We start from the raw sequence: 109,567 nt of genomic DNA on the forward strand, positions 1-109,567 counted from the left end.
AGGCTGAGGACAAAAGTCGGTATGATTTAGAGATGATGGAAAGAAAAAAAAAAGCGGCTTCTGGGGAGAATATGGGGGCCAGATATTGATAGATTTATGATTCAATTTTGTGGGATATTTGATCCTCCAAAAATGAAAGCATGACATCAATTATTTAAATAAATTAAATATTTCATTTTATAAATTGTATATTTAATTTTTAAATAAAATTACTTATTGTGGCTACATTTTACTAACAAAACACTCTTTAAAATAACATGTTTTTATAATATAATAAACAGATTCAACAGGTTTTGGGGGCAAATTTGACAATTGATTAAAAAACTACAAAATTGTTTTTTTCATGATTTACTTTAATATTATAGATTTATTTTACAAATATTACAATAAAAACGCCTGATTTACCAGGTTTGTGAGATTTTTTGACAAATTATTAAAGCACTCAATTTATTAAATGTACTGAAAATTAATTTTGATAAATATTATATATTTTAAAATATTTTAAATTAAAATGGCGGGTTAATACATTTTAAACCAAAATTAATATTTGAAAAATGAAAATATAAAAAATATATACTTTAAAATATATTTACTTAACCCTGAAAGTTAGGCCGTGCAGCATTTGGTGTTAAATATAAAAACAATAAAACTATAAACATTTGTGAAGTCTCGCTTTATCAATTTCTTTAATGCGTTAAATGTTAAATTTGATAAATTCTTTTATATTTTAATTTCTTATGTACTGTATAACTTCATTTTAGTAAATATTTTACAAATAAAAACATAAAAAATTTAATAAAACAATGTAACTGTTTTGTCTTTTAATGTAATTTAAGTTTAGTTAATGCATTAAATGGATTAAATATGACATTTCATAAAGATTATATATAAAAATATTGACTTATTGCTGCATTTAGTGAAAATTTTGCATTGGAATATTTTATAAAACATCAAAATATACAATAAAATGCATAACATTACATATTTAAAAATATTTTAGATTTAAATGACTGACTTTTATTATATATCTTACATAAATAGGCTTGATTAATGGGAATTTTTGTGCCAACTTTCAATAAAATTCCAATAAATAAATCAATGTTTGGATGTCTCCGCTGGTCTTAGTCTCAAACTCCAATTATAGCATCGTGGCAAGAAATGAAAGACTTTATTTCAGAATTTGCGTGGAGTAGAATACACCAAGAGTTGCTGCAGGGAATCAGAGATAAATAAGTGATGCAAATGACTGAAGAGACATGAATAAAAAAAGGCGAAATGGAAGAAGAAAAGGAAGTCTTTCTCTACAAAGACCTGACATGTAGAAACGCTTTTGCTGCTAACCGTCTTTTATCTGCAGAGGTAAATAAATAGTTGAAAGAAGGTGTTTGTGACGTGTCTTTGGTAGGAAGAAAAGGCACCTTAGAGAAATGCAAAGAGAATATTTACACGCGATCAACTGGTGTCATTAGCGAGGCCCTTGGCGTCTCCCAGGATAAAGCACGTCTCTTCTCGATGGAAGCACCAAATAGGAAGGAAACAAACGATAAAAGACACACGTTCCTGTTTTCTGTGACAAGATCAGCCCACAGAGGCCAAAAAGCACCTGAAGAAGAGCAAAGGCTTCTTATCTGTGAGGAGCTCAGTTTGTCTTCCAAAGGAATTTTGGAGTCTTGCATCCTCAACAGCGTAAAAGGAGTCCAGTGGCGGCGGTTTAGACGTGTCCGGCGTGTGCCGGGTGCTCGTCGTCTTTGCAGACGCACGCGCACTCCTCGTGGTGCTCCAAGGCCACGTCCGTCATGGACTTCTGCAGGCCTCGGCCTCCGCTTCGGTGCTTCAGCAGCAGAACCTGGAAAAGAAGAAACAAGATCTTCATGTTCATATTTATTTGGACAAATTCTCATTTAAAAGCATAAATAGGCGTCTCAAAATTTATGACAGTCTCATAAACCACTAGAGGATGCCGGGTGGGGTACATTGTGGGCGTCCATTATACACGTTTTGTCTTACTTGAGACAAATTTTGACATTGGAAGAGTTATAGAAATCTGCTTTACAACCTCCATGAGTAAAACTCCCCAAGATGCCCACTGAGATACATTGTTGTCCTCTCCATTATGGTCTTTTATAACCACCATAGACATTTGCTGATGCGGTCCTGTTTGTTTTTGTTGTTCTGTTATTGTCATTGCAATTGTTGTTACTGTTGTTCGTGTCTCCACCCCCCCCCCCTGACCCAACCCCCCCCCCCGACCCAACCCCCCCACCGGGGGTGACACCTGTCATCTAAAGCAGAATAAACAAACGCTTCTCAAAGTAGATTTTTCTTCAAAATAGCAGCCATGCCAACATGTCGTGTTGCTGCTGGATGTTCATAGCACCCAAGTGTGATTCTGTAGGTTTCTTTTTTTTTCCAAAAGAGGAACGTTTAGAACAACAAAGGACAAAGCAAGTGCAGAGAACGAGAGACAGATGGAAGCCCACCTGGAGTTCTGTTCTTTGCGGTGATCATTTCAATGATGACTTCTTCGAAGGAATACCTTTATAAGAAGCAGTTGGCTTGAAAGTATATTATAAATCTATCGGATGCTACATAATATCTTATAAACGCTATACTATGCTAGTGTTATATAACATTATATATTCATTCATTCATTTTCTACCACTTATCCTCACAAGGGTCGCAGTGGGTGCTGGAGCCTATCCCAGCTGTCTTCGGGCGACCAACAATTCACACTCACATTCATATCTATGGACAATTTGGAGTTGCTAATTAACCTAGCATGTTTTTGGAATGTGGGAGGAAACCGGAGTACCCGGAGAAAACCCACGCATGCACGGGGAGAACATGCAAACTCCACACAGAGATGGCAGAGGGTGGAATTGAACTCGGGTCTCCTAGCTGTGCACCACTCGACCGTGGTTTCATAACGACATAGCGGACTTTTATCCACATATACGATCAAACTGGCTATAAACTAAGTCATTGTTGCACATTTACCATTTGAATTCAAAAATTAAACAATCAATCCATCTTCATCCAACATGATCTTTGTCAGCTTAAATGCCTTTTTTGGTCGCGGGTGTGAATTCTTTTTAATAGCATAAGCTGGCAAAGTCATCATCTTACCTCGTGGTATTTCTTGGTGAGCCTGGCGGGCACACACTGGCAGTCGTAGCAGCGATGCGAGCAACAGGCGCAGTTCCCACCGCAGCGCCTCACCAGGAGGCAGCTGGGCCAGAAGATGACATCTGTCCTTCTCAGCTCCTCACGCAAGGACACAGAGAAGTTTCTGGGGGTGCAGCTGTACAGCTGAGCTTCCTCCCGCAGCAGATTGAGGTCGACTCCTCCTTGAAAAGCAGGAAAGAGACATCTGTACTCCTTTGCACGGGGCTTGGACCAGGACCACCAAAACCAGTACCTCTTGCCTTCTTGGTATGGAGGAAGGACTTTCCAAGCACGTGCCATGTGGGCTTGTACAGGTCCTCCATGTCCAGCTGCCAGCGGTCTGGCTCCAGGTACTTCATCACGTCCTCCAACGTCCTCAGACCCGACACGGAGGCAGACAACTCCTGGATGTCCTGCTGGGATGGCGGGAGCACGGCCACGGATTCTGCTTCCGAGGAAACCTGCACTTAGGAATGTTGATTGGTTATGCATATTATAGATGCAAAAAAAAGGCATGCTGGAGCCTATCCCAGCTGTGACTTTATTATAATTGTCAACAAGACATTGACTTCCTGTCTTCTCTTTTTTTCATTTTTATTATTAAAAAATTATTTAAAATTATTTAAAAATGAGGGCTGCACGGCGGTCGAGTGGTTAACGCGCAGATCTCACAACTAGGAGACCCGAGTTCAATTCCACCTTCGGCCATCTCTGTGTGGAGTTTGCATGTTCTCCCCATGCATGCGTGGGTTTTCTCCGGGTATTCCGGTTTCCTCCCACATTCCAAAAACATGCTAGGTTAATTAGCGACTCCAAATTGTCCATAGGTATGAATGTGAGTGTGAATGGTTGTTTGTCTATATGTGCCCTGTGATTGGATGGCCACCAGTCTGGTCAGTTCGAGGTACTGACAAATTGGATTCTAAAGGTAGATTAAATTGATCGTGCAACACAAAGAAGGGACAAAATCCCATCTTCCTCCTATTTTTAAAAATAATAATAACCCCATAAATTTGTCATATTGTAACTCATGGGCTGCACGGCGGACAAGTGGTTAGCACGCAGACCTCACGGCTAGGAGACCAGGGTTCAATTCCACCTTCGGCCATCTCTGTGTGGAGTTTGCATGTTCTCCCCGTGCATGCGTGGGTTTTCTCCGGGTACTCCGGTTTCCTCCCACATTCCAAAAACATGCTAGGTTTTTCGCGACTCCAAATTGTCCATTGGTATGAATGTGAGTGTGAATGGTTGTTTGTCTATATGTGCCCTGTGATTGGCTGGCCACCAGTCCAGGGTGTACCCCGCCTCTTGCCCGAAGACAGCTGGGATAGGCTCCAGCGGATCCAGAGGATAAGCGGTAGAAAATGAATGAATGAATGAATGAATATTTAAAAGTGAAAAAAGGGAAGACAGAGAGTGTTGGTCTTCCTCCGTGGACAGGAAGTGAAGTCTTGTTGCCCGACATGTCGACTGCTCACTAATCTCACGTGAGTGACAGCCAGAAGGCATCATTGCGACAGAACAAAAACACATCTTAGGAAACATGGCAGCTCTTTCAGCCCCGGGGGAGGAAGACAAAAAGAGGGTAAAAATTGTGGTTATAATCTCTACTTTACTACAAAGCTGTGACATTGGAGTGCGGTACTTCCTGTTGGAGCCATAACTCCTAAAAGCAATAAACGGGGTAAAATGAGGACATCATGAGGTCATATATTGATGTTGAAGAATATAAATATCAAACCGCTAATGAATTTGGCTGCCGTCTGGGGCTAACACGGACTTCCTGTCTTATTTTCTTAAGGCTACATTACATACTGTATATACACGGACCTCAAACACAGGGAGGGGCGGCCATCTGCAAACGCTGGTTAGCAGCTTTGCTATGTTTTTGTAATTAAGTCATCGGACCGAAGCTGTAAAAAATATATATATAGCTAATGTAGCTAATACCTAATACAGACTGGTAAATCAACTGTAAAACCTGCATGAAGGAAAGTACTTATTGTGCTGGTTTTTGGTCAACAGTAACGAGGAAATCTGCCTAGCAACACATAACCATGCCAACCAAACATTTCTGTTGATTGAATGTGATGCTACACAGCTTCAAAAATGCTTAAACTGTGAGGTTTTAGCATGAATCAACAGTGTTTTTTCCAGCCCAGGGTGTACCCCAGTCACCTGGGATAGGTTCCAGCATATCATGAAAAAAAGATGGAATGGAGCTTTTTGAAATTGAAAAAACTCCTTAAAAGGGCAAGGAATTTGGTATTTAACTTTAATATGAGTTAAAAAAATAAATTAAATGAATAAATAATGAGATCAAATAATATTTAATATAATGATTTTTAAAAAATAAAATATATATAAATATATATATATATATATATAGTATATATAAATACATATATAAATAAAATAATAATGATTTTTTTATTATTAAAAATACTGTTATATAAATGAAATAATGCTGAAAATTGTATATAAATAATGGTATATCAATAAAATAATAATGAAAAAATGTTATATAAATACTGGTATATAAATAAAATAATAATGAATTTTTTTTTAAGTTGCTTATGTTACAATCTGTACATTTGGAAATTCATACTTTGGTTAAAAATGTTACAAATGTTTTTGTCTTCCAGTGAAATTATTCAAAATTAATAAATAAATATCAATAAAAATACAAAAATGAAGAGTTGCACCCAACAGTATCATATATATATCGATCTGATGCCCTTTTGCACACACTTTATTGCTACTTTTCTCACTGTCCTCAATAAACTGTTAAGGTAACACAAAGAATGTGCACTAATCCTCAATATGTTGGCCACACCTCCATCAACCCCTTCCCCTTAAAAAAAAATCTGATGCACATCTGTGTGCGCGTCCCCCGCTAACAAGAGCCCCTCGTTAAGAAAGCGGGCCCAGATTGCTTTGGGTTGGAGCCTGGCTGAGATAAATGGATGGGAATGTGGAGGATCTTGGCAGCGTGTTTCCAGTAGCAGCAAATTAGCCGAAGCCTTGGCAGAGTCCAAAAGCGCCGACTGGAAGTCATTAACAGTCTATGAATTTTGACGGCGCAATACTCCCCCAATTAGCGGCGCTCTGCACTCGCTTGCCTTCAGAGGGGGAAGCCAAGCACAGCAATCCTTTCGCGGCCAGGGTGAAGATTTAAGGAGAGCAGGAAAGCTCAGCGCTTTTTAAAGAATAAACACACACAAGTGGAGCACCGTGACTTGTAAGTGGAGCCAATTAAGAACAACACATGTGACGTGATGTAGGAACCTACAACAACAACTGATTCAAATTCATCAGCGTGCATGGCGTGCATGTGCTTCGAAAGACCGGTTTTACGTTCCACTTTCTCATGCACTCCACATCATTATTAAAGTTTGCAACTTTATTTTGAATGGTTATCAATCAAAGATAATTAGATAGCCCATTTATAAACACTTAGCACTATTACAGTATATGTTAGCATGTCAACGTTAGCACATTAGCATAGATAGCATGCTAACATTATTATGGCAGCATTTTTAGACATTTTCATATCTAGACACTTATGTAAACACTTACTACTATTATGCTAAGTGTTAACATGCTACGGTCAACATGTAAGGATTGCTAGCATTTTTATCCATTTTCATTGCTAGGCCCATATATAAACACTTAGCACTATTATAGTATGTGTTAGCATGTCAACATTAGCACATTAGCACGTTAACATAGATAGCATGCTAACATTATCATAGCAGCATTTTTAGACATTTTCATATCTGGACACTTATGTAAACACTTACTACTATTATGCTAGGTGTTAACATGCTACGGTCAACATGTAAGGATTGCTAGCATTTTTATCCATTTTCATTGCTAGGCCCATATATAAACACTTAGCACAATTATAGTATGTGTTAGCATGTCAATGTTAGCATGTTAGCACAGATAGCATGCTAACATTATCATGGCAGCATTTTTAGACATTTTCATATCTAGACACTAATGTAAACACTTACTACTATTATGCCAGGTGTTAACATGCTAAGGTCAACATGTAAGGATTGCTAGCATTTTTATCCATTTTCATTGCTAGGCCCATATATAAACACTTAGCACTATTATAGTATGTGTTAGCATGTCAACCTTAGCATGTTAGCATAGATAGCATGCTAACATTATCATGGCAGCATTTTTAGACATATTCATATCTGGACACTTATGTTAACACTTACTACTATTATGCTAAGTGTTAACATGCTACGGTCAACATGTAAGGATTGCTAGCATTTTTATCCATTTTCATTGCTAGGCCCATATGTAAACACTTAGCACAATTATAGTATGTGTTAGCATGTCAATGTTAGCATGTTAGCACAGATAGCATGCTAACATTATCATGGCAGCATTTTTAGACATTTTCATATCTAGACACTTATGTTAACACTTACTACTATTATGCTAGGTGTTAACATGCTACGGTCAACATGTAAGGATTGCTAGCATTTTTATCCATTTTCATTGCTAGGCCCATATGTAAACACTTAGCACTATTATAGTATGTGTTAGCATGTCAACGTTAGCATGTTAGCATAGATAGCATGCTAACATTATCATAGCAGCATTTTTAGACATTTTCATAGCTAGACACTTATGTAAACAATTACCACTATTATGCTCGGGTTTACCATGTTAGCATCGCTAACATGCTAGCATTAGCATAGCAGCATTTTGAGCTGTTTTAATTTCTAACATAAGCACATATGATGCTTGGCAGGGATCTGTTTATTTGTATGTTTATTTAAAAATGTTTGCAACTTTATTTAAAAAATAAATTGTAAAAATATTTACAGCCTTCTGAAAATTGAGCTCAGGTGCATCCTACTTCCACTGATCATCCTAAAAGGCACATACCTGTCAGAATAAAGAATCCTATTGTTTTTTAAACATGATTTACTTCAAATTTGCCTCAGCATCAACCACAACCTTCATCTAAACCTGCAGAAATGACTTTCACAAGTTTAAGGCTTAAAACTGAAAAGACTTTCATCTCATTTTGGTCTTTTTTTCAAAGAATAAAACAGCTGAGTCATCTTTAATTCCCTGTAAGAAGGCACTTTGCATAATGGAAGCAGGTGGAGGATCTGATTGGACTGATCTGGCGCGAGTCAGATGGTCTCCTTACGAGTTACATGAGGTCAAATAAGCACAGTCGCGTGCAACGGCGGCGGCTGTCGGGGCCCCGACAACCATGCACGTTTATTTCTGCTCCCTAAAATGACAGATTCACTGGGAAATTGCCTATTAAGATACATCTGGATAACAATCTTGCCTTTGTCACGCACTCGCAAACCACTTCCCTGCTTCCATTAAGCCGCAAAGTCTATTGTGCGTGAAATAAAGTGCCCCCCCCCCCCTGCATACTGTGCACTATGCAATTGAGGTTGGAGTAAAAACAGACATTTTTTTCCGCCAACTTTCAGCATGGAACTACTGAGATTTCCCAGGATTCCCTGCCGCGCCGTTTTTTTTTTTTTAAACTTCATTGACAATTTACGTGTAAAAACTAGCACAGGAAGTTGTCGAGATGGCGCCTTGACAAGAGACAATGAACTATGTTGTGTTTGCTGACTTCAAGCATCTCTGTGTTTTAACAGCCTGGCTGCCAAAACGTCTTCCTGTCAATTACAGACTGGAGCTTATTTTCTCTCAACCCCTCCTCCTTCTCCTCCTGCTGCATGGAAGCGGTGGGGAGGAATTTTTACTTGTTTAAATATAAACCGGAGCGCTGGCCCCGGCGTGGCCCCGGCTCAGTAGCTGGGAACAGAGTGCTGCTGTTCCTCTGTGGAGCCTTCAAAGACAAACCAGGAGAACAAATACGTAGTGTCAACCTCTCACCCTCAAAGCCAAAGACTCCTATACTTCCACTCCATCCCGCAGATATATGAACAATAATAAAACTGTGCATTTTTTGTGGTTGAAAGTTAGTATTGAACAACTACAGCACTCTTGTCCATTCATAATAAAGCTCATTTTCTATAGCGCCCGTCCTCAAGTCAGGTTGGGGGAGAATAAAAAAAGATAGGAAGTCTTTTTGTCCAAATCCACAGCGCTGCGGACGTTTGGGATTAACTGTAGACGGGCTGCAACACGGCCTGTGAGTCACCTTTATGTCAGGGAAGGCGGAAGATCAGCTTGGAAAGGCGAGGGATGACGTTTGTAGCAAGCAAACATTTGCTTTTGAAGGCCATTAGGTCCTAGTATGAACAATGATGTCATCTTCCTGTCGCAAATGTACTAACTGCCACTATTGTGAGTTCTTTCATGATACCCTGACACTCATTTTAAAATATGTATGTAAGCTGCAAACCTTCATTTTTACAATGATTAGAAATATGCAGTGGTGTGAAAAAGAAAAGTGTTTTACCCCTTCCTGATTTCTTATTTTTTGCAAGTTTGTCTCACTTAAATGTTTGCCTGTCCCAGCTGAGAGGCGGGGTACACCCTGGACTGGTGGCCAGCCAATCACTGTCAATCACAGGGCACATATAGACAAACAACCATTCACACTCACATTCATACCTATGGACAATTTGGAGTTGCTAATTAACCTAGCATGTTTTTGGAATGTGGGAGGAATAACCGGAGTACCCGGGGAGTACACGGGGAGAACATGCAAACTCCACACAGAGATGGCCGACGGTGGGATTGAACCCAGGTCTCCTAGTTGTGAGGTCTGCGCACTAACCACTCGACCGCCGTGCAGCCAAAACTCAACATAAAATGAGAAAAATCCAAACCTACATGGCCCTGTGTGAGAGAGTGATTGCCCTCCTGTTAAAACATAACTTAAAGATAGGTATATTATAAAGCCATTTATAAAGCTTTGGGACTCCAGCAAACCACAGTGAGAGCGTTATCCAAGAAATGCTTAAAACAGGGACAAGTGGTGAACCTTCGCAGGAGTGGCCGGCCAACCAAAATAGCCCCAAGAGCGCAGCCACAACTCATCCAAGAGGTCACAAAAGACCCCACAACAACATCCAAAGAACTGCAGGCCTTGCTTGCCTCAGTTGAGGTCAGTGTTCATGACTCCACCATAAGTAACCTGCATGGAAGAGTTCCAAGACAAAAACCATTAAGACTCATATCAATATTTGCCAGAAAACATCTTGATGATCCCCAAAACCTTCGGGAAAATACTCTGTGGTCTGACGGGACTCCAAGAACTTGTGTCCCATAACATTTGGCATCAAAGTAATTTCAGAAAAAGAACATCATACTAACAGTAAAATATGGCGGTGGTAGTGTGACGGTCTGGTGCTGTTTTGCTGCTTTAGACTACCATAAATTCTGCTGTATACCAAAACATCCTGAAGGAAAATATCCGGTTATTTGTTGGTGACCTCAAACTGATGATCCAAAACACACTAGCACCTCTGCATGGTTGAAGAAAAACAAAATGGAGTGCAGTTGTTCCATGATCTGAAACATTTATAAGTGTCATAAACATGCAAAATAACCAGGAAGTGGTACTTTTTCCACACCACTGTGTCATCTATCTCGCTCCCATAGTGTTATAATTGACAGCTGAGCTACTTTCATGTCCTCCGACAGCTTTATGAGGTGAAGGGGAAGGTCATATGAGTGTCTTTACAGGGGGCGAACCGCTATAAAAGTATAAAAAGACAAGGTATATATTCCATATGAGCTAAATATAGAGCAAAGTGGTCGAGTCAGGGCCACATTAGGAGAGGATATTACTTCCAGGGAAGGATAAAACATGAAAAGAAAACCATGGACAATTTTCCACACACACAAAAAAGCCACTTCTATCTCTTAATTCCCACTTTTATTTCAGGGAATGGAAGCCTTGTGGAGGTCAGGGCCACTGGATGGGACTTTATGCCACTCCGCACAGCTTATATGGAACAATAACACTTTGATTATCTGCAGGCAGAACCAATCAAGTGCAGGCCTCTTACGCCGAGTCAAGCCATTAAAATGTGGACATTGTAAAAAAAAATATATATATATATATATGTATGAAAAATATTTTTTTTTGTATGGGTAATAAAACAAAATAATGAGGAGTTTGATGTAAAAAATAAATGGCAGCCATCTCCTCCAAACATTTTAAACATGAAACAGAGACAATAATTGCCAATTAAGAGACCGTATTGGACTGTTATTGTTGTTTCCCGACTCGGCTCGTTTATGGAGTGGAATTAAATCATAAATCAGATTGGACACACAATTAAAAAAAAAAAAATAGCCTTGAACTGATCCTATAAATACGGCATGAAGGCAGCAATCCTGTAGATTTTAAAGGCTACCTGAGCCATGTTCTCTCCATTCACCCAAAAGCTACACTGAATCTCAGATGGCTATCCTAGCAAAGATGTTTAAGGATTTGATATGGATGTGTTTCTAGTCACCTCTCGACTGGCTCAGATATCCAGCAGAACCTTCAGGGACCATCTTGATCATCTTGACTCAAATGTCAAGATGATTTTTAATCTATCAAATACGTTTGGTAATGGTTTAATTTCATTTGAACATGCATCAGATTACAATTGAATGCATCACATAATCAGTTCATAGTTCCACATGTCCAAAAGGAGTAGGAAGAAGCAAAGCTTATTAAATCCTACCCCTCCATCTGGTACTTTTACAATCAGTAACTGTTACATTTGTTCACTTCCTGCTTTCCATAATACAGTTTAATTTTTTTTTTGAGGGGGGGGGTGTAAAAGCGGTCATAACGTTCAGAATTTAGCTTAGCTTCTTTTTACACTTGTATACTCAACTTTACGGCTCCATCATTCATTTCTAAAATCCAGACTGTTTCATTTTAGTTTTTCTCTCTAATACAAACCAGCGGCTCACTTGTTGTTATGCTTGCTAGTTAGGAGTGACGCAGTTTAAATTCATTCATTTATTTTCTACCGCTTTTCCTCACGAGGGTCGCGAAGGGTGCTGGAGCCTATCCCAGCTGTCTTCGGGTGAGAGGCGGGGTACACCCTGGACTGGTGGCCAGCCAATCACAGGGCACATATAGACAAACAACCATTCACACTCACATTCATACCTATGGACAATTTGGAGTCGCTAATTAACCTAGCATGTTTTTGGAATGTGGGAGGAAACCGGAGTACCCGGAGAAAACCCACGCATGCACAGGGAGAACATGCAAACTCCACACAGAGATGGCCGAGGGTGGAATTGAATCATTGTTCTAGCTGTGAGGTCTGCACGCTAACCACTTGACTGCCGTGCAACTTAGTTTCATACTGTTTTATTTATTTGTTATGTAATATTAACTAATAATAATGTCATATTATTAATCTGTGCGTTCTGAAGAACTAAAACTAAAAAACTAAAGCGATCAATTGATTTAATCAGATTAATCAGTTATTGAAATAATTAATCATGATTAATCCCCATTAGCAACTATGTCTGAAACATGCCTATATATGTATGTATGTCTAACATTAGTCTCTTTACTTTGAATCACAATTAAACCATAAAACCTGAGTTAGTAAAGGTGTTTTAATCATTTGACCTTTTTCTATGAAATCCTACGAAGAAAAGAAAGAATTCCATTTTCAAATTATTCTCACAGTGTCAGCTGGTGTGAAAGGTCAAAGGTAATTCTCACGATTCTTACCGCAGGCTGCAGGGAATATCGGATGAGGAAGCCCGGCTCGGATGGGAAGTATTCATCGGAAACAAAGCGGACGCGGACCTGGTTCCCTTTGGAGAGGTGAGCCACGGGTGGCGCCTGCGAGCCGCACCAGCGGCCCACGAGGGTTTTATCACTCGGATCCTCCAGCTCCACAAAGTCATACCTGGTAGTAAAGAGATGGACAGGTCATCAGAGTACAGTATGATGAGCTGATCTCGATCTATATATCAATCTATGTTAATTACGCATGTCAGCGTTTTTATTGTTATGGTCCCCACTGTGATTGTCTTCCAGATGTCCGTACGTGGAAAGCATCAGGGGAAATAAAAGTCAATTAAAAGAGGAAGGAAACATATCTTCAGCATCACGTCGCCAGATGAGATGATTGCGTTGGTTATTTATTGCCGAAATTAAAATTGTTGCTGCAATGGAGGACAAAAAAAGACAGTGGAGTCATATCATGCCACCATGTTTGTTGTTGCATTAGAATGTAATGCATTTGCCTTGGCTGACGGCGGCCATTTTTTTCAACCAAAAATTTGCTAGAATTTTACTTGTCAGTCTCCATAAGGTGTGCTTTAAATTTGGTGATGGTTATAAATACCCTCCTCATATCAAAAACCATCACGTCCTGGCTAGGGGTCGTAGCTCATAATTCGGAGGTCAGCAATTTGATCCCCGAACTACTCAGAAAACACACTGAAGTGTCCTTGAGCAACGGCAATGAACTCCGACCTCCCCATGTTGTAAAACACTCTTAGACGATGCATCACAGCATATGAAAACACACAATTTATATTTGACATGATACTTCAAAGATAAACAATCCCTAGATTGATGCAGTGATGAAATGTTGCCGTGTGATAACGTCACAGACTCCGCCTACAAAATATGAAACATATGAAGTACATTTGGCCGTGTTCCAACACTTTTTTTTTACAGTTTGACACAAGTGCACCTTCTATTACGTATACTCCATATACCTGTGTGTCTGCATGAATGACTTTTCTATTTGCATTCAGCTTATTGAGCGCAGCCAATGCAGATATTTGGATAACCAAGGTCAGTGTTTCCGTCAGCGCGTCAGATTGTGTTCCAAGGCTGCGTTCAATGCAACGTCATTGTTTGTATGTGCTGCCAAACGAACCGAATGGAAATAAAAGATAACTTTTAACAAGGTTATTGTGTCTCATTTAGTCTTCTATTATGTTGCATAATTGAGTCGCATGTAAACAAAGCGACGTTCAGTGGGAAATAAATACACAGGAACCTCTGCAGGACAAACTACAGAACGATGGCTCACTGCCTATTTGTTCGAAATCCATGCATCCATATTCTATGCCGCTTATCCTCACAAAGGTCGCGGCGGTATGCTGGAGTCTATCCCAGCTGTCTTTGGGTTGGGAACAGCTTAGACAATTTGGAGTCTGCAGTTTTTGGAATGTGGGAGGAAACCCACGCACACACAAGGAGATGACCAAGCAGGGACTCAACCCAGGTCTTCGGTTGGCGGTTGTGTCTTTACAGCAGCACACCCTCACTTTTCTCCCTTATTTTTAAATGTTGACGAGTATGACAAGGCGCAACCTTTGATGCTCACTGAACTGCGACTTTTTTGGGGGTGGGGGGTTGGACACCTTCAAGGGAATTTGACTTTGGTGCTACCACTAGGTTTGCTTTTTGGACCAGCAAATGATGCAAATAAACTAATAATTTGTCAACATTGTAACATTTTACTCTTTCTTTTCAGTTTGCATTATATGCAGGCAAACAAATAACCCAGCATCATGTCAAAAAACATTGCCATGTGGCTGTAGGCAACCTCTGTGTGTAGTTTTTTTTTTTTTCCAAAGCGACGGTAGCCGCAGTTGACCTGCATGCACTTTAAAATGTTGCTACAAATTATAATAACTAGCGCTATTAATTCTGGATAAATACTTACCGTGAGTACAACATTGGTTCTATTCCTTGTGCAATGTACTAGACCAGCAACATTTCACTTTCTCTTGCATTGTCAGTCACATATTACTACATTGTACGCCTACCGGCGGGGCTTGCAGTACTAAGAAGGAGACACAAGACAGATGGTTCATCAATAATGCAGGAGGCTGTGATCACTACACATCACCCTGTGTTGGCAAAACAGCACTTTACTGCTTGAACAAATGCACTGATATAGATACTGTACATGCATACATACAGTACATAGACACATGCATAAATACACACTTATATATATGCTATATACTGTAGTTGCTGCTTCAAATTCATCTTTCTGCAAGGTGGCGCTAGTGATGGCTATGCAATTGTTGGTTGTTTTGCTCCAGCACGCTTTGGCAATGAAGATCTTCAGTGGAGAGCATGTCAGGGAATGTGCAGACCAGAGCACTGTGAGCGGAATGTTAAGTGTGTGTGTGTGTATGTGTTGATGATTGCATGCTGCATTCATCAGACGGCATCTTGGGATCCAATCAAAACCTGTCGAGCCTCAGTCTGACTTGGCTGACCCCCGAAAAACGACGCCGTTATTTGCCCAACACCCCGGAGGATGCTGATTGCTTCAGGCTACGTCCACATTTACATTAAATGTTTTTTTTTTATAATGTTTCAAAAAACCCGACTAGGAAACACATTTCTTTCTCAATTTTAATTGTATTGAAAAAAAAACAGGTGTTGCTATGACCGCAAATAACCTTATAATTATGTCATTCATGATTTCAAACAGTATCCTTTTGAATGTTATGATATACACATATTATTGTAATTATTGGTATTATTAGAAATATTTTATACACTGTATTTTATATACTACAACATAATATTAGTATTTTGTTATTTTTGCTATTAATTTATATGTTTGAGGAATTTTAGAGTGACAAACAAGAATGAAGTCAATATTGTGAATTTTTTTTCATTTTATATGTAACAAAATATTTTTGCCGCCCATCAAAGAAATGATCACAAATGATAATAACATAATATTATTAAATAACAATAACAAAAAATAACATGAAATAATATTTTTTTAAGAAGCATAATTTTATAAATATGTCGTTATCAAAAATGTTTAGTCATTAAATTAATATATGATGTGTCCATATAATTATTTTAAAAATCTGTTAATACACTGAAAAATTAAATTTTAATTTAAATAAATAAACTTTAATTTTTCTTATGTATTTCATTGCTTCATGCATATTTTATTATATTAATTTTATTTATTAATAATATTTGCATTGTATTTTTATGTATATTTATTTACTTACTATTAATTTGATTATTATTTATTTGTCATTATATTTTAATTATTTATTATTAAATAATAATTATTATTATTTATTTATTTCACTTTATTTTCATTATTTTCACTTTATTTCTATTATTATTATTATTCTATGTATTATTTTTTTTTATAAATATTTGTCCATGTATAGTCCATAAGTCCATTTCACGGTGCTGACTCTGAGTCTGTAAAAGATGCAGTACTCATGGCAGTCCATTAGGGGACTCTCCAGGAGTGAGCTGCCGAGCGCGAGCCGCCCCCGTCTTGCTTCCATCCCACCTCTCTCCCACTGATTTGTCTCCTGCATGATCCCCAGTCAGTCATGATGTATTGGCAGCGGGCTGCCAGCATAATGCACACACGGCGCATCGATCTGTGGCGCTCGGCCTCCTTCTTCATGAAATAGCAACAGAGGCAATCGCAGGCAGTAATTGAAAGTGACCTGAGTGATAAAATACATGTAGCGAATATATACTATACATATGTGTGTGTGTGTGTGTGCATCATTGTTAGCCACCGCCGCATATCGACCTCATATGGTCAAATTTGCTGCCGCGCGCCAGGAAGCCGTGACGTGTCGTCGCTAACAAATCACTCTTTTTTCGCTTTTCAATATTCACAAGCGGCCAAAGCAGGAGCGCGAGAAGGCAATTTCACAAATGGCCACACTCGCACTCTAAATCTTTAGCCCTTTTACTCGCATAAAGGCCCAACATGGATCAAGCACGCCAACAGGGGAAGTCGTCATTTGATGAAACACTGTAAAAGGATGAGTCACTCCATCAATTAGGACAGGCGGGATTGGCTTGAAGGAAGGATGGCAGCATCCTTGTTTGCTTGAATCCTCACATGAAATGCAGTGGAACCTCGGAATGCCGCAAACCTCAGTTCAGTTTTTACCTTTTTAACCATTAAGGTAGTCATGGATGGATGCTAAAACAACTAAAATGTAGAATGAAATTTTGAAATATTCTAAAAATGTGCTGAAATCTATTCACCGACTGAGTTTCGAACCAGCAGCCATCAGATCGGGAGATGACCACTCCACTACCTGAGTCATTCCACTGCGCAAAATAGGTGAATCCAATTATGTGCATTAATGAGCTACCTGTTTTTATATCTTTAGAATGCACACAAAAGGGAAAGACATGTTTAAATTCCAAATTCCGATTCCCTTTTCCATCAAGAGCAACATTTGTCTACCTAAATGGTGGATCAGGACAAACATTTCCATTTCCTTACTTGCATAGTCCGTCCTCTGGGTCTTCCAGGCCGAACCTGAGATCGAAGCTGAGCTGAATCCTCATGTTGCTCGCCGCCACCAGCCTCCACACCAACTCGATATTCCTGGGGTACGTGTGTGGGAAGTCCGGGCTGTAGATCGTCCCCCCGTCTTCGGACACGCTTATCACCTTCTCCTGCTGGGACTCCTGCACTCCTAAAAAGAAGGAACACGAGCAATGAAGGGGATGTTTTGGAGGACTGGGGACTTAGTACATCACTGTCGGAACTTTGACTGTGTCCCTTGTGGTTTGGGAGTACCGGATTGGGGGCACGTTGCTTCGTGCCATTCGGTCCTTGTACAACCAGAACAGGAGCCTGGTCCGTATTGCCAACATTAGCCAAAAAGGTTCCAGATGAACGTTGGCCTTCGCCAATGCTGACCTTTATCACTTTTCTGTTCAAAATATTTATGGACAGAATTTCTATGCATAGCCGAGTCCAATTTGGGGTCCTAAGGATTTGGTTGCTATTTGCAGATGATGGGGTCCTGATAGCCTCAACAAGATGTGACCGTCTGTGTTTACCGGGGCTGTACAAAGCCGGAAGTGAAGATTCTGGGAATAGACTCAGCCCTTCAAAATCTGAAGCCATGGTTCTCTTTGGATTGGGAGTGAGATCTTGACCCAGGTGGTACAGTTTAAGTATCTTGGTTCAAGTATATCTTGTTCATAATTGAGGGAAGGCGTGCATAGAGCATCTAGTCCGGATGCCTCCTGGACGCCTCTTTGGATAGGTGTTATGGGCATGCCCAGTTGGGAAGAGGACTCAGGGAAGACCTCGGAAATGCTGGAGAGATTACGGAGACTGGGAAAGTCCGGGCTGAAGTCTGCTGACCCGTGACCCGGATCTGGATAAGTGGAAGAAAATGGATGGACGGATGGATGGTAAGAACTTGAACTATGGCCACATTGTGTTTTCCAGTGCATACCACAAAGCTATTTACTTTGAAGGCACATTTTCTAAAAAAAAATAAAAAATAAGGCAAACCTACAATTAATAGTTTTTTTGGAGAATTCCAATTCCTATTACTCTGTCATTCCCACTTAGATTCTGACTGATGGGGATAAAAGATCAGCTTTCAAAAGAGCCCAAAGCTAACCATTCCTCTTGGATTGGGAGTGAGATCTTGACCCAGGTGGTACACTTCAAGTATCTCGGTTCAAGTATATCTTGTTCACAATTGAGGGAAGGCGTGCATAGAGCATCTAGTCTGGATGTGTCCTGGACGCCTCCTTGGATAGGTGTTATGGGCATGCCCAGTTTGGTAGAAGCCTCGGGGAAGACCTCGGAAATGCTGGAGGGATTACGGAGACTGGGAAAGTCTGGGCTGAAGTCTGCTGACCTGGATCTGGATAAGCGGAAGAAAGTGGATGGATGGACGGATGGTAAGAATTGAACTATGGCCACATTGTGTTTTCCAGCACATACCACCAAGTTATTTACTTTGAAGGCAAAACCTTACAATTAATTGTTTTTTTTAGAGAATTCCAATTCCTATTACTTTGTCATTCCCACTTAGATTCTGACTGATGGGGATAAAAATTCAGCTTTCAAAGGAGCCCAAAGCTAACCATGCCTCTACTCCAAGTGGTTCAATAACAGCTTACATTTTCTTTGACTATTTCAGGCGTTTTTGACCAAAAAAATCCAGGAAAGCAAAGGGGTTAGTTTCGGTTATGCCAACAATCGCTTATGTCGATGTCCAAGTGGTGACAAGATAAGTGGGTTCCACTGCTGAGCTAAGACCTTTGAATCTTTGGCTCATTCAAACCTCACCTCATACTTCAAATAATAATAAAGTAGGTAAACATTAGAGGAAGAAGAAGAGAAAATACTTGCATGTATTGGATTGCATGTGCCACTTTTCATGTGGGTTTGGTAGCAATCCAGGTGGGACACCACTGAAGGATGCTGTGCCCGTTCTCAAGAAAAACAAAAACCCGAGCACGACTTCTCCATGAAAAGGATCTTTCATGACCGCACTTGGCCGGGAGCTCACACTGTCGGTAAATAAGATGCTTTCTGCTAAATGACACCTCTCGCGGAACATGCCGGCATTGAAGTGAGACATAATCCCTCATTTCTTCTGCTAGTCCCTTTCGTCTGGATCCAATTAAAGCACTATCGCGTGCATCGAGCCAACATGCTGGCTCCTCTTGCCTCGCCATATTTTCTTGGAGGAGGTCTTATCTCCGTCCACGGCGGGCGCGTTATGCAAGTAGCGGCGAGGAGTGTTTAATTAACTGTTGCTGGCTCAGGAGGCTACAAGCTGACACTTTGTCTTCCACTACAGCTGCTTGGCCAAGGGAGGCATGTTTTTAATTACGCTACGTTTTCCTCAGCCACGGCTGACGTTATCGCTGAGGGAGAAAATGGGATTCTCCAGATGGACGGTGATGTGGTGAGCGCTGATAGAAAAACTATTAGGAAAACAATGATGGAATGAAATGAATGTAACGCTGACTGAAATATGTTTTAGGACTTCAATTAAGGACAGGGCAATCACCGCATCTTCAACTGCCACGATATCGACACAAGAAACTTATTCATTTTGATTGGCGTTCTACATACAGGTCACCTTCGGGCATTATTTTCACACATCTGATAAACAACCGTCACTTTCCAATGATACTCTAAGAGATGGTCAGCATACAGCTTGCGTCACAGTATATAGTGCTCTCCAAAAGTCAGAAAAATTGCATTTTTCTATGGTGAAGGTTTTGGGATGGTCCCCCGCCCCTCTCAGCCCCCGAAAGAGCAGTTGATGCAAGCTAAGAACACATTTTGGCTAATAGTTACCCCTTTACCACTTTCATTCATTCATTTTCTACCGCTTATCCTAACAAGGGTCGCCCTCACAGGGCACATATAGACAAACAACCATTCATACTCACATTCATACCTATGGACAATTTGGAGTCGCTAATTAACCTAGCATGTTTTTGGAATGTGAGAGGAAACCGGAGTACCCACTCATGCACGGGGAGAACATGCAAACTCCACCTGAGATGGCCGAGGGTGGAATCGCACTCGGGTCTCCTAGCCGTGAGGCCTGCGTGCTAACCACTCGTCCATGCAGCTTAGATGTATCATTCATTTTCATTTATTTTCTATGCCGCTTATCCTCACGAGGGTCGCGGGGGGTGCTGGAGCCTATCCCAGCTGACTTCAGGGGACAGGCGAGGTACACCCTGGACTGGTGGCCAGCCAATCACAGGGCACATATAGACAAACAACCATTCACACTCACATTCATACCTATGGACAATTTGGAGTCGCCAATTAATCTAGCATGTTTTTGGAGTGTTTTGGGAGTACTCGGAAAAAACCCATGCACGAGGAGAACATGCAAACTCCACACAGAGATGGCAGAGGGTGGAATTGAACTCGGGTCTCTTAGCTGTGAGGCTTGCATGCTAACCACTCGTCCACCGTGCAGCCTTCCATTACCACTTTTGGTTGAAAAACAACACAAAAAAGTGCAATTTTTTGGATCCCAATATATTCTACCCAATATAGACACTATTTATTGATTGAATAACCAATGCAACAACACACACCCGGTCACTCACATGCTCAATATTTCTGAGACCATCTTTAAAGTCGTTCATCTGATCCAGATGCAAATACCTGCAAATAAAAGCTAAAATGTTGCTTATTTGTTTATTGTTGTGAAACCCAAATGTTTTCAGTCTATAAAAAAAACAGCAACAATAAAGAAATTGACCTCCTAATAACTTTGGAGGGCACTATGGATTTATTATTCACGGAAAACAAATGAACACAAAGCCATTTTTTAGGTTTGGGGCTGCACGAGTGCTGCCAGAACAGGGGGAGATGCGGTTCATTGATGGAAACAAGACTTCTAACATGTACTCTGCGAAGCTGACACGGGGCCGCATGGTAGTTTTCCGACAACCGCACCTCCAACACATCAGGCTGCATGTTTTGTTACTAAAAGGGTAAGTCCAGTCAATGATGATGTCATTCTTACCCACTTTAGGAGGCACTAAAAAAGCAAGCATTGTCCTTCATGTTTCTATAAACAATGTGTCTTTTCACTGCCCTCCTATCCCGCTAGGCGTGTTACCATGCGACTTGAAAATGACCTCACTTCTGGGGTCAAGCCGCCATGTCATCTAATGATCAGAGCCGTCGTCCCCCTGGAGTGAATTACCTCAAACATGACTTTTCCTTGACCTACTTCCCCCCCCCCGTCCCTCACCACTACTCCCGGTGAGGAAAGCATAGAAGCGGCTATTAAGGGAGGAAGTGAGCATGGATAAATAGGCTGGCTGCCATACAGTGCGGCCATTGTGCTTTGTTCGCACGTTCCATTCATGCTGTTAAACATTAACCTTTCGCTTGCCAAAACAAGAATGGAGCACATATGCAAGTTTGGGGGGGGCTCAGTGGACCCCGACCCAATATAACATTGGCATGAATGAATATGACAGGTAGGTTGCATGATAACTAGGGATGCCCAAGTCCCAAGGCAGCTCCACAGTTACCTTACGTCCCATTATGTATTTACATTTAGACATGAGTAAAATTCTTAAAATGCTAACAGTTAGCATGCTAGCTCTTATCAAGCTAGCCAAAGTACAAAAACTGCCAAGGCGATTCTACAGTGTCCCTGTGTTATTAAATTATGTCATGTAATTATTTACATTGAGACATGTGTAAAATAGCTCTAATGCTAACAGTTAAAATGCTAACATTGGACTAGAACTACAAAGTACAGAATGGGCTTTAGTGTCCCTACATCATGCTATTTATGTTATATACATTTACACAAGAGGAACTTGGGTAGACCGCTAACATGCTAACAGTTAAAATGCTAACCAGATAGCACTAAGTATGGAACGTGTCCAGGTGAGTGTCCCTACATCATGCCATGTATTTACATTTAGACATAAGTAAAATACCTAAAATGGTAACATGCTAACTGTCAGAATGCTAACACCTAACTAGAAAGCACTAAATACAGAACATGTCCAGACGAGTGTCCCTACATCATGCCATGTACGTATGTATTTACATTTAGACATAAGTAAAATACCTAAATTAGTAACATGCTAACTGTCAGAATGCTAACACCTAACTCGATAGCATTAAGTACGCAACATGTCCAGAGTGTCCCTACATGATGGCATGTATGTATATATTTACATTTAGACATAAGTAAAATACCTAAAATGGTAACATGCTAACTGTCAAAATGCTAACACCAAACTAGAAAGCACTAAGTACGGAACGTGTCCAGGCGAGTGTCCCTAAATCATGCCATGTACGTATGTATTTACGTTTAAACATAAGTAAAATACCTAAAATGGTAACATGCTAACTGTCAGAATGCTAACACCTAACTAGAAAGCACTAAGTACGGAACGTGTCCAGGCGAGTGTCCCTACATCATGCCATGTACGTATGTATTTACAATTAGACATAAGTAAAATACCTAAAATGGTAACATGCTAACTGTCAGAATGCTAACACCTAACTAGAAAGCACTAAGTACAGAACGTGTCCAGGCGAGTGTCCCTACATCATGCCATGTACGTATGTATTTACAATTAGACATAAGTAAAATACCTAAAATGGTAACATGCTAACTGTTAGAATGCTAACACCTAACTAGAAAGCATTAAGTACGGAACGTGTTCTGGCGAGTGTCCCTACATCATGCCATGCACGTATGTATTTACAATTAGACATAAGTAAAATACCTAAAATGGTAACATGCTAACTGTCAGAATGCTAACACCTAACTAGAAAGCACTAAGTACAGAACGTGTCCAGGTGAGTGTCCCTGCATCATGCCATGTACGTATGTATTTACATTTAAACATAAGTAAAATACCTAAAATGCTAACATGCTAACTGTCAGAATGCTAACACCTAACTAGAAAGCACTAAGTACGGAATGTGCCAGGATTCATGCCATGAATTTAGATTCAGACATGAATAAAATATCTAGAATGCTAACATGCTAACAGTTAGCATCCTTATTATCGATAATAATTTGAATTACACACCAAAAAAAGAACATGAACCCTTGTGTGAGCAAACAAGAAAGTGTACCCAACAATCTTTTTTTGGCGTTATTTAGAAGTTTTAAGCTCACATCTGTTGCCTGTTAGGACGCAGCAGCGGTACCTGCAGGTGCAGTAAATTCCCAGCCTGCTTAGCCGTAATTTATTGTTTTAAGCTTCATTCCGCTGCCCGTGCACGGCTGAGAAACACGCCACGGGAATCTTTCGTAGCATTAAAAATTAATTTGGCCATCTGCAGTCCAGTTGTGCGGCAAGTTCATCTGTCAGGCACATGGCAGAACGCTGTCGGACTCTCGCCGAGTAGCGTTTTTTTTTTTTTTTTTTTTAATAGTTAGGTAGCATACAAAAGTACAGCTTACATTGTGAGAGTAAAAACATCTGGGATTCATTACATAATTTGACTATAGAATTACAATGGTAGCACAACAGCAAAGTAGAATTGCTTGGATTTTTATTCCCAGTCACATGATACACAAGAAGCCTCTTGTTACCGGGCAGAGTTCATTGGGCGCTATTGTAACAAACCTGTAGGTCAATAAAAATATCCAATTAAAAGCAAACATTTCTAATTATTTTTCTGAAAAATACTATGTAGAAAAATAAATAAACAAAAATATTTTCAATAAAAAAAAATATTAATTTTCTACCGCTTTTCCTTACAAGGGTCGCGGGGGATGCTAGAGCCTATCCCAGCTGTCTTCGGGCGAGAGGCGGGGTACACCCTGGACTGGTGGCCAGCCAATCACAGGGCACATATAGACAAACAACCATTCACACTCACATTCATACCTATGGACAATTTGGAGTCGCCAATTAACCTAGCATGTTTTTGGAATGTGGGAAAACCGGAGTACCCGGAGAAAACCCACGCATGCATGGGGAGAACATGCAAACTCCACACAGAGATGGCCGAGGGTGGAATTGAACCCTGGTCTCCGAGCTGTGAGGTCTGCGCGCTAACCACTCGACCGCCGTGCAGCCAAATATTATACAAATTATTTAAATTAATTTATCTATTTCTGTACCACACACATACATAAGGTGCATGCATTTTATCCAAGCGGAGACTGAGGGCAGCAATAAGAAACTTTGTGTTAATGTTGCTTGTTTTTTGCAGTGTATTCTTAAATGTGTGGTTTTATTGACACATGTAATAAGCAAGTAAGGCAGAACTAATGTCTTTAAGGTGGGGGTGGTCTCTCAACCCCCCCGAAAAAATCAACATACCCAAGTAGCAAAGAGATGCAAACATCTGCACATCATATGGAATGTCTCTATTTGACACTGTATGTTAAATGTATGATCCTTTTCCACCGGGTTTTGGACCGTCCCCGGACTGAAACTCGCTACCACAAGTGCCACCCACCCTTCTTCCTCAGTTCCGTGCCCGCAGTGATTTGTGCAAGCCTCTAATTAGCGGCCACACTTGTTGTGTGGCATCCAGTGTCGCTCTGTGTGTGTGAGAGCCTGAAGATTTTCTATAGAAAAATACTAATGGTATTTTTTTATGGTATTCATTGAATTATAAGTTTATTATTGTATTTACATAGCTTAATGGTGCATGTTTTGTTTATTAATCTTTGTTTTGCCACTTATGTGGGGGGGGGGGGGTTCTTCAGGTACTCCGGTTTCCTCCCACATTCCAAAATACATGCAAGTTAGGTTAATTGGCGACTCCAAATTAAGTTCCACATAATTTAAATAGGTATTCAACTTTAAATTAAAAAAAAATCACACTGTGGGCGGCATGGCGGTCTAGTGGTTAGCGCGCAGACCTCACAGCTAGGAGACCCAGGTTCAATTCCACCCTCGGCCATCTCTGTGTGGAGTTTGCATGTTCTCCCCGTGCATGCGTGGGTTTTCTCCGGGTATTCCGGTTTCCTCCCACATTCCAAAAACACTCCACACTCCAAATTGTCCATAGGTATGAATGTGAGTGTGAATGGTTGTTTGTCTATACGTGCCCTGTGATTGGCTGGCCACCAGTCCAGGGTGTACTCTCGCCCAAAGACAGCTGGGATAGGCTCCAGCACCCCCCGCGACCCTCGTGAGGAAAAAGTGGTAGAAAATGAATGAATGAATGAAAATCACACTGTTTTCATATTCCCCATAGTGAAATAAAATCTTGAAAATCCAACAATAATACTTATTCTATCCTAGTATATTGTGCAGGTGTACCTCGTGAATATTTTCTATTTTATGTGCCAACTTTGGTGCTTCTGGCCCACAACAACATCAGACCAAATAAAATTCGATTTATAGGAGATATTTTCCAAAAAATTGTCAAGTCAAAAATTTCAAAGCTGTCACATGACCAGCTTCTGTGTCGGTCTTTAGAGTCCGTATGAAATGAAATGTAGTCTATTCCACATCAAGTTAAAAGAGGTCCCTATGGAGACAAGGGATGAAATGCATCTCATTCCAATGTCTTTGTCCACAGCTGTGGACGGAGCCGCTGTCTTTGTAGTCACATCTGTGAGCTGGACGGCTTGCGCATGGAGAGAAAATTGCAGTTGGATTTGTGGCTGGGCCGGACTGGGAGCTGCCAGTAGCAGAAGCAGACATTAGAAGACCTTGATCAAAGTTCTGCTGAGGAGACGAGGATGATTGCAGCTCATTTTGCAGAAGAGCTTTTTTTTAAAAAACAAAACAAAACATCCATTCATTGGATGGAGAATCTTAATTATTCATCTTAGCAGGATATTTTGGTCAATTATATGCTTCCAATTTAGGAGAAGGCTATTTTCTGTGGCCAGGGCACAAAGCAAGCGCCATGAAGGGCATGCTTGGTAGAGTTTGGTGTCAACATCAGTCACTTCCTGGAGAATAACTGTGTCCAAATTGTGGCACGGGGGCCATTTTTGGCCAGTAGCATGTTTTTTTTAATTGGCATTCGAAAAAATTAAGCGCATCAAAATCGCATCAAAATCTGCAAAATATGCACAGGAGTATTACATTATACTGTGTAAGCTTATAAGGGGAAAAGTACTATTAGTACTATTAGTACTAAAATATATTAATTCAGTCATTCATTTTCTACCGCTTATCTTCACAAGGGTCACAGGGGTGCTGGAGCCTATACCAGCTGTCTTTGGGTCTGAGGCGGGGTACACCCTGGACTGGTGGCCAGCCAATCACGGGGCACATATAGACAAACAACCATTCACACTCACATTCATACCTATGGACAATTTGGAGTCGCTAATTAACCTGGAATGTGGGAGGAAACCGGAGTACCCGGAAAAAACCCACGCATGCACAGGGAGAACATGCAAACTCCACACAGAGATGGCCGAGGGTGGAATTGAACCCGGGTCTCCTAGCTGTGAGGTCTGCGCGCTAACCACGCGATCACAATTCACAAAATGTTTGTATTTATTTGCAAAAAATCTCTCTTTTGGTAGTGGACTAGTGGAAAAAAAATGCATGCATGTTGAGAAATTTCACAAATCGCTAGCAGAAACTACAAGACAGATAATTATAAGCAGCTGGTGGAAAATCTTCTGAAGTCCTATGTCACTATGCCTGTCCTAAAGGTTGTAAAGTGTCATGGTGGAACACTCTCTGTTTGGATATAATTGATGTCCCACGCATGCACGGGGAGAACATGCAAACTCCACACAGAGATGGCCGAGGGTGGAATTGAACCCTGGTCTCCTAGCTGTGAGGTCTGCGCGCTAACCACTCATCCGCCGTGCAGCTCTGTATAAGCTTATGAGGGGAAAAATGTTAGATTTTTCACATAAAACAAGGCTGAAATTTGAAATATGTCTGCTATTTTAGTACTAAATATATTGTACATACAAAAATAACATTTAAAACAAAATAATAAAACTTTTGTCTTCATCAAGTACAGTGATACCCTGGAATCTAAACACCCTCACTGCCTGGACAATTATTGGAATACGACCAAAATATTGATGCAAAGTATGAATTTAAGCAAAGCATGCAATCTACTCCCATGATTCCATAATTATTCCACTGCCGCGTCATCTTTCCGATTCGTTCTTCCCAGCATGAAGTGCTGCTGAAGAGGAGTAAATGCCAAGCCGTCAGGAGAGAAGGTGTTAAGCCCTCCTCTTCGTCTCCTTCCTCCCCCACTTTCTCCTCACAGCTGCATCTACCTAATGAGGACTCATCCAGGACGGCTGCCAGCTAACGAGACGCGTCTTTCATGCGCGTTCGTGTTTGTCAAAGTCCATCTTTCACTTTCTGCCTCTTGCGGCCAAACTTTAGTGGAGCGCTTTGTCTTCCGAGCACACCTGTTGGCACATTTTTTCAGCTTCTGTTCAAAGCCGGCTCTCTCTCTTTTGATTTTTTTTTTTTAAACAACCTCATCACATTGTGCCGCTGATGGGTTTTATCAAGAGGATGTTTGACGTGTTAGCACTCGTGCTACGTCGCCGCTGCCAACATGTCATCATCATCATCACAGTGTAGAAATGCATTGCTTGTAATGAGTCTTCTACTTGGAAGCAGATTATTTTCTGCAAATATAATATTGTAATTTCTGCATTATAAGGCATAAGACAGGGGTCTCAAACACGCGGCCCACTAGTTTGAGGCCCCCGCCTTGATCTGAAAGTTTAATGTTAGTGCAACCCGCGCAAGTTTGATATGGATGCTGTATGGTATCATGTACCCAGAAAAAATTATTACGTTTGATTAATGTTCATGTTAAAGGTTAAATAACTGTTAATAGTTATCCTCCCTATCCGTGTGGAAGTGGTAAGTTTTTGGCTATTTAAGTTTAAAGGAAATAACTTGAAGGCTACAGTTTAGGTCGCTAGCTCTCTAGTTTGCGAGTTAGCATGTGTCTCAAGACCCTGCAGTTGCGCAATATGTTGTAAATAAAAAGAGTATAAATGTGACTATAGTCGTGTTTTGTCATGTCTACAGGGCTCTAATAATGCTTTGTTCATTTTAATCTGAAAAAAATCATTTGTCTACCCACCAACTATATGTGGTTTCTTAAGTTTTTATTATTTGCCGTTTTATTATTATTATTATATTTATTTATTTATTACTGATTTATTACTGATTTGATTGATTTTCTTTATTCTTGATTTGTTTATTTATTTTTCATCTTATTTTGTGCAGAAAAATAAAAATTAAGATATTTGAGAACAGTGGAATGTTTTATCAGAGCTTTTATTGTAGAAAATCAGAACCAAAGCACTGAAAAAGTTTGTATATTTTTCTGTTTTTAATAAATGCGTTTTTTTTAAGTTTGAGACGCCTGGCATAAGACATACAGTGTGTAGTGTACGCTTAATGTCCGGCACGCCGCCGCCACTGCCAAACAACATTGCGCCCATCTTGCCGCTACTGTGGAAAACCAAGTGAAGCGAATGAATGAGTGTTGCTAACAGCGTGAGATCAATGGACGAGGCGGTGGTCGGCTTAAAACGGCATCAAACATGATGTCTTCTATTGTAGAGTTACATCATCACCTCTTTATAAATACTACGTCTCAAGTAAGTTAAGTTGTATAAACGATTTTTTTCCTCTTCATATTTTGACTTCATTCTTTCAACACTACTGATAATTTTTCGTTTTTTTTATTATTTAAATGATGTTTCAAAAAACCAACCGCCACGGGCTACAAATGGCCTCCGGGCCCAACTTTGAACACCGCTGATTTATGAAGTAAAGCTTAATGAGCTTCACGCTTGTCCTCATCTCCACTCAGGAGCTGACTGATCACGAACCAACGTGTCATCCATCACCGACAACCACTTCCCTCGTATGTATGCTAATTAGCTTAGCTCAGGAACGTGAATGATGAAATTCGGCGAGGAAATATCGAATCTCTATGATATTAATATTTAAAGTGCTGCTGAGTCAGGCTTTGGTTTGGAGAATCAAGCAATGCATTAGTCATTGGGTAATTACATGGCAGCTGCGTGAATATTTACTGTCTGCAAAGATCATAAAAGGTGTTTAATGGCTGCTGGAGGACTTTCACTCTCTTGTTTATATGAGTAAAAAAAAAAGGAATTTTTTTTCAACATTCCCACTGGGAATGTGCTGATCACATCACCAAAAAAAAGTGAATAAATGCTTGTATTCAATCGAGCAAAGTTCCCTTAAGTGGGCTAATGATAGTAACATCAAGGTAAAGCGATAACTCATCACTTTGAGAAGCAATGGAAAGGATTCCAGGATCACATGAGATATCCATCATTGGAATATGACATCGTGTCAGTAATGCAAATTAACCTTAAAAGCAATCATCTCCGCTTGTGATTCAAATGGAAGCGGAGAAGTGGGTCACTGTGGACGTTTAACGAGCGCGGCCCCACCAAACCCACAGAAGCCTTTGGTGCCCGAGTACGGCTAATGAAAGTCTACTGCCTCCAGGCTGGATTTACCCAGGAGGACTTGAGTGCTTAAACACAAGCAGGCCTGCTCCAGTCCTCCGCAAGCCCGGCCCGTCTTCTCACTCATTAGCCCACCGAAATGCAAACGGGATCCGAGCTGACAGCTCTGAGCGCTCGGTTAGCAGGATTCCTCCCTGACAAATTGGCCCCCAGTGCACGACCGCACACTTGCACCGCTTTCCAGCGTGGATGCCAAAAACAACCGCAAAACATGCCAGGCCTCTGCTGCAAACTCTCTGACATCTGGGCACACAAACAGAGACAACAAGTTGGGACCTGGATGAACGTTTTAAAGTCTCAACACAATCCTGCTTGAGCTTGAGGTGGTTCAGATTTCCCAAGTCAAATTCTCCCAGGAGGAAATAATACAGATAGAAATACTCTGCTTACAGGAAAAGTTTTGAGAATGACACATTAACGCGTTCAATCCCGGCCATTTTTCAAAAGACAACCCCATCGCTACCGGCCATTGTGTCCAGAGTTTGTCCACAAAAGAAAAGGTGAGCACTACCATCAGTCCTGGGTCATGCCAACAGTAACAAAGTAACATTCCTAACTGTCCAAAAGTGTAAAAAGAAGTTAACCCTGGTAAACCACATGTCGGCAATGTTTTAGGTAACATTTTTAACTGTCGTACAAGTGTAAAAAGAAGTTAATCACAGTAAAATATATATAGTCATTGTTTCCATGTAACAAAGTAACATTCCTAACTGTCTAAAAGTATAAAAAGAAGTTAACCCTGGTAAACTGCATGTTGGCAATGTTTTAGGTAACATTTTTAACTGTCGTACAAGTGTAAAAAGAAGTTAATCACAGTAAAATATATATAGTCATTGTTTCCATGTAACAAAGTAACATTCCTAACTGTCTAAAAGTATAAAAAGAAGTTAACCCTGGTAAACTGCATGTTGGCAATGTTTTAGGTAACATTTTTAACTGTCGTACAAGTGTAAAAAGAAGTTAATCACAGTAAAATATATATAGTCATTGTTTCCATGTAACAAAGTAACATTCCTAACTGTCTAAAAGTATAAAAAGAAGTTAACCCTGGTAAACCGCATGTCGGCAATGTTTTAGGTAACATTTTTAACTGTCGTACAAGTGTAAAAAGAAGTTAATCACAGTAAAATATATATAGTCATTGTTTCCATGTAACAAAGTAACATTCCTAACTGTCTAAAAGTATAAAAAGAAGTTAACCCTGGTAAACCGCATGTCGGCAATGTTTTAGGTAACATTTTTAACTGTCGTACAAGTGTAAAAAGAAGTTAATCACAGTAAAATATATATAGTCATTGTTTCCATGTAACAAAGTAACATTCCTAACTGTCTAAAAGTATAAAAAGAAGTTAACCCTGGTAAACTGCATGTTGGCAATGTTTTAGGTAACATTTTTAACTGTCGTACAAGTGTAAAAAGAAGTTAATCACAGTAAAATATATATAGTCATTGTTTCCATGTAACAAAGTAACATTCCTAACTGTCCAAAAGTATAAAAAGAAGTTAACCCTGGTAAACCGCATGTCGGCAATGTTTTAGGTAACATTTTTAACTGTCGTACAAGTGTAAAAAGAAGTTAATCACAGTAAAATATATATAGTCATTGTTTCCATGTAACAAAGTAACATTCCTAACTGTCTAAAAGTATAAAAAGAAGTTAACCCTGGTAAACTGCATGTTGGCAATATTTTAGGTAACATTTTTAACTGTCGTACAAGTGTAAAAAGAAGTTAATCACAGTAAAATATATATATATATAGTAATTGTTTCCAAGTAACAAAGTAACATTCCTAACTGTCCAAAAGTGTAAAAAGAAGTTAACCCTGGTAAACCGCATGTCCACAATGTTTTCGGTAACATTTGTAACTGTTGTACATGTGTGAAAATAAGTTAATCACAGTAAAATATATATAGTCATTGTTTCTAAGTAACAAAGTAGCATTCCCAACTGTCTAAAAGTATAAAAAGGAGTTAATTCTGGTAACCGTATGTGGGCAATGTTTTAGGTAACATTTTTAACTGTCATACAAGTGTAAAAAGAAGTTAATCACAGTAAAATACGTATATATAGTCATTGTTTCTAAGTAATAAAGTAACATTCCTAACTGTCGAAAAGTGTAAAAAGGAGTTAATTCTGGGAAAGCACGTGTCGGCAATGTCTTTGGTTACATTTTTAACTGTTGTACAAGAGTAAAAGTGTAAAAAGAAGTTAATCACAGTAAAGTGTGTATAGGCATTGTTTCTAAGTAACAAAGTAACATTCCTAAAAGTGTAAAAAGAAGTAAACCCTGGTAAACCGTATGAGGGCAATGTTTTAGGTAACAATTTTAACTGTTGTACAAGTGTAAAGAGAAGTTAATCACAGTAAAATGCACATATGTACTGTTTCTGAATAACAAAGTAACATTCCTAACTGTCTAAAAGTGTAAAAAGAAGTAAACCCCAGTAAACTGTATGTGGGCAATGTTTTAGGACACATTTTTAACTGTCGTAAGTGTAAAGAGAAATTAACCCTGGTCGAATATATAACGGGAATGTCTGAAGTAACAACGTAACATTCTTAATTGTGATACAGGTGTAAAAATAAGTTAACCACAGTTAAATGTAAACTAACTTTGCTAACTGGTGATGGTGCTAATCCACTGACTTATGATGGTGTTTTTGGGGAGGTGGGAGACGCAAGTAGTGCTAACAAGCAAGTAGTGCCAACTATATTATTTTACATTATTTTAGTTTAGTCATATAATATACACACAAAAGCTTCTAGCATCCAGCAGTACCAGCTGGTATTGGGTTTGACATCCACATCCTGTCATTACTTCCACGTTAAAGCGTGTCTGATATCTCCCAATGAAACATGTTTGCGTTGTGAGATCATTTTGGAACTTGCCTGCGTCTTTGCCGCTCGACTGCCTTTAACGAATGTGCTACGCCTCAGCCGCTAAAAGAGCCACTCGGCTTTTGCACACCTCAGTAATAAAAGCGACCCAACCCGAAAGAAACCGCAACCGGAATCCAATTTAATACGAGTCGTCGAGTGTGATGCGTTTGCTGGCATTTGATTGATTTGACTGACACCTGTTAGCAAAACATTACAAATAATAGCATATAGGACAAGAATTGAGACCAACATAAACATTATTAAAAAGAAGAACAATGTGTATATTTTTTTAAATAAGCCCCCAAAACAATAAATAGTAATAAAAATCCAGCACGAGTCATGTTTTTTCAAAAATACATTAATTAATAAATCCTGTTGTTTGAATACAGCTTATTGTTTTCATTTTTAAGCATTGGCCAAATGAAGTAAAATATATACTATATATAAGGCTGATTGTTAACACTGATTGTGTGAGTCTATATTATGTCGTATATGTCTTATTTTCTCTTATTATGTCTACTAAATAGGGCAATACGAGTGTCAAGGTGACTATAGGGGTGTTACTTCATGTCTGGAGAGCTCTATAATGTGAATACATGTGTTGAGAAGGTTGTAAACAGATTATTTTTTGGCTTTGATTTATAAATAAAGAATCAAAACTCGTCTGCACGGCGGACGAGTGGTTAGCACGCAGACCTCACAGCTTGGAGACCAGGGTTCAATTCCACCCTCGGCATGTTCTCCCCGTGCATGCGTGGGTTTTCTCCGGGTACTCCGGTTTCCTCCCACATTCCAAAAACATGCTAGGTTAATTAACGACTCCAAATTGTCCATAGGTATGAATGTGAGTGTGAATGGTTGTTTGTCTATATGTGCCCTGTGATTGGCTGGCGACCAGTCCAGGGTGTACCCCGCCTCTCGCCCGAAGACAACTGGGGTAGGCTCCAGCGACCCTCGTGAAGAAAAGCGGTAGAAAATGAATGAATTAATCAAAACTATAAAATTGTTATCAAAGATCCATGGTAGTTTAACCAGCAATTATGATTGGTATCTAATCAATAGAACCCACTTAACCTTCATCCAATCATTGTGGCCTTTTTCCAAACACTTTCCAAGAAGGTCTTCTTCATCTGGTTCATAGTTCACAGTTCATAGCAGGAAACCAAGTTGTCCATTAAGTTGTATTTTATTAAAACCAGACTACTGCACTTCGCTAATACTGCCTTTTCCGTCTATTCTGTCATAGACATCGATACTCTCCCACGGGGAGGTAGAGGAGTGGGGTGTTCCCAGTCTAACGTGGAGCATATCCATCCCGCGGTGAAAACCTCTTTGGGATAGCCGTAATACTTTAAATAGTGTGTAGGATTGGGTGACTGTCGTGTGTATCAAGTCTCGCCATGTGTTAGGTGACATAATTCCTTGATTACCCGGACAGGTGCATTTTTTTTATATATATCGTTATATAAAAAAGCTGAACATATTGGTAGTCGTGAAGAAAAGTAGATATGATAGACAAGAAGGAGCTTGTCCAAGTTAAAAGGATGATGAGTGATTAAATAAACACTCCACAGATGTGGTTATGAATCATAATAAAAATGTCTCTATGGTTTATCTCATTGGTTTACCTTTGTGCTGCCATGCATGTCTTTACAAGCCCTTCTACCATCATAATTTTTTTTTAGTGGCACACTTGAGTGGGATATCCAGCTATTAAACTAATAAGCATCAGCAACCATTTGTAGTGATTCTGCATGTATGAAACCATTAGATCCAAGAGGAGACTATGGGCACAGAGCAAATCTGTTTAGCATGTAAGGGCATTTAGATCAACAATACTATCTGCCCCAATGGCTGGACGGGACACAAAAAATAAAAATAAAAATAAAAATAAAAATAAAAATAAAAATAAAAATAAAAATAAAAATAAAAATAAAAATAAAAATAAAAATAAAAATAAAAATAAAAATAAAAATAAAAATAAAAATAAAAATAAAAATAAAAATAAAAATAAAAATAAAAATAAAAATAAAAATAAAAATAAAAATAAAAATAATGCATGGCTAACCAAATGATTAGAAATGGTACCTGGTAGCACCTGCTGTTCACAATTTGATCATAAGTAGAGCCTCATATATGTCACATTTACTGATATATTATTATAATTATATATATTAATAATTATAATATAATATACAAACAATTATAATATTATTATTCATTCATTTTCTACCGCTTTTTCCTCACAAGGGTCACGGGGGGTGCTGGAACCTATCCCAGCTGTCTTCGGGCGAGAGGCGGGGTACACCCTGGACTGGTCGCCAGCCAATCACAGGGCACATATAGACAAACAACCATTCACACTCACATTCATACCTATGGACAATTTGGACTCACCAATTAACCTAGCATGTTTTTGGAATGCACGGGGAGAACATGCAATCTCCACACAGAGATGGCCGAGGGTGGGAATTGAACCCTGGTCTCCTAGCTGTGAGGTCTGCACGCTAACCACTAGACCGCCGTGCCGCTAATATTATCATTATTACTCTATATTATATTATTGAGCTATCATTGGTGTAAGCGAACAACATTAAATTCACAAGAGAAAAAGACAAAGCCAACGGGAGGCGGCAACTAAAGATGTGTAGTGAAGCCTGCTTTTTTTTTTTTTTACACATATTCGTCTCATGTTTGCTGCACATAAATGGTCTCTGAGGACACGTATTCCAGATCGACCATCATTAATAAGTCACTTACTGTATGCATAATAGATGAGCTTTAAACAGTCGGCATTGATTCACACATGACAGTGTTTTAAGTGAGTCCATGACATGTCTTGGTTGTGTCCTAATTCCCACCGCGGAAGCTCTGGGTTCGTATCACATCTGCCCTGAGGTGTCAAATGTATGCAGCTGTTCACGCATGGCCTACTCTCTTTCTCTCTCTCACTCACTCGCCATGCCGCCACCGCTGTCTAAAATTAGCCTAGGCAATGATGGCGCTCCGAAAGCATGAAATGTGCTGCACTGCTTTATGGCGGTCAAGCACATTAAGGAGCATTTATAGGACAAAGCCAAAGAAGGAGTCCAAACTCAGTGGAGATATTTTAATACAATCACCCCAATATAAAACATTTCAAGTGTCGGTGGATTTACTTGCAGTACATCACACAACCACAGGAGGGAGAGTGTGAAAACCACAGAGTGTCCTGCAGCCAGCAAGAAGAAGAAGAATTCATTCATTCATTGTCTACCGCTTATCCTCACGAGGGTGCTGGAGCCTATCCCAGCTGTCTTCGGGCAAGAGGCGGGGTACACCCTGGACTGGTGGCCAGCCAATCACAGGGCACATATAGACAAACAACCATTCACACTCACATTCATACCTATGGACAATTTGGAGTCGCCAATTAACCTAGCATGTTTTTGGAATGTGGGAGGAAACCGGAGTACCCGGAGAACATGCAAACTCCACACAGAAGATGGCAGAGGGTAGAATCCCTGATAACCCTGATAAACCGCATGTTGGCAATGTTTTAGGTAACATTTTTAAACTGTCGTACAAGTATAAAAAGAAGTTAATCACAGTAAAATGTATATATATATGCAGTGTTTCTCAATAACAAAGTAACATTCCTAACTGTCTAAAAGTGTAAAAAGAAGTTAACCCTACTAAACCACATGTCGGGAATGTTTTATGTGACATTTTTAACTGTTGTACAAGCGTAAAAGTGTAAAAAGAAGTTAATCATAGTAAAGTGTATATAGGCATTGTTTCTAAGTAACAAAGTAACATTCCTAAAAGTGTAAAAAGAAGTAAACCCAGGTAAACCGTATGCGGGCAATGTTTTAGGTAACATTTTTAACTGTTGTACGAGTGCAAAGAGAAGTTAATTACAGTAAAATGTACATATGCACTGTTTCTGAATAACAAAGTAACATTCCTAACTGTCTAAAAGTGTAAAAAGAAGTAAACCCCAGTAAACCGTATGTGGTCAATGTTTTAGGTCACATTTTAACTGTTGTAAGTGTAAAAGAAATTAACCATGCTCAAATGTATAACGAGAATGTCTGAGGTAACAACGTAACATTCTTAACTGTGATACAGGTGTAAAAATAAGTTAACCAGAGTTAAATGTAAAATAGCTTTGCTAATCGGTGATGGTGCTAATCCACTGACTTATGATGGTGTTTTTGGGGAGGTGGGAGACGCAAGCGAAACCGGAGTACCCGGAGAACATAAACTCCACACAGAGATGGCAGAAGGTGGAATCGAACTCGGGTCTCCTAGCTGTGTGGCCTGTGTACAAACCACTAAACCACCGTGCAGCCAGAAGAAGCATTGACATGTAATATTTACGATAGTCTAATCCTTCTTTTTGTAGGTTCCATGTTTATACAGTATAGCCATAGAACCCAATAATCTGTGTGCCTTGAAAGATCAGTCAAATGGACTAAAATGGATTGAATGAGTTAATAATGGGTAGTAATTAATTAGAGTGCATATTCATGAAAATATTTTGGTATAATTGCTATAATTTTCATCTGTTGTCTTATCTCAGGGACGTTCCCTTTACATTTTGTTGATGTCCAAGGAACTATTCCAATCTTTCAGCGTTCCGGCAGCAGCTCAGCTATCTATTTAGTCTATAGCCAACGCCTCCAGGCAGAAGGGGACACAGCTGCAGGATTCCTAAGAGCGGCGCTCAGGGTCAAGCGGCCCGTCAGCAAAGGTGCAAGGTGATTCCCACCGAGAGACAGAGTCGTTACGAGACGCTCTGAAACCCCTCTCTGATAGGAGGCGATGACATCTGCCAAGCAGCGCAGAAATGCCCTCCGGAGTCGCCGGCCAAGGTCAACTCCCGGACGGGAAGCGGAGCGCGGATTCCAGTTAGCAACCACACGAGCTGCGCTCCTCCTCGGGACAAGTGAACTCCTCATGAAAGCGATGCTTTGCTGGCGACCCGTCAAAATCCGACAAAGCTCCCTTTGTTAGATCTTTCACAAGATGATTTTGGAGAAAGGAAGATCAATAAAAACATGACTTGACATGCAGGCATGTTCTTAAATGATAAATGACTGCGGCACACCTTACATACTAAGACACACTAGATTATGCAATTTGCTCTCTCATTAGTGACTTTGCTGTATGGACTTAGGACTCCGAGCAGGTCAGAACGACGACAAAGAAGAAGAAGAAGTGATGGAGCCGCCATGTGACTGACAGCGACGGCAAGGAGAGGCAGGCTCATGTTTGGACTGCACCGGGACGACTGCCCTTCGCAACCTATTACCACCTTGACTGTGGTGGTTTGTTTTAAGTCTCCTGGTGTCACAGGTTGAGCACCCCACATACCATGCATTCATGCAGCCTGATGCCATTATTTTTTTTTACCCCCCCTTGCACACTAAAAATTGTGTGCAACTTCTGTTTGGGCCACTCGTTGCCTTGACAACAGCTAAACTGTATAAAAATGGTGGTCTATAAGAAAAGTGGGCGACCAGGAGTGCATACAACATTCATTCATTAATTTTCTACACCCTGGACTGGTGGCCAGCCAATCACAGGGCACATATAGACAAACAACCATTCACACTCACATTCATACCTATGGACAATTTGGAGTCGCTAATTAACCTAGCATGTTTTTGGAATGTGGGAGGAAACCGGAGTACCCGGAGAAAACCCACACATGCACGGGGAGAACATGCAAACTCCACACAGAGATGGCCGAGGGTGGAATCGAACTTGAGTCTCCTAGCTTTGAGGCCTGCACACTAACCACTCGACCTCTGTGCAACCCTTTTTCGACCATTCATTCATTTTCTACCGCTTTTCCTCATGGGGGTCGCGGGGGTGATGGGAGACTGGTGGCCAGCCAATCACAGGGCACATATAGACAAACAACCATTCACACTCACATTCATACCTATGGACAATTTGGAGTCGCTAATTAACCTAGCATGTTTTTGGAATGTGGGAGGAAACCGGAGTCCAGAGAACGCACACATGCCCGGGGAGAACATGCAAACTCCACACAGACATGGCCGAGGGTGGAATTGAACTCGAGTCTCCTAGCTGTGAGGCCTGCACACTAACCACTCGACCTCCGTGCAACCCTTTTTCGACCATTCATTCATTTTCTACCGCTTTTCCTCATGGGGGTCGCGGGGGTGCTGGGAGACTGGTGGCCAGCCAATCACAGGGCACATATAGACAAACAACCATTCACACTCACATTCATACCTATGGACAATTTGGAGTCGGCAATTAACCTAGCATGTTTTTGGAATGTGGGAGGAAACCGGAGTCCAGAGAACGCACACATGCACGGGGAGAACATGCAAACTCCACACAGACATGGCTGAGGGTGGAATTGAACTCGAGTCTCCTAGCTGTGAGGCCTGCACACTAACCACTCTCCACCGTGCAACCCATTTTTCAATCATTCAGTGTATCAAATGAAACAGCAAATCAAACAGTGGCAGGGCAAGTCTCTTGTTAAAAGAACTGCATTGATGGATTACTGTAAATGGAAGAAATCGAGTATTATATTAAAAATATTATGATACAACAAGTACATACTCTTCCCAGTACAAGGAGAACATTGTTGGGGTCATGTCTTATTTCCTTCACGGGTCGCTGTGTTCTGATTAAACGCGTCCTCAGCTCAATCAGGAAAATAATATCCTAAAAATCTCCGGTTATGTTATGTTTTTCCTCCTCTTGACAACATCAACACACTGAAGACAGGTAGGTCTATGTGCTCCACTCTATGGGCTCTATGAACGCTGGAGTGCTTTATTTGGCAAGGACTTGGCCGGCCTGCTATTTGTCTTTTTGGCACCAAAGCTCCCGCCCTCTACGGCAGTTTCCTAGGCAACAGGTACCTGGACAGGAAGACAGCTAGACAAAGTCGAGGAAAAACGGTGTACTGTAAATCCTCAGTTGTGATGCTGGGATAGGCTCCAGCTCACCTGCAACCGCAGTGAGGAACAGAAAACATATGCATGGATTTTATGCATGGACACCAACATTCCTGCATTGAGGACGTTGCGTACTCGTACTGTCATTGGGCAGCTTTGGATCTGAAGTGTGACAGTCGGCGTTCCTTTCATAGCGCTGACTGCGCTGACTCAGCATGACTGAACTTTTATAAATAGCCAGCAGGCAGTGTGCCGATGAGGAATCACAAACATACATTGTGTCGTTGTACACATAATACAATATGTTGCACTGCGCCTTTTGGTGGATTATTGCTTGAGCGTGGGCAGTTATTGTTGCCATCACGCCTCATTTCCGCTGACCTTGACTGTAAAAACAAACGGCACTAGCGGAAATATTCACCCTGCAGCCACAAGGGTTGGTCCATATGCTGGAAATAACACTTAGAAATGTTTTTCTTCATACATACAAAGACAAGAGCAATCAGACAGTGAAGCCATCACGGGAATGGCTAGCTTTCAGCATACCAGTTTATGGTGTACCCCGCCTCTCACCCGAACACAGCTGGGATAGGCTCCAGCACACCCTCATGAGGATAAACAAACTGAATGTTGGATTGCCTTGGACAATTTGGAGTCGCTAATTAACCTAGCATGTTTTTGGAATGTGGGAGGAAACCGGAGTACCCGGAGAAAACCCACGGGGAGAACATGCAAACTCCACACAGAGATGGCCGAGGGTGGGATTGAACTCGAGTCTCCTAGCTGTGAGGTCTGCGCGCTAACCACTCGCCCACCATGCAGCCAAATATTATACAAATTATTTAAATTAATTTATCATACCATAAGGTGCACCAAATTGTAAGTCGCAGACTCAATTACGGGTCCATTTCCGTACTACGCACATACATAAGGTGCATGCATTTTATCCAAGCGGAGACTGAGGGCAACAAGAAGAAACTTTGTGTTAATGTTGCTTGTTTTTTGCTGTGTATTCTTACACAGTAATAATAGCAAGCGAGGCAAAACTAATGTCTTTAAAGTAGCTTTCAGCATGCCAGTTTAGGGTGTACCCCGCCTCTCGCCCAAAGACAGCTCCAGCACCCCCCTCATGAGGATTGCCTTTAACAATTTGGAGTTGCTAATTAACCTAGCATGTTTTTGGAATGTGGGAGGAAACCGGAGTACCCAGAGAAAACCCACGCATGCACAGGGAGAACACGCAAACTCCACACAGAGATGGCCGAGGGTGGGATTGAACTCGGGTCTCCTAGCTGTGAGGCCTGTGTGCTAACCACTTGAACACCGTGCAGCCCAGAATACATGTACAGTATATGGCTAAATCTGTGTGAGTGAAAGTCTGTACATCTATAAAATCGGTCCAAATCATCAAAAATGGCCACTCCCAAGAGGGACGGTTTTTGCAAAATGGCTGGGATTGATTGAGAATTTTGTGTCAAATGTCTTTCTAAGATGAAGAATTAAGACTTAAGGTCAGTGGAGGGATCTACTGCAACTTTCACTTGATGAACCAGTCCATTAAGAGGTCTGCTACCCAAACTGGGAGCCACACAGTTAGCACAAATGCTACCAGACGTGGTCCTTCTCTACTACATGTCCTCCTCTGATGTTTCAATCCCAGTTCCTTGGCCACCCAAGACTTGGACACGCTCCAACTTCCAATCACTGCAAAGAAACAAATTTACATCTGGAACCCCCTCCGCATGTTCCCCCCACCGCCCCCGTCATTTCTCCAAGATGTCACCGGTTCCTACGTCTCAAACTGTGCTCCCAGTCACGTATGAATGAATGGCTGATGTTCTCATAACATAAAGCGATGCCGAGCGGGGGCCACCCACTCTTTCCTGTTTTTAAATCCCCCCCCCCCCCGCCATAAGCACGTGTTTGTCTGCATCGTAATCTAATGAATGCACAATATGCCTCTTTATCTTGAACCCTGCCCTCTCTATGCTTGGACCCCGTAGGGCCCGTGACCCCGCTCACCCCTGGCGCTCGGCCTAATCTCGTAATCTTTAGCGGAACAGCAGCCTCTGTGATCATTGGCCGGTCTGCAACGGCGCATACCTACTCGATGGAAGGGGAATATCTGGAAGGGAATCCGTATCTGCAGTCGGTTTTTGGTACTAATAAGATCTGGGGTCGGCGCTTTAGGGTGAGCTATAGGTAGCAGGGGAACATGGCCTTCTACGGGAACATGAAACCAGCCCACTTGACTCTAAAGACAACACTAATCTGAGATTAATCTCCAGATAGAACAAGTATTTGGCTTTATTTATGTGTAAGCCACTTTTACAGGGTTTCCCAAGCATGAAGGAGAACTTCTATAAATGGAAAAGACTAATTATGAAAGAGATTAATAGCATTGGACCCATTGTCCACTATTGATTGTTGAGTTAAATTAACAATGAATTAATCTACATGACTTAACCAGACAAGGAAAAACATCAACACAACCTCAGCCTTGAATGGGTGAATATCCATCTCTGAATGCTTTAGAATTAGAATTTGGATTTTAGAAAGGAAACTGCGCTGCTCCTGTTTGTGCAGATGCTGTAGGTGTGATTCCCAGGTCTAAGCACTTTTTTCCAGTATAAAAATGGCTAAATTAACTGGTAAAAGGCATTCAGATGATGCATTCAAAGACTTGTGATTTGTAATAATATTTGGTATTCTATATTGGAGACAAAGAACCAATGCTAACTGGGCCCATTTTATGTCTTGTTTTGTCCTATTATGTCTACGATATTGGATTATACAATTGTAAAGATGATTATAGAAGTGTTATTTTATGTATAGAGGGCTCCAATAATGAAAATTAAAAATAATAATTTTTACCAATAAATAATAAATAATAAATAATAAATAATAAATAATAAATAATAAATAATAAATAATAAATAATAAATAATAAATAATAAATAATAAATAATAAATAATAAATAATAAATAATAAATAATAAATAATAAATAATAAATAATAAATAATAAATAATAAATAATAATTGTTAACAATAAATGGTAAATAATAAATAATAAATAGTAAATAATAAACAATAAACAATAAACAATAAACAATAAACAATAAACAATAAACAATAAACAATAAACAATAAACAATAAACAATAAATAATAAATTATACATTATAAATTATACATTATACATTATACATTATAAATTAAATTATTATATAATTAAAAAAACATATTTACAAAGTTGTAAACAGGGTTTCTATGCTCTAAATGCAAAAAATATTCCATTCATAACTAAGGAATCCTACTCGGCAGGAATTGATTTATAACGGTCGGGTCTAGAACCAGTTATCCGTGATAAAAAATGAATTCTGAAATATGTTTTATGTGGATGCCGAGTGAGTCAGAGACAAGCTATACTCAGCTATAAACGGATCATGATGCCGTCAGAATGGTCGCCATGGTGACATTTCAGCCTTAAGCCAATTGACTCACTTATCAGTTAACTGCACCTTATCAGTTAACTGCTATTAATCGACTAAATGTATTATTTTATTTGTTTTACATTGACATCATGAGTCGGGTTTACGGTCTATAATCTCTCGTACGGTAAGCCATCTTTTAAAATCACTTTTATGTGTCAGATGCAAGGCCATCATTTAAACAAGCGAGTCAGCAAAATTGGCAACAATCTTGCTAAGCTTCAAATCTAATTGAAACAGGAAGTTGGAACCATGATGTCTTACATCAGGCTGCTGTTACTCCGTAAGAGGACGCCTCCATGAGGACCGGGGTTACAAGTGCATGTTGGGTTTTTATTTTTGGTTTATTAGACTCACGACTCACCAAAGGAGCTGTTTATAAACATTAAATGTAGAAACGAGCCACTCGTGCAAAACGGCGTGCACTTTGCAATAACATCACGGGAATGAATCAAATAGAAGAGGCTTTCGCTTTTAGAGTTTTAGCAGCAAAACCAAACAAAGCTTCTTTTTTTTTTTTTTAAGTGCAGCTGCAGTCGTCTTTCAAGCCGTTTCACTTAATAAGCATGAAACCTTATAGCCGCAGATGAACACGCCATGTGCAACGCTTGTTATTGTAATATAATCATCAGTGGCCCAGACCAAGGAAGGAAAAGGCTCACATTTATCACTGCAACGCATACAATTTACATTTTAAGAGTCAGGAAGCTTCAAATTTGGCTCCAAGTGATTTGGAGGAGCTGTGATATGAGCAGCTGCTTGCCGCCCATCAACTCCTGCTGAACATAACACAGCAGCCATTTCTAACAAGATGTTTGGACAACCTGATGAACGAGACGTGGATCCCGTCCAAGGGTGCCAGATTTCAGTCCAATTCGCTGGATCGATGGGCTACGACAAACTACATCGGTGATACTCAACTGGCGGCCCGCGGGCCAAATCATGCCGGTCATCATCATTCAGAACTTGGGAGAAGTCTTAAAAACAGCAGAATGTGCATTTTTTTCCACAGGTTTAAAAAAAAAAGCAAAGTAGTCCTGTCATATAGAGGATCTTTGACTAGGTTTGTTTTTGTGGTCAGTCCTAAAGCTCTTGTCCTAATAGATAATCTTTGCAGGACGCCCATTTCATATAGAGGATCTTTGATTCAGTTTTGCACAATGTCCAGCCATATAGATGATCTTTGGATGGAGTTTTTGCAGTGGGTTCTTAAAAACAGCAGAGCACACTTCATATAGAGGATCTTTGACTTGTTTTTTTGCAGTAGTTTGTTTCTCAACACAGCAGCGTGCTCCTTCCATAGAGGATCTTTGGCTGATTTACAGTAAGTTAAAGGATATTTAATGGCCATCATACGTATATAAAGGATCTTTGATGAACAAGCATTGTTTTTGCTGAAGATCATAAAAACAGCAGTGCTCCTGTCATAAAGATCCTTGTTGACTTATGTTTTTGTAGTTGGTCCTGATGCAGTGCACTCGTGCCATTTAGAGGATCTTTGACTTCTTTGCAATAGGTTCTTTAAAAAAGTGGTCCTGTATATAGCGGATCTTTGACTAGCATTGCTTCTGCTGTAGGTCCTAAAACAGCAGAGCACTCCTGTCATAAAGATGTGATCTTTGAATAGCATTGTTTTTGCTGTAGATACTTAAAAACAGCACAGCTCTCTGTCATATAGGGGATCTTTGACTAGCATTATTTTTGTAGTTCGTCCTAAAAACAGTGCTTACGTATATGTGCCTATATATAGATGATCTTTAACTAGAATTTTTGACAGTAGATTCTTCAAAAACAGTAGTGAGCTCCTGTCATAAAGACGATCTTTGACAAGCGTTTTTGCAGTCGGTCCTTAAAAAACAACAGAACCCTCCTGTCATACAAAGGATCTTTGACGAGTGTTTTTGCATTGGGTTCTTTGACTAGATACTGATGCACTCTAGTCCTGTAGGTGGGAGTAACGTATTATTATTATTCATTCATTCATGTTATACCGCTTATCCTCACAAGGGTCGCAGGAGTGCTGGAGCCTATCCCAGCGGTACACCCTGGACTGGTGGCCAGCCAATCACAGGGCACATATAGACAAACAACCATTCACACTCACATTCATACCTATGGACAATTTGGAGTCGCCAATTAACCTAGCATGTTTTTGGAATGTGGGAGGAAACCGGAATACCTGGAGAAAACCCACACATGCACGAGGAGAACATGCAAACTCCACACAGAGATGGCCGAGGGTGGAATCGAACTTGAGTCTCCTAGCTGTGAGGCCTGCACACTAACCACTCGACCTCCGTGCAACCCTTTTTCGACCATTCATTCATTCATTTTCTACCGCTTTTCCTCACGAGGGTCGCGGGGGGTGCTGGAGCCTATCCCAGCTGTCTTCGGGCGAGAGGCGGGGTACACCCTGGACTGGTGGCCAGCCAATCACAGGGCACATATAGACAAACAACCATTCACACTCACATTCATACCTATGGACAATTTGGAGTCGCCAACTAACCTAGCATGTTTTTTGGAATGTGGGAGGAAACTGGAGTACTCGGAAAAAAACCATGCATGCACGGGGAGAACATGCAAACTCCACACAGAGATGGCCGAGGGTGGAATTGAACTCGGGTCTCCTCGTTGTGAGGCCTGCGAGCAAACCACTCCTCCGCCGTGAAGCTGGAGTAACATATATCACAAAGAATGTAAACTTTCTTTGGTCCAGGTGGGCCACTGCCCCGGTTGGCCCCAATGCAAGCAGACTGTCACCCTGGTGTTATGTCTCCTTTATGTTCAAGTGTGCATCATCACATCATAAATGTCTCTTGACAATGCAAGAACAAACCAAACTACACATCAGAACCCAAAGTTCTACTGTGATGACTCTGACATATATTCTACTAATAAACAAATTACGAGTAACAGAAATGTAAGCTAATGATGGGTGGGTTGACCAACTCCAGGAGTACCAGCATGCCACTAATCTAAGGCATCAGCATCACTACCAAACACTATTCCGATATTTAACCACGCAGCCAAAGCAGTGAGCTGCACCTGAATGAAGCCTTGTATGTATTATCATCATCTTCACAGGCACCACACAACCCCCCTGTGGGGGCCAACATGGAATTTTCTGAGCCCACTCCGGTCAACTTTTACAAAGGTAATTTTGCACTTCCACATCCTGCAGCATGGGCACGTTTGAAGTGAATGAAACGCACCCATTCATTGCAGAAAACTCAAGCAAGATGTGCTTTTTAAGACGAAAAAAAAACGATTGGCTTGAAGCCCAGAAAGAATGAGCATTTGTGTGTGTGGGGGGGGGGGTGGCGGAACAAAAAGACAAACTGACCGTTTTGCTCCTTGACGCTTGGAAGGTGGAACTTGCTGACATGACTTGACTGAGCCTCCGGGACACTTTGTTGCAGGAGCGACGCGAGAAGGATGAGGAGTGATGGAAGGATCATTTGGATGAGTGGTGGGAGCGGGAGGACATGCAAGGTGGGAATGGGAGGCTTGGGGGATCAGCAGGGGCACCGGTGTTGCTGCTGCTGCTGCTGCTGCTGCTGCTGCTGCTGCTTCGGGCACGTCTGGGGCGCACGGACGCGCAGTAGAATCCACATAATCTTCACCATCAATCCGTCGGGAGCTGCGTGAAAAGTTGACGAAAACAAGTCAAGATGCGATAAAAACGAAAGAATTGGATGCCGGGCATGCAGCGGTGGAGTCAAAGTGGGTGAAAATGAGAAATAAAATAGTCCAGGGGTCAGTTGGCTCATGCGTAAAAGTGCACGTCAAAAAAGTCCGTCCACGGAAACAAAATCGGATGGCGTTGACTTGAAGTCCTGAGTCGTTGAGGGCTGCCTGTGCACGACTGGCCACTCAACAGGTGTCGTACATAAAAAAAGTTCAACTTCCGAGCCCACAAGGAGGAGAAGGAGGAGGAGGAGGAGGAGACCTGCAGGTTAACCCTTGCACTGCTGCGCCCTAGCGCTTCTGCTTCCAGATAAAAGTGTGATGGACATGATCCAAACATGACGCAAAGCTCTGATATCAATTACAATGGGAGAAAGGAATGCCGCCATGTTTGAAATGAGTCAGAAAGCACTCTAATACTGAGAGACAGGCGTGGTGCAGCAAATAACTTATTAAGTCTGAACACATGAACACACCCGCCTGGGACCCTGGTCAACATCTGATTTGTTTGGATGTGGCAACAATGGAAATAGAAATTACGCAATCCGGGCGCAAGATATCACATTTTAGCATTGTTGACTGTTTTAGAAAAAGATAAAACAACTAAATATAGTGGAACCTTGGTTAGCGTCATCAATCCCTTCCAGAGGTTTGACTCTAACCGAAACGTACTCTAACCCAATCCATTTTATTCATTCATTCATTCATTTTCTACCGCTTGTCCTCACAAGGGTGCTGCTGGAGCCTATCCCAGCTGTCTTCGAGCGAGAGGCGGTCGCCAGCCAATCACAGGGCACATATAGACAAACAACCATTCACACTCACATTCATACCTATGGACAATTTGGAGTCGCTAATTAACCTAGCATGTTTTTGGAATGTGGGAGGAAAACCGGAGTACCTGGAGAAAACCCATGCATGCACGAAGAGAACATGCAAACTCCACACAGAGATGGCCGAGGGTGGGATTGAACTTGGGTCTCCTAGCTGTGAGGCCTGCGCGCTAACCACTCAACCGCCGTGCAGCCCCAATCTATTTTAGCCACAAGAAATAATCAAAATCCAATGAATCCATTCAAGAAAGCCAAAAACTTTTTTCCACGGTGGTCGAGTGGTTAGCACACAGGCCTCACAGCTAGGAGACCCCAGTTCAATTCCACACTCGGCCATCTCTGTGTGGAGTTTGCATGTTCTCCCCGTCCGGTTTCCTCCCACATTCCAAAAACATGCTAGGTTAATTAGCGACTCCAAATTGTCCATAGGTATGAATGTGAGTGTGAATGGTCGTTTGTCTATATGTGCCCTGTGATTGGCTGGCCACCAGCCCCCACGACCCTCGTGAGGACAAGCGGTGGAAAATGCATGAATGAATAAAATGGATTGGGTTACAGTATGTTTTGGTTAGAGTCAGACCTTCTGGAAGGGATTGATGACGCTAACCAAGGTTCCACTATAGACAGCTGGGATAGGCTCCAGCACCTCGTGAGGATAAGCGGTATAGAAAATAAATTAATGTATGAATGAACATGGAAGTGGTCTTCATCGTCCCAGTAGGTCTCTCCCTTCTTTGCAACACCCCTTTTAGTGAGCAACACAACCACAGGGATAAAAGGAAGTTGTTCTTTCTTTTCTATTACAGCTTCATTGAATGTTTTTATGATTATATTTTATGTGTCCATCGTGGGAACCGAACCCGTGCATAGACCGAGGACCTCCTGTATGCGCCTTGGCTTCATAAAGGCTGGGAAACCCTGACCTAGCAATCTAATAGCTAGATCTGCTCACTCTTTAGGGAATGTTTATATCCTCACAGTCCAAATAAAGTATGAATCATCACACGAGGAACCGCTAGAAGATCTGCCCACAGGTCAGAAGCTCAGATGAAACGGATGTGTAGAAGCTCACGGGACGTTTTAGTACACTGTTTATCATTTCAGCCACAAAACGACTTTAGTGGCAGGAAACGTTTAAGAGCGTTTCAATTTGTCCTATCAAAGCACATATGCCTCACGCCGTGACGCGCTCCAACTGTTCCCAATTTCCTCACTCCTTCGGCTCGCCGGTGTTGTACCTCATTAGCTGGCTTTCATCGTATCGTTGGCTCAAAAGTCCACGGCGGTCCTGCACAGACACAACAATCCACGTGGAGATGGGGGCCATATTGAAGCTATTGAGGCATGATGTAATGTTGCAAACTCAGTCCAAAGTATTTCGGAAAGTACCACTGTGAAGACGGCCAAGGGAGGATAAAGGGAGGACAATTCCCACTCCCACAGCCTGGTGGGGGGGCAGGAAGGATGGATGGAGTGCTCAACGTATCCACTAGATGGCACTTTGATGAGCATTGAATACCTTTCCCATACCACCTCTCCCTGTCCTTTCAGTACAGTCTTGGGTACTACGAATTCTGCCTAGCAACAAGAGGGCATGCATGCATTGAATATGAACCTACAGGCTGTATGATGCTGACAGCTTCACACTGTAACTTTATTTGTACTTACATAGAAAAGGTGTTTTACAAAGCTAATCAAAGATTGATCAGCGCATCGGAATGAACTGTGTTTGATGTTCTAGTGTTTGATGCCCGTAATGCAACAAACAATTAAGTAAAAAAAAAGCATGCATGTTTCCACCCGTCTTACTTGACTGCACTCCAGTACACAGGTAACCTGGAGGTACACGTTGAAGAACCCACAGAGGGTATTTCATACGTGTAGAGAGGCCTCCCTTGCCACTGGCTTCTCTTCAGGCCACGGCCTTTTGTGTGAAAACCGGGATCGCATTCCAGCCCTGCCAAGACCCGCAACACATGTCAGCACTTCACCGCTGTGGAATCCCTCCCTCTCTCTCTCTTTCTCTCGCTCTTGCTCTCTCGTTCCCATTTGCACACTCTCATGCGGAGCTCCAGGTTTGGTCTGCTGGAGTATTTGGTCTGGACGCTCGTGTTTGATTGCCGCTTTCACGGTGGTCCGCAAGACGCACAGGCTTTGATGCAAAGACGTATAATAAACAAGAGGAAATTAGAAACAAGGCCGAGCTTTCGGGGTCACGGACAGAGGAGGCACGGTAGGCCAGCGGGGGCAGACTTTAAGGGAAAAAAATATGTATACAAAAGGGAGTCCCGCTGGACCCCCGCTGGCCTTTGTGGGACACACGTCCGGTCAAACATGCACAGCTTTCTCCTCCCAGCAGGTGAGATGATGCACAGGAAGCGGCCATGTTTGATGATTCCAGGAGCAGCCTGTGTCTGTGTGGTCCTTTAAGGAATCAGACACATGCCAGCTTCACTTTTACATCCACTGTAACCGTGCCCAGCCTCTTCATCATCATCATCATCTTCATCCTTGAAGGACATGCTAATGCTGCTTCAAGGCTGACACATCCAAGCTTTTATAAATAATGCAGAAGCTGATGGTTAATAGATGTTGGCATCCTATGTGACACCATGCAAAGAGTGGAGCATCAAGGTGACTTGGAATTACCCCTGCCTGCTCTCCACGCTTTCCCATAGGAAACCATGCAAATTAAAATTATCTGTTCCGGGGTCAAGCTGCACGGTGGTCGAGTGGTTAGCGCGCAGACCTCACAGCTAGGAGATCCGAGTTCAATCCCACCCTTGGCCATGTTCTCTGCATGTTCTCCTCGTGCATGTGTGGGTTTTCTCCGGGTACTCCGGTTTCCTCCCACATTCCAAAAACATGCTAGGTTAATTAGCGACTCCAAATTGTCCATAGGTATGAATGTGAGTGTGAATGGTTGTTTGTCTATATGTGCCCTGTGATTGGCTGGCCACCAGTCCAGGGTGTACCCCGCCTCTCGCCCGAAGACAGCTGGGATAGGCTCCAGCACCCCCATGACCCTCATGAGGATAAGCGGTAGAAAATGAATGAATGAATGTTCAGGGATCAAACTGTCACCATCAAAACCTTTCTGAACTGTTTTCAGTTACATGATAAGATTTCATTACAAGTGTAAAAAGAAGTTAACCATCACTTGCTGCATGGAGGGTGAGTTTTATCACATCAAAACTATGTGATAGCTATTTTGTACTGAGCAGCCAGGACAGCCACATATAAGTCTAGAATACAATGTTATTGCCAATTTATGTAATTAATGAATTATATATTTGTATTATTTTTTTTCATTTTTGGTATCAACATACAAGTATTTTCATGTGACGATGTGCTTTTTAATTTAATTTGGCTTAATTTTATTTCTACAATAAAAATGGACCATGGGACCACAGATGGGGCCGCACTTTGGACACCCCTGCTTTTTATCTAGCTCTTTGTCAAGGTTGAGCACGTGACCTGACATAAACTATGTGAGCAACTCTGGTCGATTATTCAGCTTGGTAGCTTCCTCGGTCGCTGGTGAACGGCAATGCAGAGAAAATTGAGAAGGTCTTTTTATTGCAAATGTTGATCAGAAATCAGCGGAGATGGCATTCACGGAATTGAAGGGGTCGTATACACACAGGAAATTATCTACTACAAGCCGACCAGTCCCATGTTCATTTTTTTTATTGGACAATCCTAGTGGTTGTTTGTCTATATGTGCCCTGTGATTGGCTGGCCACCAGTCCAGGGTGTACCCCGCCTCTCGCCCAAAGACAGCTGGGATAGGCTCCAGCATATCTGAGACCCTAGTGAGGATAAGTGGCATAGAAAATATTTTAGATGGATGGATGGACTATCCAAATTCAGTCCTCCAAACCAGCAAAGTCTGGCTTTGTTCTTTTAGAGACAGAACTCATTCTAATCAATTTTATCTGCTTCTTATATAAACGTTATTGCATGAGCCTGTCACTCCACTTACTGTTTACATAAAGATCAAAGCTGTGTGTTTATGTCTAATTTGTTTGTAGGCAGCCAGCTCCAGCCAAGTCAGTTTGGCATCATGAACTTTATTGAAAACACAAGCTGCTGATGTGAATTTAAACACACTGGCATTAAAGCAGCGATGCTAAGCAAAACAACCTCAAATCGACATCACAATGTCATTATCGCTTTTTCTCATGACATTATGCCTTTTGGTTGGGTTTTTGGGCTTAATTTTATTTCTACATTGAATCTGTGTCCATAGGTACAGGTCAACAAAAACTGACCCCAGAGCCAGAGGTGGGCCGCACTTTGGACACCACTGCTTTTTATATTTATTTGTCAGAGTTGAGTTCTGTTAGTAACTGTAGTCAATTCTAGCTTGGTAGCTTAACAGAAATTACATGGAAAAGCGAGGTCATTTTTATTGCAAATGTTCATCAGAAATCAGTGGAAAAGGTGTTTGTGGAGGTGATAAATTGTATGCACACAGGAAATAATCAAATACAAGCCAACCAGTCACAGACTGAACTCAAAACTGAAACTAGCAACCAAATGCGTACCTGCTAAAGCATGGAGGTGTGTTCAAGCGTCAAAACGCGTTCTCGTTGTCAGGTCTGAGAACACATCTGCTCAGCGATATCCCAGAATTCTGAAATAAAAATGCGGCCTTCGTCACATCTGGGGAATTTAACCCTGCGGCCAAGTGACGGATTGTATGAAGGTGAACATCTGCTGATCATTTAAGTCGGAAAAGTATGATTCGATCATCACATCCAGGCCAGATCTGTGTGTTTTTGAGGACGGCAGGAGAGAGATAAAAGAAGAATGCATGAGGAGTGATCGATACTGAAAGGAAGAGCTCAGCACATGCAGGCTAATACCCGAAAACGCCAATAGTCGGGTAAAACGGTCTGCTGCTCTAATGAGGATGTGCAAGCAGAATATATAGGCCAGCATCTTTCTTTTGTCTTTTAAGACTTTTTGCACAATCACAACCCCTTCCAAGCACCATATAGACCAGGGGTCTCATACATACGACCCGCGGGCCAAATGTGGCCCGCAGGACACTAGTTTGAGGCCCCCGCCTTGATATGAAAGTTTAATGTTAGTGCGACCCGCGCAAGTTTGATATGGATGCTGTATGGTATCATGTACCCAGAAAAAATTATTACATTTGATTAATGTTCATGTTAAAGGTTAAATAACTGTTAATAGTTATCCTCCCTATCCGTGTGGAAGTGGTAAGTTTTTTGGCTATTTAAGTTTAAAGGAAATAACTTGAAGGCTACCGTTTAGGTCGCTAGCTCTCTAGTTTGCGAGTTAGCATGTGTCTCAAGACCTTGCAGTTGCGCAATATGTAAATAAAAAGAGTATAAATGTGACTATAGTCGTGTTTTGTCATGTCTACAGGGCTCTAATAATGCTTTGTTCATTTTAATCTGAAAAAAATCATTTGTCTACCCACCAACTATATGTGGTTTCTTAAGTTTTATTAAGTTTAAGTTTTTATTATTATTATTTGCCGTTTTATTATTATTATTATATTTATTTATTACTGATTGATTGATTTTTTTTTATTCTTGATTTGTTTATTTATTTTTCATCTTATTTTGTGCAGAAAAATAAAAATTAAGATATTTGAAAACAGTGGAATGTTTTATCAGAGCTTTTCTTGTAGAAAATCGGAACCAAACCACTGAAAAAGTTTGTATATTTTTCTGTTTTTAATAAATGTGTTGGGTTTTTTTTATGCGGCCCAGCCTTGCCCAGACCCTAGCTCCTGTGGCCCCCAGGTAAATTGAGTTTGAGACCCCTGATATAGACAAATAATCCAACAATAAAAACACCCTGACCCCCAGGCTTTACAAACTGCTTGTACGGCCTTGTAGAGTTTGACATAGAAATTAAACCGGCTAGCCTCCAACACACAGCAGCTTCTGAAAAGGCAGAACTTAACGTGGGCATGCAAATGAAAATCTTGTCAGTCAGCATTACACTGCTGAGCGGAGTCGCCCACGTCGCTCTGACAACATGATGAACGAGATATGGATCTAAAAAATGTTGTCATCTGGTCCTGTGCTATCTTCCCGGCCGGGACATCCAGTAAGTGGCAGTAATTTGCATTATTAGGTGGGTGCCCCAATGCAAAAGGACCATCAACAGAATTAATTCATACATGGACTTTCAATGGGAATTAGTCCCAACATTGAATGCACCATGAAGGTAGATGAGCTAACTGAGGAGCTAATGAACCAAGATAAAAAGGGCAATTAAAATAGATACTTCATTTTTAGGCATGAATACACAATGAATATGAGTCAAAAATTAACAGATTATTTGGCATGCACATTGCAAAGTCTTCGAACTCAGGGGTTATTGAATGGTCTCATATTTCACAATGGGGATTAAGTCTTGACACATTTTTTATGATTATTTTTTTTTACCCTTTTTATTTAGGTCATTTTTATTTTGTAATTAATTTACTCTTTCATTAATTTATTTAAGTCAAACCAAGCAAATGACTGTCATTTTTTTAAAACATTAATACACGTAATTTACCTGGCCAAAGTAAGAAAAGAAAGAAGGTATTTTGCCAAAGAAATGAGGAAGAACATGCTAACTTCCTGCAGATAAATTTTGCCTAAATAAAAAAAAAAAGTGCTAAATAGAGCATAAAGTCAGATCAAACAAAAAAAAAAGGGGGGGGGGTGTCAGAGCATATTTTCTGAGTGGGATAGTTATGAAATGCTTGAAAATATATAATTAAAAATAAAGAAATATATATATATATATAATGAAATATATTAAATAAATGATATATATATATATATATTTTATGTAAAAAAAAATTTAAATCAACAATTCAGGTTTCCCCCTGTTAATTTATGATTATTTCCCTACATTTGTGCTGTTTAATTTTACTTCTGCAATGAGAAAAAAAAAGCTGCTCACTGCAAATGGCCCCCATGACGCACTTTGGATACCTTTCTTATAAATAAATAAGCCTCCTTTGATGTATGCAAAATCTCATGTATTTTTAATTTCTCTTCCTAGTGTAAGCAAGCATCACCCACATATATAAATGATTTATTACCCACTAAATAAGTACTTTTCCCACCCGCGTAATCCATTATGATACACGAGAAGCCCGGAAGCGCATCCATAATTAGTCGGTGTGTCACGTGACGGCTTTAGCAACAGTGGGAAGGGGCGGGGCTGGGAGCGTGCCCTCTCCGTGGTGCTGACGATGAGGGGGGCTCCTCTGCGCACCCTGTACTGCGCATGTTGCATGACAGGTGCCGAGCCTCCATCTTGGGCTTCTGGAGCCGAGGAAAATACAGTACAGCCACAAAAATAACAACAACAGCAACCACAACAGCAACAAGACTCGCAGCCATGATGTCGCTGTGCCGCGATGTGACTCTGCTCTAAAGAGACAAAGCAGGAAGCTTCGACGCGGCGAGGAGGGAGCAAGGAAGGAAGGAAAGGAAGGAGGGAGGAGGAGGATGGAAAGGTCCGGAAGGCGCCGTTAACGACGATTAGCACAGCTAGCTTTCACCGGGGGAGTTTCTTGAACATCTGACAGGTGATGAAGATGAACGATATGGATTGACGTTGTCGTAATGTGCTGTTGTTTACGTCCGTGGTGTGTCTTGGTGTCCTTGTGTATGTTTGTGTTAGTGTGTGTTTGTTGGCATCATGGTGGTCGCTACTCTCACTCCAATGCAGCTGCTTGGTCCTGCAGCTGTGTCAGACGCTGCTTTGCGCGCTTTATGCACCCAAAACAACCTCATAATGCTATAATCATCCTCGTTTTGGAGTCTAGAATAAACTGCAACCTCTATGGCCATTTCATTGGGTACACCTGCACAAGCTCATTTGCATCAGCACCTAATTGGACGCCTTCATATATTAGCTAGAAGTCTTATATTGGGCTGAATTTGACCATTCATACCACCGATAGAAATTGCACGCAAGTTTGCTTGAAGCGATGAACTAATTAATGTTTTAAAGTTGTGATTTAAAAAATATTGACAGATTATTACTATTGTTATTATCCATCCATACATTTTCTATACCGCTTAACCTCATTAGAGTTGCGGCGGTATGCTGTAGCCTAGCTATTTGGCCTCCATGCTAACCACTCGACCACTGTGCGGCTTATTATTATGATATTATATCATACTAATATCATGTAATACTTAATTACTACATGATAATACATACAGATGCACTAGCCTACAGTTTTTGCATATTTATATGTCTTTCATTTGAGATATTGCGTTTTGTTCGCCGGTCCTTGAACGCACCACAGTTGCGTGCTGTTGTCAGATGCTGCCGCAGCTTAGTACATCTGTGTGTTCATTGATACATGATATGATCATACATTAGTGGTGACATTTTCAATAGAGGCATATTTAGGGTTTAAACCCGGATTGTGTTGTGAGTGAACAACGGCAGGAGGGTTTGAAGGGGGTAGATACCCACCTTATGCATTTTTCTATTCATATTACAGTAGAAATGGATGCAATCACATGCAGCGACCAACATGGCAATGCTTCATTGACCTTAAGGCAGGCGCATCACACATGCCTGGACTTTAACGCTGACGACAGCAAACAGAAGCAGGGCCAATCATGGTTGTCGTTAGCAAGAGAGAGACGACTTCAGCCACTGGCAAAGTCAGTTTGAAGGATTCGGCTCCCTGGATTTCACAAGCTGGCAGCCTCCGAGGCACGTCCGATAACGTTCAACAATTTGTTCCGCTCGTTTATTAACTGTGCTTTATCACCGGCACGAGACGAATATGGCAGGAAATGAAGAACGTTATATTGGGAGAAGATTTGGTCATTTTTTAATTGCTAAATTATAAAATAAAGGAGTTTTGCTGCCAGCTCGACTATTAAAGCATGAGTGAAATCTGCAAAAGACGTGAAAAAAACACAGATTCATTTCTTAAACAGTAAAATATCATTGCCTGGTTCAGCATACGGATGCTGCAGTGGGTTTTAGCAGGAAAGGGAGGAAATGCACCGGCCGAAAATAACTTGCAACAAAAGCTGTCAATGCAATACATTAGTATTGGTATATATATATTAGTATATATACAAGATTAGTATTTCCTCTCAATAACGCACTGGAGTGAAGGCGGAACAATGGAGTGTCAAACCACCCCCCACCATAAACCACTCACTATTAATTTTACAGAAATGTATTTTGAAGTAACATTATGGCATTCTTAATTGGCATACAAGTGTAAAAAGAAGCTAAGCACTGGTTATGAATATTACGATGAAAAGGGACTAAAAAAACACTAACATTGATAATAACTACAAACTGATTACTTTTCTGTGCGTTCTAAACAGAGAAAATCAGCTTATAAAGAACTAGCATGTAGTAGCTAACCGTACACATTACAGTACACACTTGCTTTGACTGTAAAACACCAACAATGTTCTATTTAGATACCCGACCTGTATATACACCAAGCTACAGTAGCATTGTTATTGTAGGAGCTAAGACAAATATATAAATATATAACAATATATAAATACTATTTTTCTGCGCTAGGTGCGATGTGATGCGATATGATACCAATCTGAAGAAAAACTAGAAGAAGCATATGAAGAACTACCAATAGATCGATAAATTATCTATAAAGTATTAGCCCACATTTCATGTTTTGTTTTGATGGACAGTGTTGTGCTCCATGTATCAATCATGTCATGGTGTCTTACTGGTCTAGCTGGTCTGAGGTGTCCTTTCCAGTTGACTTTGGCAAAATGAGGTTGGGGAGAAAAAGTCATAATATTATGATAAGATCATTTGTGAAGATGATTTAAGAAGAAAGTTGAAATATTTGGAAAAGAAAACAAAAAATGTGGTCAGTGCTGACTTCAAGTGATATGCAATCATGCTCCACTTTGAGATAATGTTGTGTGATTGTGTTACTTTGTGTATAAGTGCCATTAAGCAAAAGTTTGATTTGTTTCCAAGTTGTAGGGCATGCATGGGCCAAACAATAAATCTTCACATTTTGATTCCGATCCAGCATTTTGTGTGTGTGTGTGTGTGTGTGTATGTGTGTGCAATGTACACCCACCTGACTCACACATTCCTAAACATCCTAATTAATGAAACAGTGTTGACCTAGCAAGGGCGAGGTGGTAAAAGGTGTTCAACAGGGCAATGGCGATGACGTCTCCTTATGAATACGATGATAAACGAGCAGCAGAAGAGCAGGCGGTGAGTTGGCGGGCCAAGAGAGTGAGTCTAGACAATAAACTGCTTCACTTAATGTGCAGGATGCTTGAGCACAGGGCAGGGGAGAGGAGGGGGGGTGAGGAGAAGCCTGACTGCAAGGTTCCTATCCTGTACATTTAAAGGTCAAAGTGTTGCAATGAGGAATGCATCACGTGGGCACAGAGGCTGGCAGCTGATTTATGGCTGCGATTACTGTGCACACGAGATGTTTGTTTACACCAAAGCATGGTGTGGGGTTGATGCTGAACACACGGGTACAGATGTGGTGCATCGTGGTGCACGCGCGTTTACGTCTTACACTCCACCGCGTGTCTAAATGGGCGCTAATTTGAGCCTTTGGAGGTCACATTGGTACAGACGGGTCCTGAATCATGAATCAGTCACAGTACTCCGCTGACCGGTTTTACTGTATGCTAGTCACTTTGATTTAGCATTTTAGGTGCGGGATTGTTGTAGTTCATTTTAGTATGCTGTTTAGAAAGGTAAATTCCGATGGGGCTTGATAGGAAGAGTTACGTAAATAGTGTGACATCATCACATGGTGACTCAGGAAGTAAACAACAATTAGATCTGTCATGATAACAAATTTTGCGGGAAAATAATTGTTGACAAATGATTGCGTACAATTATTGTCAACATTATTTTGAAACCATGTTTTCATTAATGTAACGATAATATAAGGCATAATAATGCGAGTAAGCCGCAAGAAAAGCAATAAACTTTATTTCTCAAGAGTATTTAATAGGGGTGCAACAATAAAATTCATAGTTCGGTTTGATAACTTTTCAATACAAAAAAAAATTACCTTACCTTTGCTGCACACCCTTTATCGTCTTTTATACATAACAGACAAAAAGAAGGGATTCGATTGTGTAGCCCATGACACACACAGCTAGTGTACTCCCCGTTGCCCGCCTCTCCCCACTGGAACAAAATGAGTGAATGACAGCTATATTCACTCAGCTATAGAACCAACACGCCCAGGTGTTGATACAGATACAGTTGATACAGCTTGTTTGGTAGAGAAAGAATAGGAAAACAACCACACATGCCCATACATGTTTCATATATCCAGGCTGGCAAAATTATGGAGTTTGTATTAATTTATCGTGCAGTAATTGATTTATTGATTATATCAATAGAACCAACACGCCCAGGTGTTGCTACAGATGCACAGAGTGAACCTTCTTGTCAGCCAGCTTGTTTGGTAGAGAAAGAATAGGATGCCCATACATGTTTCATATATCCAGGCTGGCAAAATTATGGAGTTTATTTTAATTTATCGTGCAGTAATTGATTTATTGATTATCGTGACAGGCTTAACAGCAATGGAGGATATTATCTGTCCCCCCAGTTAATGGGCTACCCCCTTCTGTGCATTGTAAACCCAGTGGCAGGCAGCCAATTGAAATGCAAAGAATGATGTCCTCTACTAAAGTGAAATATACAGTTTAATAGAAAGAGAGCTAAGAGACGTAAATCCCAGGAATGCGTAAGCTCACACGTGAACCATTAAAGTGTGAGGGAGTCATGTGTGACATAAAGTTTATGATTGGATTGCTCACCCTGGAGCATCCTCTAAAATTGTTTTATTTATTTTTTTTTACCTCCAAGGCTCCACTCGCTCCAGGATGGGCGTCAAGAAGCTTGTCGTCTTCCTGCTGGTCCTCTGCGTCTGCCTCCAGGGAGCGTCTGCCAAAGAAAAGGGAACCAAGAAGGGGAAAAAGAAAGGGAAGCAGGTTTATTGTCCATCGTAAGTACACGGTGAAACACAACAGCAGACTTTGTTATTCTTGTTGGAGAAATGGAAATTCCTAAATATTCCTCGCTTATCTGGAGACCTTGAATACTTAAATAATTATACTGCATGTTTGGAGCACTTTGTACTCAGATCATATCTGTTCTTTAAACAGACAGTAAACAATCAAATACTCATGCACCACTGGGAAAGGGGGAATGATGGTTCTACTTTGCCATGTGTATGCTGTGTGTGACTTTTCTGCCTCATCCTGCAAGATTCAATCCAAAAAGACAATCCCTTGGCGGGTGTTCCAGTTCAGCATAGCAATAAGAACAAAATTGCTAAGCACTACAAATCTTTTTTCACCACCTTAAAACTGGGCACAAACCCCAGTACGAATGCATGAAGCTGCGGGGCTGAGACACTTATGGCTGCACAACTCCACAAAGCCCCTGCTACAGCACAAAGCTCATTGCTTGCTTATTTTTACTGTTGCATTCCTCATGAGAGGAAAAGCGCAAAGTGGTGTGCAATTACTATAGCGGTGTCCTATAACATTGCTAAAGATATGGTTGAAAAAAAATGATTTAAAACCTGTTGGAATCAATGGACTCGCGATGTCTAGTGAGCTTCAGATTCGCAATTATTTAGCACGAGAACCTTTGCAACGTTATTACACATTGGCAACATGCTCCAACAAGGACACAAAAACACCACAGTCGAATGGCGAAGAGTCAATAATTTCTTGTCTCCAACCAAGTAGGTTCCTTATTAAAATTCAAATAAAATTTGAACTTTGAGAGTGTTTAACCCTCCTCTTGTGTTAGGGTCAGCACCAACCCGTATTACATTTTAATGCACTAAAATAATCACATAACATTTGTTTATTGCATCAAGGCTTTTTGACTTTGTCAGGAAACTCTATTTCAACAAAATAAAACCACAAAAAATAATTTTTACTACATTTTAAAATGGTCTGGTTGAAATTATGACCACTGTATTGTTATGGTCAGTTTCGACCTGGTTATAATAATATGACTATAAAGCAATATTTTGAGCCAAAACTGAAATCATAAGTGTACAATTAGCAACTAGCTCCTCTTCTCATCATGTAAGCTTCAGGGGATTCTCATTTTGTTGATGAAAACTTTTCTTGACATTAATAGATATGGGTCAAAATTGACCCGAACACCATAGATGTTTCTTTAGTGATTAATACTAAAATGAGAAAATAAATACAACTAATTTATTTAAGAGATATGTTCTATAGCCCTCAGTAATAGCCAGGTAACAAAAGAACCTTCAATTTATGGATATGATTCTTTTGAGGTTCATTTTACCATTTTTGGAAATTGAAATGGAGTTGTATAGTGACAAAAAAAGGCCTTAAATGCCCACACCAAAAGTATTAAAATAAGTAAAAGTATTAAAACCAACATTTTCATGGATGAGGAAGCCTAAGAAGGTAATCAAGACATGAGAAGCAAATTTAATGGTAACTTATTGTTTTTAGTGTATTTTATACACTGATTTAATACATGGGTCAAAACCGACCCGGTAACATAAGAGATGATACCAGAAAGCTAACACAAGAGGAAGGTTAAAGAAAATACAAATGTGAGGACATTACATTACATGTTAAAGACTGTCTGAGAAAAAGTGTATAAAGTCTATGTTGAGGGGATGTACAGCGTTAAACAAATATATTTTGCTACTTCACGGATTTCACTTATTGCGGCCTATTTTGGGAACCTATCCCCTGCAATAAACGAGGGAACACGGTAACTTCGCTTTGTGGAAAATAATCAGGATACATATGGTATTCCGATATCCAATCCAAATATATTAGGATACGGGTTTTGGTCCATATCGCCCAGCCCAAGCACATACTATCCCACAATGCAGCGCACATGTTCGAGCCATGACTGTGGATATTTTCCATCAAGGTGGCCCTTTATCACCAGTAAAAGTTGGCACCCGCAGAGCACATTCCTCTGGCGACTGTAATGAAGTGTGAGGCTAACAGATGAGTCGGCCTAAAACAGCCAGAACTTGACATTTCTCAAAACTAAATGAACATCTATGTCCCGACAGGCCCATAGAGTCGATACATACGCATGTACCGTATATGGGAACGCTGCTTCCTTAAATGGTATCAAATGTTTAACGAAAAAAGAAAAAATAACAAATGAAGGTATTGGAAATGGCTGTGACATATTTCAGATGTGTTTTGTGGATGTAAGGAGCCGCTTGGTTCCAGTTTAGCCGCAGTGCTTGTTAAAAGAGAGGGGAAGAAGGAAAAAAAAAGAGGTTTATCGGATGGGAATTATGTGTTTCACTTTGATCATGGAAACCGCACAACACACACACACACTGCACAACATTCCTGCGGAGCGCTCAAACCGGTCCTCTGTGCAGGATAACGTTCATATAATGATATGTAAAGTGCTTTGAGAAGGGGAAATTCTTTGGCAGGAGGTTTCATCACCACCCACAGGGACGGCTTTCTCTTCTCTTCTCTCCTGCCAGACCTGCTCTGCCTCGCCGCCTCCGCCGCCTCCGCCACATCCAAACATCCTCACGCTTTGTGTTACACTGGCTATCTTTGCAAAAAAAAAAAAAGGGGAACTGTTTTTCCAGAATGTTCATGTGGGAAATGATGTGCTACATTTCCTGTCAATCAATCAAATCAATATATCACATGGATCGTGCTAGTGGGGAAACATATGCTATATTAAACACTACATTAGGTCACATTAAGTCCATTGCATTCCAAACGGGAGCTGTAAGACATGAGAATACAGCACAGACCTTCCCCGTGAGTCCATTGGTATTTTAGAAGACCATTTCATGGTTTATGTCAGATGACGGTGAAAATGAGGACGGAACGCATTCATTTTGGAATTGGCTTTGGTAGTAATGGAGTTTTTCCAACTCGTTAGTTAGCAGGCGTGGGACCTCGGTTAGTGTACACCCTGTGGAAAATGTATGGTAACATTTTGCCTTGGTTTGCATACATTTTCAAGTTAGCTCTGTCCCCATGTTTTTGAATCTGGGGCCTGAAACTTGTACTGGGCGTGAACACAAACATTCATTCATTCATTCATTTTCTACCGCTTTTCCTCACGAGGGTCGCGGGGGTGCTGGAGCCTATCCCAGCTGTCTTCGGGCGAGAGGTGGGGTACACCCTGGACTGGTGGCCAGCCCATCCCAGGGCACATCCCAGACAAACAACCATTCACACTCACATTCATACCTATGGACAATTTGGAGTGGCCAATTAACCTAGCATGTTTTTGGAATGTGGGAAAAAAAATGGAATACCCGGATAAAACCCACACATGCACGGGGAGAACATGCAAACTCCATACAGAGATGGCCGAGAGTGGAATTGAACTTGGGTCTCCTAGCTGTGAGGCCTGCATGCTAACCACTCTCCACCGTGCAGTCGCATGTAAAACTCATTAATTTCTTTTCTACCGCTTATCCTCACGAGGGTCACTGGGGTGCTGGAGCCTATCCCAGCTGTCTTCGGGCGAGAGGCTAGCATGCTAGCATGAGAGGCTAGCATGTTTTTGGAATGTGGGAGGAAACCGGAGTACCCGGAGAAAACCCACGGGGAGAACATGCAAATTCCCCTTCGAGATGGCCGAGAGTGGAATTGAACTTGGGTTTCCTAGCTGTGAGGCCTGCATGCTAACCACTCGGTACGCCGTGCAGTCGCATGTAAAACGCATTCATTCATTCATTTTCTACTGCTTATCCTCACGAGGGTCCCGGGGGTGCTGGAGCCTATCCCAGCTGTCTTCGGGCGAGAGGCTGGGTACACCCTGGACTGGTGGCCAGCCAATCACAGGGCACATATAGACAAACAACCATTCACACTCACATTCATACCTATTGACAATTTGGGGGAAAAAAAACGGAATACCCGGAGAAAACCCACGCATACACAGGGAAACCATGCAAACTCTACACAGAGATGGCCAAGAGTGGAATTGAACTTGGGTTTCCTAGCTGTGAGGCCTGCATGCTATCCACTCAAATGTAAAACTATAACTGTAAAACTATGAAACCGTCTTTCTGGAATTTTGATTCAGTTTCACTTCCAGTCGGACCTTCTGGAACGGATTAATGATGCTAACCAAGGTTCCATCTGGTTCATGGAGAATGATGATGAAAAGACTGATGAGAATCATCTTAGGAACATAAAAATAAACAAACTTTCACCTTCATGTTTTCGCTCTTGGCAGACAAAGTCATAATCCGTTGTAAGAGACAAACACAAAGCAATGACTCAAGATTGTGACAATCATTTCTACATATTGTTTAGCGGTAACTGAAACTAGGTATATTATTATATTATATAGGTATATTATTATTATTATTATTATGAGCAATCTGCTAAAAAACAGCAGATCAATGAATTACTTCTTTTCATATTTCACATTCTGGAAGCTCCCTCCCCCGCATGCTGAATTTTGAGCCGAGCGTCGTTCCACGTGTTCATTCTTGTTTGGTTGGGTGGTCCAGTTCCAGATGCTAATGGAACTCACCACCGGTAGTTCTCCTGAGGCCCTTAATTGAATCAGAGCGGAGTGATGAGTGTGTTGTGCCTCTGCCGTACCATTCATTCGCCAGGAATGTGACCTGCCGACGTGATGGCCAACACTGGGCTCTCCTTTGTTTGCAGGCAGCTGTCATCCGAGGATCTGGCCCGAGTCCCTGCCAATTCCACCAGTAACATCTTGAACAGGTTACTGATCAGCTATGATCCCAGAATACGACCCAACTTCAAAGGTAAGTCCGAATCCCTTTTCATCCCCATCTGTCTCGCCTTTATGAGGACCGTTTGATCGCTGGTGTCATGCTAATTTCACATTGGATACTCTCGATGTCTTCTTTTGGATTTATCATTGCGATCTTCAGTCAGAGCAGGCATCTGGTAGAGCTTTATCTTTCCTCAGAGACACTCAGATGTCTCCGATTCACGCACACACATGCTGTGATCAAGTAAAAATGTAACGTTTTAGTGGGGAAGTAACACTTTCCCACTCGTCGCAAAGAACCGCTAACAAAGTCCACTCAACTGTCAGCATATACTACAACAAATCACAAGCCTGCAGTCATGAATGTCCCCAAAAAAACTGGACTGATGTCCTCAACACTCCTCAGGTCGATCTTCACATTAAATAGCGTCCATCCGCAGGCCCTTGGCAGAGCCATCAGTGGCTGCTTGTTCTGAGCTCAGTGTGCTGAGAGCGCAATCGACCGGTCCGCGAGCAAAACATCTGCTCTCGATTCCGGAGTGACCCGAAAAGCCATCCATTAGCAGCATGTCATGATCTCCTAAACTGCCCATTCCTTTGGCCAAGGCTTATAAAACCTACTTGCTTTTATCAACCACTATGCGGTTTGACCAGGAACACGCCATGCATGCACACCATAGGACATATGACATCATATGACATATGACACTATATGAAAATTTGTCAGAACATGCACCCCGACTGTGTTGCCTGTGCTAGCATTTATCTGACAAATACACCACATGGTGGCGCTGTTATTCAGCTCCAAATTTTGACAAAGGCTGATACTTGGGCCTCTCGTTTATTCATCTTGAAGATGCTAAACTTTAAAGACAGCTCATACTCTGTAGCCCCTTGATCTGTGACGTCATCCCAGTAAGACTTCCTGCATATTTTTCATTTCATCGCCTGTAAACGTCAAAGTGAATTTTTGGAGAGAATGGCAAGATATTGTGTCCGAAAGATGAAAAAGCTACAAACATTCATTCATTCATTTTCTACCGCTTTTCCTTCCTTTTGTCTTCACTTTTTTTGCTTTTGCGACAGTTCAAATATCTAAATAAATATAACACAACTGTGGACTGGTTTTAGGAAAATATCAGTTCCCAACAAAAAAGGGAGAAAATGAGATTTTTTTTGGAAAACTTTCAGTTTGACACTTTTTTTGCTTTTGCGACAGTTCAAATAGCTAAATAACTATAACACAACTCTGGACTGGTGGCCAGCCAATCACAGGGCACATATAGACAAACAACCATTCACACTCACATTCATACCTATGGACAATTTGAAGTCGGCAATTATCCTAGCATGTTTTTGGAATCTGGGAGGAAATGGGAGTACCCGGAGAAAACCCACGCATGCACCATGCACGGGGAAAACATGCAAACTCCACACAGAGATGGCCGAGGGTGGAATTGAACCCTGGTCTCCTAGCTGTGAGTTCTGTGCTCTAACCACGCGACCGCCGTGCCGCAAGCTACAACCAGCTGGACAAAAAATTAATAAAAAATATCTAAATGGTTGTTGTTATGCTAGGCGCATTTCAACGATCATTGCTTTGAGGAGGTTGGGGTTTGCAGAGATGGGATACCAGACTAGACTGAAGCCTCCAGCGGTGCCTAGCATAAAATATTCGACTAGGACTTGTACACCCGACAAGGAAAATTAGCTAGCCATCTCGTCTCAGCTTGACAGCCCGATAGCCATCCCACCGGAACCTTTGAAATCAGTGCCTGAGGCTAAACCAAACAGATCTAGAGCAAGTAAAACAGTGTCATGTGTTTAGAATTGGAAACTACTGGCTGATAAGAGGAGGGTATTTCAAATTATATACTAGTAGCATTTAGGAGGAATTATAGCTGGTAAAATGTAAACAACTAAGAAATTTCTTTAAAAATTGTTTGGCAAAGACATGATTGTCCATAAGTCAGTGACCATTCGCAACTAATTAAATATTCCACCATTCTTTCCAACAATGCAGGAATACCAGTGGAAGACCGGGTGAACATTTTCATCAACAGCTTTGGTTCCATCCAGGAGACGACCATGGTGAGATTTGACGTCACATGCAGAAATATGCACAAACACATTTTGTTGCTTCTCACGCCTCGCTTATCTGATGACTTAATTTCTTAAATATGAGGAAGCACAGCTGGAATGCTAATGAAGGGATAGAACATGGCTGACTTTGGGTTACATGAATACTATATGATATGCCAGCATGTCTAGTTTGTGACTTTATAACTCTCTGATCCACACCGATCATCATCATTATCATCATCGTATATTTTTTTAATACAGCTCTCATACTTTGATCTAATTAGAACTTGTAATAAAGTGTATCCTTTGGGTTCGCTTAAGTGTTTGTTATTTTGAGTAATTGCAGTCAAAAGGAGTGAATGAGCATCATATATTTAAACAAGTGGGAGACAAAGAGATTAGACACCCTCAGACTTTGCCTGCGTGGGGGTAAGCAATGTCATTCACACGCACACACACACAATCCCTCGTCCATCAACCGAGCAGCAACCTCACATCCGCCGTCGTTAGCACATCTATTTTTTGCCGGGAGGATGACTAATTCGACGTTATAAACTGTGGCAGTTGTTTTCATTTTTTATTTTTTTTCCACATTTTACAGCTCCTCAGTATGAGATTTGCTGGCTGCGTTAAATCCCTCCAGAAGGGAAAATGCGGCACAGGGCAGCTTGATGTGCGGCCAAAGAAAAGATTCAAAAAAAAAAAAAAAGGTGTGTCGGACAAGACACAAGCCAACAGAGCAGCCCCCGAGTGGACTGTTAAGAAATGACAACATCTTTTTGAAAATAAGATCTCACTTTAAAGATACTGGCACGCCGCCACAAAGAAATGTACTTTGAAAGGGTTCTGTGGAACGTGTGTGAGTTCGAGGCGGGGCCAAACGCAGCAAAGCAGAAAGTACATCAGAACTCCAACGTACAAAAATCAAACCTTTTGTTAAGAGCGATATTTTAGTAAAACCGAGACTGTGTAGGAGAACAGAGGCATCAAAAACTCAATTATACTAAAATCCTGGTATTTCGGAAAACAACGTTTGACTGCAGTTACTTCTCATGTTTAATAATTGACTTGTTCATTGCTGGGAGTATAATATTTCTCTTCATATCTGCAAGAAATTAGTATTTTCCATGTGTCTATTGCGCAATATTTACTTTAGGTTCCACGGGAGGTCAAAACAGCCTCAAGCGCCTCAAGAAGGCCCACGTGTTTACATCTCTTGTCACCACCGATCAACATGCAATGGTTCTGATGGCCTAAACATTTGTAGGGGACCACATTGTTCTCCTGTGTGTGTGTGTTCCCCCTGGTAGTGGTCCTGGCCCACAGCGGGACAGAACCAAGCCCAGCTTGTTGTTAGGGAATGTCTGTACACGTGTACAGGCCGTCGTCTGGTGCGCAGCTGCCTCACAGCCTCCATAAAGATGGTCAAGTGCAGTACCAAACATGAGATAACCAACGTAAAGTATACGGTGGATTGTTGCCTTCAGAAGTGACACAATGTCAAATGCTTTGTCGCTGCACAGTCTAATAAGATCCAGTAAAAAACGTACGAAAAAGTGCTTCAGGGTGACAGTGGAGAGTAACCTCATGTGCCGCCCTGAACCTTCACAGGACTACAGAGTCAACATCTTCCTGCGACAGCGCTGGAATGACCCCAGGCTCAAGCTGCCGCAGGACTTCAAGTCCGACTCGCTCACCGTCGACCCCAAGATGTTCAAGTGTCTCTGGAAGCCCGACCTGTTCTTCGCCAACGAAAAGAGCGCCAACTTCCACGATGTCACGCAGGAGAACATTCTCCTCTTCATCTTCCGGAACGGCGACGTGCTCATCAGTATGAGGTAGGTACATTTGGATGACAGAAGATACAAGCGGTATAAGCAAAACGCACAGGCGTTACAGTTGGTGGAGGATTTTGGAGAAATGTGTGCAGAGGCTGACAATGTCATCAATAAATGGAAGGATTTTTTTAATTGAAAGACATTTTGTTTATTGTCCCAAAAGTACACACCCTAGGCTGGTAAAATAATGTAAAAGGTAAAGGGAACTCTACGGAAGCTTGTTTTCGTCACTGAAAGAATATATATATATATATATGTATATATTTATATATGCCAATGGTAAGTCATAAAAATGAGATAAAAAGTCAAAACTTGAGATAAAAATGTAATAATTATGACATAAGAAGTCAAAATTACAAGATAAAGTCAAAATTATGAGCTAAAAAGACATGAGATAAAAAGTCAAAATTACGAGTTAAGCCAATTATGAGACACAAAAGTTAAAATTATGAGATAAAAAGTCAAAATTATGAGATAGGAAAGTCAGAATTATGAGCTGAAAAGTCAAAATTGTGAGATAAAAAGTGAAATTTCTGAGTTTAAGTCATTAAATATGAGATAGGAAAGTCGTGAGATGAGTCGAAATTATGAGATAAAGTCATAATTATAAGATAAAAAGACTCAATTATGAGATAGAAAAGTCAAAATTATAAGATAGGAAAGTCAGGATTGAGATAAAAAGTCGAAATGAGATAAAAAAAAGTTGTAATTATGATGCAAACTGCGTAGTGTCATGTGACGAAAGCTCCATTAAAGAAGTCGACACGTGCAATTTGTGTCTCATAATTTAAACTTTTTTTATCACATAATTTAGACATTTTGCCTTATAATTATGGCTTACCACTTGGGATATAGTTTTCTTTCAGAGCCAAAAACGGACTTCCGTAGAATTCTACAAAATGTAAATAGAAAAAATGTACATAGCAAAAAAATTAAATGGAATTTGTCACATAATCACACGGATTTCACAAGGCCCTAAAAGTATTTAACTGTTGTATGCTAGCACAAATAACCTGTTAGATAATTCTGACGCCATGCCATCCGAACTGAGCATTGTCTTTGCAAAGGCAGCTGTTCCTAATGAAGTGTCTTACCGCAGTGGAGCACATGTTTATCTGTATACATTTGTTTATCTGCTGCAGATGGAGAGCATACTCCCTATTCTTTTACAAATGAGATCCTGTCCATGTGGAAATGAGACGCTAATAAAAACACTCCCCCTCAGGTTGTCTGTCACCCTCTCTTGTCCACTGGACCTGACGTTGTTCCCCATGGACACCCAGAGGTGCAAAATGCAACTTGAAAGCTGTGAGTTTCGGTCATATTTAAAGCCACGCCCAGATGCATTTTTTTTTTTTTTTAATATTTCTGATGGAATTTTGTCCCGTCCAGTCGGCTACACCACAGACGACTTGCAGTTCATGTGGCAGACTGGAGATCCCGTACAGATGGACGCCATCGCCCTGCCCCAGTTTGACATCCGACAAGAAGACATCGATTACGGCAACTGCACCAAATTCTACGCAGGAACAGGTGTGTTGGTGTTAGAATGGCAAAATCCAACACTGACACCCACAAGCCATGTTATTGCTGTGCGCTCGAACATTTTGGAGACACGCCGCTGGCTATGAGTCAGCCCTTTATCAAGTTACCATGGCAACACGGCTGGACACAAAGATTGCCTCTGCGCTTCAGTGCTTGGAGCCTGAGCTGCGATACAGGCAGCTCTTATAAGCAGGAAAAACATCACCAGATATTCCTGGTCATGCATGGCTCACATGTCCCACTGAACCAGCGCGTCGCGATTATTTTCTGCCATGCCCCCACTAGGGGGACGGAAATCTTTGAAATACTATTTGGAAAATGATCATATCTATTTACTTATCTGTACTATACAGATGTACTATACTGCATGGCGGATGAGTGGTTAGTGTGCAGGCCTCACAGCTAGGAGACCGGAGTTCGATTCCCCCTTTGGCCATCTCTGTGTGGAGTTTGCATGTTCTCCCCGTGCATGCATGGGTTTCCTCCCACATTCCAAAAACATGCTAGGTTAATTAGCAACTCCAAATTGTCCATAGGTATGAATGTGAGTGTGAATGGTTGTTTGTCTATATGTGCTCTGTGATTGGCTGGCCATCAATCCAGGATGTACCCCGCCTCTTGCCCGTAGACAGCTGGGATAGGCTCCAGCACCTTCCGTGACCCTCGTGAGGATAAGCGGTAGAAAATGAATGAATGTACTATACAGACTGAACTTGCAACCGAAGATTCAAACCCAGGTCCTTCTGATCTAGATCTATCCGATCTAAATAAATCCGGATCACCAATAAAGAGACTCGATTTCAAATCCATAAAAGAAGACTAAATAATTCCAAACATGATTTTGTCTTCCGTGGACTCAATCGCTTCTTTCATCTCTCTTACCCGACAGGCTACTACACTTGCGTGGAGGTCATCTTCACCCTGAGGCGACAGGTCGGCTTCTACATGATGGGCGTCTACGCGCCCACACTCCTCATCGTAGTCCTCTCCTGGCTGTCCTTCTGGATCAACCCTGACGCCAGCGCTGCCAGAGTCCCTTTGGGTAGGGACTATTTTTGAACCTGCTCCACTTCATTGTCTTCCACCAACAAAAGATGTGTAAATATCCTTTCCCGGCGTCCAAGCCACAACAGTTGGGGCATGTGTGTAATTAGGTGTGAAATCCCACGGTGTACCAAACAGAAATCACTGGGGAGGATTAGTATGTTTTAGCGGATCGCTGATTTTTATAGCCGCCGAGATGCCATCAATCACCTTGACAGCATGAAGGACCTTATCTAGCAAGCATGCGGCCGTATCCGGCGTGGCTCTGGACGTGATGAATCAATAAATAACAGATGTAATTGACAGATTGGACCCGCAGCAAAGCACCACCAAGCGTGAAGTCCTTCAAAAACCAGGTCAAGCTGATCTAGGGCAGCTGGTTTGGACTGGCGGATACTTCAAAAGTCTCAACACTTTGGTTTGCTACTTGATGGTTTAAACATTCGGGAATGGTGATTCATTGAGTCATCAAAATCGGTAGGATAGTTGTGACATGGAACGACAATATCCACAGGAACCAGGAAATTATCAACGAGGAACAAACTGCTCAGACGTTTAACCTAAGCTCCGTTATTCCATTCTTTGTCCAATTGTTTTTTTCTTGGAAATGTCCAATTCCGTCCCCATTCGTGCATGAATCACACAGCTGGCCGTGTTATGTGTATGTGTGTATAGGGCTGCATGAATTGCATCGTCATCCCCGTCCACTGGTCCACTGCCTTCATCTCTCCTCCATCCTCCCTCCAGTTGTTTATCACCTCCCTCACGCCATCATCACTTCAACTCCGCATGGGAGGCGCCGTCCTCTGACTCCTCTCTAAATGGGATCAGCGCAGGTCAGTCAACACTCAGGTGCTCCTGGCTTGTGTATGTGTGGCTCCTTTGTGTGTGTCCAAATTGAGTATTTCTTCATGCTATCTACAGAACCTGTGACTGGTAGGTAAACCATCATCCAGCCCCTCTTGCATCCTTGATCAATGCTGACCCAAAGCATGCAGCATCCGCTAATCATAGGGAGTCTTCCACCCAAGTACTAATCAGAATAGTATGGTCGAGTTTGATTAGAACTCCCGGAACCTTAACAAACCCGCCTTAATGAGGTGTATGGTGGGGGCTAAGACCCCACCAGTCATGGCAATGTATTTATCGAGTCTCTGAAGGAACATTTCGTTAATGGAAGGGGAGTGACGCTGGTTAATGGGGGTTAAAATTCCTTACTAAGTGACGCCGTAATCGTTTCTGCTTCTGCACGAACCGCAGTGAAAGGGGTGTCGTTGCCTGTGATTTGGGGGGCCGACCGGTAAATACATCCATAAATTACATGAATGTGTGCGTATATTGAATATATACGTATAGTGAATATTTTTGTCCATACGCATATTTTCAGTTTCTGGCGTCTGGAGCCTTTTTGTCAGATTTCCACACATACTTTTATAAATGAGGCCCCAGGTCATTAGAGGCTATCAGAGGCATCCTACTGAAGGAAAAGTCATGTGTCTTGAACGCAACACAAACAAAAGCATTTGGTTTTTTGGTGTTGATGTAAACTGAGGTCAAGACTAAAACAGTCCATCAGGTAACTTCGTATGGAACTGAAGGTGATACTGTTTGGACTGGGGAAGTCTCAGAATCAACCCAGAAAGTGGACAAATGTGTCCTAACTAAGGATGATCAGATCCATAAGACAAGAAAAAGATAGCTTAAAAATGCTAATGCTAAGTATTTGTTCACAAAGGGTTCCAATTCATCCTTGCAGGCGCCCAAAAGTTTACCTTAGGGATTAATGAGATTCTGCAACTGAGTCGCCGCAGGATCTTAGGGGGTGGTAGCTGACATTTGAAAAGACTGATCCAAGATCATAAAGAATGAAAACCAATGGCAACAAGAGTCCCTACCTTTAAGCTAACTAATAGTCTTTGCTGTTGTCAGGCATCCTGTCCGTGCTCTCGCTGTCCTCTGAGTGCACCTCGCTGGCGTCGGAGCTGCCCAAGGTCTCCTACGTGAAGGCCATTGACATCTGGCTCATCGCCTGCCTGCTGTTTGGCTTCGCCTCGCTAGTGGAGTACGCCGTGGTCCAAGTGATGCTCAACAGCCCCAAGCGCATCGAGGCTGAGAAGGCCAAGATAGCGTCCAAGGAGAAGGCCATGGGAAAGAGCGCCACTGCTGCTGCCACCACCGCTACCACCACCACCACCACCGTGACCACCACCGCCAGGAACAACACAGTCAATGGGACCGGAGGGACGCCACTCCATGTCAGCACCTTGCATGTCAGTGTATCCTCTTTGATTGACTTGCATGCCTTCACCCTGGAAGATCCAGAATACTGCACTGTACTTTCAGTCCTGGCTATTTCTGGCTCTGTCGACCTAAAATAATTCTATTTACAATGTTTTAGATGATGTCACACTTCCTACTTTCTTGTTCAGAGATGTAATCTAAATGCAAAACAGCAAAATTCTAACAGAGGTCAAGAGTCAAATCCGACCCGTGCATGCCATTCACGTAATCCTTCCCGATTGTGCAAGTAATTGAAATTAATTTTCCTGTGGAGTCTGTTACCGTGTTGGGTTTGAGAGGATTACATGACTCCATTGTGCTTTAATGGACTTTCTTGTCAAAAGCAAATCAAAAATAATGAAGCTTAGATGAGCTTAATGACTTCAGCATCCGCCGTCTGATTAGAACTCGTTCACTCCCGTGAGCCTTCAGGGAGGTGGACAAAAAGCTTTTTTTTTATGGCATGACAGCTTGTTAGAGATTGGCTATCACAACATCCCGTTTTGGGGTTGTGACATCACAGAGGGAGGGTAGAGGCCACCTGATGGTGGATATTATCCAAGGGGTTTCTGTGCAAAACATCAGGATCAAATAAATCCTTTCTATCCACTCTAAAGAGTATTTTCACCCAAAATTGGTTGAAATGGTGCAGCATCAGGGGTACTTAACTTTACAGGCTCTACTGTGTTTGGACTTTCATTGTCCACTAAGGCGCTGCTATATAGTACCTGTGATGGAGTTCCACAAGTGTCCGTCCTTTGCCCAATACTAGAGATGGCCTCAATTCCACATACAATGTATTCCACAATATATTTCAGCTTCTTGCAATAACAACACAATTCTTTGGAGTGTAACGTATAATAGAACCATTGCTAAAGAGGTTACAGATTACAAAGCTGACACGGGTGGTAATAAGACTCATTAATCTATGTGCTAATTTCTTGTTACTCTCCACTGTAAAGCGGTGCCATCTTGACTGTTAAGCACTTAGTCTTCTCTTTTGCTACTCAAGATAGGTTAGCGGTTATAGCATGGCTTCTGCTTTATTATTCCACATCCCCATTTAGTAACAATTAGAGCCGTCTTTGACAAGATTTTTGTAGTCGAATCTGATTTGTCCGCGGAGTCGACTAATAGTCCAATATTTTTTTTTTTTAGAGAATAACAAATACTTGTCTCCAAATAGGCTATTTAAAACAAAAAGAAAGACTTTGTGTGTAAATGCATGTTCAGCAGCAGCCGTGAGTACCCCCATGAAGTTAGAATGGTACAATGTTGATCACATGACATTTTCATATGATTAGATCGTGAGATTGATAATACAAATCAGACAAATCCTAATCGAACCATCAAATAGTCAATTATTCCACAACACAACTAGTAACCATAATACTAGCAGCTAGCCAGGTCAAATATACAGTAGATAGTTTCTACCATATATGGTTTACATTGCACATTTCTACCCAATACCATTTAGTATAGACTGAGTATAGATTTTCAAAATAATTATTTTAAAGAAAATTGCACATTTTTCGTCATTTTGGGGTATTTCATGTAATTTTAAAGGTGCATGTAATGAATTGCATGTGGACAAAGTCATCATCTTCGACCAGCATTGTCTTGTCAATTTTTCCAGTTCCAATCAATCTCAGCTCCTACGTCATGCATGCTTGCACATGTGGAACGCAGAGATCAATCCCGCCCTATCTCTCGCCCCCAGGTGGCCGAGACACGCTGCAAGAAGGTGTGCACCTCCAAGTCGGACCTGCGCACCAACGACTTCAGCATCGTGGGCTCGCTCCCGCGGGACTTTGAGCTGTCGAACTTTGACTGCTACGGGAAGCCCATCGAGACGAGCGGCGGCGCGGGAAAATCACAAGCCAAGAACAACAAGAAACCCCCTCCCCCGAAACCCGTCATCCCGTCGGCCGCCAAGAGGGTCGACTTGTACGCGCGAGCTCTCTTCCCCTTCTCCTTTCTCTTCTTCAACGTCATCTACTGGTCTATTTACTTGTGATCGTCTATACTCCCTCAGTCACACCCCCCCTCCACCACCACCACCAGCCCCAAAAATCGGTGCTTCCTTGAACTAATCTCCAGCGTGTTAATCTTTCCCGTACAAAATGACTGCTGAGATGAAGCTAAACCTGCTATACGAATATATATCTTTACATATCTAAATGTTAATTATCATCATTTGTGCGTTAGATGACCAGTCAGCCTTTCTTTCCTGCCAATGAATATATTGACTGCACCTGAGATGATGGATGGCGTGTAAACAAATCAGGAAAGAGAGACTATTTACTTAACAGCTTTGTGAGATGCACAGATCTATAAAAGAGAATATGTAAATAGCTATTTATGATTAGATGATTTATTTGCCCACCTGTTTCATGAGTTGCAAAGGTGGAACTGGAAGTTGGCTTTACTTTGCATGTTTCAACAAGAGAACACGCGCATGTGTAAGATTATAGAAGTAGACATTAGAAACATTGATTTTGGGTTCTTCCTTCATGATTTGCTCTCGAGATGCTCGGCGACCTCGGACAGTCATGTGACAAGGCCACCTCTGCCCCCTTCCACCCTGTAAAAGCGGATCCCCGAGCGCGATTGTGAGATATTTGCAAGCAAAGATCAATAAAAGATGACTTTTCACCATGTGAGCCAAACTGACACAGTCGCGTTGCAATCATGTGACCATTAACCGCCGGTCAGGGGTGGGAGTCAAAATACCCAAAAACGAACAAGGCCCTCTCTAAAGACTATTGTGACCACCAGGAACATAAACAGGTAAACTCCACACTTCAAGTGTTGTCCTTTTTTTAACTAAAAGGCCACGATTCAACCTTTGGAGATGACCACAACCTGGATGACTGAGAATCTCCACAGACACAAAAAAAGAAGCCATGTTTCTATCCCGTAGAGTCTTGACCGCTCCTAATGTGCCAAACCGCTCATCTATTATTCATGCTCGGAAGACGACCCCGACTATCACTGCACGACGACTCGTATGAAATGTGTCTTTGGCTTAATGAAACTAGATGGATGCTGACCTGATGTCACGGCAACGGGGTCACAGCAATCAAGAGGCGGGCTTTGACGAGCGCCGACGGTCTTTTGTTTATCTCCAGACATCGAGACATGCTGCCTGATTGCAAAGAATCCATTTTAATCAGTCACAAATATTAATGCTGAGATGACTGGATGCAGCAATGAAATATTGACGTTTGATTGGCTTCCCTGGACGTCTGGATACAAAACTAGACATTGTAGAGCTGCAACAACCCACTTAATTTATCGATATAATTATTAAAATCGTTAGTTGCAACCCTAATGAATTGAGTTGGCCTTAGTAATTGTGTAAGGTAATGACAAATGAAAATAGAGTGGGAAAAAAGGAAATTACTTCAGACTGAATAAACAGCCACTCTCTTGGTTGCAGACAAGTTAGTGGGCTTAAATTGACCTCAACCCACAAATAACACGCGTTATGCATATTCATTCATGCCAGATCTTCTTGAAAGCTAGCAACATATGCTTACTTCTAATAGTTACAGTTTGAATATATTATATTCCTGCATCTTTGTATGGCGGTTGTTTAAATTCTGAAGTTTTGTGCAACTCTGGATTATTTTATAACAAATTTGGGTCAGATTCTGATGTCTCTTCCACCTTGAGGTATTTGACTTTGAAGGTTTTGTTGTATATTTGGAATACCACTGGCCACAAAGCAGTACTCCATGCAAAAATGTGCTTGGGCGTTCCACAAGAGTCTGTCCTTTGCCCGTTAATATTGACACAATATAGACTTCCATTAGGTAGCATCATTCAAATAAAATTAGCAATCACCAACACCATGCAAATATGACTCCTTGTGTTCATACATAGGGGATCAGAGCAATCTGATTGGACGCTTAACAAGTGCTATTATCTGCCAATGGCACCATTGCTTGTGTGTCCAATACCTCAATTTTGAAATGTTATGTAAGAGTCCAATAAGTCAGTACTAATAAGTCAATAAAAGATCTGCCTGACTTGCAGAATTGTCACACACAAGCAATACTGCACTGCAGTGCCCTCTAGAGGCCACATTTTATTCATAACAAAAGGCTCCATTCAAAGTAAATGCATCATTGTGACAGTGTACAGTGACCTGAGTAAAAGACACTGTCACTTTGAAGCATGGCTGGATGCATCGACTGGATGTATCAAACACGTGTGTGTGTGCGTGTGTGTGCACCCCGCAAGCATCACAGTGCAGTAACCTATATCACACAGAGCGCTGACTAATCCGACATGACCTCTCACCGGGCCACTACCCAGGAGACGAGGATGGAGCCGTGACAGTTACCCAATCATCAGCAGAGGAGCGGGTTCTTATAGTGGGAACCATGGTGTCTTTAACACATCAGGATGCCGTTTTGCATCATGCTCTCAGAGGTCAAGACATCAGATTGAAGCCATCTGTGCAATACTACGCTACTCTGTTAGGACAGGATGCATGCGCAGGACTCCTGTACGGCATCATAGCAAACGTTGTGTCTAATATTATGGTTACCTTATCTTGTTATTCTGAAATATTATTCACTTATTTATTACAGGAATTGAAATGTAATCTAATTGTGCAAGTGTATAAAGAAGCGGGTTATTACGACTTCATCCAAATATTTTAAAACAGTCACATCATTATTTGTTCTAATTTGAATCCATCCATGGAAACTGATTTTTTAAAATAAAAATTACACTTAAAATCAGATTTTTATTTATGTGCATATTTTACAAAAATATATGCACATATATTTGAGAGAGTAGGTAGAAATTAGCATGTAACGTCACAACATGCTCACAGTTTGGTTCACTTTGGGTACAGGAAGTGGAAAAAATGAAAAACATAAAACAGCTTTGACGATAATTATTCATTAATTTTCTACCGCTTATCCTCATGAGGGTCGCGGCGGGTGCTGGAGCCTATCCCAGCTGTCTTCTGGCGAGAGGCAGAGTACACCCTGGACTGGTGGCCAGCCAATCACAGGGCATGACGATAATTAAATTAAATCTAAAAAAAATGGTTCCAGCTTGTAGCCCATCTTTGCTCAACAATGACTGCATTAGTGTTCATTTACATATTTCATATTTCACCATCGCGACTGCCAGTATAGCCTTTACACCCCTAAGTACTAAGTATCAAGGTGATGGTGGTGGTTGCGCATTGGCTTGAGAGGTTTGTTTTTACTGTCAAATTATATTTTATATTTTCTACATGATTGGAGTTGTGATGGGAGGATTTTTTTTGAGGAGTTGAAATGAAAAGAGCTCACAATGAAATGCAATATTGATGCGTTCAAGTGTTTCATCACAGCACCCGTGCGTTGACCTTGGGACATATCCCCGCTGCTTTAACTCCTCCGGAACTCAACCCCGATGACGGGAGATGCTTGACTTAGCAACTTCACACACACAACTGTCCGGGCTTCAATTTAGATTGTGCTTTAGCTTAAGCGCTCTCCTCTTGCATGAGTAAGCGCTGCATGTGGTTTGCTGTCCATGGTTCTGAAAGCCAGCAACAGGCAGGGTTTTTAATTGACTATTCAAAATGTTGCAGATAGATACAAGTGGTATGTCTGACAGAATGACAGACAAGGTCATATAAAACCGTCCGGGCCGACAGATAGATAGACAGATTGACCCACAGATGGACAGGTAGACGGACAGATGGGGGGGACGGGCGGACAGATGGACAGACACACGAACAGCTACACGGACAGACAGATATACAAATAGACAGGTAAGGTCTCATACAATTAGTGTCTCCTGCAGCAGAGAATGGACACGGAGTGATGGAGGAAGAAAAAAATCAGGCTAACAACATTAAAATATGTAAAATATCGCATTTTTATGATTGTGACTTATGCTAAACGGCGGTGTCCAAAGTGGAGCCTGCAGTTTGTTCATTGACCTGTTGCCCCCCCCCTCTCCAATTCTTTGATTTTTGTTTAGTATGCAGCCCCACGTGGACTGAAGGACTGAATGCAGAAGATTCCTTCAGCTGGCAAGAAGGCCTCGTCCTGCTTTGCTGCTACATGCTACGCTAACATAACACACAATATGCTTGTTGTCAGCTAATGTGGATACATTTAGCTCCTAACACTTTCCGACCAACCATCCTTCTTAAAAATGTACACCAATTTTTACACAATTTAACATGAGTTGTGAAAAATACAGACTTTTTTTTAAATCAAATCTGTTCTGGTTTTTGTTCTAATTTTATTTATTTTTTTATTTTATTTTTGTTTTACATAATTGTATTATAATTTATTATAATTTTTTAAATATTTTTTTATTATATTGGCGCTCTTTTTCATCTTAGCCTATCTACCGGATGTGGCGAGGTGCTATTATCTTTTGCTATCGGCTTTGTAGCGCATCCGTGACGTCACATACTGACTTCGGCTCCTTTCGGCAGTCTTCGGTTGCTGCTGATGAGCGTTCCTCTCTTGGCGGGGGTGATGCTGAGAGGAGCGCCGCACTTGGAGGAGGAATCAGCCGCGGTGAGGAGGAGAGAGCTCCATCGCTAAGGGTCCATTCCTCGACTGACGGAGACCCCCCTTTTTTTCTTTTTTTTCACCCCCGATTCTGCTTTTGTTTTTGTTTTTTTTTTGTTTTTCATTCGTGCACGGCTCCACGTCTGTAAAAATGTATCGGATCTAACAGCCTTCCTCCTCCTCTTCCTCCTCCTCCTCCTCCTCCTCCCTCTCCCGGAGACGACTAGAGGAATATTTCAACTCCCCGAGTGGTGGATGCTGACATCGACGCTGTGGCCATGCAGAAGATAGTCAATCTATCCGTGTCGTTTCTCATCGTCTTGTGGGGGTGCGCGCACGGAGGCTCGCCCAGCGTGCAAATCGGTGAGTGGACATAATCATTTAAAAAAAAATCAAAATAATAAACTTATTGCACCAAAATGGTGAGGATTCTTGCGAGGGAGTGATGCGCATTGCGTTAGCTGACTGGTGCACGTCTCTCCCACGCAGGGGGGCTCTTTCCGAGGGGCGCGGACCAAGAGTACAGCGCCTTCAGGATAGGCATGGTCCAGTTCGGCACGGCCGAGTTCCGACTGACGCCTCATATCGACAACCTGGAGGTGGCCAATAGCTTCGCCGTGACCAATTGCTGTGAGTACCGTGCACGTATTACCATAAATGCAGCATGGGGCGTGTGCGTGTGCGCGTGTGGGTGGGAGGTGGGTGGTGGGGGGGTCGCTTTTTAGCAGATGATGTGATCTCGATGAGCAGTATTGTCTGCAAACACGGAGGGATGCAAGCAGAGGAGATGGAGATGAGAAAGAGGAGTAGGGGGAGGGTTGGTGGGGGGCGAGGAGGAGAAGGTGGTGGGGAGGGAGGGGGGGCGCTAAAGTTGGTTTCCAGGGTAACGGCCACATCCTCCATCGTCCCATTTTCATTCCTTCACTCTCTCGTCATCAAAGTTGCAGCCTGTCATTCATCTTCACACTCACTGATGGGGGAGCATCCCCTTCATCATCATCTTCATCGAATTCAGGGCCATTTGATGTCACATGACCACCGTATGAAAAGCATCCTGGAGGCATGCATGGAGGAGAGGAGGAAGTGGAAATCAGAGGACTTCTATTTTATTTTTGCTGTTTTAATTATAAAGTTATCATTTCATTCATGCATTTTATCTAATCTTGTCATATTTAATATTATTATTATTATTATTATTATTATTGGCGGTACAGCAAATGGATGGAAGCATGGTTATTATGCTGATCATTGAATCGACGTTTGCGTTGTGTTTCTGTTCCGTGCTCTTATGTTGGTGGTGAAATGTTTCAAAAAGTGACATCAGTGGCTGTTTCTGAGCTTGTTTCATTTTTAGGGGTTTGGTTGCTAGGCAACTGCTGCCTTAATCATAAACCAAAGGCTTCTGATTGGTGCGCGTCGCTTTCTGGACAATACAATTAGCATTTTTTAGTGTTGCTGTGTATTGCCATTATATTTTGTATAAACGTAGTTACGGTTGAACTTAATGCGCTCTTTAGGACATAAAAATGGTCCAAAAAGTTGAAAATGATTGACTTATCATATTTAATATTAGCGACAAGTGCAGTTTTGGGAATTATGCTTATAATTTGCAGTTATTGTGGTGATACAGCATATTCACACAACACTGGGTACATAATCTAATGACATCCAGTACAAAAAAAAGTCATTTTTATTGTAATTTTTTGTGGTTAAAAATCTTGTGGGGATCATTAAATTAAAAAATTAAATAAAACGATGTCAATGTAGGAAAAAAATTCTACCTTGTTAGGATCGCAGCAAATTAATTAATCACAAATATATAAAATGAATGAAGTGAAGTGACATATAATGAAGTGACACATAAGAATAACTAGTCTGTTATTTACGCTAAAGGCTAACAGCGGTGATGCAAGGCGAGCGGGTTTTGTCGCTCAACATGGCTGCTACATGTGCGCCCCTTCCTAACTAGACCTCCTACCTTTACAGAATGATATCATAATTTAGTTCCATTGCATGGAAAAGTAAGACTGGTCGGCAGAAGAGCACCATTGGTTGCATTGCAGCTTCCTCAACGCAGTGTGTCAGCATGTGGGAGGATGATACATTCCTCCATCAATAACACTTCACGGACAAGCGTTGCATCTCTGTGTGTGTGTGTGTGTGTGTGTGTGTGTGCAGCTCACATTCCAGCACTTTAAAGTCCTTCCATGTGCGCACACACACACACACACACACAGTACATACAGCCTGTCTGAGTGAATAAATGAAGCCACAGTCGTGTCCGAGCATACGCACAAATGGACCTCCATGAGTGCCATCAGACGTTCGTATCGTAGTATCACACCGGTCCAAAACCCAACAACTTAGATAGTCCAACTTCCATTCTGTGGTATTTTCCAAATGAGTGGTTTCAAAAGGATGACACAATGAGGATTTGTTTATTGTCAATCTCAGACAAAACAGGCCATGGAACTATGGCGTCCGATTAAGAATCTGGATCTTTTAGGAAACCCCTAGTTCATCATTTCATTTTATACTTCTTTTCTTGGCAACCCTTTATTTTGTTAATCACTTTTACTTTAATTTCCGTATTTCCTTCCTGTTTTACAGCAGCCAGTTGTGGCCCTATTTCCGCCTGAATATTTAGTTGAACATGTTGTATATTCATTCATTTTCTACCGCTTTTCCTCACGAGGGTCGCGGGGGGTGCTGGAGCCTATCCCAGCTGTCTTCGGGCGTGAGGCGGGGTACACCCTGGACTGGTCGCCAGCCAACCACAGGGCACATATAGACAAACACATGTTGTATATGTACACGTAAAAATAATAAAATGAATGAAAAGATGTCAAGTGAGAACACAACCATCTTCCAGTCCCTTCAGCAAAGTTAAGGCAAATGGGATGTCGGCCATCAAAATAAAAGCATGCAGTAGTATATGCACGGTTATGCCATACATTCGTCCAGTTTTCGTCAAAATATGAGTATATTTCATTCCAACAAGTCAAAGTTTGAATCATGCTTTGCTGCACAGGCGTTAATATTATGTGTTTAATGTTACGTCATTCATTTTGGGTCAATCCATGCAGGATAGGTAGTTGCCATGTGTATGCAATACCTGTTATCTCTTCTATTCCATGACTATGGAACAAGCATGACTATGGTTGGTGTTCTATGCAGTTATCCCGTTCCGTTCGGACTGTAACGTGCCTAAGAACAGCTTAGAGGGAACATCGGTCATTGGAAATTGAGGACAAGTTAAAAGGAAAAAAAAAAATCAAAAGTGCTGAACTGACAACAAAGCCCTGCTAATAATGACAACCTTTAACCCCGACAATTCCCGCCGTCCTGTCATTGAACTCTTTAAAAATCAATAGCGGTGTTTCTCTGAAGCTTTGGTTGACAACTTGTGACTAGCAAAGGACAAAATGTGAACAACTGAACCTCAGGCACTCTGTCATTCAAGGTATGTGATAAAAGAAACAGTATCGGTCTTGTTTGGGCAAGATCTGCATATCCAAATAAACACTTACCTTTGCTTGAGAGATGACAAAGCAAATTAGTGCGATATCTAATAGTATATCTCTTTAATAATTGTTTGTATTTTTTTACAATATGCCAAGGGTAAAAAAAAAACAGCTGCGGGCCCAAAAAGGCCCCCAGGCTGTACTTTGGATAGCCCTAGTTAAAATTTGGGCTGCAACAATAAATAACTGTACAATTGTCTCATTGTATTAGTCCACATTTGATTATTTACTTACGTTATTTGTTTACTGGCATACATCGTACTTACATCAGGGGTGTCCAAACTGTTTCCAGCGAGGGCCACATACTGAAAAATGAGAGCATGCAAGGGCCATGTTAATATTTTGTAAAGCAACACATATAGATATGCTAAGAAGTATATACACATATTATATACACATATAAAGTACATACATATATATAGCACAGATGAATCTATTTGTTATATTAATATTTCAACTCTATGCAACTGAAATATTTTTTTTGCTCATAATATTAGGATGTCCTTATTGTAAAGTATTGCAAAAATGAATATTAATATTTTTTCTTAATGTAAATAAATAATAAATTCTTCTTAATATATTTTGACTAAATTATTCCTTCTGATTATGCCTTTTTTTGTTTTATATTTCTTGTTAAATTATAGGTTTAAAATGTTCGGCACACTTATTAAAAAAAAAAACAGCCATGGGTTGCAAATGAGACACTTTAAGAGTATACAAATACTGGATCATTTATTTAAAAATAATGACATTTTAAAATCAAAAATGTCAAAATTGACAGAACAAATACATTTAACAAGTGTCTTGGATATTTATATTATGTTTTTTTATTTTTATAACAATTTAAATAAATAAATTTAATAATTATTAGTAATAATGTAATGTGATAAATACAAATACTTGCAATCAAATTAATAATAATAATAAAAACCTACATTATTTCCTGGCATTAACGGGCCACATAAAACAATATGACGTGCCAAATCTGGCCCCCAGGCCTTGAGTCTGACTATGGATATTACGCAAATACACACACTTAGTGGTTTGGTTGGCAAATTATCAGAAAAAAAATCACATTTGAGTTGATGAATTGGATTAATCATTGATTAAATGTTGCAGCGCTATACTTCATTATCACCCATTCTCCACATGTCTCTGGCCTAAGTCAAGGGTGAATGTGCAAGCATTGTCGGTTTGACTGTTTTTTTTGCTCCAGGTCATTGATGAATGGTCGTATTGGATGAAACAGAAGCGGCGTGTGTTGAAGTGTCGATACTGAGCAATGAGCATTTGTGTATTTTCTCACAGCCAACTGAAAACAATCAGAAGTCATCTTGTGCGTTTGTTAGCAACCCGAGTAACCTTTACGCCAAAGGTTTCATTAGCATGCATGCAAGTCGTTAAGATTTGAGCCGCTCGCCTCCTCCTTCGCACTTACTGCCTGTTCCTGTTAAGCACGTGCACGCGCATGTGTGCATGTGATGGATCAGCGATGAATGAAGAGTAGATGAGCAGGATGAAGCGCGTTTTTCTGTTGTCTGGGTTTGTCCTGTTGGCACAAAAATGTAAATGTAACATAACTGTAAGGGCATGTGTCTTCAGGCTGTGTCCTTTTAAAGGGCAGCGTGGTTCTGGCTAGTTAGCGAGTTAGCTAGCAAAGGACACAAGAACAACCTTTTTCTTTTTTTATTTAGGATACCTATGGAGACCTACTGAACACTAAATTTTTACTATGTAGAACAGTAGATCTCAAATGGCGGTTTTAGTATCTGTGGCGCTACTTGAGATTTAAAAAAAAAAAAACAATGGGGAAAAGTGAGTATTTCATCCCCTTCTCATTTTGTTAGCCCCCTACAACATATTGACAGTAGGAGGGCTCTTCTCGCAAGAATATATAATTCAGCAGAAAGCATGCACTGTAAATAGTAGAACATGTAGTTAACACTTCTGGGGAAACACTTGCTTTAAAGTGTATTGTCAAAATCTTAATGGTGAAATGTTGTTTTGTGGGTGAATTATCATTTTCAGCGAAGCCGCCATGTTTGTTGTTGTATGTTGATGGCTGCACATGCGCACTGAGTCCGGGCTCAGATCAGGTAGGAATAGGGGTCTCAGTTACTAAATCTACTTTTTAAAAAGTTTTTAAAAAATCTTAAATTGTCGACGAATAACGCACATTTATAGAGCCGACATCGTTGAGTAGCTGACTGACACAGCCCTGCTCTCTTCAGGTTTAATTAAAATTCAGTTACTTCGCGATTAATTCAAGATTAAACGTGATACTGCTAGCGTGTAGCATGCAGTAACAACGACACTAAAGTAAGACAAAATAATGGCATAGCTTACCGCGTGTGTTCATGTTGGTGTCCACTGTGCAGTACTCATGCTGTGTTTCTTGCTTGCTGTCATGTCGCCGTTATTGTTTTCTTCCGGGTTCAAATGTCACACTTTTTTTTTGGTCAACCCACGTGACCATGTTCTGGCTTGTATTTTTAGACGTTCTTGCCTTTTCATTGTCGTTGTTTTTGATTTACTTATCACCAAGGTGTCCCAAATATATCCCTTATCCTCACTGGGGTCGATGATATCCCTGCATTACTTTTATTATACAGAATTACTAATGTTATTTAATATTTGTTAAAACACAAAGTGGGAGGGTCGTGTTTATATAGTCCTGGACAGCCAGGTCCTTAAAGGTGCATAAACAACGTATGACTGTACAGATTATTATAATTTTTGATATATAATAACAGATTGCTTTGCGGCACATGTTTTCTGTGTAAAAGTTTTATACCTTCCTCCTCAAATACTGAATAAGTATGTTATAAAAACTGTGGGACAGCCATCCAAATAAACAGTAAGCTGCATCAGCAAATATTGTTTTATTGTCAGCACAGCAATCCCCAATGCAATGTTAATGTAGTAGTAGCAATTTATGCCTTGGCTTTGTTATTTGTGGACAAATGGAGCATATAAAAGGCAAAGGTTGGAGGTCAAATAAGCATGATGGATGAGAGGTGCTTTGCATGTCACTTGCCTCCTCACTATTTTGCATTGCCTGCTGTCAAAACAGTATTTATAGCGTTGCAGCACAACACAAGTAACAGCGACCTATAGGTTAAAAGCACAGTATGAAAAGAGCAGTATGGTGGTCAAACATGACCAGTCGAGTCAATGCGACGTCCGTGCTAATTGTCCTTGGTTGCTATGGCAGCCTCTTCTTGGCATTCTGCACTGAGCTTTGTTGGTTTGATCTCATTTGGCTCCGTGTTGTTGTTGTTGCCACATCATTAGGACACGGAGCTGCTGATACAAAGTCAGCTCTGGTATTTCCCGCTAAAGGTCACAGTGCGTACATTGTGTTTTTATTACAAGAAGAGATGCCAGTGCGCACAATCGATATTTGTTGCGTGTGTTGTACTCTCCTCTCAATCTAAGATGGTTGGACGGGGCTTGAAACACATGCAGCACAACTCCTATCACTTCATTTGATAAGGCAGGAATTATTTTGTATTGATCATTATTTGTGATTTAAAGCGACAGGAGAAAAAATGTCCGCAGCTTTTACTCTGTACTCTTTAACTGCTTGTCCAGGGGTGTCTAAAGTGCAGCTCCAACACATTCTACACATAGCATTCATTACACAGGCAACAAAAAAATGGCCAAAATCCTCCAGAAATGAGACCTGGTTACCAAAATGTCAACTCCATGGGCATCCTTTAAGAGACTGGTATCTTGGTTTCCTAAACATACGAGAACCAAATCAATTTTTCCCATAGGAAATAATGTAAATAACGTAAATAAATAACGACTGGCGCGTACGAAAACCAAGGTTTGACTGTACAGTTGTCCCATGCAATATCACAGTTCGATTATCGCTCCCTCGCTCTATTGTAGTATTTCAAAAATGAATTACTTCATAAATAATTGCTCTTTTGTGGTAAACTATGGCCTATTATTAGTCAAAAAATATTGAAAAGCAAAAGTATAAGTCACAATTTTCACACTGTATGGAGTCAACCATGGCATGTCCGACACGACTCCTCCCATTCAGTGTGGATGTGGTATATTTTTTTTCTTCTTTGTCCTTCTTCTCACTCTGTTTGAAACCCTTTCTTAAGTTACAGGAAATAAATTGGAGGCAAATTACTTTGCTCGCTCGCATGCTAATGGTTAAAATCATGTCCCTGCAGTGATTCCGTGGCCTGTACGTTACAGTTGGGCATTGTGGTATAAACAAAGAATAATAAGCGTCTACAAGGGACTATAGGGGTGTTGTTTCATGTCTAGAGGGCTCTAATGTTGGTAAAGATTGTATTTAGAAAGTCATAAAGAAAAGAAAAAGAATCAAGAGGGTCCACAAGGATGAGATGGAGGCTATTTTCAATCATTTAGCATATCTTCAATTTTTCTGTATGCCGACCTCATCCACCCCTGATGTTTGCAGAATCTCAAGATGCTGTGAACGAGTCACCAAAGAGTCGTTTGGGTGTCGTAGTGTGCCGGTGAAGGACACGGGTAGTCTTTTGTTATTGTTTTTATTAACATGTCGGTGACTCATTAACAGCACGAGTCAGCGTTCTCACTTGGACAGAAGACTTGTCGTTGCCGTGGCGCTACTCACTGCTCATGGTGGGAGGGTCATTTGCGGTCGCGAGCAAGAAAACGACAAAAAGGGCAGTAAAAGTAATAATAATAATAATAGGCAGGGTGTTGTCTTTATAACTCATTAGGATATCTACGTTGGGTTGTCTTTGATTTTCCCAGCAAGGGAAAGCGACACTAGGGTGCGCAGCGGGGCGATGAAGCACCGTCTCATCTTGTGACGCCTTGGTCGCAGGCCTTCAGAAAGCCTCCAGGAAACAGGTCAGTGAACAAAAGGAGAGCGGCGAGATAGAGAGATAGCATGGGAGGTGGGTGGAGCGGTGGAGCGGTGGAGCGGTGGAGCTGTGGACAGGAGGGGGGGCTGGGATTCAAGTTAGAAGTTGACAAGAACTGAGCTGCAGTGTTCTTGTAGAGAGCAGCTGCAGGAAGGCCAGCTCAAAGGAGGGGAAAAAAAAAAAAGTAGCCCAGCGAATGTGCCGAGTGGCCGCCAGGAACATTTCCCTGAAGTCCTCCTTCTTTCGATATTGCAGCCGCTGAGATGCGGTCGCCACGGCAACGTCTCTCCGTCCCACTGCTGCATTGCCCCACATCTTCACCACTCAGACGATAAAGAAGGACATGGAAAGTCAGAACAGAATTTAAGTCCACATCAGTGTTTCCCATGCATTTGTTTATTTGTTTTTAAAATAAAATTAGTACTAATAAAACAAAATAAGTATTAAATATTAAATAATGAGTCAACTTTAAAATAAAATGAAATACGGACCTTAGACGTTTCAGGTGTGCCTAATGTTGTGTCCTGTACACAAGGACATTGTGGCTCATGTGTCCTCTAACCGCAAATAAAACCGAAGCGAGCAGTCGAGAAAACCAGAGACCAGACCGCAGTTCCAACAGGGGGCGGCGGTGAGAACGGTCCTTTGGGGCGCTTTTGGATGCCGCAGACAAGGTCAAAGTGTAAACGACCGTGGCGAGTGCATCAGCAACACAATATAATCACCCACGTGTTTGCTGGTTCCCAAGCCCTTGTTACCGTGGAAACGTGGTGCTCGGAGATATGCGTTCACGCTGCAGATGATTGCTGTGTCACTGACATCTGTGTGTGTGTGTGTGTGTGTGGCGGTGCAAGGCTGATTCATCATTCTGGGAATGCTGGATGTCCTCCATTATCCATCCATCCTACCAAGCTTAAAAGTGTCCTATGCTTTGCATGGAAGTGACTGTCACCATGGCAACAGCACCTACAATATATAGAGAGAGACTAAGTAGGCCGGTGTTACGTTTTTGTGTCCTCTGGCGGCGTGTCGGGATGAGGTGAAGGTGGCTGGGTTACTAACGCGTCATTTATGCAAATAAGGTCTTTCATGTCTTTTAAAACAAACAGCTGCGTTAAAAAAAAAAATAAAGGAATGCTGGCACTCCTCGATGCCACGCTGCTGAAAAGCAGGTCAGCTAATTAGGACGGCTAATTTTATTTCACGCCGCTCACCTTCGCCTCGCAAGGTGATAGCAACACTCGCCGGCCATAACGAGGCCATTAGGAGCACAACGTGGCCGCCCGCTTGACTTGATTAGGAACGTTTGACGCCATGTACATAACTAACAAACCAACATGTCTGGTTTGCATTGCACAAACGGGATTTTACTACTTTTGTTTATTCAAAGTGGCTAACTAAGCACTTAAGGTAGTTAAACTAAACACTACTACATAAATAATAGAATACTACTAATAGAAATACGATTTTGAATGTCAAATTACCTAATCATCAAACTATAAATACTATTTATATAAATTGCTGTATCTGTCTTGGAGACCAAGGTTCAATTCCACCCTCGGCCATCTCTGTGTGTATGTCCTCCCCGTGCATGCGTGGGTTTTCTCCGGCTCCACATTCCAAAAACATGCTAGGTTAATTGGCGACTCCAAATTGTCCATAGGTATGAATGTGAGTGTGAATGGTTGTTTGTCTATATGTGCCCTGTGATTGGCTGGCCACCAGTCCAGGGTGTACCCGCCTTTTGCCCGAAGACAGCTGGGATAGGCTCCAGCACCCCCGAGCGGTAAAAAACAAATGAATGCATGAATATAATAATCACAATATTCATGTCATATGTTTCATAATTACCACTACTGCCAGCTGCTATGTATAAATAATCAAATCTGCAGGTACACAATATAAATATATTTGTTTATTTATGAGAACTGCTTCTCATAAATAAATAAGTATGCATAACTTCTATTTATGAGAATAATAATACTAATAATACTAATAATACTAATAATACTAATAATACTAATAATACTACTACTACTACTACTACTACTACTACTACTACTACTACTACTACTACTACTAATAATAATAATAATTATTATTATTATTATTATTATTATTATTATTGTTATTATTATTATTATTATTATTATTATTATTGTTATTGTTATTATTATTATTATTATTATTATTATTATTATTATTATTATTATTATTATTATTATTATTATTATTATTATTATTATTATTATTATAAATAAACGATTGGGCTTTACCCCCTCGTGACAGCTCTCTGTGTTTTCCTCCTTTGCTTCTGTTTCCTGTATCTATACTTTTATTTACTGGTCCCTTTCTAGTTTAGTTCCCCTTTGGATACTCTTATTTTCTCATTGACTTCCTGTCTTGACTTCCTCTCCTCCACACCTGTTACTCATTTCTCTCTCTCCAATTTTAGTGCAGGTGTGTGCTCTTTCCTTTGTTGGTTCTTTGAGGTTGTTCCCTGATTTCAGTTCGTGCAACTGCTACCATTATTAAAATGATACTTTTACCTGCACAACGTTCCTGTGTCTGCATCCTGGGGTCACGACCATGCCGAACCGTGACAATAATAATATTACGTGAAAGTCATATTTAATGAAAATAATGAGAATTCTCATAATATTACTGTGTGCTGTTATGCTGTTTCTGTTTCATCTAGTCTAGATTTTTTGGCTCACAATATTTTTTTTCCAGCAACGAAACAAAGACGTTTTTAATATTATCAGTATTTTCTAAAAGGTTTTTAAGTTCTGAATGGATTTGGATGAAATTTTTAGGAATTGTCGGACGTGAGATATGGAAGAACTGATTACATTTTGGTGATACAGATCAGCGTCTAGATCCAGGATTTTTTTAAAGGATGCTACGTGTTAGCATGCTAACTTTAACATGTCTAACATAAGCATGTTAACATGCTAGCATTTATTTGCTATTTTCATGGGTAGACACATAAAAACACACTAACATGTTAGGTGTTAGCATGCTCATGTTACCATATTAGAATTGTTAGCATGCTAACAATAGCACAGTAGCATTTTCAGCCGTTTTCATGGGTAGACACAAATATAAACACTTAGCATAATCTTGTTAGATGTTAGTATGCTAACATTAACATGTTAGCTTGTTGCATAATTATACCAACATTTTTAGCATTTTCAGAGGCAGGCATGTATACAAACAGCGCTATTATGCTAAGTGTTAGTATGCTAACATTAGCATGTTAGCATTCTTTGGTGTAAATCTGTGGCACTTGGCGGAGGACTGCTTTTCTAGTTATTAATATGTTTGAAAAGAGTTATTTGTATTATTATTTGGATAAAAATACTTATAAATGTATTATTGAAGATTTTTTGACAAATATAATCATCATTTATATTGGATATGATGTGTATAATATTTAGATTGCTATTTGGTGTCTTCAGCTCTTTTGTCCAACTCTTATGTTTCAAACCTTCGTTCCCGAACACGCTATAATACGTGAAACATGAAACATTTGTCCTACCTGCTCATCAGCAGTTACAAAGGTATAACATCCATTTAGAAATAACAAGAAAGAAATAATAGTCATTAAGCTTGTGTGCGTGTGAGGGGGAGATTTGTGAGCGCTAAAACTCACAGGATTCATTGAGAGGCAGTCAGATGTGACAAAGACTTTAATGGCTTTTTCCCACAATCCTTCACTGTTTCGACCAGCCGGCATTTCTCCCTTCCATTAAGCAACCGCAACGTCTTAAGTGCAAAAAGCTCAACTCATTTCCAGCAAAAAAAACCATCATGTGAACTTTCCTGCTTTGCCAGCAAGACGTTGAAGAAACCATGAAGTATTTAGTAGGATTTCATACAAAAAATGTCCAAATTAAGTGAGCTGTTAAGATACTTGATATTTCTTTAAACAGCTTTTTTTTAGGACTGAGAGGAAATAGCAACGCCCCGTGCTGTAAAATATGTGTAAGTAACAATTGAAAAAACAAACAAACAAAAAGTTAAAATAAAAAAATGGACTAAAATAAATATATGCAAGCATACAAATATTGAATAATATCTTTTAAAATATTTTAATATAAAATCTCAAAATTTTTAACTTTTTACAAATATTTTTCACCAAAAGCAACACAATATATATTTATTGCCTCAATTTATTAATCAAATATTTAAAAATCAAATATCCATCCATCTATTTTCTATGCCGCTTATCCTCATGTGGGTCGCAAGGTATGCTGGAGCCTATCTCAGCTAACTTTTTTTTGTTTTTTTGTTTTTTTTGGTCTAACTCATTGAACTAGTAAAAAAAAAACACTGATCTCCAAATATTGTGAGTTTTTTTTTAGTTTTTCTACTATTTTTCCAAAAAAAAAATAATTAAATAACAAATAAATGCTCCAAAAATTTGGAGATGTGTTCACTTTCAGTTCACTGTCCAGTAAAAACAAAATGTATCTGAAAATGTTGTGAGATTTTGTTCAATAGTAATAATTTGTAAAAAAAAAAAATAAATAATAATAATAATTTTGTATTTTTTTGGTTTTAGAAACATAACAAAAATAACAAAAATTTTGGAGATTCATTATTTTTTTTCATCTCAGTTTCAGTTGTCAATTTTTTTTTTGCTCGTTTCCAAAATACACCAAATATATTGTTTGGATTCAAAAAAATAAATCAAACAAAGCTCACAAAATGTAGAGATAACTCGTTTTTGTAAATGAGTTCACTTTCAGTTGTTGGTGTTCTGTAAAAAGTTTGAGAGGTTTTGTTAAATTAAATCATTTTTTTCTAAAAAACAAACACAATTATTATTATTATTATTTTTTCTTTTTTTTTTTTTTTTTTCTTTAACCAAATAAAAAAAAAACTGGCCTGTACATGCTCTGGATGGACTCCACATGCCCATGTCAGCAAGCCACTGCCATGATATTACGCTAGAGGAAATTCCTCATCACAGTAATTACTCTGCAGCACACATTCGCCCAAGTCTATAAAGCTGATTAAGTCACATGTGATCAATACGACCGTACCAGCAACACGCTAATCTGCTGACCCCCGTGTAACGTTTGAGAAACGGCCTGCAACCTCAGGATTGCAGAAGAGGGTTCCTGTGTTTACCGCGGCAGCAGCCTTCTCAGCGCTCTGTGCATAATGAATGTTAGATGTCGGAAAAGCCACTTTGGCGTATACGGGCGTGCTCGGTTCGTAAATTATGAAGCCGAGGTGATTTTGCCGAGTCAACAGAATGGAGGATGTGGAACAAATCACGTGAATGCAAATGTGAATGACCTCCAACATGCTGGATACTGACGAACGCAGGTTACTTTATGCTAGGTAGTGTAATGTTTTGTTTTACGCATCATCCTGGATGAATGTGGATGTCAACACAATCATCACTTCCTTTGGTTATTTATGTATGACCTCTCATTGGAAGTCGGGAACAGTACCTCTGGATTGGCAGACCTGGGTTGGCAGACCTAGGACACACTGAAGGGCCGGGCGATTAATCTGTCATTTTCATTAATTCATCCTATCATTCATTCATTCATTCATTCAATATATATTTTTGTATATATATAAATATAAATATACATTTTGTGAGTTTCTTTTAGTTTTTCTACTATTTTCCTAATTTAAAAAAAATAAATAAATAAATGCTCCAAAAATTTGGAGATGTGTTCACTTTCAGTTCACTGTCCAGTAAAAACAAAATGTATCTGAAAATGTTGTGAGATTTTGTTCAATAATAATAATTTGTAAAAAAAAAAAATAATAATTTCGTATTTTTTTTGGATTTAGAAAATATAACAAAAATTTCTTTCTTTCTTTCTTTTTTTTCTTTCATTCTTTCTTTCTTTCTTTCTTTCTTTCTTTCTTTCTTTCTTTCTTTCTTTCTTTCTTTCTTTCTTTCTTTCTTTCTTTCATTCAATATATATTTTTGTATATATATATAAATATACATTTTGTGAGGTTTTTTTTTGTTTTTCTACTATTTTCCTAATTATAAAAAATTAAATAACAAATAAATGCTCCAAAAATTTGGAGACGTGTTCACTTTCAGTTCACTGTCCAGTAAAAACAAAATGTATCTGAAAATGTTGTGAGATTTTGTTCAATAATAATAATTTGTAAAAAAAATAAATAATAATTTTGTATTTTTTTGGATTTAGAAAACATAACAAAAATTTCAATCATTCAAAAATAAACTAATATTAAACTAAAATAAACTATTAAACTAAAAATAAATATAAAAATGGCCCCTAACTTGTAGATTAAACCGACTAGCTGATTAATTGGTCGGGCCCAATTTCCCTGACTTTGTGGAACGGGTTTTGGGTTTTTGGGTTGTTTTGAATCTTTATGGAAACTGTAAGGTTTGACCTCACCTGAAGTCACTATTTACATTCATGTACTTAAAATGAAGAGTTGGCTTCGAGAAACAGAACTTCTGATGTGTTGGAAGTCAGAATTCTGAAAACAAGCCAACGCCAGCAACACTTGTATCACATGGTAATGGCTCACATAAGCCTATTCCAACTACGCAACAACAATTATACAGCACCCCGCTGTGCCATCCGCGCTAAAGCATGGAGCTCGATGGGTATGAAACGGGAAGAAGACAAGACTATACAGCTCGGTGGAAAGTGTCTTCAGTGACTTCCGCACTGTGGATGTTTTCCTCTCCAATCCAAGCACTCCCCTGGCGGAGATTATGGAACGTCTGACATTAATCAGCGAACAAGACGCATCCCTGAAGTGCACTAAGGGATGTAAAGTTTGTGAGTTTACGTAAACGCTTTTTTCACATCACAGCCTTCTGAATGTTTTCTCTCTGTTGTGCTTTCAGTTTGCTCACAGTTCTCCAGGGGAGTTTATGCCATTTTCGGGTTCTACGACAAGAAGTCGGTCAACACCATCACGTCGTTCTGCGGGACGCTGCACGTCTCCTTCATCACGCCGAGCTTCCCTCTGGATGGAAACCAGCAGTTCATCATTCAGATGAGGCCTGACATCAAGGGGCCGCTGCTCAGCCTCATCGAGTACTACAAGTGGGACAAATTTGCGTACCTGTACGACAGCGATCGAGGTAAGACCATGTGGACATGTGGACATTTTGTCACAATGACGTGTCCAAAAAGAATTGCATTTAGGATTCAGTGTAGGATTCAAATCCTAGTATCATAGACATGTTTATTTTTGTTACAGTCCTTTGAAAATCAGTCAGTATTCATTCAGTTATGAATCCGCAGTCCAGCATCTCATCATACGGGAGATTCTCGGTCTCGGATTTCCGTTTTTACGATGGCACTGTAAGTCAACGTTTCATTGCAAGTCCAGTTCAATCGATTCATAACCGTGGGAATCCCCGGTGTTGTCTTACGAGGGAAGGAGAGACGGGTTCACTACGAGGAGGAAGTCTCAATAAAGAGACCACTACGCTGCTTTAGTTATCACTGTCCATTTCATAGGAGCGGAATCTTTCACATATTCAAGGATACCAACTTTATCCTTGATGGTGGTCAAAGCATTTTTGAGGTGGGAGGACTGTTAGGAATGGAATATGTTGTAGACAATTTGGGGCTGTAGACAATTTGGGCAGACCGAGGACACACTGGGTGGCCGGGTGATTAATCTGTCATTCATTCAAAAATAAATTAATACAGTAAAGTCTCATTATATCGATATCAGGTAAAACGAATTACTACTTATTATGATACTATTTTTATTTCCCGGCAAATTTCTAGTCTTTTATGATATAATTAGCTCCGTTAGTACGATACACGGTTATTATGATAATCCGGTTACTACGATGCCCTTTTTATCTCCCGCCAGCCAATTTGGTCTGCTTATATCGATACAAAAGCAGCTTAAATCAATCTTTGCTCAAGGATTTCAATACCAAAAAAGAACACGGCGAACGGCTGCTTCCAGTCAACTTTATTTTTCACACTTCCACCACCATAGCGCAGCACACACAGCGGAAAACACCCGTCCCTCGCGCCTACCCCTCCGGGTGGCAACACCTTCCCTATCGATAGTTCCGGGGTGAATTATGTCCCGGTAACCGGTAATCACTACAGCGTAAGTTTATTTTTATTTACCGTAGTGCAAAATGTATTGTAGTACAAAAGCATGCTAGATACGCAATCCATGAACTCAAGGAGAAAATTACATGCCATATCAAAGATCCGCCCACTTTTAATGCAGTTCGGCGCAGGATCGGATATATGGATAGTCCGGTTATATCGGTATTTTTTCCGACTCCCGAGAATATCGATATAACAAGACTTTACTGTATTACCTTCCGCTGGTCTTTAATGGCCCCTAATTGGTAGATTAAATCGACTAGCCAATTAATTTGTCGGCCCTAAAGAAAACACCAATACTTGTGTATTAATTTCCCTGACTTTGTGGAAGGGGTTTTGGGTTTTTGGGTTGTTTTGTTTCAAATTGTCTTGCAAGGGAAGGAGAGACGGGCTCACTGGGAGAAGGAAGTCTCAATAAAGAGACCACTACGCTGCTTTAGTTATCACTGTCCATTTCATAGGAGCGGAATCTTTCACATATTCAAGGATACCAACTTTATCCTTGATGGTGGTCAAAACATTTTTGAGGTGGGAGGACTGTTAGGAATGGAATATGTTCCCTCCGCTTTGAACGTCTTGAAGGCTTGTTGATAGCAGAAACATGACGTACGATCATGAGGCCATTTTGGTGGATGTAAACACTTAGTTCTCATAGCCATCTTGTACAGAAACATATCGATTCTAGATATTTGAATCTTTGTCTGAGGAGCACTTAGCTGTCCAACTTGAGATGGACCGGTGCCTAACATCTTCACAACGAAATAACGGACGTTTTTCTAGATCTACATCTATTGGACTTTGCTAAACCTTGATTATCTCTCCGGTGCTGGCATTGCAATTGCTTGTATCTATTCCTGTCTATGTAGTAATTGGAATGGAATTGGAATAGAATAACACATTGTGGGGGTCTTGTGCTCGGTAATAGGGCCAGTCTCGACAGTGGCTCGGACTAAGTATCCAGCCGACGTTGATCGCCATTTCTACATTTTGTGAACAGTTTGCAAGTTCATTTACACTTCCCTTTTCTTTGACTTGCACTTAGGAGACAACATAAAGGGGGAAAAAGTCAACAAAAATGTTTTCCTTGCACCCTTCTGCCTGTATTCTTCTTCCACATAACTACTTCTCTTTTTCTTTTTGTACGGTATTAATAATTTAAGGGTATATGTTGTAGCCACAAAATGTCATAACACCCGGACTGGATGAAATGAAGCAAAAAAAAGTTCAAGTGGTTTTAGTAGAAGTAGGTTGCCCTGGTTGGCCGCAATTTGTCACCTTCTGTGCCAGGCGGGGTTTCAAAAGTAAAAGAGGTTGGGTTTGGTATTTTATGTGTGTTCCATCAATGTACCTGTAAATGCGGTATAGGGGGTGTCATCTTTAAAATGTCGTAGTTATTTTCTATTCGTAGTGTGGGAACATAGTCCAGGAACAAAAGGACCAGACCAAACTAAAGGATCGAGTCTATCTTTAGACAGCTTAGTTGGGTTTCATTTGGGAAGACCAGTCGTTCAGTTCCATCGGGTGGACACAGACACATGATCCCTTGGTCTTCCCAAGTTGTCTACCACCCAGGTCTGCCAATCCATAGGTACTGTTCCCGAATTCTACCAATTCCTCAACATCCAGAGCTTTGAGGAATTCAGGAAGTAATTCAACCCCGGAGCTTTGCCACTCAGGAGTTTTTTGACTACCTCAGCTACCTCAACCACAGTGACTGCACGGTGACTTTGAAGGGCTTTGAGGTGTTCCTTCCACTGCCCGACTGTATTCTCAGTTGGGGCGGCCGTGAGTCAGAAGGTAGAGCAAGTCGTCCAGAAACGTCCCAAGAAACTTCACCCACTTTGCCAAAACCAGCTCCAAAATGTGACCTGCTTACCGTTGGACCCGAGAAGGGGGCCTTGTTAAATGGGCAGCACATGGTCCCCATACACATTGCCCAAACCTGTGCCCTGCTTTCGGGGGGGAATTGTCTTCATCGAATGCGACGGAAGTCTTTCTATCTTTTCAGTCGAGGTCAGTTGAGGTCACTGTAAACATTGTGGACCGGGCACTCGATGCTCTGTGGCCTCACCAAACTCCTCCCATACCCAAGACCGCTGCCAAAACCATGTGCCACTCAGCGTGCCGGTACCTGTCAGCTGCTTCAGGAATCCCATAAGTGGGGCGGAGACAAATTACAGGAAATATGAGCATAACCAGACTGCTGCATTGCAACAATAGAAACCTGAATGTAGAATAAAATGAGCGTACGTTTTCCTTGCCAAAAGTACAAGATGTTATTTTGTTTCAGATCAACGCTGTTTTTCCTTGTAGGCTGATTTCCAGTTTATTCCAGTAAATTCCATGATTCCTCAGAGGTATTATTTGGAGTCTTTCCTCAAATCCAAACCTTCTGTCTTCATAAAAAAGTCTCGGCGTCTTCAATGTTGTGTTTACCCCTGCGCTGTTGTTTATTTGGGCCCCCCCCTCGGGGTGTCTCGCTGCATTTAATGAAAGAAGGCTTGTCACATGCAATCAGCTGCAATATGTGTGTGTGTGTGTATGTGTGTTTTATATAACATGAGGTGGACACGGGGTGGTTCTGACATGCAGTGAAGGTGATGGTCCCTGAAGCTGTGGACTTCCACGCTACTACAACTAATAATAAGCATGAGGATCATTTGTTTGCATGTTGGAGGCTCCTGGCAGGAAGTAAAAGTACACTTCCTTTCAGCTTGTTTGAATGTACTATACAGTATGTTTAGAACTAATTATACAGTAAACCTCGGATATATCGGACTCGGATATATCGGAAATTCGCTCACAACGGACAGATAAAAAAGAACCAATTTTTCTGTAATGCATTTCCAATAAAAATTCATTGCATATATCGGATTTTTTATAACGGATTTCGCCTATTTCGGACAAAATCTCCAGTCCCGTTCCAATTTCCTTTGCATATATCGGATGGCCGCATCGTGTCTTTCTCCTGGCTCCAGATTTAGGACAAATATAAAAGTGAGTGACGTCAATAATACTAGCACAGCAGTGAATGAGATCTTAACCTCACTATTGGAAATAACGTAGGCCTGACGGGCGTAACAGGGCCTAGCTTAATTAACAATTTGTTATGCTCAGAGTCCAATAAAGTTAAATTCTCATTACCTTACGTCTCTTTTCATTGCCCAGTCCAGGTACATTGGAAACATAGTCAAGGAAGTGCCTTTTTATAACGGATAAAATCCGATTTACGCATATACCGGATATAAATCCGATATATGCTTAAAACGGACATTTTCCGGTATACGCATATAACGGATTTCGCTTATATCGGACAAAACCAGTGGGAACAATTGAATCCGATATATCCGAGGTTTACTGTACATACAATTCCAATTAATTAATGAAAGCTTGTACTTTAGTGCAACATAGCCAATAGTTTTGCATGTATTGCATCAATATATATTTAAAAAAATGAAGAGAGTTGAAGAGTATGTATGGTACGGAGAGAAAGTGCACAGACAGATGGCGTCACGGGAGGACTTGTGAATAATGCACTAACATAAAAGAGTCGAGTCTATTGACAGGGATTTAGTGCAACACTACTCTGTCCTCCATTTCACTGCATGCTAAATATTACATACTCACACATCCTCTTTTTTTCTATGCATCCCTTGGATGCCTTCCATGCGACACTCACCCCCCGCCAACATCCTCCCAGTCCTCCTTTTCAGCACAGTTCTGCTGGCCTCAGAACCGAATAGAACAGAACAGAACAGAGCGTCCTCCCCCCCAAAAAAAGAAAATCCCAAGGCAGCTTTCCCACTTAAAAATGCCAGTTGAAACCTGCTGCTTACTGTACAAGTGTGTGATGACACAGAGGGGACCGCAGTGCATACTTCACCATTGCATGGCTGTCTAATTAGGTCAGTGTCATCCTCGCATTGCCATGGCAACCAAAGTGTGAAGACGAGAGTGCGATGGAAGGAGGAGAGAGCACTGGGAAAGTGACTGAGCAGGTCGCTAAGTGATGCGAGGATGTGTGGGGGCGTGTGTTTTTGTTTGTGGTGCCACTGTTGATGGATTAGTTTATGACTTTCAGCCCGTTTCAGTCAACCAGGTCACATAGTCCTGGTCCACCAAGGTCTTCTTATTTCTCAATAGCAACCACTTAAGTGGACATCGATATATCTGTCCTTTTATGCTGACATGTCAGTCAGGAAGTCTTACAGGTGTCGGGCGGATTCCAGTGTGCTTGGCAAGGTTTACTGTACTGGATTACCAAAGCCATGATTTTAATCAACTAAACTTACTTTTAACCTTACCTTCCATTCAAAACATACATGAAAAAAAATTAGGATAAGAGTAGACTAAAAATGCTACCTGTAAGAAAATAATAGAAATAGAATAATAAAAATTATGATAAAATAATATATCTAATAATAATAATAATTAAGGATGTCCGATATTGGCTTTTTTGCTGAAAAAGTGATACCAATATTGTCCATCTCACTTTCTGATACCGATATCAACCGATACCGATATCAGCCGATACCGATATGTGTAACATGACATGCCAGCATTTTTTAAATATTGGTTTTCATCATCGGGAAAAAAATCTGATACTGATATCAACCGATATTGCATTTTTATGCTGATATCGAGCCGATAATTATCGAACACCCCTAATAATAATAATATTAATATTACTACTACTACTACAACTACTACTACTACTACTACTACTACTACTAATAATAATAATAATAATAATATGTAATAAAGTTTAATGGGAAGAAGAACATTTTTAAATGCCCAAAAATTCTGAATATTATAAGGAAAAATATTTAATTTCATTCATACAATTTTACTTAAATTACTTTAAATATGATTTTATTCCCCTAAAAATTTTTATGGTGAAAAATAATCACTGTAATAAATACTGTAATGTCCATTTTAATTATCATTTCAATTTGGATGAAAAAACAGTCTACAGTATGTCAACTTGTCAGTCAAAAAAGTTTTAATGTTACCAGAAAGAAAATCATTAAAAAATATATATTTTTAAAGAAATAATATATATTTTAATGGAATAAAGTCATAACATATACTAATTTAATATTGTCATAATATTACAAGAAAAAAGTCAAATATTACAACTTTACTGTGGCCACAAAACGCAATTTCGCCTGTAAAACTGTGACGTTATTCTTGCAAAATCACAAACTTATTCTTGTAACATTAAGATTTTAGCATGGAAAACTTTACAGTTTTATTCTAAAAAAAAATATGCCGCTTCTCGCCCAAAGTCAGCATACCCCAGCGGTATAGAAAATAAATGGATGGATGGTTGGCTGGATTAAAGTGCCATTTTTGTTCATCCAGCTCCTCCGCCAGTTGAGACACATAGTCTCTCAAAACTGCACCCATTCAACTTTATTATCATCCAGACCATAATACCTCCCTGTAATTATGACACGTATAGATCATTCAAATAAAACCGCAAGCCACCATTTTCCAGCACCGTAAAAGTGAAATTGATCGGTATTTCACCTCGCCGCCGTCACGGCAGAATTACATACCCCAGCCTTTTTTATTAAAGCGCAAAACGCGGATCGATATCAGGAAGATTCAGCTGAGAGACAAGATAGAAATGGGGAGTGCGACAGCTATGCACGTTTTAAACGGAACAATGCCACCCCCACCCCGACCCCTCCAAATACATCTTTAACTCTCGGAACGTCACATTGATCAAGTGTGGCGTGTCGCAGGGTGTAATTAAACGTCGAGTCTCGGCCAGGAATCAGTTTTAAGGACAAAGGGAGTGGAAGGCCAAACAAGATAGTGATATAAAGACTCTGGGAGCACATTTGGCCGCACGATTACACTCAAACCGTCATTAATCAGCTCCGTTATGGAGGTTTTGCACATTTTATTGGCGTTGTCCATTATTCAACTTGCAGCTGGTGGGTCAAAACAAGAAATAAAGCAGTAATGGGCAATAGTTTAGCTTAGGTGAAGTCAATGAGATGCAACCCCGGCTCGTAATAAAGACACAATAGCGTGTCACATCAGTTACATTGATGGCTGATTGCTGTGTTTAACAATTACATGCATGACAATGTAAAAAAGTACTCGGCTAGCAATTGCTGGGTCGGAAAAATAAGTGTCAGGCGTCCTGGACTCCCTCTCCGATGCTGCAGGAGAAATCATCAAACCTGTATTCTGTCACCTAGCGCTTATATGTGAAAGTGTGTATGGTTGGAGGCGCTACACTCCCACGCTGCGTTCAAGGCAGACTACCTGTGACTCACTCACTTGACACGCTGCTTACATAAAAGCACTGAATCGCTGGATTTATAATGAGTGGAAGATGGCGGCCAATCAGCGATAAACGATTGACATCTGACCATGAATACGCGTCTGACACTTTAACTCATCCAATCAAAAGACTCTCTGTACTGGCCGTTTTTGATGATTTTGACTGATCTTTCAAGGCTCACGGAATATTGTGTTCTAGGACTTTAAACACGGAACATACCAAAAGAAAGATTAGACTCTCATCTTTCATCAAACACAAAAAGTTTGCTTCTATCTTTTTCCGTTCTTTAGTAATCAGCAGTAAAACATCAGCGAAATATCAGTTCTCCACAAAAAAGGGAGAAATGTTAGCACAATTTTAGCCATTTCCATATTTAGCCCAAATATCTACACAACTATGCCAACATAAACAACATAAAAATGGCGGTTTTACATTAAAATAATGCATTTACAAAAACATTTAGATACCTTTAATACAGCTTTAGATTCACGCTAATAGCTTCTCATAGAAAACACACTCACGTAGCACAATCACAGTTGTGTGACACTTACAGATGTCAAAATAGATGGAAGAGGCAGACACAAGATACAACATAAAAATGGCGGTTTTACATTAAAATAATGCATTTACAAAAACATTTAAATACCATTAATACACCTTTAGATTCAGGCTAATAACTTCTCATAGAAAATACACTCACGTAGCACAATCGCAGTTGTGTGACACTTACAGATGGAAGAGGCAGACACAAGATACAACATAAAAATGGCGTTTTTACATTAAAATAATGCATTTACAAATACATTTAGATACCGTTAATACACCTTTAGATTCATGCTAATAGCTTCTCATAGAAAACACACTCACGTAGCACAATCACAGTTGTGTGACACTTAAAAAAAATAGATGGAAGAATCAGACACAAGATACAACATAAAAATGGCGGTTTTACATTAAAATAATGCATTTACATAAACATTTAGATACCTTTAATACACCTTTCGATTCAGGCTAATAGCTTCTCATACGCCTATCATTCTGGGCTCTTTATCGTTCTTTCGTGCCAACCCGACAGATAAAGTTGCAAATCGAGGGATTTAGTCCAAGTGGGGCAGTGACCCACCAGATTCATCAGATAGCGCTACATTCAACATCCAAGCCACTAATGAAGACTTACTTTCTCCTCTCAGGCCTGACGACGCTGCAGGTCGTCCTGGACACGGCAGCGGAAAGGAAGTGGCAAGTGACGGCCATCAATGTCGGGAACTTGAAAGACGAGCGCAAAGACGAAGCCTACCGTTCGCTTTTCCAGGACCTGGAGAACAAGAAAGAGCGGAGGGTGATCCTGGACTGTGAGCAGGACAAAGTCAAAGACATCATGGACCAGGTGCTACAAATCACTCATTTGCACGAAGTCCACTGCAAGCCACCACGACAGCATGATCGGTATTTATTAAATACATGCTATGGATATTCACCACTCATGTCCCTTCCATGTTTCCGCGCTGGTGTATCAGGGAACACCAGGCAGACATTCCTTGCTTCATACTTCAGTCGCAGATACAAAACATTATTATTTAAATCTGCCTGGAGCAGTCGTTGCGACAAACAGAGGTGCCAGTCAAGCAGCGGGATTAGCTTCAGGTGTGTCACTCCTGTCAAACAGCTCAAATGCTGCAAAAAGCCGAGCCATTTTTTTTTTCCTGCTGCTGCCACCGATAAGAGAAGTTGCTTTAAAACGGGATATCACTATCTGCCAGTGGCATTACTGTCAACACCACAGGTTGTTAATTCAGCGATAATGGCTGCCAGCATCGGCCATGCATGACAAAAATTGGCCTTTTCCAACGAACCTTGGAGGGATGTCTTGCTAACATTCGGGAATATGCATGGAAATATCCAACAAGTAGTTCAATTCATGCAATTAATGTAATGGTAATGGTAATGGTTTTATTTCATTTGAACATGCATCAGATTACAATTGAATGCATCACATAATCAGTTCACAGTTCCACATGTCCAAAAGGAGTAGGAAGAAGCAAAGCTTATTAAATCCTACCCCTCCATCTGGTACTTTTACAATCACTAACTGTTATATTTGTTCACTTCCTGCTTTCCATAATACAGTTTACTTTTACAATCAGTAACTGTTACATTTGTTCACTTCCTGCTTTCCATAAAACAGTTTACTTTTACAATCAGTAACTGTTTCATTTGTTCACTTCCTGCTTTCCATAATACAGTTCACTTTTAAAATCAGTAACTGTTTAATTTGTTCACTTCCTGCTTTCCATAATACAGTTTAAGGTTTTTTTTTGTTTTTTTTTAAATAATGTACCTCATACCGAAGTAGGAGGTGATATAAGCATCCAATGCCATAATGGGTACCATAGTAAGTGTCAATATAGTGATATGTATAGCACATCATGACTGGTTCAAGACTCATCATCCTTGTATTTAGCAAACATCAACTGCTTGTATTGTTTCTTGAATTGGCTCATCGTTGTGCATTGTTTGAGGGTCTTACTCAATCCATTCCATAGTTTGATTCCACATACTGAAATGCTATGGCTTTTTAACGTAGTCCTAGCATATAAGTGTTTCAGATTTAGTTCTGCCCTGTTTGATCATGGAATGGACCAAGTTGAGTAGATATTACCGAAGTGAACTTGGTTTACTTGCTACAAAGTTAGGTCAATACTACAATAATAAAAATATTAGTGCAAACTGAGTTCTGCTGTCGAAAATAGTATCGGATAGTCAAAGTCAGGCATCACGATTGGAAGTAAAACAATTCATAACAGAGCATCCATTGGCATACTAACCAGTTTGTATTTGATCATTCTGCAGGTCATCACCATTGGCAGACATGTTAAAGGCTACCATTACATCATAGCCAATCTGGTAAGAAGTAAACCCCATCTACATTTAAGATTTACTGTACAATAACACAACAAAAGTAACTACAAGTAAGTCTTTTTTTAGGGTTTTGTTGACGGTGACCTCTCTAAGATCCAATACGGAGGCGCCAACGTGTCGGGTTTCCAGATTGTCGATTTTGACGACGCTTTGGTGTCCAAGTTTGACCAGAGGTGGGAGGCTCTTGAGGAGAAGGAGTATCCAGGAGCAGACAGTAAAATAAGGGTGAGTGTTGGTTGGATCTTGTCAGTCGGCTCCCTTGTTGCAGAGGTCCATTAAATATGCCTCAAACATATAGACTCTGCATTATTAAGCACATGTGGCCAAGAATACCATGTACTGTATGTGCACGTCCGATTCCCAGGGGCTTTAACCATACGTGTGATTCTACTGATTCCTTCTTCAATCCGTTCTGCCCTAGTACACATCGGCGTTGACGTACGACGCGGTGCAGGTGATGACGGAGGCCTTCCGCTACCTGCACAAGCAACGCATCGACTTCACTCGCAGGGCGAACAACGGCGACTGCTTGGCCAACCCCGCCGTTCCCTGGGCTCAGGGAGTGGAGATCGAGCGAGCGCTGAAGCAGGTAAGACCATACACTCTCGTAGCTCCCTCGCAAAGACGGGTTGCTATGGCAACAACATACCCTCCCCCCCCTTCTTCCTTTGGGAAGAGCCAACAAAGGCAGCGGGTGCTTTACAGGAAATGATTGATGTTGTTCCTCCATATGCGAACACTCATTAGATGTTGACCAGGAAAGAATTTACTTTTTTTATGTGAAGCTACCGTAAACGTACCGTAAAAAAAGTTTATGTTTGCATATTGGACCCACAAAGCTGAACACAATGCTTTCGAAAAACGAACCAAAAGTTAATCCCGCACATTCTCACAATATAGAAATCTATGACGGAGCATTTCAGAATGAAGTTGGGATTCAGGGTCTTCCGAGCTTATGTGGTAGAGTGGTCATCACCCAACCTGAAGGTTGCCGGTTCAATCGTCCAATCATTGCTCCTGATGCTACATCAGGAAAAGATACTGTAAATGTAGCGAAAGTGTTAAAGCACTTGTGAAAGTCCATTTATCCTTCTGTTATTTTGGATGGCTGATCCCGTCCAGGGTTGGGTTGGAGTTGATCCCAGCTGACTGGTGGGCACTTTGCCTGCAATGGCCGCGAATCAAAGTCCTGCATTGCACAGAAAAATTGGACCATTGAATGACCAATTCCGAAGCCAAAGAATGGGTCTCAATGCTTTTAATGATTATTCATAGCTCATTGCCGTTTAAGTGGGTTGGCAATTCAAAGTGAGAGAGAGGACGTTGTTCCTCATCGCACGCCTACATCAGAACAGATCTACTACTTCCTGGTCTGCTTCCTTTTTTCCAGCCAGCGAAGATCACCGTCTGGGATTTTACAATATAGCAAACCTAACAGGAAGTGCCATTTGACAGACACTTTGTTTCCTCTGAGAACGTGTAAAGGCGTATCAGGACCACATTAGTCAAGAGATCGTGTTTTCCAAGCGTGGCAGAAGTCCAAGACTCTTCTGCTGATCAATTAAGCCTTAATGGACGCAATTGTCACTTCTTTCTTCTTTAAAGACTTCACAGCTCCATTAAAGTGCTAACTTTGAATTTAACGACGCATTGTCGCAATAGGTGCGCGTGGAGGGCCTGACAGGGAACATCCAGTTCGACCAACACGGCAAGAGGGTCAACTACTCTGTCAACATAATGGAACTGAAGAACAACGGCCCTGTAAAGGTAAAGGTTTACGCCGCAGGGGCTTGGCATCCGGTGATTTACGACGTGTGTCCTGTTCTAACGGCTCTCATTACTTATTCATCCCGACAGATTGGCTACTGGAACGAGGTTGACAAAATGGCTGTCACCAAGTCCGACGTCTTTGCCAACGATTCGACAGGGATGGAAAACAAAACAGTTATTGTGACGACCATTTTGGTGAGTACGGAGGGAAACAACGAGAGGCTTTGATTGATGATGGCTTCTTTAATTGGCTCTCCGGGGTTTCTTCTTTGGTTCCCCTGACACCAGGTAACATAAGAACGGAATGAAACTACTTACTTATCGTTGATAGAGCGTCTTGAACCAAAATTTAAAAAATTATGACAGTACCTCTAGTTCAGGGGTCTCAAACTCAATTTACCTGGGGGCCACTGGAGCTAGGGTCTGGGCAAGGCTGGGCCGCATCAGGTTTTCCAAAAAAAAAGAACACATTTATTAAAAACAGAAAAATATACAAACTTTTTCAGTGCTTTTGTTCCGATTTTCTACAATAAAAGCTCTGATAAAACATTCCACTGTTCTCAAATATCTTCATTTTTATTTTTCTGCACAAAATAAGATGAAAAATAAATAAACAAATCAAGAATAAAGAAAATCAATCAATCAGTAATAAATAAATATAATAATAATAATAAAACGGCAAATAATAAAACTTAAGAAACCACATATAGTTGGTGGGTAGACAAATTATTTTTTTCAGATTAAAATGAACAAAGCATTATTAGAGCCCTGTAGACATGACAAAACACGACTATAGTCACATTTATACTCTTTTTATTTACAACATATTGTGCAACTGCAGGGTCTTGAGACACATGCTAACTCGCAAACTAGAGAGCTAGCGACCTAAACGGTAGCCTTCAAGTTATTTCCTTTAAACTTAAATAGCCAAAAACTTACCACTTCCACACGGATAGGGAGGATAACTATTAACAGTTATTTAACCTTTAACATGAACATTAATCAAACATAATAATTTTTTCTGGGTACATGATACCATACAGCATCCATATCGAACTAACATTAAACTTTCATATCAAGGCGGGGGCCTCAAACTAGTGTCCTGCGGGCCACATTTGGCCCGCGGGCCGCGTGTTTGAGACCCCTGCTCTAGTTGAACCTTGTGTGGACAAATGTTGCTAATGTGTCCCCTGTAGGAAGCTCCTTATGTCATGCTGAAAAAGAACGCTGACCTTTTCGTGGACAATGACCGCTATGAGGGTTACTGCGTCGACTTGGCCGCCGAGATAGCCAAGCACTGCGGCTTCAAATATCAGCTGAAAATTGTCGGTGATGGAAAGTACGGAGCCAGAGATGCCGAGACGAAAATCTGGAACGGGATGGTTGGCGAGTTAGTGTATGGGGTGAGTTCCTAGCCGTCGAGACACTCCAAATGGAACCAGATCTAACGCCCAAGCTTTTGTTTTCCAGAAAGCAGACATCGCAGTGGCTCCTCTGACCATCACTCTTGTACGAGAGGAAGTGATCGACTTCTCGAAGCCTTTCATGTCTCTGGGAATCTCCATCATGATCAAAAAGCCACAAAAGTCCAAACCGGGGGTTTTCTCCTTTCTGGACCCGCTGGCCTACGAGATCTGGATGTGTATCGTCTTCGCCTATATCGGCGTCAGCGTGGTGCTCTTCCTGGTCAGCCGCTTCAGCCCGTACGAGTGGCACACTGAGGAGTACGAGGACGGACAGATCCAGACCAACGAGTCGACCAATGAATTTGGTATATTCAACAGCCTGTGGTTCTCCTTGGGGGCCTTCATGAGACAAGGCTGCGACATCTCACCCAGGTACGTTTCCAAAACTGGACGCCACTGTTTCAGATTCTATCCACAGCCTGCTAGCTCTGCTGTAAAAGTTTGACGGTCCATAAGCAACTGGTAGCAAAGTAGGTCTTAAATCTCATCTATTTCTGTTACGAGCAGCCACAAACTAAAAATACTTTGAGGAAATATCACTTTTATGTCCTCAAGATTGATTCTTCTCATGGAAGTTATCTGTTTTTTGTCTTCACTATGAGTAATGCAACTTTCTGATAACATTAAGCCAGAATGCTTAATGGCTGGAATCTGTCTGTAGTGTCCTAACTGAAAAAGAACCATTATACGTTATATTTGGAAGCTTTGTTTGGGGACGGATTAATGTGCTTTTTTTCCCCAAAAATAGAAATATAAATCCAGTCAAAGTGGCCTTGAGCATGATTTGAGTTTTCCGTATACGGTCCTCTGTGGAACAAGT

At 40.8% G+C, this 109,567-nt stretch overlaps 3 protein-coding genes and 1 long non-coding RNA gene across 12 annotated transcripts in view; 2 read left to right on the forward strand and 2 right to left on the reverse strand.

Moving 5' to 3' along the window:
• Positions 1 to 1,135: 1,135 nt before the first annotated feature.
• On the reverse strand, positions 1,136 to 47,113 carry pdgfc (platelet derived growth factor c). Its single transcript, XM_058062074.2, has 6 exons — positions 46,508 to 47,113; positions 17,379 to 17,574; positions 12,836 to 13,016; positions 3,419 to 3,626; positions 3,127 to 3,347; positions 1,136 to 1,846 (listed from the first exon to the last, which is right to left on the reverse strand). The coding sequence occupies exons 1-6, from the start codon at positions 46,620 to 46,622 to the stop codon at positions 1,712 to 1,714; spliced, it is 1,056 nt and encodes a 351-aa protein (XP_057918057.2). The 5' UTR covers positions 46,623 to 47,113; the 3' UTR covers positions 1,136 to 1,711.
• A 7,828-nt stretch (positions 47,114 to 54,941) lies between these two features.
• On the forward strand, positions 54,942 to 75,906 carry glrbb (glycine receptor, beta b). Of its 3 annotated transcripts, none has more exons than XM_078788442.1 (10): positions 54,942 to 55,260; positions 59,553 to 59,691; positions 64,373 to 64,479; positions 66,472 to 66,539; positions 68,142 to 68,368; positions 69,594 to 69,676; positions 69,761 to 69,901; positions 70,803 to 70,955; positions 71,633 to 71,793; positions 72,887 to 73,033. In XM_078788442.1, the coding sequence occupies exons 2-9, from the start codon at positions 59,570 to 59,572 to the stop codon at positions 71,776 to 71,778; spliced, it is 1,047 nt and encodes a 348-aa protein (XP_078644568.1). In that variant the 5' UTR covers positions 54,942 to 55,260; positions 59,553 to 59,569; the 3' UTR covers positions 71,779 to 71,793; positions 72,887 to 73,033. The 3 variants fall into 3 exon arrangements, with proteins under 3 accessions (XP_078644568.1, XP_057921168.2, XP_057921167.2); XM_058065185.2 differs by lacking the exon at positions 71,633 to 71,793 and adding an exon at positions 74,958 to 75,906 and having other exon boundaries at positions 54,943 to 55,260; positions 72,887 to 73,212; XM_058065184.2 differs by lacking the exon at positions 71,633 to 71,793 and adding an exon at positions 74,958 to 75,906 and having other exon boundaries at positions 54,944 to 55,260; positions 72,887 to 73,227.
• Positions 75,907 to 79,730: 3,824 nt separating this feature from the next.
• gria2b (glutamate receptor, ionotropic, AMPA 2b) overlaps positions 79,731 to 109,567 on the forward strand; it is a 40,466-nt gene continuing 10,629 nt past the window's right edge. For 3 of the 6 annotated variants that reach the window (XR_009126655.2, XM_058065183.2, XM_058065182.2), the window contains exons 1-11: positions 79,732 to 80,142; positions 80,269 to 80,409; positions 95,052 to 95,291; positions 103,783 to 103,979; positions 105,443 to 105,496; positions 105,578 to 105,736; positions 105,933 to 106,100; positions 107,174 to 107,278; positions 107,369 to 107,476; positions 108,478 to 108,684; positions 108,752 to 109,119. Coding sequence is in view for 5 of the 6 variants with exons in the window: in XM_058065183.2 (XP_057921166.1) it covers positions 80,058 to 80,142; positions 80,269 to 80,409; positions 95,052 to 95,291; positions 103,783 to 103,979; positions 105,443 to 105,496; positions 105,578 to 105,736; positions 105,933 to 106,100; positions 107,174 to 107,278; positions 107,369 to 107,476; positions 108,478 to 108,684; positions 108,752 to 109,119 (1,832 nt within the window). In the remaining variant the exon portion in view is untranslated. Of the gene's footprint in view, positions 80,143 to 80,268; positions 80,410 to 95,051; positions 95,292 to 103,782; positions 103,980 to 105,442; positions 105,497 to 105,577; positions 105,737 to 105,932; positions 106,101 to 107,173; positions 107,279 to 107,368; positions 107,477 to 108,477; positions 108,685 to 108,751; positions 109,120 to 109,567 lie in introns of all 6 variants that reach the window. The other 3 variants (XM_058065178.2, XM_058065179.2, XM_058065180.2) reach the window with 2 other exon arrangements.
• LOC131120088 (uncharacterized) lies at positions 80,522 to 85,724 on the reverse strand. Of its 2 annotated transcripts, XR_013625454.1 has the most exons (4): positions 85,650 to 85,724; positions 84,742 to 84,852; positions 83,570 to 83,608; positions 80,522 to 80,833 (listed from the first exon to the last, which is right to left on the reverse strand). It is a non-coding gene; the product is annotated as an uncharacterized LOC131120088 (long non-coding RNA). The 2 variants fall into 2 exon arrangements; XR_009126656.2 differs by lacking the exon at positions 80,522 to 80,833 and having other exon boundaries at positions 83,408 to 83,608.

The sequence above is a fragment of the Doryrhamphus excisus genome, linkage group LG23 (genome assembly GCF_037039965.1).
Source record: "Doryrhamphus excisus strain RoL-2023G ecotype Guam linkage group LG23, RoL_Dexc_Guam_v1.1, whole genome shotgun sequence".
Taxonomy (NCBI): Eukaryota; Metazoa; Chordata; class Actinopteri; order Syngnathiformes; family Syngnathidae; genus Doryrhamphus; species Doryrhamphus excisus.

What these genes read in the sequence shown, in the direction of transcription:
- pdgfc (XM_058062074.2), bottom strand. Translation starts at nt 46,622, where the DNA reads ATGATCCTTCCATCACTCCTCATCCTTCTCGCGTCGCTCCTGCAACAA. An exon ending in GATATTCCCTGCAGCCTGCG is followed by an intron (nt 3,627 to 12,835) that starts GTAAGAATCGTG and finishes TCCTAAGTGCAG; the next exon opens with GTTTCCTCGGAAGCAGAATC. An exon ending in CCATACCAAGAAGGCAAGAG is followed by an intron (nt 3,348 to 3,418) that starts GTACTGGTTTTG and finishes CTGCTTTTCAAG; the next exon opens with GAGGAGTCGACCTCAATCTG.
- glrbb (XM_058065184.2), top strand. Translation starts at nt 59,570, where the DNA reads ATGGGCGTCAAGAAGCTTGTCGTCTTCCTGCTGGTCCTCTGCGTCTGC. An exon ending in AAGCAGGTTTATTGTCCATC is followed by an intron (nt 59,692 to 64,372) that starts GTAAGTACACGG and finishes CTTTGTTTGCAG; the next exon opens with GCAGCTGTCATCCGAGGATC. An exon ending in CAAATTCTACGCAGGAACAG is followed by an intron (nt 69,902 to 70,802) that starts GTGTGTTGGTGT and finishes CTTACCCGACAG; the next exon opens with GCTACTACACTTGCGTGGAG.